Below are 135,062 nucleotides of genomic sequence, written 5' to 3'. Positions count from 1 at the left end.
AAAGCAACGGGCCCAGCCCTAGGGAAGGTCAAAGTAGGCGTTGTAAGAAATAAACCAGGGGGAGAAAATGAAGGAAAAGACCCAGTTTGATCTCAGAATGGTGAGGCAAGGGTTGGCTGTTCTGAGAGGCTCACTCCCCAAACCCCGTGGCTCGGTGTCTGAGGGCCTGGGAGAAGGAGATCACCGGGTCTCAGAAGGAGCTTTAGTAGCGGAGGGTGGGGGATGGGGAGGGCCTGGCTTCCTCAGACTGCGAAAATTGCTGTTTCGTTTTGATAAAATGCAGGTGGGAGATGAATCAGTTGCCTGTTTTCGGACCTCAGGGTTCAGGGACTGTGGTAGGGACTGGAAACTTTTCAAAACCCACGAGTGGCAGATTTCTTAAAGCCATGTGGAAAATCCAGGTGTAGTGTCTTTTATTTATTTGTTTATTTATATTTTTCATTTTATATACTAACCCAAGTTATCCCTCCCTCTCCCTCTACCGCCCTCCATCCTCTCCTCAGAGTGGGTAAGGCTATCCTTGGAGAGTCAACGGCACAGAAAGTTGAGGCAGGACCAGGCCCCTCCCCTCTGCATCAAGGCTGAGCAAAGTATCCCAACACAGGGATAGGCTCCAAAAGCCAGTTCATGCGCTGGGGATAAATCCTGGTCCCACTTCCAGCGCCCCCCACAATAGATCAAGCCACATCACTGTCACCCAAATTCAGAGGGCCTAGTTCAGTCTCAGACAGGTTCCCCAAGTAGGTCCAGAGTCCGTGAGCTCCCACTAGCATGGGTCAGCTCTCCCTGTGGTTCTTCCAATCATGGTCTTGGCCCCTCCCCCTTGCTCATATGACCCCTCCATGGGCAGCTAGGGCAGTTCACAGATCTCAGGGGATTGCCCAGGCTCTCTGGCTCACTATCAAGGGTGCAATCAATAGAGAGGCAGATGGAAGTGAGGCGGGGGGGGGAGGGGGGGGCAGAACCACCTTGTCCCCCCTGGACACTTCGCCCTGCTTCTGTGCTCAGACCCCATTGTGAAGCAGGCTGAGGGTCAGGCAGGCAGGTGTCAGGTTCGAATGTTTCCTCCTGTTCACAGACAGCTTTCTGCTCCCTTCCTGCAGGTCACTGTGTGGCACTGGAAGGTCTAGGTGGAGGTTAGAGGTAACCCACCTCCAGAGATGACCTGGGAAGAAAAGTTCCTGGCTCAGTTGGCAGGCAGAGTGCTTGCCCAGCATGCACAAAGCCCTGGATTTCATCTCTGGCATCACACAAACCAGGCATGGTGGCACAGACCTGAAATCCCAGCACTCGGGAGGTGGAGGTGGAGGAACAACTATTACGATCATATGGTACATAGACCTTGTCTCAAAGCAGAAACAAATAGAAACCCACAAGCGTTCTTAAAAAGTGCAGAGTGGGGGCTGGAGAGATGGCTCAGAGGTTAAGAGCATTGTCTGCTCTTCCAAAGGTTCTGAGTTCAATTCCCAGCAACCACATGGTGGCTCACAACCATCTGTAATGGGGTCTGGTGCCCTCTTCTGGCGTGCAGGGATAAACACAGAATACTGTATGCATAATAAATAAATAAACATAAAAAAAAGATACATCGGGTTATTCCAATTTAAAAAAGAAAAAAGAAAAGAAAAAAAAGTGCAGAGTGTGCTGGAGTCAATAGCACTGGCTGCTCCTGGAGAGGACTCAGGCTCAGTTCCCAGACACAGAAGCAGGCTCAGGTAAGATGCTCATACATACAGAATAAATAAATAAGTAAGTAAATAAATCTTTTTGTTAAATGGAAAGAAATAGACAAAAGGAAATGAAGGAAAGTTGCTGGAGTGATGGCAATTGCCCGGCCCGACCTAGGGAGACATTCCCCAGAAAGACCTTCTTTTCTCCCTGTGCCTCAGGAAGGACATGGCAAGAGTGTTGTAATCTTACCCACGATGGAAAGTTCCAGAAAGGGGAGTCTGAAATTTGAGCATGACTTTTTCCCCTGGCTGCGTTTGCCCTTGCCAGGGGTGCAGCATTTGGGGACCATCGATACAGCCTGCCCCCATCTCTCTCCCTGCCCACCCTAGAGAACTGGGCTTCCCACCTGTGACACCTGCCTGGGGCTTCACCCTAGTCCCATTGGCCTTCAGCTTTTCTCTCCCAGCCTCAGGAATCCCAGGGTGTGGAAGCTCACTGCCCAGAACACCCCAGTCTTAGGGACTACAGTCTCTGGAGAGCTAGCTCCCTAGGTCCTCCCCTCGCTAGCTTCCAACACACCTTCCTCCTAGATGTAAAAGTCTTGTCAACAGAAAAAGATTTCTTGGTGTCCTGACCCCAGGACCTCAGTGTGTGACCTGACTCAGAACAGGGGGAGTGCAGGTGTATTTAGTCAGATGGATTCCGAATGATTGTTGACTTCCAGAAACAACCACACGGAGAAGGAACACACAGGAGGAAGACGAGGTGGGGATGATGGAGCCACAGGCCAGGTGTATAAGTGCTGAAAAAAAAAAATACCTGACAAAATTGACTTTAGGTTGGAAGGGTTTATCTGGTTCATGGTTTGAGAATTAAGTCCGTCATGGTGGGGGACACATGGCAGCGGGAGAGTGAGGCAGCTGGCGCTTTGCATCTGTGGTCAGGAACCAAAGAGAGATGGACGCTGGTACTCAGCATCCGGGACTTCAGGACTTTAGCCCACGGGATGCCTCCCACATTCTCCATTAATCCAGTCTAGAAATGCTCTCTCAGACATACCCGGGGGTTTGTCTCCTCGATGACCACGATTCTGCCACGTGGATAGCCAATATTCACCACCACACCAGAGACAGCCCGCAGAGTACTGCACGCTCGGGAGAAGTCCAGGATTCTCCTTCACTGTCCTTGTCACTCTGACTTTGAAGCCACACTTCTGTCGTGGAAACCACCCCACCACACCCACCTCTGCAGCGCTGTGAGAGTAACCCTAGCAGACAGCTAAATGCTTCTCTGTCCAGATGAATTTGAGGTTGGGACCCACAGGCCACACCTTTCACAGGCTCAGAGGGGCTGGGTTTTAATGCAAGGGAAGGAGGCAGGGTTTCCCAGGAGCCATGGACAAGTCACCCCAGCTCTAGTCAACCAATCTTCTTCATCTCTCATCTCTTCCCAGTCACCTCCTCCTCTTTCTCCTCCTCCCCCTCCTCCTATTCCTCCCTCCTCCTCCTCCTCCTCCTCCTTCTTCCTCTTCTTCTTCTTCTTGAGACAGGGTTTCTATGTGTAACTCTGACTGTCCTGGAACTCACTCTGTAGATGTAGACCAGGCTGACCTCAAACTCAGAGAAATCTGCCTGCCTCTGCCTCCCAAGTGCAGGGATTAAAGGCGTGTGCCACCTCGCCCAGCTGTTCATCTCTTCATTCATCTCTCACTCTGTCCATTCGTTTTCCTGTCCCCACCACACATGCTGGCCACTATTCTAGGTGTTAGGCCCCACAGCAGGGGACTGAATCAGACAAGAAAGAGTCTGCTCAGGTGGAAACAGAAGCCATCAGTCATCAACATAGCTGAAACCATAAAAACCATGTGGTGACAAGAGCCGCCATGCTGGGTAAAGGTACAAGACCATCCGTCTTATTTCCTGCTGAGCTCTGCCCAGTGAGGCCAGCTTGGCTCAAGTTAAGCCTGGAACGACTTTACAAGCTGTTGAGTGTGTGTTGTCCTAGAAGTGGTTTATCGACTGACTGTGGTATCGATGTCTTCCTCCTCTGGAGGGCTCCCTGGCTGCGCTGGCTTGATTTCCTGGATTAAGACCAAGAAATGACCATAGCCGAGGAGGGAGAGGCCTGGGCAGTCTGCTGGAGGATTAGGCCCTGTGTACTGCTCAGAACAGTGTACTCAAGGCCCTGGGGCAGAGATCTTGCAAGCTCTGGGACCCTATGCACTGTGCAGGACAGTACACTCAGGGGCTGAGCCCTGCAGCAGCAGCCATGGAGGGAGCTTGTAAGAGCTGCAGGCTCTGACCACATCCAGACCAACCAAATCTGGGGTTATGGGTGGGGGGGGTGGCCCAGTGTTCCGTTTCTGCGCCCTCCCCCTGGGGAAGGAAGACACCAGCAGTCAGAAGCGCTGGTTGGGGACAAGCAGACATGTTTGAGAATTAGCCTCTGGCTTACTGAGGTTTAGGTCTCTTAAATAAAGGGGTAAAAATAGCCCCAAATCTCAGTAATAACTTCTAAAATTTGTGAGGATGGCGTTCGGTGATACGTGTAATGTACTGCGGCCCTGGAGCCAGAGCCGCAAACAGGAGCTAGTTACAGCTTTCATTTTGTTTTCTAAGTGAATGGCCTTCCCTCTCTACAGTGCTGGACACCCCAGAGCGTAAGGCTTCTGGGTAAATGGTGCTATGTTCATGGAACAGAACTTGTGAGGCCAAACGCTCCTTGGCTCCCAGCCTTCTGGACGCGAGGGTTTGTGGGACAAAGGTTGTCAGGAATCTGGACTTCAGCTTGGTCCAGGAGCAGCAGCCTCTGAGTTAAGTTACACAAGTAATCGGCCACCGGACACCAGGAACATCATTGTTCCTGCCTGCTCTGAACACGGAAGGACATGGGTGGACAAGGGAGGAGGAGGAGTAGGAGGAGGAGAAAGAGGAGAAGGAGGAGGAGGAGGAGGAGGAGGAGGAGGAGGAGGAGGAGGAGGAGAGGGACCCTAAGGGCAAGTGATAAGCAGGTGCCTGTGAAGGAGAAGCAGGAATAGCCTGAACCAATCTGAATGCCTCCTGTTGTCTCGCTGACAGGCATCCCAACGTGTCTGTCCAAATAAAAGATTGCCTTACACTGTAAGGAAGCCTCTCAGCTTGAATCAGCTCTGCCACTGCTGGAAACAACTGCCCCAGCAGGTCAGACAGGCAAGGGAGATTTGCAGACCCAATGAGCTCATTTCCAGAACTTGTGTGCCCTGACCAGCTCCTCTGCCAGTAACTTTCAGGGGGCAATATTGGAGGGAACCTCCCCTGTCCTTAAGACTTCTGGGGGTGGGGGAGGGGAAGGGGAGGGTAGTCTGCATCAGCCATCAGTCAGTCAGTCTGCAATCTCCCCCTACACAGGGCCAGGCACAACCCTCACAGAGGGTGCAGGAGAGCAAGGTTTGCTCACCACCTTCCAAGAAATCCCCCAGGCAGAGGTGGCTGACTCACTGGCCCATGCATCAGAGGCAAGTTTTCCCACAGGGAGAGACACAGGCCACACTGAACCCTGCATTCTAGGACTAGGACCTGGCCAGGAAGGAATGGAGTGGCCTCCTGGGGTCCCCCAGAACACCTTCCTGGTTAGGTTTAGACTGGCTCCCCTGTGTAGTGGGCTCCGGGCCCTTCCTCTACCACTGACCTCCCCACCACGGAGGAAGCTGGCATCCCCGGGCATCCCAAGAAGTGGTGTGCCGAGTGGAGGGGAAGGAAAGCTTCCGTTCTAGCAGAACTTTCCTTTAGCCACACATGTTCCACAGTTTTTCTGCTTGTTCTTCTTCACTCTCGGGATTCCTGAAAGCCGCCCAGAGCTCTCATGAAGCAGGTAGACTTCTTGAATGAGAGTCTGGCCTGGATCGTGAAGAGGTGGGGTGTGACCTGTGACTGTGGAGGGAATCACCCCTGTGCCAGGGCCTAGTCATAGCTAAGACTCACGGGAAGTTAGGTTGTGTGTCAGCCTGTAGGGGCAGCTCCAGAAACACCTGCTGTACCTGTTTGGAAGAGGGTCAGATGTCACCCGGGGACAGCTCTTTCTCCCTGCACCACCAAGGGAGATGTGTGTGCTCTCACCCTGGCAGCCCAGTCCCTCTGGTCAAAGCCCCTTGTTGCTCCACCTTATACAGCTTCGACACCTTCTGCAGGTCCCAGCCTCCCCTCCCTGACTGTGGCTTCCTCTCCCTTCCCACAAACATCCCCCAGCATGTTTCCCTGTCTCCCACAGAAAGCCAGGCAAGTGGGGGCCGCAAATACGATTGCAGCCATGCTGACCCCCTGTGGGATGTCATGAAGGACCAGTGGCCTCAACAGCGACATACCTTCTGCTCAGCCTCGCCATGGAGCAAATCCCTTATTATCCTCAGAAGACTCGTTCCAAGACTGCCTCACCAAGCCCTGCATGGCCCCGGGACTGCCGCACCAAGCCCTGCATGGCCCCGGGACTGCCGCACCAAGCCCTGCATGGCCCGGGACTGCCGCACCAAGCCCTGCATGGCCCCGGGACGGCCGCACCAAGCCCTGCATGGCCCCGGGACGGCCGCACCAAGCCCTGCATGGCCCCGGGACGGCCGCACCAAGCCCTGCATGGCCCCGGGACGGCCGCACCAAGCCCTGCATGGCCCCGGGACGGCCGCACCAAGCCCTGCATGGCCCCGGGACGGCCGCACCAAGCCCTGCATGGCCCCGGGACTGCCTCACCAAGCCCTGCATGGCCCCGGGACTGCCGCACCAAGCCCTGTGTCCCTCACATACACTGCATATTCCCTACGCACTTCCTGCATATGTCAATCTTCTCTGGACTTCTTAGGATGCCTGTGCAGTGTAAATCTCTGTTAATGGTGCAGGGAGCAGTCATAAGAAAGAAGCTGGTCCGGGTGTTAACATAGTACAAATCAACGTGTAAAACGTAAAAGAGAGTTTCTGTGTAGGGCTGGCTGAATCTTTAGGTATGGAGGGCTTCTCACATCAGAGCAGCGCTAATGCTATACAGTTGATTTTTTGTTTTTGTTTTTGCTTTTTTACTTTTGGGGGGCCCTCCACCCAGCTCCCAAATAAATACACAGAGAGATTTATTCTTTCTTCGGATGCCCAACCTTATCAACCTTAGCTAGCTTTTCTAATTTAAATTATTCTATGTCTCTTTAACTATGTTTTTTCTCTGCCTTTTTTATCTTTCTTTAATCTCTATGTCTTTCTTTCCTTCTTACTCTGTGGCTGACAGTGTGGCTGGCTGGATAGACCCTGGTGTCCTCTCCTTCTCCTTCTCATCCTTCCTATTTATTCTCTCTCCCTGGCAGCCCTGCCTGTCCTTTCTCCTGCCTTGCTATTGGCCATTCAGCTCTTTATTAGACCAATCAGGTGTTTTAGGCAGGCAAAGTAACACAACTTCACAGAGTTAAACACATGCAACACAAAACAAGGCAATATATCTTTACACCATTGAACGAAATTCCCCAGCATGAATGAAAGCAACACATCTTAAACTAATATTCCATGACCATGCTGAGTCAGCACAGGTGCCCACTGTGTGGGCTTGAGTGTGCTCTCCCTTAGTCTAGGCGCTGGGGGGGGGGGGGAATCTCTTTTATGTTTGGTTGGCTCTAGGAGATCTTGTAGGGAGTTTTCCGAGAAAGGGTTACCACTAGGTAGTCCAGACTGGCCTTGAACTCACAATCCACGTGCCTCAGCCCTTCTGAGAACAGGGATTCCAGGTGTGCATTTTAGAGGCACAAAGAACATTCACGATGCTGTGTGAGCCACCTGTCTATAGGTGTCTTACAAAAAAGGGGAAACTTGGGAAATTCTGACACACATCCATATAAGGAATGAACCTCAAGGAATTATGTAAAATAAGCCAGACACAAAAGGGAAACTGAGGGACGTGGCCATCCTTCCAGAGTGTTTGACTGGTATGCACAGTACCAGGGTGTAGGCAGAGGCCGCCGGACCTGAAATAATCACACAGAAACTGTGTTAATTACAACACTGCTTGGGCAATTAGCTCATGAGTATTTCTAGCTACCTCTTACATCTTGAATTAACCCATTTCTATTATTCTCTCTATTGCCACAAGGCTCGTGGTTTACCAGGAAGGTTCTCTGGCAACTGTCTCCTTTGGCAGCTACCTGGGGTCTCCTTGACTCCGCCCACGTTTCTCCTCTATCTCTGCTTGGAATTCCCACCTTGCTCTATTCTGTGTTGCAATAGGCCCAGAGCAGATTCTTTGTTAACCAATGATAACAAAACATAGCATACAGAGGGGAAGTCCACATCACCAAGGTTTAATTCCTAGCACGGGAAAACCAAAGGTGGTAGTGCTAACCTGTAATCCCAAGGTCATCCTTGGTTATACAGTAAATTCAAGGCCAGCCTGGGATATGTAAGACCCTGGGTTAATAAAAAGAAATGACAGACAGATAAACATACGATGTCACTCATAGGAGGTATGTAGATTTGTCAAATTCTTGGAAATAGACTAGCAGGGTGATTGCCAGAGCAGAGACGTGAGAGATGGGGACCACTGTGGGTAGAGCTTCTGTACTGGAAGATGAAAAAGAGTTGCTTATTGGACCCACAACAGAGTGGACATACTTCGTGGTGGAGTACTTGCCTGGTGTGTGTGAGATGTGAGACCAGGAACCCCACTCTCACTCTCTTTATTCCTCATCTGTAAAACAGAAATCATTAAAGTCCCCCCACGAGCACACGGTGAGGGTTTGCTGGGTCCAATGCTGCACAAGAACGCTCCGTTTATCTGTCTCACGTTGAGCTCGGAAAGGGGTGCAACCGTGAAGCGCTTTAGGGATTTGTTCGTGTGTAAGGGTCTCCAGGTGGTGCTGGTTTTGAAGGCCTGAAGGGTCAAGGAGAGCAGCTGAGGCTTGGCGCCATGGAGGAGTGTTAGAGTCCCTGAAGGGAGTCCATGAGTGGCTGGTGGTAAAATACAGCCCAATTACAGTGCAGACCACAGCGCTTTGGAAATACCGTGGATGACTGTCAAGGATGCCGCAGCTGTGGAGTGGGGCTGGCCTGGGCCTACGGGCATGCTGTGAGCGCATGGCAAGCTCTTGGGGGAAGACAGAGGCTGATGCTTAGGTTTATAGTGTTGGGCTTTGGTTTGCTCTGGTTTGGAAGTAACTGGGTTCTGGTTCTTTCCTCTTGGAGTCAGAAAGTATGTAACTTATTTTTGATCATGAGGAACCCAAATGTAGAGACTTCGGAATATTAGAGATATTTTTAGATGTTTTAAAGATACTGAACTTTTCAAGTGTTTGAATTTTTTAAAGACTATGGGACTTGAAAAAGCTGGAATGTTTTTTATTGTGATATCAATATTGATATGCTATCTTGGGGATGAACAAGGAAGGGTCATGGCTTAGTAAATATGTGTTCGTGTGTCAGTTGTCAAGGGGTCAAGTGGATTGGTTTGTTTTTGTCAACTTGACATCTAGACATCTAGGAAGAGGGACTTTTGAGAGATGTCTCTGTGAGACTGGCCTGTAGGCAAGGCTAGGGTCACTGCCTTGACTGAGGACTGATGGGGGAGGGCCGAGATCACTGTGAGAAGCGCTAACCCTGGCAGATCGTCCTGCACATAAAGCAAACTGAACAAGTCACAAGAGGAAGACAGGACAGCAAGCAGCCTTTCCCCAGGGCTCTGCCTCAGTCCTTGCATCCAGGTCCTGTCCTGACGTCCCCTGGTGATGAAGCATGGCTTGGAAGTCATGAGCAGAAATAAGCCCTATCCTCCGCAAATTAGTCATGGTGTAGACGGAAGTTTCTGTCCCACCTGTCTCACCAGGTCCCATGGCATTCAGTCCCAAATAAACACACAGAGGCTTATATTACTATAAACTGTTTGGCCTATTATTTAGGCTTATTATTAACTACCTCTTACAACTTAAATTAACCCATAATTCTATCTATGTTTGGCCATGTGGCTTGGTAACCTTTTCTCAGTGAGGCATTCTCATCTTGCTTCCTTAGCTTCTGGATGACGACTGACTCTCTGCCTTTCCTCTTCCCAGAATTCTCTTAGTCTGGTCGCCCCACCTATACTTCCTGCCTGGCTACTGGCCAATCAGCATTTTGTTAAACCAATATGAGTGACAAATCTTTACAGTGTCCAGAGCAATCCACAGCAATGGTGTTTTATCACCACAGTAGAAACCCTAAGACACAAGGGGAGGAGACTGTTCCGAGGGGTCCCAGATCCCCTGGGCCTTATGTTCTCTGCCATTTGCATTGGAAACCTGGGGTTTTTCTCAGGAGACTCTGCAGCCATGTCCCCCAACAATCCCTTCACAGATGCCTGGAAGAAGTCCAGAGCTTCCTCCAGAGGGTGAAGAGCTGATGCACCAAAGAGTGCCAAGGAGAGAAGGTGGGTGTTGGGAGGCCTGGTCAGAGGTTGCAGCCTGCCATGGCTTGACAGCTTTTCCCAAAGCTTGCTGGCCTGGGACTCCCTCCCCACCAGCTAAACTTCCTGCTCTCTGTTGCCCTTGTCTGGAGAGTGTCCCTGGGCCCTGAGGGCTGACCTTATCTGAAAGGTGTCTCTAAACCTGAATTTATCTCTAGGGTGACCCTTAGCACGGTCAGCTGCTAGAAGCCTCCCCTGCTGCACATATGATAACTAAGATTTGTATTAGGAGCTTTGCTGTAGGACCCTGCTGCCGTATACAAAGCCTTATGATAGGACCGTGACACTTAATACAAATTAGGGTTGGTCACTGAAGTCATCTTCTGGAAGGCTGTCTCTGTCAATCATCTGAATCCTGCTCCCTGCTTCTGCTCCCTCCATCCTCGTGGGTCAATGCTGCCAACAACCCTGAGGAAGAAGCAGAGCCACAGGTGGGGGGACAGGATGGAGTCTGAGGGTCCATCTAGGCTTCAGGGTAGTGCGCATAGGGGTTCTAGGGCTGCCTGGGATAGAGGACCAGAAGCATATTGGTCCCAGGTCCACCCACCTCTACCAGTGGGCACGACCACCCCGCCAATGCTGGGAACACTGAAGGCATCAGCCTTCATTTTAGATTCTCCTCCGCGACTTTGCTGAGAGGTGTGGCTGATACACGTGTTTAAAATGCTCACTCTGAGAAGTCTTGACCTCTGAACTCTTGAAGCTGGTACTAGGTTGAATCTGAGCTCCTCCTTGCCTCCTCCCTAACTCAGAACCTCAGGCCACTGATCTGCCTTTCCCCGCTGGAGACTCATTCTATAGAACACTGTGCCTAAGCAGCGAAACAAGGCAAACTTATTTTGGCTGGCACGATTCTTCTGAGATTCATCCAAGAAATGTTTGTCCACATATTTATTGTCCCACTGTGTTAGCAGGTCGTGGCTGGTCCATCAATGAAGGTGGACATGCTGGCTGTTTGTGTCTGGCGCCATTCTGGATAAAGCCTCTCTGAGTGTTTGTATCCGAGTCTTTGAATGGCCATGGGCTCACTTCTCTGGGACGAACCCCTCGGTGTGCAAGAGCTGGGCCGTCTGGTGGGTGTGATGGTTTTGTTCCCTAAATATTGAAGACAGTCCAGCCGAACTTTCTACCCTTGTCCCTGTCTGCCTCAAGGAAGATGTAACCCTTCCTTCCCTTCTTGGGGATGGGATTATTAGCTCAGAGAGCACCCACAGATTTTATATGTATATATGGGATAGCCCAACAATGGTTGTGGCCTGACAGAAAGACTGCAAGTCTTGTGCTGGAGCCCTCAAAGATTCCTGAAGAGCTACTGGTTTGCACTGGAATCCTGAAGAAATTGGGTTTATATCACTGGCCACAGCCCAGAATAGATGACCCTGCCAGTGAGAGAGAAGGCAAGCCGGCACCCAGCAAAGCCTCCTTCCATGTCTTTTTATCTGGGCTGTGCCAGAAGGTGTGGGTTTTCCTGTCTCAAATAATCTAATTGAGACAGCCCCTCACAGGCGCGCCCAGCAGGCGTGCCCAGCAGCTTGGGGTTAGTTGACTCCAGATGTAAATCAAACTAACTGACAAGCCAGATGAGCCATGGGGAGGCCCCAGACGGCTGCAGCAACTGGCTTCACGAGGATCTTCCTTGGAGTTTGTCTGCCTTCATAGGCCTTTGCACTGCTTCCTCCTTTGTCTTGTTCCTTCTGACATTGCCAAGTGATGTCACCCACGAGTGTATTGGGCTGCGGAACCCACAGGGCAGTTGACTGAGGGTCTAAAACTTCCTCTGTTTAAATATCTCTTAGGCAACTTTCCGGTGCACCACTAAGAGGAAGTTTTTCTTGAGGTGGAGTTGCTTTTCCCTTATGCTGTGCGTGAAAAACTGCTTTCATGGGTGGGATGGGAGAGGGGGGTGGGAAATGAGGTCAGGAGTGACCAGGTGCTCTGTGCCCTTGCCAGCCTCAGCCTCACTGGCTTAGATGTGGGCGCTCTAATCAGCATGTGTTAGCACCCTGTGGTTTTGATTTGTATTTCCCTGACAACGTGAGCTTCTGACTCCTGTGGCTGGTCTTATCTAGTGAAGAGGTTACTAAAATCTCTTTGCCTGGGACTAAAGCAGTGACTCAGCTGTTAAAAGCTCCTGTTTCTCTTGCAGAGGACCCAAGCTTGGTCCTCAGCACCGGAATCTAGCATCTCACAATCCGGTTAACTCCAGCCCTCGGGGACCTGACACCTTTTTCTGGTCTCCTTGGATGCCATATTCATGTGTGCACTCACAGCCATACACATAATGTTATATGTTTTAATATGTTATTTAAAAAAACTAGGCAAGGTGGTACCCGCCTGTAATCTCATCACTTGGGAGGCGGAGACAGGAGATCTCTGTGAGCTTGAGATCTCAGCTATGGCTACACAGTGAGCCCCTGCCTCAAGTAAATAAATTTATAAATAATAACCAAATTTAAAAATAAGCTAAAATATTTTTGCTGATTTTAAAGGGATTTTAACTACTTATTACTGATTTTAATTATTATTGCACTGGAGAGTTTTTAATATAATCAAAATATAACTTTTCATTCCACCTCTTCATCTGTTAATGAATCTCTTAGCAGTGACTCAGAAAAAAAAAAAGAGACTTTTAAAAAAATTATTAAATGTATTTATTTCCCATCCTAACTGTAGTTTCTCCTCCCTCCTCTCGTTACCACCCTCCCACACCTTTCCACTGCCTACCATCCCCCATCCACTCCCCCTCAGCTTCTGTTCAGAAAAGGGCAGGTCTCCCATGGGTATCAACAAAACATGGCATATCAAATTGCAGTAAGACTAAGCACCTCCCTGTGTATTAAGACTGGGCAAGGTGACCCAGTATGAGGAGTAGGTTTCCCAAATCCAGTAAACGAGTCAGAGACAGACAGCCCTGCTCCCATGGTTAGGAGTTCCGCATGTAGACCTAGCTACACAACTGTCACACACATGTAGACGAGAGCCTGGGTCAGGCCCATGCGATTTCTCTGGCTGTTGGTTCAGTCTCAGTGAGCGCCTACAAGCCCTGCTTAGTTGATTCTGTGGGTTTTCTTGTGGTGTCCTTGACCCCTCTGGCTCCTGCAACCCTTTCTCCCCCAAACAGAGACTTCTTATTTTAAGAAGTCAGGTTGTTAAGGTTTTAAATTGCATGGCTCATGCTTTGGCATCAGAACTAAGAAATCCTGACTTAACAGGAGGAAGCCAGGTTTTCTGTGTCAGAGGCCATGTAAAGACACAGCAGTAGCCAGAGACAATTCTGGGGCGGACGCTCAGAGCCTTGCCTGTCTGAGATTCACCCTTGCTGCTGCTGCTGCTGCTGCTGCTGCTGCTGCTGCTGCTGCTGCTGCTGCTGCGGGCCGATCCCCTGAAGACAGTTGCCACCTGCTGCTCCTCTGGCATGGCCACCAGCAGTTTGGAAGGTTATTTTATGGCTTTTGTTGTTGTTGTTGTTGTTTTGTTTTTTTAAGACCCAGTTTTTCTGTGTAGCCTCGGCTGGCCTGGAACTCACTTGGTAGACCAGGCTGGACCTCAAACTCACAGAGATCTGCCTGCCTCTGCCTCCTGAGTTTTGGGATTAAAGGTGTGCGCCACCACTGCCCGGCTCATGGTTTTGTTTTCATCCTTAATATTTTGTTTTGTTTTTCTCATGTTTGTTTGCACCATGACTGACATGGTGTTCACTTCGTAGCCCATGCTGGCCTTGAACTCTCTGAAATCCTGCCTTAACCTCCTTGTGCCTAGTGTGCACCTCCAGGCCCAGCCCCAACTTTGGCTTTGCATTCACTGTCTTCCCCTTGTTTTGTTTTTTGGTGTTAGTTTATTTGTGTGAGACAGGGGCTAGCTGTGTAGCCCACAGTTGACCTTGAATTTATGATTCTCCAGTTTCTGACTCCCGAGTGTCAGGGTTCCAAGGCTGTGCCTCGTCTCCTGTTATGTTTAGGTTCTGGCCCATCTTGAGTTTGTTTTGTTTCCATCAGATGCTGTGGAAGAGCATGTGTTTATCTGCCTGTGTGTCCACTGCCGCTCCCTCTGTCCATAGTCTTCTGTGCTGACTTGTACTTGAACCTTTGTGAACACTGGGTTGTACCTTGTCACATTCATCTCTGTCACCATGGTGACAGATTTCCACAAGGTTGGTGGCCTAAGAAATGGGCCTCCTTTCCCTGCCAGTTTCAGAGCCGGAAGTATGAAGGCTGCCCGCGTTCCTGGCAGGAATGCCGCCCTCTTTCACGGGGCCCCTATGGGAGCCTATCAGAGCCCACCTCTGAGCAGCTGAGCAGAGCCCACTGTGGTCTTGCTCCATGACAGGCGTGCGCTTCATGAAGACAGAACCGTGTCTTACTTGTCTGCTTCTCAACCCGGCGTGGCTTGAAGTCATATGACCAGCCTGAGGATAAGCGCCCAGAGAGGAAGGAGGGGAAGGCACTGTCAGTCCTGCTGGGAAGATCTGGCACGTCACGGAAAGCTGCAAGGGGGCGAGTGAGGTGTGGCGCACACTTATTTAACTCCAGCGTGGGGGAGGTGGAGACAGTGGCTCCCTGCAGTTCTCTGGCCAGCCAGCCTAACCTATTTTTTTTTCTAGACAGGGTTTCTCTGTGGTTTTGGAGCCTGTCCTGGAACTAGCTCTTGTAGACCAGGCTGGCCTCGAACTCACAGAGATCCACCTGCCTCTGCCTCCCAAGTGCTGGGATTAAAGGCGTGCGCCACCACCGCCCGGCAGCCTAACCTATTTGACAAACTCCAGGTCAATGAGAGACCGAATCTTAACAGCAACAAAAGGTAGATGCTATTTCTTGGCTGGCCCCTGACCTCTACATGTATGAACATGTACTCCTACATGTGAAGGATCTCTCTCTCTCTCTCTCTCTCTCTCTCTCTCTCTCTCTCTCACACACACACACACACACACACACACACAGAGAATTTTTCAGTGATATGTGGCCTACTAATAAGGAAAGGGGAATTTGGACAGCAGGTGCATACATCAGTTCTGGACAAAGCCGGGGAGGCGGTTACACTCTGTCCAGTGAGCAGCTATGAGCTCTGAACTTTAAACCTGGAGAGCAAATTTCCGACGTGTTTGCTGGAGTCCAGAGCATGAACCCAACACCAAGTCATATGTGCAGGGACCACCTGAGCACACACAGAAGTTATCACAGGTGGCCACGCCCCCTGCAGATGTGCAAATGTGCAAGCACCAGGCTTGGACAGCTGCACCTCAGACCTGGTAGGCATACCTGAAAAGATACACATGCACACACACACCACACATACACACACTTTTGCAACACAGCTGTCTGTAAGACTGTGAGTCAAAGGGCAGTGGCTGGAAGCCTGAACAAACCTGTGAGCTGCCTCAGAGAAGCAAAGTCGAAGGAACCAGGGACACTGACCCTGAGCTGCCACTCATCTCTCCTCCGCCCCCCACCCCCAGGACTTAAGGGGATAGGCAAGCAAGACCCTGCAGCCTCTGCCTTTCACAGCAACCCCAGGGTGTGGTGAGGACACCTAGCAGGCATTAAGTCAATTCTTAGAAGGCATAGTTCCGCACTGGAGACTAGGGAGGCCTCAGGGGAATGAGGCAACCTAGGTACTAGCCTTGGGCGAGGTCTCTACAGCAGCCTCCTGCTCACTGCCTTGCTTGTACCTTGTTATCATCATTGTCAATTACAGTGCTGGGACCACCGTGTGTGTGTGTGTGTGTGTGTGTGTGTGTGTGTGTGTGTGTGTGTGTTCTGTCTGGCCAGGAGTTCCCTTAGGGCAGGATCAGGTCCCCCACAGCAGACTGAATATCTTTCTAGAGATAGAGCGAATGATTTCTCATCTGGCTCTCTATCCACGGGTCACTCCTTCCTCTCTGAAGATCTTTTGGGAACGCCTAAACAGGTCTTTCCACATTGGGCTGCAATGAACCTTCAAGACTCTGGGTCTCAATCTGTGGCAAGCTCTGAGTCCTGCTCAATCCCAGCTGTAGCACCAAGGGTCAAGTCCTCTCGGGTTTCGGGGAGTATCAGAATCACTAGGGAACTGGTGAGAACCTGAGATTTCCTCAATAATTCATACCCGTTCCCTTCCTTCTGCAGCTCACATGGCGGTGAACAATAGGAGTGAACATTATCCCGAGGTAACCCTATCTCCCGGGTCATTTACCAGAAACACTCAAAATGATCTCAAGGTTACCTTGGACTCTGGCCAGCACCCTGGGAGAGCCGACCTAGCTGAAGGCCAGTGACCTGGAAGGCCAGAAATAAGTTAGCCATGGGTTCCACTGGGGAAAGGTGGAAGACAAACAAATAAAAGAAACCAGAGGCCTGGGAGCTGTGGATACAGTGGCCTGTGTAACCCACCCCCTAGCTCGGGGGACGCTGGATGAGTGAAACTCAGGTGTCCCTTCCCCTGTGTCTCTGGTCCTGTCTACACAGGGGCCATTGTTGGCAATTCCTGTTGCCTTTTCTTCTCTGGGCTCCTGCTGCCCTGCCCCACAATCTGGGTTCTCTTGCCTTTTCACCCCTTCTCTGTTTTCTCAAAACACATTCAAGCTTTGAATTCTTAAGGTAAGTCTCCCCCCCCCCCCCCCAGTCACTTCTATACCTCTGTCCTTCCCTCTTGGGAGACGCCCCGGAGAGGACCAGGTGCACAGCTTGCTTCCTCATCTCCCAGTCTCCGCGGCCTCGACTGGTGATATGCAGACCCAAAACACCCCATGAAAGGCAAACTGGGGGCCCCTCACCTTCCCTCAGCCAAGAGTGCCATAGTTCAGCGAGGGGAAGAAGGAAACAGGAGCTCCCCTCTGGATCATAAGGGACACAGACCGATAGTTTCTGGCACAACAGAGGTGTCCAGGTTCGTGGGGAACCAAGGAAAACATCAACCGGGGAAGGAGGAAGTGCTGGAGAGGGAAGGTTTTCTGGAGGCAGTGGACTGGAGCTGGGTTTAGAGAGTATATAGGAGGAGGAAACAGCAGCTGGGGTTTAGGGTAATAGGACTCCTCTCTTCTAGTGCCATTTCTGCTCCTCGGTCGGCAAAGCATCCCAACCGAGCAACTTTGGGAAGGAGAGGGTTTATCTGGGTTACACGTCCAGTTACCGTCCCTCATGGAGGGCGTTAAGTAAGGAACATAGAGAAGGACCCACTTGCTGTTCCAGACAGCCATTGCCTCTCACCAACGGAACTCCCTTTGCAGACGAAGAGACAAGAGGAGCCATGGAGGAGCTGCTGGCTGGCAGTCAGGTGTATGCTCAGCTGCCTTTCCCAGACAGTTTAGGTCACCTACCTGGAGAATGTGCCACCCACAGCAGGCTGGGCCCGTCTATCTCAGCTGACAATCATAACAGTACCTGCCCTCAGACACGCTCACATTCTGAGAGGGAATTCCTTGACTGAAATTCTCTTTCCAGGTAATTCTAGGTTTTGTCAAGTTGACGGCTAAGGCTAACTAACCAGGAAACATTTTTTTTTTTTTTGAGACAATTCCTCAATATAGCCAAGGCTGGCCTTGAACTCATTATGCAGCTGAAGATAACCATGACCTGGTCCTCCCGCCTCCACCTCCCAAGGGCTGGGCTTGCAGGCTTGTGCCACAGTGGTTGGTTTGTTCCCTCATAAGACAAAGCTCTCCTGGGATCTTCAGACGAAGCCATCCTGTGCTCAGGACTCTTAATCCAGTGACTAGTGTCCTGAGAAGAGAGGGTTCAGACAGACTCGGGAAGAAAGGTGACTGAAGGTAAAACATCAGGATCTCGGTGAGTCCCCGGAAGCAAGGGGAGAGGAGCCAGCCTCATTAACACCATGATGTAGGACGTCTAGCATCCAAATTCCTGTTAACACATTTCTGTTGTTTGAAGCAGACCTGTTTGGATCAGTTGATTATGGCAGCCCCAGGAGATGAATGTATTAGGTAAGATGAGATTAAAAAATACCCAGAGTCATGGATGTCATTATAAGCAGCACGGCAGTTACATGGACCTAACCTGTGCCAGCATCTATCCGTCCCATTCTGGAACCTAGGGATGTTAGGCTGCACCCTCCATGGGGGATCATCGGGGAGCAAAATCACAGTGTGAGCATCCAACCAGCAGCCACCCACTCTGGGTGTACCAGTGCTCAGGAGCGCCGACGTCCTCAGTGAACAAATGCTGGATATTAGCGAGAACTCCGTACCCGCTTAGCTACTGTGTATCGGGCACGTGCCTCCAGGCTGGCCATTGTCCCAAGCATGCCGGGAGTGTTCTGTGTGCCGGCTCCTCTTCAACACATTCGTAGCGGGCACAGCGGTGAGTTTGTGGCTTAGCTTGAGTCAAAAATCAAGTGCTCACAGTCCTGCACTAACCACTCTGTCCTGACTTCCTGGGCATGGCTACTGCCAGCGCCATGGGATGCCACCCTACTGTCCATGGTCCTGTCTAAGGATGACAACAGGCTCTGAAATCCCACCATCTCTAGTCCAGGTCCTTGGACCAGCCATGGCTTTGGTCTCTTTCACTAGATGTACATCCTTGGTAGCAAAAATCTTATATTAGAGATGGAACATGAAGCAGGCAGCACAGAGCTTGGGTGATTAATACCAAGTCCTGTCTTGGAAGTGGCAGACTACCCAGGAGAAGCTGGATTTCCATCAGATTCTGAGAACAGGGCTGGGGGTGAAGGGTTCTCCACAGCTCAAGGCCAGCCTAGGCTCCATAGGGAATTCTAGGCTAGCCTCTGCTACAGCAAGGCACTGTTGTAGCAAACATACACAAGAGCAAGAGGAAAGGGGCTCAACTATTTCAGGAACCTCTAATCCACTCCCACAGTGACTAAGCCCTGTGACCAGCATCAACCCCATTCAAGGGCAGCACCCTCCTGACCCCTTCGCAGGCCCCCCTCTCCACATTATCAATCTGGATGGATTTTCCAATGTGCAGACTCAGGGGATGGGGAGACTTCCCTACCCTGTCACATGTCCTAGAAAACATCTCAGGATCTCATCTCAGGTCCAAGCCAATACTAGGCCTGGTGGATGGATAGATGGTGCCAAACCCAGCGTGAAAGCTTATTTTTCTAATGGGTAGCTCATGTTCCTGGTGACCACTGGACTCACCCTTGTGTTGACACATTCCCGCCTGGATGACCCTCTGAGAACCCAACAGGCAGACAGCAGGCATAATAACCTCGTCTGCCAGAGAAGTCATAAGTTCAGAAAAATCCAAGCATCTTCCTTAGGACTTAGAGCTCCAACAATGTGAACCTGGCTGTGACTCGGGATCAAGTTATCCCCACCACTCACAATCAGCCTCTTCCGGCAGTTCAGATGTGTCAATCTAACAAGCTCCAAGAAACAAAGTGTGGGCGTGCCAGGAGGAGAGCCTGGGGATGCGGCGAAGGCAGAGAAGTGGGGGTCATTTAGTTGTGGCTGCTCCTCTCACAGGCTTGCCATGAGGTGAACCTGCAGATGGGAAGCTGGCTGTCTCGGCGTACCCTAGAGTGCTGGTTTGCTTAGCCTGGCTCTTCCCTCACAGATAATGATGCTCACAGGCTTGCTCCTCTGCTCTGGGCTGGGCAACCTGCCAACCAGTCCCTCAGAATAATGTCAGAGGCAGCCAGAGTGTAGGAAGTGTTTTCTAAGAAATGTGGCCAAAGGAGAGAGCCTTGAGGCGGGAAAGAGCTTGGCAGGCTTGTTAGCAGTCTGCTGAGAGCAAGCCAGGCACCAAGAGCAGCCGGAGGGGGAGAATGGGTTACAAGAGTTGATCTTCTGCCAACCCAAAGCTCATCCCACTCTTTGGGAAGCCTCTGAGGGTGACCCCTCCCTCAGTCCTTCATCTCAGTGAGGACTCAATTAGGACCTAGACAAATTCCTGACAGGCAGACAGATAGATAAACAAGATGGTTCTGGACTGTGATGGTGTATGGCTTTAATTCCAGCACTTGGGTGGAAGAGGCAAGGGGATCTCTGATTTTGAGGACAGCCTGGAATACAGAGTGAGTTCCAGGACAGCCAGGGCTACACAGAGAAACCCTATCTATTTTGAAAAACAAAACAGGCAGAAAATATGGCATATTTCTGGCTTCCTCTTCTTCCTGGCCCAGGACAAATGCCTGGCCGGCTTCCCCCCCCCCGCCCCATTCCAGCTGACTGATCCAGGCTGGTCAGTATGTTCAGGGCTAGTCCTAAACAGCTTCACAAGGAGCCGTGGACACGTCAGCTTCTCTTCCTTTGCTTAAGTTGACTGGCCAAAATTAGGGGATGATCCAAGCCACCCCAAACACCCCAGACTTTCAGGGGAAATAGACCTCATCCCCTCTGCTTTGGGGAGTGTTTCTGTACACTTTGCACTCTGTGTGTGTGTGTGTTTCACTGTGTGTGTGCTTTGCTTTGCTGTGTATGCACAAGCAAGCTTCTTCACCTGCAACAGTTTGTTACTCTTTACCTGCTATGTATGAAGTTTTCCCTGCCTTTTAATTCTTTAATTGACAAAGAAAATGAATCCTACCAAAACCCCGTAACAATGCTATCTGTTCTGTCCCCAGCAGCTGTAATGGTGACACAGCCTGTGTGTTGTCTGTCTCTTTTCAGTAAACATTCTAGGGAGACAACAGCCTACTGGTCCCACCCCACTGCTCAACTCTTCAGCTTCTGTGTTGGTCCTCGTAACACAGAGGTGGAGAGAGGAACCATAGATCTTGTGACCTCTGCCCACATTCTGTTGGAAGGCTATACCCAGGATACCCAGAGGCCCTGGCTATGCCATATATATACACACTATATATATATATATATATATATATATATATATATATATAGTTTATATAAGAAATATATATTCTATTCCTCTTAGCGCTGCCATATTCCCTTGGCGCTCCACTTTGACAACAGGTGAAGTCCCAAGGGATCCACTTTGGACGGCTTCCCACCTCAGACATATGTGCTTTGATCCTTGAAGCTTCTGCCACACCAGGGGAACCCACTTGGGGGACAGATAGAAGCTGCTGGGTGCCTTGTGTCATGGGGGCTCCATTCAGGACCCTTTAGAGTTGAGCATTTTTTTCTTGCCTCTACTTATTCATTGCAGGGGAAGAGTGTCAGAGAGCAAACACTGAGGTCTCCTCAAGTGATCACCACGTCCTCCTCTTGCCTCCTTGGAGGCTGGGCTCCCTACTTCAGAGGTCTGACTTCTCACCCAGGGACCAGATTTCCTCCTTGGTGGTCCTTATGGCAGGACTTATATCTATATATTTGTATTATTTTAATTAAATTTTTATACAATATATTTCAATTATGCTTTCTTCTCTCCCAACTCTCCTCAGATCCTCCCCATCCCCCTACTACCTGACTTCATGTTCTCACTTTCTCAAATAAATAAAATTAAATAATGAAAATCAAAACAAAACCCCAACAAGACAAAAAATGACAAAATAAAACAAAATCCCCCCAAAAACCCTAACAAAGCTGAATTTGTTTTGTGTTGGCCAGCTGCTTGGGAGCATGGGGTCTGCCCTGGAGTGTGTTTGCAATACCCCGACACTCCATTGGAGAAAGCTGATTTCCCCTTTGCTAGAAGATATCAGTTGCAAATTGCTTCTGGGTTAGGGGTGGGACCCTGGGTGCTGGTACTCCAAGGGCTGACATTTTGAGAGTGTGACCTCCCTTTGCTTTGGTGTTCTGAACATTGTCATAATTCTTAATGCTTTGAATCAGGACCTCAGCAATTTTACATCGCTCTGGGTCACTCCAATGACAGCTGCTCCTGGTGGGGAAAGCTGGAGAGCAAGGACTTGCTGAGCTCACTGCTCCTCCCTCCCCTGAGAACAACAGAAAAGCCAGCACAATGGAGGCTTTGATCTGGCTCCCTGTGACAAAGGCACTCGGGGGAGGGGGAGGAGAGGGACAAGGAATAGGACCAGTTCTGCCCACCCTCCCCAGCTGGAGTTCCCCACCCATGCTCACCCTGACACCAAAGTGCCCCGCCTCTGTGTGACATCATCCAGTGACAAGGGAGTGCCTGTTCCCATGGACTCCACTCAAGTGCTGGTCCTGTGTCCCCTCCTCTCTGCTGTGTGGTAGACATTCTCAAAGAGAACCAGCGAACCTGCCGGAGTAGCCATCTTCTCTCCGTAGCCACCCTGGGTTCTCACCTCATCTAGAAGCCTTCAAGAGAAGCCAGTTCTGCTTCCTTGTGCTCAGCCGTCCCCCACTCCCCAAGCTGTGGGTAGTGGAGTGCCTTTTCCCTCAGATGTCCTAAGATGGTAGGAGCCAAAATGAGTTCTTCATGTGTGTGTGACATTGTTTAAAGATGAAAGAGCCAAGCAGGGTCCCAGAGGCTCCCTCCACAATTGCCCAAGGTAACAAACACAGAAACTTCTGCCGACTGTGGTACCCGGTTCCTCAGAATTGAGCACCCAGAACAGCACTTAGTAGTGCAAAGTGTCAGATTTCAAGGCAAGCTCAGGGACTGGTGGAACTGGACAGATTAGGGCAGGACTGCTTTCCTGCCTGAAGCTTCAGGGGCCTTTGATGCCGTGTTTACTATCCTAAGAGCCAGAGGACAACTTTCAAATACCAGAAATTATCTCTCCCTTCCGATTAGTTCAAGGTCCACATCACAGGTGACATCATGTCTCAGAAGCAGAAATAGATCTCTATGAAGAGTGTGTAATGTCTTCTGTCTGGCAGATCTGGTTTCCCCCTTAAGCCCCAGTCTCCCTGCCCTTCCTAATTGCTTCTCCAGCCTCAAAGCTCTTTCATGCTGCTGTCTGAGGGCACTGGATCGTCTGTGTGGGGGCAGCTGTACGGCTACGTTCATTAAGTCTGTCTATGCTGACAGTTAATGGGCACCCATAACTGTTAGCCTCTGTGAACAAGATGGGACATCTGGAGTAAAGGTACAGCTAGGCCAGAACGTCTTCAAGTCCTCCGCTGGGCCTAACTGGGGCAGAGCACTTCTTCAGGACAAAGTACACCCGTCTTCTGTGCTGAATGTACAATGTCTCATTTAGTATGTGAGGATCGTTCCTTGACTTTCCCATTTGACACACAAGGAGTGAAGTTCAAAAAAAAATTGATGTGGGATTTCCCTCTGTATGCTGTGATTACCATTAACAGATAAAGAAACTGCTATAGTGGTCCACCTATAGCAGGGCAGAAGTTAGGTAGGCAGGGAAAACTAAGCTGAATGCTGGGAGGAAAAAGGGCAGAGTCAGAGAGAACCCATGGATACATAGGAGATAGCCGCTGGGAACTTTAGCTGGTAAACCACTAGAAATGGGTTAAATTAATATGTAAGGGTTAGCCAATAAGAAGCTAGAGCTAATGGGCCAAGCCGTGATTTAATTAATATAGTTTCTGTGTGATTATTTCGGGGCTAAGCAGCCGGGAACCAACAAGTGGCCCCCTCCTTACTACAAAAAATATTTGTCAATGGCCAGAGTTGGGGTTCAACTCCAGGGTAGGGCCTCAGATCCTGGTCCTCTCTCTATCTGTGGGTCCTGACTGTGATGGATGAACACATGACACCAGGTGCTGCTAGCTGCTCTCTTCAGGTTTCAGACCTAGAATTCACGACAGAAGTATTATGGGATTGGAGTCTCTTCCCTTCAGCTTGAAATGAAGGCATTCTCTCCCTTTCCCACCAAACAGAGCAAAACACGTCACCTCCACATGGAAAAAGATAAAGCCACAGACTTCCAACTTTTTTTAGTGGTTAATGGTGTCTCTGCCAAACCTCAGGGGGACATTCTAAGAGATCAATCTGAAGGATTGATAGCTTGGGGCTATCATGTTTACTTCAGCACTGAGGAACATGAAACTGTAGAGCTTTGAAATCCTTTCAACACGTATACTTAATCCTCAGCATTCTGTATGAAAGAGACTATTTAAAATCATGTTGGCATGTGTGTGCTGCTGGGTTCAGAAGAGTGTATCTAAACCCCTGTCCTGAGATACAAGCAGTCGTGAGCTGCCCAACGCGGGTGCTGGGAATTGAACTCGGGTCCTCTTTCTTACCTACTGAGCCCCTCTCCAGTTCCGACATTTTTTAGACACCCACGAAGCCATCTTCCGATTTGGAGACTGAGAGATTATTAGGCCCTCAGTTCTCTAAGCGGCTGCCTGACTCCACTGGCAACGGGTTGAATTGCACAAGAAAACCCACTGTCCCCAAAGAAGGAAATGCCGAAGTTCCCACTCACTCTAAAACCTCAAAGGTCAATGACCTGTACGCACATCAGTTCCACAGACCATTCAGACAGCTCGCCAACAAAATCACGTTAGCCTACATTGGTCTCCAAGTCCGCACACCCCCAGTCCAGCCTTGAACCTTCCACCTAGCTTCAGTCACTCCGAGTTGCTACGATTACTCATAAGTGGATAGAAGATATAGAACAAAGCAAAGGAGAACCAGACTACAATCCACAGCTCCAGTAACTGAGGGAATTAGATGTAAAGATCCACAACTAAGCACCAGTCTAGTCAGAGAGAGAGGGGGGAGGGAATGTGTGAGCAGGGGAGATGAAGATCATGATGGAGAATTCTACAGAGACAGTTGAACCAATCTCATGAAAACTCACGATCTCTGGACAGCTGAGAGCTCCAGGCATCTGAACTAGGCCCCTCTGTATGTGGGAGTCAGTCGTGAAGCTTGGACTATCTGAGGGGCCCCTGGCAGTAGGACCAGGACCTACCCTGGTACAGGAGCTGGCTTGTTAGAACACATTCCCTCTGAAGGGATGGCATGCGAAGACTTAATGCAAAAGGGAGGGGCTTGGTCCTGCCCCAAATTAGTGTGCCAAGCTGTGTCGACTCCCCATGGGAGCCCTGACCTGTTGGGAGGAGTAGATGGGGGGGGGCTGGGTTCGGGAGGCAAGGGCAGGTGGGAGGGAGAACCTTGGTTGGAATGTAAAATGAATTAAAAGGTAAATGAATATTAAGAAAGTGACGCTGTTCCTGGGTTGTATTCTACAAGGTCTTGTTGGCTTCTACTTGTGTTTTTGGAAGCCCTGAGTTGCCACTGCCCATTGTCCCAGAAGTCAAGGTATCCAAGACCAGCCCAAATACTGGTGCCACCCTTCGTCCCTACTGGAACATACACACACCAGGGTAAACAAAAGGCTTTACTGTGGATTTAGGGGCCGTGGTTAAACGAAGGGCTTGAGTCATCAGCATTGCCAAGAGTCCCTTAGTTGGGCCTCCTGATGGAGATTCCTAATGACTTAGGTATGTCTTTCTCCTGTTCAGGGGACAGTCACCTGAATGGGAGGTACACATGAATGACAGGCAGCCTGAGGACAGAGGAGATATGGAAGTTGACTTTCTTCTATCACTAACCATGGCAGAGTCTGTTATCTGCACACCTGCTGTGGACAGCAGCATCTGACCTGCCCTTTATCACCCAATATTTTGGGTTCCTCTTCTCAGCACTCCAGTTCTGATCGTTCGACTTTTGGGTACCTATTTTCTTCACCCTCAACTGGCCACCAGCTGGTCCCGATACAGTATCAACTGACAGAAAACTGCAGGTTAGACTTGGTAGTTTTGGGACCCAAAGTGAAATAGAGGAACACAAACCGTAACTGGAATCTTTAGGGCCTCTTACTTAGCTCCACATTTTCTCACTAACACCAAGCGGGGCTGGAAAGATGGCTCGGCGGTTAAGTTCTTGCTTCTCTTCCAGAGAACAACTTACAATTGTCTGTAACTCCAGTCCCAGGGGACCAGATGCCTCCTGTGGCCTCAGGGGCCACCAAGCGTGAAGATGGCACACAGTCACACATGTGGTTAATTTTCCTGCTTCAGCCAAACAAGCGCCTGTCTCCATCCCCAGAGTGTCTCCAGGGCGTGGGCACCATGGTGCTCCTTGGTTACCAACAGAAAAGAAGTGCTTCGTTTTCTCCCTTGTGCGCAGGCTTTCATACCCACTGCAGAGTGTTTTCCTGACTGTGAAAGAGGCCCACTTTCTCTGGTGGTCAGCCAGCCCCCCCTCCCCCATGCTGCATCTCTGTTTGGTTCTGTGCATCCTGAACTGTGGGCCTCTCCAGTCTGTTTCTCCAGCCTTTAAGAGTTAAGAACAAGGTCACCGACTCCTGAGAGGTAAAAATTTATTGATTTCTATGACATCAGCATGTTATGACACGGTCACACCTGCTCATACAGCTGACTCCTCGGACCAAAAGAGGATTTGGTTTTTCCTTTTAAAAATACATTTTTCACCAGCAAGAAACATTTTTCTAAAACAAACATTTTCATATTAAGTGGGAATTAAAAACAATGGCTTTCCCCCACCTTGTGGGGTGTAGGGCTGGTCAGCAACAGATCTCAGAGAGCCCCAAATCTGCTGTTCTCCACATAAAGTACTTCATAGGGGAAATAAAACTGCAGCCTCCCCCAACCAGCAGCCTAAATCCAGCCAGGAAAAGAAGAGGTAGACTGAACGCTAACTACTTAACTTATTTGGTAGGATTGTGCGAGATATTTTAATACATTAAAAGTTCTCAACAGGGTCAAACATATTTTACAAACAAGTAATTAAACCATCAATGCTTTGTCCTGCATTTACTCAGCTCCGAGAGGCGAAGCGTGCTGGCCATGTGCTGGCCACCGTGCGCCCTGAAAGGCTATCTGCCGTCAGACTCCCCACGGCCATATCCGTGCTTTTCCCACAATTCACAACCTGCAAGGAGCAATGAGTAAATCAATTCTGAGAATTGTATCCAATGCTAATAATAATGAAGTCAAATCAAAACACAGAAAGACGACAGTATTGAGGTGAAGGTAGCTCTGACTTTCTGACTTGCCTCCAAGAGGTGATCAATTGTTTACTGGTTTTGGTTTTTTGAGACAAGGTTTCTCTGTGTAGCCCTGGCTGTCCTGGAACTAATTCATGCTGTAGACCAGGCTGGCCTCAAACTCAGAGATCTGCCTGCTCTGCTTTCTGAGTGCCGGCATTAAAGGTGTGCACCATCGACTGGCTTCTTATTTAATTTTAGGGTTTTAATATAATTAAAAATGAATTATCTAAACTAATTAATGCTGAAGCTAAAAGGAGGCTCTGTACAAGGGTAAGAGTCTAGTAATAAGTCAAACACTAGATTGATTAACAGTCTATGTGGAGATGGTTAGGTATCAGGACATCACGCTATCAATCAAATCATGGTTGATATTCAGTCACAGGTTGGCTCTGAGGGTTCAGCAATGACAATTATAATGTAAAAACCAATTATATTTTATTATTTGCTAACTGCATTAAATATCTCTTATAAGCAAAATTTATTACATATGTATGTGCACTTACATACCTAATTTTCTCCAAGAGAGAGGACTGCTAAACATTTACCATCACGCAACAAATGAGAAGACTTGAGGAAGGGCAAATCTTTTAAGTCCTGGAAGGAAGCAGATGGTTTTCTCACCAGCCACTGAATGCTGAGCTCCAGGCACGAGCGCCAGCGGTTCACACTGTGAAGCTCCAGCACAGCACAGATACCCGTCCCCACTATTAAGAATTAAAAGCATTGTTTTGGAAAAAAAAGAATCAACTTTATTTTCTCTACATTAAAAAAAAATAGAACCAGCTATTAATTTTTGCTGAGAAAATGCTTCTTTTGGTATTCACAATATCTAAGTTTCTGAAAAGGTAATCTGGTAAAATCATCCCTAATGCATTCAGAAACCAGATCCACACGTGACCAGCCCTTTACAGAAGTAAATTGCAGTTTCCTCAGCCTTTACAGACATTCTTAAAACACACTGTGACATGCGGATCACAAAGAAAGTTCAACAAGCTGAAGTAAACATTACAGCATTATGAAAACAAAAATGCATCTGTAGAAAATAAATACAACTTTGTAATAATTGCAAAGGAAGTGAAAGCACTTAATAAAAACAATGGCAGTTGAATGTATAACTGTCTCATTACCCAATCAAAAGATGTTCCTGTAAAATGCAGGCTCCTTACATGTAAAGAATTTGTGCACCACAGTCGTGTTCAACAGTTTTACACAATAAAAATAAAATCATTCAAAGCATCTGCATACTTTGCAACTATAATATACATACATTTTTTTTGCTCTTTAAGACTGTTTTAAAAAAATATTAAATGTAAAAATTCCTCAGATGGCATTTCTGCAGATAGCCCAAGACTGCACCTTACGTGACTATGCCATTCTTCCCCAACAGTTGGGAACCTGCAGCTTCTTCTCAGAGCCCACTTGGTAACTACTGGGGGCTGATACAAAATGACTGCCACACAGCACCAACCACTGACTGCTTCAGAGTATGCCAGGCTCCTCTGTGATCCAGAAATTTCCAACTTAGGTGGTTTTGGTCCCAAACAGTGTCTACCCATCACGACACGAACTAGCACACCTGTAACTCAGAGCTCCTTTGACTCTCCTGCCTGCAGCTGGAAGGCTCACAGCACTCATAGGGCAAAAATCCCATAGAAGACACCATTATCTTCCACCCTTTGTGGGACAGAGCTGAATACACTTTCTGTAATAGTAACTCTGGAGGAAAATTCTCTGTTCACTGTTGTGCAGTGACTTCAAAGAAAAGGATAAAAACCACAAAACATTAGTTAACTCCTCCTGTTCAGTAATGCAAACAAACATGAATGGGACACAGAAGACTCCTGTGGTCAAAGACTACTTTCTGTGACTACAACCGGGACCAAGTTGATAAGAGTCTTCGGTGTTTACTGATTGTCAAAACACATCACTAAGACAAATTAATAAGAAGGGAGCCACACACATGGCCATGAATGAAGCGGCATTTCCAACACTGATCCAGACGACCACATCAGAGGCCGCAATGGGTGGGCCAATTTCAGCTGCACCAACTCTGTCTTGTTCAGAGATGCCCGTCCAGCCCACAGGTTATGCTGGCTTTGGTGCCTTCTCTTCCTGCTGGTTGTCTGAAATTCCTACAAAAAATTATTGTTTGGCTTCCTATGACTTAATACTGAATTAACTACCCTGTAATTGACTACTTATTCAGCAATCCCAAGTTCTTTGCGATAGGAATTTAAGAGCTGTAACACCAAACACTAATAAATGACAGATCTGAACCCACAGCTATCGCTTCACACTTTACTAAATTCTCGTCTAACTAGTTCATCCATTCAAGCTTCATCCCTTTCTGGCTTTTCTTTGCTTCCACTGCTTATGGGCTGCTCAGTCACACATGTATTTCTGAAACTGGGCGAGGTGAGCTGTTGCTCGGTCTTGTCTGTGGTCCAAGGACTCTAGCAGCGAGTTGCCCAGCCTCTCTGCAGCTGAGGACAAAGAGCAGCAACCCTAAAGGATGCCTTTACAAACTGGTGTGGCTTTACTCACTTTTCCTCCTATCTTGAGACATTAATTTCCTTTCTTCACACACAGTACAAATGGGAAATTTATTCTGTTCTCTACAGTGGCATATTGCAGTTTCCCCAGACTGTTAGGAAGAATACCTGTTCTTCACATTTCCTAATTAGCTCAGGCAGGTGGACTCCAGTTCCGGATAAGGAACTACTATCAATACTCTCAAACAGGCTTTGCACACAGAAGACACGTTGAATGAACTGAAGATGTGTAGGACAGATCAAATACATATCTATTTGTAGCTCAGGTATATTATCAAAAGTTACACAAATCTATCATTATTTGTCACTCTAGAGACTGTGAAAATCAAACTGCATCTGAAAGTGATGCCTCTTAGGGGAGCGGGTTCCCCATGTACGGTATATTCAAAGATCATGTCCTAGGAGCTGGCCACTGCAGTCTGTGGCTTAAATAGGCTGCTAGCTAGTGAACAACTTCTCCCCCAGATGGCCGGCTGATGCCTCCATTAGATTCACCCAGCCTTTCCTGGGCCTCAGATAGAAGCACTGAGCAGCTTCTCTCTGGCTGCCCGTCATTTCCAGGTGAAGCAGCTTTCTCCACCTATTCACTGTCACTGTAAACCAGAGCAAACAGAGGTCTCCTGCAGAGTAACAGCAGTGGTGTGGTGTGGTGAGGTACGCCAGCTAACATGTCATTCCCTTCCACATGTGCTCTGGGTTTGCTGAAGATGAAGCTTTTATTTGGTGTAGTTCAGCCTTTCCCGTACAAGTGGGGAAATTTGCATCTTTTCCTCTTTTTTTTTTTTTTTTGCTTTATTTGAAAAACAGAAAACATTAGTCTTTACTTTTGTTTTACAGCCTATTTCTCAGAATTGTTATTTGTGCTGTTAGCCACAATAGGGGAATCTACAGTGTTCATGCCACGCGAAACTCCAGCTGCCTTATTCAGGTTTAAACATTTTATTATCCTAAACCAAACCCTCTGTCTCAATACTGATGCAGTGTCTGTACTTTTTGCAAAGTCTGGTTCTCCTGTGAGGTAAATCACAAGAACACAATGACAGAAACTTGCCTGACTCTGCCCTCTTCAAAAACAACTGGAAGAGACTGGGAGGTGTCCTGAGTTGCCGTCTCCTGGTCCTGCTACCCTGAGAAGAGCAGCCGCTTGACATAATGACAGAACACACTGATGTCTGCACAGATTCTGGAGGCACCTGGAGGCCCTGTCAATACTGCAAGCCAATGTCTGCTTCTATGTTTTATTTCCTAATATGCTAGTCTACTTCCCTTAAACTGGTCATTTAAATGTTTGCATTAATTTGCTTTAACTGCCCTCAAATACATTTGGTGCTACTATGTTAAAGTTGGGGGAGGGGAGTGGGGTCAGGGAGGTGCATCATGGGCAAGCACGCAGACAGGACAGCCTCCTGAGAGCCTGCTCATGACGAGGCTTCCTTTTGTTTCCGGCTGTTACTACCCTTTGTTATATTTGCATCTGATAAAAGTGCATTTTGTAAACTACAATTATCACTCGATGATGTGCCTTCTATACCAAAGAGAAAGTGGTGCTCCCCTTCCCTGACAGAGGGAGAACACTAGCACATGTTAGCATGGTGCTGGGTGAGCTAGCCTTCCCAGGATACAGTGGTTCCGTGGACAGTGGACACTGCTCCTCAGCCAGGATTGAGGACTGCAGCTTGTTAGAGAAGGTGACTAGTCCTCAGCATGACGGGTGGACACATTAACACTGTGAAGCTCCGCCCTAATAGAGGAGCACAGCTTCTGAACTGGGGCATGACCAAGGGCATCTGGTGGCAACAGTTTCTTTCCAAGTCTTCTAGGATGATTTTATGATTTCCTCTTCTCCCAGTGTGATGCTTGCATAAACATACGATAGAGTGTATCTCCTTAAAACATGAAAAGTTCTTAAAATACATTAGCACTTCATTGTATTACTGATCCTCATTGTAGTAGAGTTTTAAAATATCCCAAAGGGGGATAAACATTAATCCATCCATTTGAATTTCCTTTGCTTTTTATATATTTTGATTTGTATATTTAGATTTGCACATGTAAAATAAAGCACATGTATGAAGTCTGAACTCCTCCTATGTGGCAAGTCCAAATCATTTCCTAAAATAGGCAATGGTAAAAATACTGAATGATGTGGTACCACAGATAGCCTGACAAAAATGCGAAGCACTGAATGAGGAATATCCACGTGTTGCTGAGGGTCATCTCCCTGGAAACAGCTTCCTTCTGGCCCTGGGGAGGAGGAAAGGCTCCTAGAAGACAAGACAGAAGGTCACGTGATTCCTGGCAGTACAGATCTCCTGAATGAAAGCTGAGCATTCACCCACACTTAGGCTCACTTTGCAGAGAGTTTTCCTCTGGGACACAATTTTAACAACCTAGGCTTCGCCCAGCACTCTTCCACCCACTGGGTGGATGACACAGCAGCATCCTCTGGCCTTGGCTCCCTGCCGTCCACTCTCCAGTGTCTGTCTGCTTTCCTTCTGTAGGCTTGCCTACTGTCCACCTCCCCTGGAGTCCAGTCTGTGAGAACCAGCACTCAGGTTGCTCTGCTCCTTACTGAATAGCCACATTTCTTCAGTGGTCAGACACAGGATCTATAAAATTGATATCTAATAATTTCTGAAATAGCACTCTCTTTTTGCCACAAAAGTGGTTATATAACACTTATATTCTCAAAATACAGTAATGTTTACAAAATATGTCTTTGTAATAATATTAGAAAGAAAATACAAAGAAAACGTATCTAATTTGTTTTTTCTGGAAAGGAAAGCTGGATGGCTTTGGTACAGTCACCGAGATCCTCTGCCACTCTTGCTCCCCAGTCTTCGTCCTTGCTGCTAATCCTCAGGGTAAGCCAGCTCATAAAGGGATTTGCTGCTTACAAGCAATTCACAAAGGCATTTTCCAGTCTCAAGGGCTGGGATGCAAGTGGCTTTTTAAAAGAGGCTCACCATTGTTCCTACAACTTAGGCAATATCAGGGGGCAAGACACTTAGGGTGGGAAGGTAAGGCCTCTTGGCTGGTCACCTGAATTGCCTGCTCAGCCTTGAACTAACCCTGCCCTGCACTGCACACCATCTCTTGTTTTTGGGCACTAAAGAATCAGCCTATAACACAGCAGCTTGGGAAAGCATGTTGGCTACTATGCTAACCAACACTAATTTTCTTCTTTCCAACTTCCTTTCTTCTTCCTTCTTTCCTGTCTTTTCCTTATACTTTTTGTTGTGTGTTTTGGTGCTGGGGACTCATTCTAGAGCCACACACGTACTGGGCAAGTACCTATCACTGAGTCACACTTCCAGTCCGAGTTTTAGTTTTTATTCAGAGACAGGGTCTCAGGAAGTTACCAAAGAAGGCTTTGAACTCAGGATACTCCTGCCTCAATCTCCCAGGCCTGTGCTACCAGGACCAGATTCACTGTAGTTCTTACAGAATTTACAGAGTATTGAGAATATAGAAGAGATAAGAATAGATTCTTTTCCCTCCCAAGGGCAAATAACTGACTTTGTGCCCTTGAAAACAATAAACTACACCCTTTCTTGTAAGAAAGCCCTAATGCTTCTGCTTCCTGTGAGAGAAGGACCATCTGCTGAGCCACTTTCTGCTCTGACTGACTGTGAACTAAAACCACACAACAGAATAAAAGTCTCCTTCAAAGGGAAGGAAAAGCATGCAAAAACAGATTCCAGTGACCTCAAGTACAAGGTCAGCACATGTCCTGCAGCTGTCTGTGCTCCTCAGTGTTTGAGTCATATGGCTGTGTGGCATGCTCATCACTCTGTACATGGGCCGATGTAGGAAGAAACTACATACATCAACACAAAGCTTTCTTTCCATAGATTCTAAGCTGAAATTCTTACATACAGAATGACTTTATGTCTAATCTAAACAACTGAAAGGGGGCTGGAGAGACAGCTCAGAGGAAAAGAGCATCTGTTGCTCCTCAGAGGACCTAAGTTCTGTTCCCAGCACCCACATCACGTGGCTCACCTATCTGTAGCTCTAGCTCCAGCTCCAGGGGTTCTGAAGCCTCTGGCCTCCTCCGGCACCTGACCTTATGTGCACACACACACACCTACACATAATTAGAATAATAAAATTAAATATTTTAAAGATAAAAAGAAGTAACTGGGAAATGCTTATCCCCTCTAAAGCACATGTCTAGCAGAAATGCGCACCTGTTCTGTAGAAATGGGACAAGAGGTCCTCCTTCTCAATAAACCGCTGATACAGCCACCTGGCGAGGTCATCCGTCTCCAAGGGCACATCTTTAATTGGAAAAATCCTATTAAGATTTAGAAAAATAAAAAGAACTACTTTAATTCAGAACTGAAAACTACTCAAGAACCCTAAACTTACCTTTATTAATGAATCACAAACACACACAGACACGAATGCACTTACACACACACAAAGATTTAAACACTAACCAAAGAAAGTACCTTAGCAATGCTGCTTTATGAGAAAGTGAGAACCAGAAAAAAAATCTGCCCAAATTGATTGATTTTCACTAAGCATACCAGAATACTGGCTTTCTGAACAGGGAAATTTTTTAAAAATTTATTTGTTTGTTTGTTTGCTTGCTTTATGTGTATGAGTGTTCACAGGTCTGTGTACCATGTGAATGCCTGGTGCCTAGAGAGGTCAAAAGAGGGCACTGGATCCCCTGGAACTGGAATTATGACAGGTGTAAGTACCATGTGAGTGCTGGATATCAAACCTGGGTCCTCTGTAAGAACAAGTGTTCTTAACTGATGAACAACTCTCCCGCCTCCTCATTTTTTAATACTGAGGATCAAACCCAAAGCCTTGAATATGCTCTACTGCTCTGCCATATCCTCATCCCTGAACAAAGGGATTTTTGTTTCTTTGTATGTTTGTTCAGACTTTAGAGATAGGGTTTCTCTGTGTAGCCCTGGCCGTTCCAGAACTAGTTTTGTAGACCAGGCTGGCCTTGAACTCACAGAGATTCACCTGCCTCTGCCTCCCGAGTGCTGGAATTAAAAGCCTGATTGACTGACCAAAGAGATTTTTAAATAAAAAAACAGCAGCCCAGAAGACTCTTAGTTATCTAAGCAGGGAGGCTCTTGCCTATAATCCCAGCACTCCAGAAACTGAGGCAGCCTGGGTAAGACAACAGAACAGTGCAGGGTAAAACTCTTTATAACCATAACCAGCAGACTACCACTTAGCGTGGACATGGTCAGCAGAGCTTCCCAACTAGCCACATTAGTTCTTGGGATCCATCCATGAGTCCTCTTAGTATTTAGCAATCTTGTGCTTTCATTTTAGCATTTATCTTAACAAAAATATTCAGAATAATGACAATCATAACTGAGTAATATTATATAATTCTGGAGTCCACATTACAATCAATGTGATACCATTTTACTACTGCAAAAGTAAAAGTCAGGAGAACAGAGCATACATCAGATAAAAGTATACTTAAAGTCCAAGATTTAGCTGTGAGCTTCCCTTTTTATAATGGCAGAGTGGTTCACAGAGGTCAGTTCTGAACAAACGTAGTCAGCAGATGCCTGCCTTCACACTGTTCCTTCAGGCATGGTAAGGGGTGATGGGGGACCCTGGTCTAGTGATACAAATTTAAGTTCGATTTGTTAAACTGTGGGTATGGATTTCTGCTCTTGCTTAAGGGACTATGTTCATATAGTTCATTTCAAAATGTAAAGTTAAAGATTTAGATAGCTACCTATTATAGTCAAACTTGTAGTCATGTTAGTTAAGGTTTCTAGAGATAAAGAAATATATTTCCCCTCGATAAATAATCTTCAACACTTCAAAGACCTTTAAAATTTTTTAAAAACTCAGACTTTTCATGACAATAAGACATATCTCCTGGCAGCACCAATCTACTTCAAGATGATGACAGGCATGAAGAGGCTCCTTATGGACTTTGTTAGCCATTTGAGCAAAAAACTGCTCTTGCCTGGACTGCTTGATGGTATGCTGTATAAACTGGACATGCAGGACCCACAGACTTGCCTAAAGAAGATGTGACAATCCTTTAGGGTTCGTGCATCACAAAAGACAAAAACAAAACCGCCAGACATTTCGCAGGACACAAAAGAAAGCAACTGATGAACTTTGCCATTATAAAGCAAAAGATCTTCACAATCCTTGCTTCATGGAAAAGTCTTCCAGATACTATGAGTCTGTAGGCTGAAGATGGATGCCCCAATGTTATAAAAAAAACTTCTAATGACTGTCCAGGCAGCAGGATGTCTCTGTCAATTCTAGAATTTTAAAAGTTGCTTACAATGAACTTCCTGTTTACTTAGGTAATGTTATATCCTTCTGGAATCTCTAAAGGATTAAAGACAGATAGTTATAATTATAGTTTTCCTTAGTTATGATAAAGGATAAATTAGATATAAAACTTTCCAAATACAAATAGACTAAATAGTGTAAATGTAATTCTCGCTTGATATGTTTTGTTATGTGTAATTTTACTATGTTAAAGTTAAAATCATCTTTTTTACTTAGAAAAGGGGAGATGATGTGGGGTGTCCTTCTGTATATGTGTTGCTTTTATTGGTTAATAAAGAAGTTGCTTTGGCCTATGGCAGGGCAGAATAAAGCCAAGTGGGGAATCTGAATAGAAATATATATAGAGAGAGTAGGTGGAGTCAAAGAGATGCCATGTAGTTGCTGAAGGAAACAGATGCTGGACCCTCACCAGTAAGCCACAGCCTCATGCTGACACACAGAATAATAGAAATCTGTTAATTTAAGATGTAAGAGTTAGTTACTAAGAAGCCTGAGCTGATAGGCCAGACGGTGTTGTAATTAATATAGTTTGTGTGATTATTTGGGTCAGTGGCCAGGAAATGAAACAGCCTCTGCCTACAAATGAAAGTCATCATATGGCCAAAGAGCGTCTTGGCAACCTGCTCTGTCACTTATCTTTCACAGAAGTACAAGAGCTTGGATTTCTGGGCCAGCTGGTAAGGATGAGACCAATATGTGAATAAGAGCAGCACTGATACAGGAAACCTGAGCTGTGTGGTTAACCACATTGCAAAATTGCTCTATTTGAATGAGAGTTTTGTGAGCCAACTCCACCATTATTTGAAGATAATTCTGTTTGAACCTGGCTTTACTTAAGAGATATATTTGGCCTGATTTTTAGGTACAGGTGTTATTAGTATTCATTGTCGACCTGACACAACAGTCACCTGGGAAGAGGGAGCCTCAACTGAGGAACTACCTAGATCAGCCTAGCCTGTAGGCATGTCTGTGAAGGACTGTCTCAACTGATGATGGATGCTGTGGGGAGAAGGGTACACATGGTGGGCAGGTCAGGCAGCGAGACCTGGAATGTCTAAGAAAGCCAGGAGAGCGAGCCAGCTAGCAAACAGCTGCCTGGGCTAAGAGTTTATCCCTTGGTTGGAGGCAATGCTGCACGGGACAGGTTCCTGCCATGGGTCCCGCCCTGACTTCCCTCAAGAATGGAATATGACCTCTTCAAATGCTTTATCACAGCAACAGAAGGGAAATTAGTAATTTTAATATCATGGAAATCTAACAACCAGAGTAAAGAAGCAGACTGTTCTTGAGAGCTGGCATCTGGTCTGCCCTCCTGCTGTGTTCTAGCCATGAGAATATCCAGGCAGCACTGGAAATATTGGTACACCAATATTTTAACTTTCCAATTCCATTTCCTACAACTTCCCTTCGAGTTCTGTTAAGGGTTATTTAATGTGGGCTCTGTGTGCTCTATTTCACAGTCACTCTTACTCAGCATGCCCACTCCCACTCTTCCATCTCTCCCTATCTAAACTCTACCCACTGTCCTTAAGACCCAGCCAAATTAATTACAAAGTGTCTTCTGTTCTAAGATGGCCACACGTCCAGTGATTATCACAAAATAAGTATTCCTTGGAAAAGAGATTTAAAAAAATGTTGACTCACACCAGCTAACACTGCGGTATGTACTATATAAGATCAATTTAATTTTTGTTAATTTAAACCAGGTCTAATTAACTTAAGGATGATTTAGCAGGAGCCATAAGGTCAAAGAAGATCTTAAGTGGTTTTGTATCTGTATGTGAAGAAAGCAAACATTAAATATAAGACTGGATTAAACAGAAGATTTGGGTTTAACAAATGAATTCTTGAAAGAGTAGTGTGTCTCTTGGGTTTTCTCTGTCACTTTAAATGGGGAGCAGCACGGAGGGCAGTGTAGGTCTGAGACTTTATCCCACCATCTGCCCAGAGCTGCCTGGACATTCTCTTGACTTCAATACAGCCACAGCCAGAAGGCAGACCAAATACCCACTCTCAAGAGCAGTCTACTTCTTTACTCTGGTTGTTAGGTTACCATGGGATTAAAATATTAAAATGAGCAATCCTCTAATACGGCAAAGGATCAAATGCACTGAGTCCCAGTTCTCCCGAGACAAATAGGAGGAGTGCTTGGGAGCTCTCAGACCTACGGGATATAAGCTCCAATAGCTACCCAAATGGGAAACAAGAGCCTCATTTTTTTTAAAAAATATTTATTTATTATGTATACAATATTCTGTCTGTATGTATGTCTGCAGGCCAGAAGAGGGCACCAGACCTCATTCCAGATGGTTGTGAGCCACCATGTGGTTGCTGGGAATTGAACTCAGGACCTTTGGAAGAGCAGGCAATGCTCTTAACCACTGAGCCAACTCTCCAGCCCCAAGGGCCTCATTTTAAAGCAATAAAAATTCTTATTATCAGTAACCTAGAATATTTCTAAGTAAAATGTATTTCCCCCTAACCCATGAAATCCTCTTTTAGAGCATTTAGAAATTATACTTTAAAAACACAATGCTTGGCTTAGCAGATGGCACTCTCTACATCCGAGTTAGTACATAAGAATTTTTAAGCCATGAAGACTGTAAAACATGAGCCAACAAATCATACAATTTGCTCCTTGTTCAGTTATGTAAAATACATGGAAGAAACTAACCTTGGAGAGAGGTCTGGAGATAAACAGCTCCTCCTCACTTTATGAAGCTAATTATTTAGCAGAGGGATGAGGAAAACAAGCCAGCCAAATGATCAAGCATTTCACTTTGAAGAGCGGTGGCTGAGTTTGAATGAGGGAATTGGCATTTGCTCATGGAAAAGGACACGGAAAGGCTACAGCCTGAGTACTGTCTACAAGAATAAGATTCAGAACTTTAAAAAATGTTTTGTCAGTGGTGGTGATGCACGCCTTTAATCCCAGCACTCGGGAGGCAGAGGCAGGAGGATCTCTGTGAGTTCGAGGCCAGCCTGGTCTACAGAGCGAGTTCCAGGACAGCCAGGGCTGTTACATAGAGAAACCCTTTCTCGAAAAAAGAAATGTTTTGCCTAAGTAACATAAGCTTAGTTTTCAAAAGTTAAAGCAATTATTTAGGCAGACAACAACAAATTCCCATTCCTTCCCTCCCCAGACCCTTGCTTTCGGATATAATCTATCCAACCGTTTCTTTCACAGGCACTTGGATATTATTTATAAGTCTGTGAAAACTGTCATTTCCAGATTACTCTGCTTCCCTTGAGAATAAGGACCTGGCCATCTAATTCCCGTTCCTCTTCTCCTTTATACAGTCTATGATCACGCTTACTGGTTTACAGTCTATTGTATGTGTCTTTCTCCAACTGTGTTGTAGCATAGAAAACAGTGTGCAGTGCTAAGTTGAACTGACAATAATACGTCAGTGAAAAACTTGATGAGTGCTATATATAGACAGCTATCTTTTCTGATATACAGTTTAGTTTTTCCTCAATTGCTGAGGGTAAGTTAAAATAAAAATTTAGACCAAAGTCCTGGGTAGCACACGGTGGCTCACAATCATCCATAACTCCAGCTCTAGAGCACCCTGACTTCCATACACTCCAGGCACACACATGGTACACATACACACATGCAGTCAAAACACTCAGATGCATAAAACACATCTTCATGTTTTGAAGACAGTATCTCATAACTGTTGTTTGCTTGTTTTTTTATAGAGAAGTTCTCACTCATTAGCACAGGCTGGCCTAGAACTGACTATGTAGCTCAGACTAGTCTTGAATTCCTGGTCCTTCTGCCTCTATCTCCCAAGTGCTGAAATTATAGGCCCTGTGTTCATGCTGGCTCAGATTAAACAATAATCTTCAATGAGAGCTATGCTCAACCAATAATCAACTAAATATATGCCTTAAGGCTTTTTATATTTCAGGCATGATCTCTTCAATAATACTAAATTAAGCTCATAAGGTCCTCCTCTCCTTGAAGATTTATACACAGTCAAGGGTTGAAGGGGAGGCTGATGTGGAAGTCCCCTCTGTATGCTGTGATTACCATTAATGAATAAAGAACTGCTTTGGACCTACAGCAAGGCAGAACTTAGGCAGGTGGATAAAACTAAACTGAATGCTGGGAGAAAGAAGAAAGGAAAGAGAGAGAAGCCATGTAGCCCCAACGGAGACAGACACCGGAACTTTAGCTGGTAGGTCACAACCTCGTGGTGATGCACAGATTAATGGAGATGGGTTAAATTAAAATGTAAGAGTTAGCCAATAAGAAGCTAGAGCTACCTTTCGGCCGCGGTAGCCATCTTTCAGTAACTCGCCATAATGACAAACACAAAGGGAAAGAGGAGGGGCACTCGCTATATGTTCTCTAGGCCCTTTAGGAAACATGGTGTTCCTTTGGCCACGTACATGCGAATCTACAAGAAGGGCAATATTGTAGACATCAAGGGAATGGGCACTGTTCAAAAAGGAATGCCCCATAAATGTTACCATGGCAAAACCGGAAGAGTCTACAATGTCACCCAGCATGTGGTGGGCATCATTGTAAACAAGCAAGTTAAGGGCAAGATTCTTGCCAAGAGAATTAATGTGAGGATTGAACACATCAAGCACTCGAAGAGCAGAGACAGCTTCCTGAAGCCGGTGAAGGAGAACGACCAGAAGAAAGGGAAGCCAAAGAGAAGGGCACCTGGGTTCAGCAGAAGCACCAGCCTGCTCTACCCAGAGAAGCACACTTCGTGAGGACTAACGGGAAGGAGCCTGAACTGCTGGAGCCCATTCCCTATGAATTCATGGCCTGATGTACAAAAAGAAATAAAAGACCTGGACTGTAAAAAAGAAGGAGGAGGAGGAGAAGGAGGAGGAGGAGGAAGAGGAAGAGGAAGAAGAAGAAGCAGCAGCAGCAGCAGCTAGAGCTAATGGGCCAAGCAGTGATTTAAATAATATAGTTTCTGTGTGATTATTTCCGGGCTGAGCAGCCGGGAACCATCAACGGGAGGCAGAGACATTCTCCTCAGGACTGTAGCAACTGGTAAGGTGGCCATGCTCCTACAAGCGAACCTTCACCCTATGTCCTCTAACTCATTAGAGTGCTCAAACACACAAAGAACGAAATAGAAATAGAGACATGAAAGCAGAAGAAGCAAAAGTTGGAAAGTGAGAGAACAAGAGAGGGTATCAGAAGGGAATATGACAAAAAGATACACATGTGCATGCAAATGTCACAATGAAACCCATTAGTATACATAGTTAATATGTGCTAACAACAAAAATACTGAATACTACCAGGTATGCTGATGCACACCTTTAATTTAATTTTGGAACTAAGGAGCCAAAGGCAGGTGGGTCTCTGTGAGGTAGAAGCTAGCCTGGTCGACCAAGCAAGTTCTAGTATAGCCAGGGACCCTGCTTCAAAGAACAAAGAAAAAAATTGAGTAGCAATAACACTTTCTTATTTGTTAGACTTTAGAAAGATTTAAAAGTGGAACCACCTGGCATGGTGGTGCATGCCTTTAATCCAGTTGGTTATTTGAGGTTATGGCCAGCCAGCTCTACAAAGCAAGTTCCAGTCCAGTCAGGGCCACAGTGTGAGACTCTCAACCCTCCCCCATATGGAAAATACCTGATGTGTTTGGCTCCCATAAACTCAGAGGGAGTGGCAGCATTAGGAGGTGTGGCTTTGCTGGAGTGTGTCATTGGGGGTGGGCTGGGAGGCTTCCTATGCTCAGGATACCACCCACTGTCTCAGTCAACTTCCTATTGCCTGCAAGGTGTAGCTAGCATCATGTCTGCCTGCTTGCCATCAACTCCCCACCATGATGATGAAGGATTGGACGTCTGAAACTGTAAGCGAGCCACCCCAGTTATATGTTTTCATTGTAAGAGTTGGTTTCACAGCATAGAAATCCTAACTAAGACAGCTGGACACCCCAGAGAGAGAGAAGTAGAGGACACAGCTCACCTCACTGCTGACACCCAGCCACCAACATGTGCTATATGGTTCTTTACTATGTGTGGTTAATTTCTGAGTCTCCTCAAGTTTGGTCTCACATCAGGACTACACAACTCGTTCTCGTGTCTCCATACTGGAACCAGGACTACACAACTGGTTCTCATGTCTCCATACTGGAACCAGGGCTTGCTCACACATCAATGCCATGGTGTGAGGATTTCAGGCTCCTATACTCAGATTTGGACTTGGGTTGGAACTACCTCACAGGCTTTTCTGGGTCTCCAGCCCATAAGACTCTGGACCTTTTTAGCATCCATAATAAACTGAGCCAATTTCTTTATATATTTTTATGTATTCTATTGGTTCTATTAGTTCTGTTTCTCTAGAGAACTCTTATACACTACAGTAACATAATATTTCATTCATGTATTTTTTTTCTTTGAGACAGGGTTTCTCTGTGCCCTTGGAGCCTATCCTGGAACTCACTCTGTAGACCAGACTGGCCTAGAGCTCAAGAGATCTGTCTGCCTTCTGCCTCTCAAGTGCTGGGATTAAAGTAAAGGCACGCACCACACCCAACTAAAACAGCTGACATTTACCATGTCAATTCTACTCTAACATTTACTGAGTGTTGTTATAAAAATTTAAATTACAGAGGAAAACACCAGAACATGAAAATACACACTATATAACTTGAGGATGTCAATATTCTTGATTCAAAAAGGTCTATTTAGTATTTACTAAATGATATGCATCTAAAAATGAACTAATTTTTATAATAATCAGATAAAATAACTTTTGCTGCAATTATCAAGTAATCATTAAACCAAAATTCCTAATTTTTTGTGGGTGGTTTCTTTTTTTCAATTAGTTGTTTTAAACTGAAGGATATGTGCATATTGTAAAGAGAACCTTAGTAATTTAATGAGAAGTAAGAGCTCTGCTAAGTGATATCTGTGTGGAACTTCTTGGGCTGCCTGTCAATCAAACTATAAACACTGTTTTATTACATTGTTTTTCAGTTTTAGAATGTTAATATGAAAAAATATGCATCATAATTTATAAATTGTATATAAATTTTCACTTATATGGTTTTTAGAATTTAATTTTAATATTTATAATTCTCAAATATAAGTACAATTAGAGAATTATTCCAAATCTACTGTTATGCATATTGGCTGCAGGGCAGCTACAATTTTAAATTTAGGAAAGACATGAAGGAAGTAAAGAAATTCATCATGCAGATTTCTGGGAGACTCTGTAAGAGGAAGCTGCTTGTATAAAGGCCTGAGGTTTGAACATGTCTGGCGTGTACAGTAACATCAAGAAGCTCAAACAACCCAGAAGAGGGAGAAGCATCCGGTGATGAGTCAGGTAGAAGAAGCACAGCAAATACTGTGCGACTTCGTATGGTCTCAGCTACACGTTGATATGATCTAGATTTCAAAAGAGAACGCTCTGGGTATTGGATGGAAATGCATGCCAGAGGGACATCTTAAACACTGCTATGCTGTTATACACCATGACCAAGGAACTCTTAAAAAGAAAGCATTAAATTGGGGGCTTGATTATAGTTTGAGTGTTATTCCACTTATCATAGAGGAGAGCAGACAGACAGTGGGCCTAGAGAACCTCCAGGGACACACCTCCTCCACCAAAGCCACACCTCCTAGGCCTTCCAAGCAGTTCACCACCTGGGAACCAAGCGTGCAAATATATGAACCTATTGTTCATCCAAACCACCACAGGGACAAAGGTGAAAACCAGTTATCTAGAAGACGGCTAGGTGACGGTGACTAGAATAGTTATCAAGAAGACACTGTCAGCGTGAAAAGAAAAAGCCACATCCAAGACTCATCTCTGCATTTAGAACCAAAAGATTCTGACTGAATGGATATGAGATGTGGAAGAGGAGCCAAGGATGACTCCAAGGTTTCTTTCGTTTCCTCTCATGTGTATATGTGTAAGCATGTATGTGGACACATATGTGTAAGTGTGCATGTGTGTTCATGAGGAGGCCTGAGGGTGATGTCACAGGTCTTCCTCAATCACTCTCCAGCTTGTTCACTGAGGCAGGGTCTTTCACCAGAACCAAGAGAGCAATGATAGCACAAACCAGGCTAGCCAGCCTGCACTAGGGATCCCAGCTCCTTCTCCTTGTATTATATGTGAGCTGCCACGATTGGCTTTTCCCATGTGCTGGGAATCTCTACCCTAGCCCTAATGCTTGAATGGCAAGTACTTTAACTACTGAGCCATTTTCCCAGCATCTCTGAGATTTCTTATCTGAAAACTGGAAGGGTGGGTGCTGCCCCTGATAACCGGAGGGGAAGATGTAGATGTGGATGTACATGTACACACAAGGTCCTAAACTTACAGAGACAACTAACCCATACACTGCTAAGAATAAGTTTGCTTAGGATGTGAACTATTGAGGATCATTAGGAACGCAGGCTGATAAAGTATGCTGAGTAATGTAAGCAATTCCTTACTTTGCCCCTGGCATGAAAATGTTTAAGTTTTCCACTGCAGACAAAACTGTACCATGACTTCTCTTTGCTGACATGCATTCATTCAAATTAGATTTTTGGGCCATTTGGATTATACTTCCAATTGAGAGATCTAAAAATAATTTGCCTTGCAATCAAATTTCAAGTAGAGGACAGTTCACCAAACAGATTTCAAAGTAACCTTTCACTATTCCTCTGTTTAAAGGAACTCACTCTACATTAGCGGCTCTCAGTAATCAGTCACCTACATCTTCTGATGAATTAAAAAAGAAGATATTTTAGTATGTAAAGTTTTGTAAGAATATGAAGGTTTGAGATATGAGGATGAAAGTTTAAGTGAGTCATGAAGGTTTGAGTATGCGTGATGTTTTTACGAGATCTAAGATGTGTAGGTGTAATATAGGGATACATGAAGGCTTGGAAAGAAAGAAAGAAAGAAACAGGGTATGTGGAATGCAAGTTATTGGGATAGGTGAGGCAAGTCATAAAGGTCTGGGGATGAGAAGGCTAAGTAATGATCAAAGAAAGTGACTGGAGGCACATAAAAGAAAGAAACATTTCAGATGTCTTTCTATTCTGCTGTTACATTGAGACTCCAAAGACTACTAATCTGGCTCCGAAAAAAAATACCACCACTATTATAATAGCCACAAACAATAATAATGCTATGTAACTTTTGTCTCTTTAAAGAAGGTTCTTTTTTTTTTTTTTGGATTTTTCGAGACAGGGTTTCTCTGTAACTTTTGGTTCCTGTCCTGGAACTAGCTCTTGTAGACCAGGCTGGCCTCGAACTCACAGAGATCCGCCTGCCTCTGCCTCCCGAGTGCTGGGATTAAAGGCGTACGCCACCACCGCCCAGCTTTAAGAAGGTTCTTAAAGGCTTCAGAAGATCAGGTTGGAATTCTTTTTTTAAAAATATTTATTTATTTATTATGTTTACAATATTCTGTCTACATGTATGCCTGAAGGCCAGAAGAGGGTACCAGACCTCATTATAGATGGTTGTGAGCCATCATGTGGTTGCTGGGAATAGACTCAGGACCTTTGGAAGAGAAGGCAGTGCTCTTAACCTCTGAGCCGTCTCTCCAGCCCTCTGCTTGAATTCTTTAACACATTTAAGTGCCACCAAGCTGCGGTTGTTTCCCCAGCAGCCTATTTCCTTAATGGGACACCTCTTTCTCCTCCTCTCTGAATACTGGAACTCCCCGTTCTCAGCTACCAGGACCATGAACCCACCATAAAATTGTTAAAAACTACTTAACTTCACTTCTGTCCCTGTTCCAACAGGTTTCAAATCAATTACAGACACTTCCAGCAGACCCAGCAGTAGCTCTAGCTGTTTCCTCGGAATCTACATCCTGGTCCTAGCCTCAGATGCTCCTGGATTTGGCCATCATTGCAGCTTTTTGGGTCCCTAACTAGAAGGCCCTAACGTCAGCAGGAAGTAATGAGAAGATTGCATTACCCCTTATCATTCATTTATTATCAATAAAAAGGGTTAGAAGGCTTGCTGCTCTTGCAGGGGATCCGGGGTTCATTCTCAGCACCCATACTGGGCAGCTCACAGCCACTGACAGATACACCTCTGACCTTGTGCAGCACCTGCACTCATGTGCGCACACACACACAAATTTATAGATGCAATATACCTGAGCTATCAAGAACATTCAGGAATACAGTGAAGATTAGTGATTTTGGAAAAATTTCATTTCTATTAATATATGTCTATTTAGCCCCGAGTCCATTTATCCTTGATGCTAACTCTTTACAGCACTGTCACTCAAAAGTGTCAGGCAACTCAATAAACACAGTGTCATGGGACACGGGTTTTACAAATATTTATCATCAGTGAAAATAACTACTTTAAATGAATTTTAAGATTCGACACAAGAATGATTTTTATTTCTTATAATTTTTATTCCTTATAATAAATGTAAATGTCACTATTTCCATATCTGGTTAATATAAAACACCCAAGTGCCCTGCGGCAGCTCTGTAGACACTGAGTCACAGCACTGACCTGTAATGAACATGAGTGACTGTCGGCTTCCGGTACCCAAGGATCCAGGTCTGAATATCTATTGGCTCAGCATTGGGATAAGCTATGGTTGCATCTATTATCCACTGGAGGCCTCTTGATTTGCACTCTGAAGAAAAGAAAAAGTGATTTGAGTTGGGCAAGCTTTCCTGTCCCTGCAGAACAGAATTCACTGAGCAGCTGGAGCTTCCTGATGCACGTGGTTTGAGGTAAGAGGCGGACTTTGCTCCTGCTGTTCCACAGTGCACTTAGCATACAATTAAGGCACTCTTACTATAAAGCAGATTACTTCAAAACAAATAATAGAGCACTATTATTTATTAAACATGCCTCATTCAAATCTTAGGTAAATTATGCACTGGCCAGGTTTCATTATATATTATCACTCCTACACATATCAGTCCACGGAAGGTCAGATAAGACATACATCATAAAAATGAAAAGTAGACTTCAAAGCCAAATCAATAAATGTACACAAAAGTCATGATTTATAACAGTAATACTTAGGGGACATTAACAAATACAGGAAATGGAAATAAAATTAAACGTGTTTCTACACACATTATTATTGGCTACTGTTCTTGTTTTAGCAGACATTACATAAAAACAAAGCACTTCAGCAGGAACAATGAGTAGCCACAGTTGGGGAGGAGACGGGAAAGTACTGTTTAGACCTTCACACACTATTTTGTTCTCATCCATGAATATAAGAGTGAGCGAGAATGGAAGGACTCCCTCCCAGAGCACCCTGGCTTTCAGTGTTTTAAAGTATAGTTATCTGTTCTATGGGTGAAGGCTCTAGACCACCTTCCAGCCTAAATCTAAATTGTATCAGGAGTCAATAATAGATTAATTTTCCTTCTTAGGAATTAAAACCAGCTTTAAATATCTTAAAAGATTTTAGAGCAACATTCTGAATGGGGATCATTTGTAAGGAGGAACAATTTCTCTCTGAGCATGGGGACAAACGTCTGTAAATAATCCCAGCACTTGGGAGACTGTGGCAGGACAGGTCCAAGGTCAGCTGGGGTTATATAACTTTGCCTCGAAAATCAAACCAAATCAAACCAATCCAAAGCATAAAATAATCAAAACAAATGAACAAATGGGCAGAGAGAAGGGCAGAGGGGACAGACGGCAAACATGGTGAAACAGAGCACAGTTGGCAGCTCATCCAGTCATTACAGATTCGCTGAACTCTATGTTTAGGAATTTTCATGATGAAAGGAAGTGTAAACAGCCCAGGAGAATTCAGCTCAGGGTGAGTTATCGTACAACTCATCAATAAACAAGCAGAAGATCCTGATACTTTTAAAGGCCATTGGGCAGAAAAGAATTCTGACATGTACCTGGTGCAAACACTAAACACAAAGGTAGGGTTTACGTTCATAAAGGATAAAATACTAATGAATGTGACCACCACAGAAAACAGTGGAAAATGTCAAATATCAAAACATAAAAACCAGTAAAATACTTTTCAGGTATTCTGATGACTTAAAATTTAAATATATTAACTATGGATAAATAATAAACTCCTTTCTTATAAATAGAAATCGTGGCTATCTGAAAGAAAAGTCTCTTTTCTCATTCCTAGGCAACTGTTAACACATTGTCCTTTCTTTGAGAGCTGAACTACCCTGGGCACTGCCTGGGTGGACTGTGCAAACAGCAGTCTTTTTAATGGGACCAGCTCTGGCCTGCAAGACACTGCCACAATATCTCTCCGGCAGGGAAGCTACTCTGAACTTTCTTTTCTATTAAGAGACTCTTTAAATTTGCCTTTTTAATAGATAATGAAAGATTAAGAAAGCTGACTGCCAAGCAGCTGCTTGGAAAAAGCCAATGAAAGGGAAAATGCAGTGCAATGTCCTGGGCATTATTTCTACATCTGCTCTGTACAGAATCTGAGACATTTCTGAGAGCCACTCATTTCAACATTTATTTAAATAATACCAAAAGAATTTTAAAATGCTATTAAAGAAACTGGCCTTGTGAGTCTCTTTGAGCTGCTTATCAAACACTTTTGAAGAAGATGCTCTTGCTATTGCAAGCATAGCTCTGGGAGACTTCAGAGCTTGCGGGCCCAGGGAGCTGCATCACTGAGCGTTGCTTACTCTTTCTTGGCTATTAAAACAGTATGTGTTCATGACCTTAGAACTCTGGAAAACAAGCCACACTGTACAGCTCATTGGACAATCTCTGCTAACATGCTGGTGCCTTTCCTGCTGTCTGATGCTCACATTATTTTCACAAGACTTGTATGCATCCCTCCCACACACACACCCTGTACAGCATAAGTACTTTGCCAGGCACCCAAACTCTCCGTATGCAGCAGCTGCATGGCTGTGTTACACAGACATGTGGGAATTTGCTTACCCATTCTCCCTCTGGCTGGTTTATTATATATAAGCCTGTGACAAATTTGCTTTACTTATATTTGGATTATGATTATTGCTTTTTGACAGAAAGCCTCATTTTGTAACCTAGGCTGACCTAAAATTTACTGTAGCCTAGGTTGTCCTTGAACTCAATGCAATCCTCCTCCTCCTCAGATTTACCAGTGCTGGAGTTACTGACTTAGGTTGTTTCCTTTTGATAATTATGTAGTAGGGTGACTGAGTTGTTTATTAATACCCTAAGGGTCTCAAATACTGACAAGTTACACTAACTTTGTTGCCTATTAAAGCAAACAAAACCTTCTAGATTTAGTAAGTAAAAAGTAACTTGCATCATTAGGGGTAGAAGTCGCCCTGAGTAACAGCACAGACAGGCAGACATCTCTGACTATGCGGTGTCACCCTGAGTAGTAACAGCACAGGCAGACATCTCTGACTATGCGGTGTCACCCTGAGTAACAGCAGTTACTGTTACTGAGTGACTATGTAGTTGTAGTTATTTTAGTGCATTATTGTGAACACCGACTAAAGAGACAAATAAAGAGATAATGACCTCATCCTCTCCCGACTTAATTCTAACTGTCAAAAGTTATTTAAACTAAGAATCGGGTCAGGCGTAGTGCCGCAGGGCTTTAGTCCTAGCACTCAAAAGGTAGAGACAGGTGGATCTCTGTATTTGAGACCAGCCTAGTGTACTACATAGTTTCAGGACAGCTCAAGACTACATAAAGAGGCCCTGTCTCAAAATCCACAACCCAACCCAAACAAGCAAACAAAAACCTAAGACAAAAAACAAAAAGCATTGGAACTCTAGAAAGCACTTCATTAAAACATGACAAGAGATTTTAAGGCTCCTACCTAGGCCTTTAGCATCTCCTCCTGCTGGACTTCCATTTTCCTGCCGTGCTACAAGTGCATTCAGGATAATGCTTGTTGCCCCAAACCTTGGCAAAGTGACATGTGTAAGAAATGGCAAGTTATTCTTCTTGGCAAATGCCTGGCTTGTTTCTCTCCTCTTCCGGAGGAAGCCCCCTTCAGGAAACAAAACAATCCATTTTCGATCCCTGCTCCTGTAATTATGTTCTAGGTGCTTCTTGAGAACCAGCAGCTGTTGGTCACGATAGGATCTTCCCTAGAAGACACACACAGTAAGGACAGGCACAGTTGCAGTTAAAATACTGAGATTAAGAAGGAACAACTACTTCAAAACTGAAATTCAACCACAGGACAGAACAGTGGTTTCCCCCAATTATTTCTCTTTTTGACTACTCGGACTTACACAAAGGAACTTCTTCCTGGAGAAAGAGCAGTTCAGCAGGTGGGGGGCCACACAGTAAGTGTCTACAATTTGCCAAGTACAGTCCCAACACCAGAAACGGGAGTACACAGGAGACACTTGGGAAAGTGCTGAGTGTGGAGTACAAACCCCACTGGGGATATGTTTTAGGAAGGAAAGAAGAAGGAGATCAGGAGGAGCGAGGCGAGCTGATGTAAGCAAATAACTAACAAATAACATGACGGAATGAGCCACACAAAGAAAGAAGGCAGGATGCTCCAAGTGACAAGAGCCAAAAAAGATACAGGTCCAAGGTGGGAACATGCTTGATATGCTGGGGCCTGGTGTTGGGCACACATCTTTAATCCCCGCATCGGTAGGCAAAAAAACAGGTGGCTCCCTGTGAGATCAAGTCTACCTAATGAGTCTCAGACCAGGACAGTGTAGTGAGACCACAAAGAAAGGGCCTCAGGCACGGGGGTAGGTTTTACTGCTTTTTGGTTTGTTTTATGAGTGTGTGTGTGTGTGTGTGTGTGAGAGAGAGAGAGAGAGAGAGAGAGAGAGAGAGAGAGAGAGAGCGCGAGACAGAGAGCGAGCTTATGTACACCATTTGTCTACAAATGCTCAGGGAGGCCAGAGAGTGTTGGATCTCCAGCAACTGGAGTCATAGGTGGTTGTGAGCAGTCTGACATGAGTTCTGAGATGGATCCTGGTCCTCTGCAAGAGCAATGAGGTCTCCTACCTGCTCAGCTTCCTTTCCAGCCACCACAGCGATAAGCCTGCTTTAAATGCAGAATCGCTGGAGAGTCTGAGGAAGGGATGCAGTGTCTTTCTTATGTTACAGGTGAGCCCAACTCTGCAGCAGTCAAGTTCTGCTGGCTTTGTGATAAAAGAAAGGCCACTGGAGGTGAGCTAGGGAGCTGACCACGTTAGGCTAGATAGAGTGTATTCTTGGAAAAAAATAGATAGAAGTGGGAAATCCCTGGAAGCAGACAGCAGGACGATAGGATGAACTGGATCTTAGTTGTTGAGAGAAGAGACAGGATGGCCTGGAGGCTCAAAATGGACAGTCAGATAAATCTACTGGAAGGTCCCAACTTCCAATCAGTATCAGAAGTCTCTTCCCTCTTGGTGTGGTTCAGTCGGCATAGTTACAAAGTCCCTACAATAATGAGTGAGCTTTCTGCCTTCAGATTAAATATATCACAAACTAAAAAACAAAGATTCTTAAAACTAGCTTATTGAATTAAGATTATGACTAAGATAGCTTTTAAATTTTCTAGTACTGTATATAAATATAAAACTTATATAGATATAATACATATATATGCACACACACACACACACACATATATAGATATATACTTTTACTATTCTTAGAAGATTTTGTTAAAAGTAGCCTAGTAGCAAAGTCCCAAGCAGAATTTAAAAAAAAAAAATTAACTTTTTTCTTTCTTTTGAGGAGGGTTCCACTGCTAGGTAGAACAACCTTGAAGTCCCTCCCTCTTCCCCTCTGTATCTAAGTGCTGGGATTACAGGCGTGCACAACACATTTCACTAAACTAACACCTTTTCTACCACTCATTCCCATGTTACAGAATTTTACTGCTAATATCTGAGGGGAAAACAATGCTTTTTTAGAAATTAATTTTCAGTTACTCTGAAATAGACCTTATGGATTCAAAACTTTGACTGCCATTAAGTGGGAAAGATTTTGGAGGACATACTGTTCATTTTTACTCCCCAGGGCAAACTGGGAACTAGACTTGGAGCTTGAGGCTCGCCACTGACACCAGGGCTCCACTGCTCTACCCGTATCATTTCAGACGTCCCAGGGAAGGGACTGGCTGGCTGGACTCTGGACCCTCACAGGCTGCTGAGATTTCTGCTGCTTGCTTCTGTGCTTTCTACTTTACTTCTGGCTTATGTCTGAATTTGTGGTTCCTCAGGACAGGATTTATTTTACTTATGGTATTAAGTACCACATGCACAGGATCATATAACAGAGTAGAGTACAGGAACGTGGAGGAACCACGGTCTTGCTATCCACAGACATGTTTACATGATGCTTCCCTGCTTTGGAAGGAATCTGTGTGTGATGCTAGCGTGGACGAGAAGACTGCTGCACGGCAAGGCCTGCTGACTGGGAAGAGGCTGTGACTGTCGCCCTGCATGACCATTCCTGGAGCTTACACACACCCCTTCCCATGTCACCTCCATTCATCTGACACATATGACAAAAACTATGTTCTCCTCCAAACATTTTCTGAATTTACAAAAATCTGATGTACCCACTTGTCTTACTATGAATTCCCTCAACATTTCATATTATTATTATTATATTTATTTACTGTTTAAAAATCTCCAGTCAGGTGGTGGTGGCCCACGCCTTTAATGCCAGCACTCAGGAGGCAGCACGTGAATAACTGAGTTCCAGGCCAGCCTGGTCTACAGAGTGAGTTCCAGGCCAGCCTGGTCTACAGAGTGAGTTCCAGGCCAGCCTGGTCTACAGAGTGAGTTCCAGGCCAGCCTGGTCTACAGAGTGAGTTCCAGGCCAGCCTGGTCTACAGAGTGAGTTCCAGGCCAGCCTGGTCTACAGACTGAGTTCCAGGTCAGCCTGGTCTACAGAGTGAGTTCCAGGCCAGCCTGGTCTACAGAGTGAGTTCCAGGCCAGCCTGGTCTACAGAGTGAGTTCCAGGCCAGCCTGGTCTACAGAGTGAGTTCCAGGCCAGCCTGGTCTACAGACTGAGTTCCAGGCCAGCCTGGTCTACAGACTGAGTTCCAGACCAGCCTGGTCTACAGACTGAGTTCCAGGTCAGCCTGGTCTACAGAGTGAGTTCCAGGCCAGCCTGGTCTACAGAGTGAGTTCCAGGCCAGGCTGGTCTACAGAGTGAGTTCCAGGCCAGCCTGGTCTACAGACTGAGTTCCAGGCCAGCCTGGTCTACAGAGTGAGTTCCAGGCCAGCCTGGTCTACAGAGTGAGTTCCAGGCCAGCCTGGTCTACAGAGTGAGTTCCAGGCCAGGCTGGTCTACAGAGTGAGTTCCAGGCCAGCCTGGTCTACAGAGTGAGTTCCAGGCCAGCCTGGTCTACAGACTGAGTTCCAGGTCAGCCTGGTCTACAGACTGAGTTCCAGGTCAGCCTGGTCTACAGAGTGAGTTCCAGGACAGTCAGGGATACACAGAGAAACTCTTTGTCTTAAAAAGCCAAAAAAGAAAAAACAAAATCTCCCCTGATAACTGAGTTATCTCCAGTACCACACAACAGGACATTGCAAACGACAGTAAGAGTAGAAGTTAGATAATGTCAGCACATTCATGATAAAATGACCATGAGGGTAGCAGCAGGCACTGCTTTGGATGCTGCACATGGTTAACTTCACTTAATCCCACAACTGCTGAGGGAGACTGTCCTTGTTTCCATGTGAGAAGCAGGGATGCGGCAGGTGCTGTCATACACATCCAAAGGGAGGTCTTCTTTCACAGCTGATACTCAGGTCCACCGTCTCAACACAGAGAGCAATGTGCGCCACCCACCTGCCTTATAAAGAAGTCCCCATGAATCAGAGAAACAACTCCAAAGTTTGTGTACTTGAAAATATGATCCATCAGCCACATCATCTGGGCGACAACCTGAAATATTGAAATATAAGACATGGTTAATTCAGTGCTGGAAATGAGAAACTTGCTACTATGTAGCCAAGTCTCCATAGTTTCAATATAATCATCTATTTTAATTAGTAACTACATATTTTTTATTCTTTTGACAATTTTTTATGCATTTATAAAATTTCTACTCCTCAAACTCCTCCCTACTCCCTCTCAAGTTCATGGCCTCCTCTTTTATTATTATTATTACATATATACACAGCCTACTGGGAAGAGGCAATACAAAGGTCCAAAGGAAACATTATAGGTGCTGCCTTAATTTTCAGTGAGACGACCACCACCTTTCCTAGACTGGACAGCTCACAAACATAAGAAGCCCCACATGTGTAAGAGAATAGGGGCTGAGGAGATGGCTCAGTTGGGTCTCAGCACTTAAATCAAAGCCACGTGTGGAGAGTACTCATGACCCCAGTGCTAGGGAAGGGCATATAAGGTCGAAGGGGTTGGTCAGTGAGAGACCCTGTCTCAAAGAGTAAAGTGGAGGTAAATGAAGAAGACAGTTCACTTCAACGTCTTCTCTATCTCTCTCTGTGTGTGCACGCGCACCTAAACACATGTGTGGAGGTCAGAGGACAATTTTTAGGTGTCAGTTCTTTCCTTTATCATGTGGGTCCTGGGGATAGGGCTCAGGTCATCACCTATGGTGGTTTGAAAGAAAATGGTCCCTGTAGGGAGTGGCACTATTAGGAGGTGTGACTTTGTTGGAGTGGGTATGGCCTTGTTGGAGGACATGTCACTATTGGAGGTGGGCTTTGAGGTCTCTTATATGCTCAAGTTACACCCAGTGTGAGACCACTTCCTAATCTCAGCTCCTTCTCCAGCACCATGTTTGCCTGCATGCTGCCTTGCCTCTGCCATGACAATAATGGATGAACCTTACTGAACTGTATGGGAGCCCCAGTTAATGTCTTCCTTTATAAGAATTGTCGTGGTCATGGTGTCTCTTCAAAGCAATAGAAATCCTGACAAAGCACCAGGTTTGGCAGCAAATGTCTTTATCCACTGAACTATCTCATCAGCCCCAAAGAGGTATTTTTTTTTAATTAATTAATTTATTTATTAAAGATTTCTGCCTCCTCCCCGCCACCGCCTCCCATTTCCCTCCCCCTCCCCCGATCAAGTCCCCCTCCCTCATCAGCTGGAAGAGCAATCAGGGTTCCCTGACGTGTGGGAAGTCCAAGGACCACCCACCTCCATCCAGGTCTAGTAAGGTGAGCATCCAAACTGCCTAGACTCCCCCAAAGCCAGTACGTGCAGTAGGATCAAAAACTCATTGTCATTGTTCTTGAGTTCTCAGTAGTGCTCATTGTCCGCTATGTTCAGCGAGTCCGGTTTTATCCCATGCTTTTTCAGACCCAGGCCAGCTGGTCTTAGTGGGTTCCCGATAGAACATCCCCATAGTCTCAGTGTGTGGGTGCACCCCTCGCAGTCCTGAGTTCCTTACTGATCTACAATTCTATCTTTGAGAGACTATGGAATAAGTAATCAATCAAATAAATATTTCTCTTAACCTCTGAGCCATCTCTCCAGCCCTCAAATAAATATTTCTACTTGTCAATATAAACTAATATTGATTCATGCTTATAAAGCAAGAGGAAATAAATTAAAAACTGTAAGAGTTGAAAATGATCTCCCATGAAACTAGTTTTAAAATGTGTCTAGATTTCAAGTTATCTGACAATATCAGAGAATTATAAAATTACTAGGGGAGGCTGGAGAGATGGCTCAGTGGTTAGCAGTACTGCTGTCTGGCAGGGGACCCTTCTTGGATTCTCAGTGCCCTCCTCAGGAACTAGCTTCCGGGGATCAGAAACCCTCTTCTGGCATCCACCAGCACCCACACACATGTGACATACATCCACACAAACACATAAATGTACAAATAAAATAAATGTAAAAAGTTACTCAGGACAGGCAATTAAACTTAAATTAATTCAAATCTTACAAAAGCAAACAAAACAAGCTTCCTTTGGTTCACATGACTACCTAACATTAAGTTAATATTCAGTTATCGTCCTCAACTAATGGGAACTGGAACACGGGCACATTTTATACTGATCATTTAAGTCATTCTTTGAGAATTAAGGCCACTTATGCACATTGCATGCTTTCAAAATAACTGTAATATGTAATTACCATTATCAGCGAGACTAAAAAATGTTGGCTAACTGGATATTTGTCTTTCCACCGCCCCAAACACACAGTTTTACGTTATGAATTTAAAAAACAAACAATGTATTTATTGTAAGAACAAATGCATCCACACAGCAGCAGGTTCTCTTTAACAATCTGAGACTCTTGATTATAAGGATTAAATTTATTTCACATTCCGGCAAGACTACCCCTGCTTTTCAGATAAGAAAAAAAATTATGCAATAACTAAATATATTTTTTTATTTCACCTCATATTCTGACTTTATCTGGTGATTCAAAACTCTTTAAACCTTATGCTAATTCTCACCTTACCTCAGGCATTGCCAAAACCATTTCACTAGAGGCGGCCTAAGTAAATTTTACCTAACGCTGAAAGCCAAGAGTTTGTGCTCACTCCTCTGCAGACTGGCCTGTGATCTCCAGTTACATGGCGAGCTCACTCTCAAATACAAGCTTTCCAATTGCAGTTACATACTGTTATAACCTCATCTCCCACCTGGTAATGGGTTGCTGGCTCCTGGAAAGAAGATTGAGTCTTTACTTCTTGTTTGTTTTTGAGACAGGGTCTGTCTACACAGACCTGGCTGCCCTGGAATTCGCTCCATAGACCAATCTGGCCTCAAACTCACAGAGATCTGCCTGCCTTTGCCTCGAGAGCTGAACTAAAGGTGTGGCCACCATTGTCAATGAGCATTTACTTCTTACAGTCATTCATCAGGACCATTAAGCAAGCAGTGGACATCTATTATTTGGTTTACTTAGTTTAGGGTCAAATAAACTATACAGATGAAAAGATTTGCAGGGCAAGGTCTGGAGGAAAGAGCATAAAGCCCTCTCAGAACTTCCCCGTGCCCAGCTCTCAACGCTGAGTCCTTTTGCATCTCTATAAAGAGACTTCCTTGCCTACCAGATGTTATATATATAGTCTATATATTATATATATATATGGTTTTCTAGAAACATAATTTCTTTAACTTCTCAGGTAATAATTCTTTGAATGACCAAGGCCAAACATATTTTAAATGTACTCAATTTGTTGATTATTTTTAATCATCAATATAAGTAATGTGAAATCAACAGTTCAAACACTGGTTTATTAATCAATACTAGACACTATCCTAATTAGTTATCTTTTAAAGTCTTTACATTTCCTTCCTAGAGTGACTGAAAACTATATTTTTCATATTAAATCTACATCTATGTTTTAAACAACGAGATACTTGAATCAATGCTTCTAAGTCCATCCCTGAAGGCTATCTGCCTGAGGCAGGCACCAAAACTGCTTACCGGTCCTTTGTCTTGTAGGCACATCATCAATGTACACACATCTCCAGTTGCCTGGTGGTTCACCAACATCACCGCTTCATCATTAGAAATTGCTTTAATATCTTCCCCCCATTCCATCACTGTAAGAATAAACATTTCAAATTGTCATTTTAGAGATTGTCATGTAACCAGAGACCTTTTATTTAAAAAAAAAAATGGTACACATTAATGACGTCTTTTAAAAGTTTGGAACTAGGTTTATTTTCTATGAAAGTCACAATGTTGACAACATTTTAGAGTCCCAAAATATGAGTCCCATTAAAATATAAAGTGGTAGTATTTTTTATTTATCCTACATTATTCAAATAGCTAAAATTATAGGAATAAAAGGTATTTATAACAATTTAGGAAAACAGACAAGAGGTGATGATAAACCCACGCTGGTGGCACACATCTTTAATCCCAGCACTTGAGAGGCAGAGACAGGAAGATCTCTGTGAGTTTGAGACCACCCTGCTTCTGTCCAGAACAGCCAAAGCTTCACAGAGAAATCCTATCTCAAAAAACCAGAAAGGGGGAAAAAAGAAAAGAAACGAAATAGAAAAAAGAAAATTATCGTAAGATAAATATTCATGGCAGAAATTCAGAGTATTTCTACTTACACCCCTCCCCCCCCCAAACAACATCATCACTGTGATGTTACTAAAATGATACGCTGTATCCATTTTAGCTATTTTGTAAGGTCTCTCACTCAGAACCTGCCTGTCTAGGGCAGGTGACAGAAACTAAAACATGCCATTCTTGTGGCTGGTCACGGAAACACTAATCTTCCCCACCTTTCTCTGGCCTTCCTTGTCTGGTAGACAATAAGGCACTTCAGAAGTTTTGGCACACATCTAGAGAAGGAATGTGCACAGACAAACCTCTCTAGGTTTTACTACCCATCTTGTTAACATCTGGTAGGCAAGGAAGTCTCTTTAGAGATGCAAAAGGACTCAGCGTTGAGAGCTGGGCACGGGGAAGTTCTGAGAAGGCTTTATGCTCTTTCCTCCAGACCTTGCCCTGCAAATCTTTTCATCTGTATCCTTTGTAATACCCTCTATAATAAACTAGTAAATGTGTTTTCCTGAGTTCTGTGAGCCACGTAAGCAAATTAACTGACCCCGAGAAGACAGTTGTGGGTCCCTGATTTAGAGCAACCAGTCAGAAACACAGGCTACAAACAACTGTGACAGGGACCTGTGGGGACAGGCTATCTTGGGGATTAACTGATCTGATTCTATCTCCAAGTAAAGAAAGAGCAGTGGAACTTGAATTAGGGGACTCCCAGCTGGCTTCCAATGCAGAACTGCTTTCTTGCTTAGAGTATCAAAGGAAAAATCCCACCCATCAGGCATTAAAAGTGATTAATGTTAAAAAGGATGCAGTAGGGAAAATAAAGCCAGAGATGCTTTTACAGCTCTGGAAATGGCCCCAGGCTTTTTGTATGTTAGGGAGGCATTGTCACAGAGTTACATCCCCAGCTCCTTGAGAAATACAACTGCGTGTTACGTATCACACTGAATTCCAGACTTAGTAACACCAGTTATCATTACACGACTCCCAGATTGTACCAGAAACTGTCTCAATATTTCAAAAACTGCAATTTTCATTTTTTTTCTTTTTGTTTTTCGAGTCAGGGTTTCTCTGTGGTTTTGGAGCCTGTCCTGGAACTAGCTCTTGTAGACCAGGCTGGTCTCGAACTCACAGAGATCCGCCTGCCTCTGCCTCCCGAGTGCTGGGATTAAAGGCGTGCGCCACCACCGCCCGGCTGCAATTTTCATTTTTTAAGGAAGAAAACAAATTAGTTTAAAACATCTGGGTGGAAAGGCACTGCATCAAAAACTCCTTGTACATTCTCAGGAGAGTAGGTCACAGAAGAAAGGCAGCTGAGTGCCAGTTTTCAAGCATCAGGACTGTACAGAGAAGTGTCTCGGCTTCTCACCCCTGGCTCAGGACCTCAGCCTGAGTGGGGCAGTCTCTGGGCACAAAAATGAGGAGGCCTGAGGCATTCCCTCCCTTTTTCTCACCGTTACCCAGCACTCTAGAGATTCTTATGCAGAGGACTTCACATGACCTCACTTGAGAAAGGGTGCTACTGAGTTTTTCCTCCCATTGAAACCAGTCGAGCAAGGCAGCTTTCCTTTTATATTAGCAATCTCAAGTCTTAAATCCACACTGAAGAGATTTCCAACAGGGTAAAAATACACCAAATTACGGCACTCACTGAATTAAGACGTTACAGTTATTCCACCAGATGCTATCACACACATAAAAACAGCTTAGTGTCTATGATTAAATGTTTTTCTTTAAAATTTTTTAATTAATGAACTACAGAAGCTCCATTAGATGATGCCATTGTTCCTTAGCAGAGGCGGAACCCCAGAGTCCAGCCTCTTGCAAACTGCAGTAGCAATAGTCCCCAGCTCGGCCCGGGTGACACGCTCGTTTCGCTGATACACTGCTGGGGGGAAACAGGCGTGGGGACATGTTATCGCGTGGATATGTACACTTACGTGCACGTTCACACATTTATTGGTACATGTTATTTGTGTGGATATGTATACTTATGTGCACGTTCACACATTTATTGGGTGTCTTCCTTGATCATTTCCTACTTTAATTATTGAGGTAGGGTCTCTCCTGAATCTGGAGCTCTTGAATTCCAGCTAGTCTAAGAAGCTATCTTGTTCCCCAGACTTTTTCTTTGCTTGCTGAGTTCTGGGATTACAGGTAGCAATCACATCTGTCTGGCTTTTTACATGGATTCCTCTCTTCACCCAGCCACATCACTCCTCTCTCTACCTCCCTAGTTCTGGGAATTAAAGACGTGTGAACCCAAGTGTTGGAAATTACCTTTGAGCTCATTTTCTCTTTTAGACAGATTCAATCTCGGGTAGTCAAGAGTGACCTTGAACTCACAGAGATCCTGCCCCTGTCTCCTGAGAGCTGGGATTAAAGGCGTGCGCCACCACTGCCTGGCCTCTATGGCTGACTCATGGCTTAGCTCTGACTCTGATCCCCTGGCACTCTTTATGTGTTAGATTACAGACAAAATATCACTGTAATTTCAATGAATTTAAAATACAAAGTAGAAAATCTACTTTCAAAACAGCATTTAAGGCAGTGGTTCTCAACCTGTGGGCTGCAACCCCTTTGGAGGATGAAGGACCTTTTCACAAGGGTGACATATCAGATATCCTGCATATCAGATATTTACATTACGAATTGTAACAGTAGCAAAATTGTAGTTACGAAGTAACAACAAAAATACTTCTATGGTTGGGGGTCACCACAACATGAGGAACTGTATTAAAAGGTTACAGCACTAAGAAGAATGAGAAGCACTGATTTAAGGGGTTGGAGAGATGGTTACAAATGCTTGCTGCTCTTGTTGAGGACCCAAGTTTGGTTCCCCAAGTCCATGTTTGGGGTGGAGGGAGGGGACGACTCACAAAAACCTGTAATTCTAACTTCAGTGGGATTTAATACCTCCGTCTGCCACCGGCACCTGCACAGACACACAGACACATAATTAAAATTAAAATAAATCTTAATCCTGTCCTGACTTCCCTTCATGATAGACTACAACTGTAAACTGAAATAAACTCCTCCCCGGGTTGCTTTTAGTCATGGTCTTTATCACAGCAGTAGAAAGCAGACTAAAAGATTATGTCATCTGAAAACAAAAGACCCAGGATCGACAGAATAATCCTCAATCACAAAAGAACTGCTGGAGTTATCACCACTCAAGATTCAAATGATACTCCAGCGCCACACTACTGAAATAAAAATAGGCATACTGATCGATGGGCTAGGACTGAGAACAAACCCCTACTCCTGCAGACACCCAGTTTCTGACAAAGAGGCCAACCATACACACTGCTAAGAAAGCAGCACCTTGGAAAACCAGAGTTGCTTAAAGTGGACAGCCAGCCACCTGTGGGAGGGTGAGGCCAGACCCTATCTCTTACCCTGCACAAAACAACGTTTAGCAGGATTGTTTAGGTAAGATCATCTGAACCATTCAATTGGTTTTTTTTTATTAAATTAAGTTCTTTTGCATAAAAATAGACTTAATAGAAACAAACTGTTCTGCTCTATTTTAGATTTTGTTGTAATTTTTTAAAGGGTTGGCCTATTTAACGTAACCTGTCATATTTGTCAAATCTTTAAGTATTTTGTTTCTGTTTTTAACTGGTAAGTCCTTAGTGTCAGTTGTGAGTTTCCCTTTGTTCCTTATATTTCTTTTTCATTAGCTTTATTTGAAGTTAGTTTTGTGAATTGTGTTTACTTTTGCTAAAAGTAACTCTTTTATGGACTTTTCTGCTTTTCATGTCACTGATGCGGTTCACTTCTGCACTTCCACTCCACACATTCCGACAGTCCATCCCTCTCTGATTGACTTATCCACACATTCTGACAGTCCATCCCTGATTGATTTATCCACACATTCCGACAGTCCATCCCTCTCTGATTGACTTATCCACACATTCTGACAGTCCATCCCTGATTGATTTATCCACACATTCCGACAGTCCATCCCTCTCTGATTGATTTATCCACACATTCCGACAGTCCATCCCTCTCTGATTGATTTATCCACACATTCCGACAGTCCATCCCTCTCTGATTGATTTATCCACACATTCCGACAGTCCATCCCTCTCTGATTGATTTATCCACACATTCTGACAGTCCATCCCTCTCTGATTGATTTATCCACACATTCTGACAGTCCATCCCTCTCTGATTGATTTATCCACACATTCCGACAGTCCATCCCTCTCTGATTGATTTATCCACACATTCTGACGTCCATCCCTCTCTGATTGATTTATCCACACATTCTGACGTCCATCCCTCTCTGATTGATTTATCCACACATTCTGACAGTCCATCCCTCTCTGATTGATTTATCCACACATTCTGACGTCCATCCCTCTCTGATTGATTTATCCACACATTCCGACAGTCCATCCCTGATTGATTTATCCACACATTCTGACAGTCCATCCCTCTCTGATTGATTTATCCACACATTCTGACAGTCCATCCCTGATTGATTTATCCACACATTCCGACAGTCCATCCCTCTCTGATTGATTTATCCACACATTCTGACAGTCCATCCCTCTCTGATTGATTTATCCACACATTCTGACAGCCCATCCCTCTCTGATTGATTTATCCACACATTCCGACAGTCCATCCCTCTCTGATTGATTTATCCACACATTCCGACAGTCCATCCCTCTCTGATTGATTTATCCACACATTCTGACAGTCCATCCCTCTCTGATTGATTTATCCACACATTCTGACGTCCATCCCTCTCTGATTGATTTATCCACACATTCCGACAGTCCATCCCTGATTGATTTATCCACACATTCTGACAGTCCATCCCTCTCTGATTGATTTATCCACACATTCTGACAGTCCATCCCTGATTGATTTATCCACACATTCCGACAGTCCATCCCTCTCTGATTGATTTATCCACACATTCTGACAGTCCATCCCTCTCTGATTGATTTATCCACACATTCTGACAGCCCATCCCTCTCTGATTGATTTATCCACACATTCCGACAGTCCATCCCTCTCTGATTGATTTATCCACACATTCCGACAGTCCATCCCTGATTGATTTATCCACACATTCTGACAGTCCATCCCTCTCTGATTGATTTATCCACACATTCTGACAGTCCATCCCTCTCTGATTGATTTATCCACACATTCCGACAGTCCATCCCTCTCTGATTGATTTATCCAAACATTCTGACAGTCCATCCCTCTCTGATTGATTTATCCACACATTCTGACAGTCCATCCCTCTCTGATTGATTTATCCACACATTCTGACAGTCCATCCCTGATTGATTTATCCACACATTCCGACAGTCCATCCCTCTCTGATTGATTTATCCACACATTCTGACAGTCCATCCCTCTCTGATTGATTTATCCACACATTCTGACAGCCCATCCCTCTGATTGATTTATCCACACATTCTGACAGTCCATCCCTCTGATTGATTTATCCACACATTCCGACAGTCCATCCCTCTCTGATTGATTTATCCACACATTCTGACAGTCCATCCCTCTCTGATTGATTTATCCACACATTCTGACAGCCCATCCCTCTCTGATTGATTTATCCACACATTTTGTCAGCCCATCACTCTCTGATTGATTTATCCACACATTCTGACAGTCCATCCCTCTCTGATTGACTTATCCACACATTCTGACAGCCCATCACTCTCTGATTGATTTATTCCCACATTCTGACAGCCCATCACTCTCTGATTGATTTACATCTAAAACCTTTCAACTGGACCAAAAACAGTTTCTTTTTTTTTAAAATTTTGTCTTGTAGGTTTTCCTTTGTGTGTTTTAGTCAGTTTAACACAGTACCACTTGTAACAAGAAATGAATTCTCACCAGTGTACATCCTATAGCCTTCTCTAACCACACTGCGACAAAGACCAGCCCCAGAACCTCCCCAAGTAAACATCTACCCCATATCCCGGGTTTGCCTTTAATTTTCTATGTACTCAAAGATGACCTTGAAATTTTTATCCTCCTACTCCCACCTCTCCAGTGCTAGGATTACAAGCATGTGCCACATATATATATATACACACACACACACACACACACACACACACACACAAAATGTTTACTGAGCCTAGGCTTCCTGAATGGTAATTACTGTACCAAATTGCCATAAAATAGGTACACCATGTAGTATTTCTCTGCTTTGTCTCCAGATGATGATATGCACTGAGGCTCTGACCTCAAAAAACAAAACAAAACAAAAAAACTTAAAGCTAGAAAAAAAAATTACAAACATTTGCATCCAAACCCTGTTGTGGAGTATTAGTTAAAGATATGTTACATTCTTTTATGCTATGGAATATTTGTTTAATGGTACAAAGATGTGTTGCATTCTTTTATGCTGCATTTGTTTAACTCTGTGAAGCTGTGTTACTTTGCCTACCTAAAACACCTGATTGGTCTAAAAAGAGCTGAACGGCCAATAGCAAGGCAGGAGAGGGATAGGTGGGGCTGCCAGGAAAGAATAAATAAAAGGAGAAAAAGAAAAGCAGGACGGTGGCGCATGCCTTTAATCCCAGCACTCAGGAGGCAGAGGCAGGTGGATCTCTGTGAGCTCAAGGCCAGCCTGATTTACAGAGCAAGTTCCAGGACAGGCTCCAAAGCTGCAGAGAAACCCTGTCTCAATAAAAAAAAAAAAAAAAAAAAAAAAAAAGAGGAGAAAAAGAAGAGATGGGAGCCAAAAACAGCAAGGGAGAGGACATCAGGGGCAGCCACCGAGCTACACAGCAAGCCACAGGGTAAAAGGGAAAGAAAGGTATATAGAATAGAGAAGGAGGAAAAAGATAATTTAAGATGGCTAGAACTAAGCCAAGCTAAACGGACATTCATAGGAAAGAATGGGACTCCATGTATTTATTGGGGAGCTGAGTGGTGGGCCTCCAAAAGAGTCAAAGAGTAAAATAAAAACCAAGAATAAAATCCCTCACTTTACAGGAAATTTCAGCCAAACACAAAACATAAAACTCTGCTTTTTCTTGCCTGATCAAACAGTTGCAGAGAAAACCCCATAGAAGGTAACTAACAAATCCAAACCACCCCCTGCTCACGATCCTCCAAAGCGCATACGTACGGGTACAGCACCGCAATGAGGAGCTAACTGAGGGAAGCAGACAAGCAGACACCAAGTGTACAGCACAGGTCCCATCGCTGTCACTGAACTACTGCTCAGGAGGATCGGGATCATCCTCTGCTACAAACTGAGTAAGTGGGTAGCCTGGGGTACAGGTAACCTCTCAAGAATTATAATTCCTATCTCCATTTGACAGAAGGATCTGCTTAGACAAGAGGCAGAAATCAGTGAGTTGGGCCCCGTGGGGTGTGACCCTGTGGGGTTTAGAGAGTCCCAGGCTAGCCTCTGAAACTCTCAGCCATGTCCTTTCTATCTAATGCCCTGGTGTTGAATCGGGGGAAAGCAAGGGGACGAGAGGCCGAAGTGGCACTGTGGGAGAACCGACTGTGTGGCAGAATCAGCGAGCGTGCTCACGGCTGGGAGAGGGATCGGGGCTTGAGTCCAGACAGCCAGATTTGTGCCTGCAGCAGTGGTCACAGGGGCTCTCAACTAGATCCTCCTTCAGGTCGACTCTGGCAGCCAGGACTTTTCTAGTTTTGAGGTCTGGGTATGGCTCCATATTAAGTATTTTTCTAGTTCCCAGTGATATCCACAATGGTATTCCTGGTCGTGAGGACCCAGGGCACAGGACTGGAAATGCCCGCGTGCTATCTCGACTGTAGTGCAGTGCAGGGGCTCTGCCTCCAATTCTTTACAGTACTCTAGAAACGGACTCTACGATGGGGCTAGAGAGCAGGCTCTTGCAGAGGACCTAAGTCTAATTCCCAGGTCCCATGCCAGGGAGTCACAACCATCTGTGTCTCCAGTTTCGGGGATCTGGAACCCTCTTCTGGCTTCCACAGGCACTTGTACATACGTGTGCATGTCCAGGTAAGCAAGCATGAATATGCACAAAGCTTTAAAAGAGTACAGTTCTGTTTTGTTCTGTAGGATCAGGTTTCAGTTAATCATGTGTCATATATGACAGAAGCTGTAGATAGCTTAGGTCAGTGGTTCTCAACCTGTGGGTCGCAACCACTTTGGGCAACTTCTGTCTCCAAAAATATTTACATTATGACTCACGGCAGTAGCAAAATTACATTTATGAAGTAGCAACAAAAATAATTTTATGGTTGGGGGTCACCAGAGCATGGAGGAAGTGCTTTAAAGTGTCGCAGCATTAGGAAGGTTGAGAAGCACAGGCTTAGGTGACATAGGTGTGAGTAAGTACACTCTCTGTACATAGAAGGACAAAACTACCACAAAAACAAACAAACAAACAAACAAACAAACAAACTTAAGGGCTGGAGACATGACTCAGCAGTTAAGAACACTGACTGCTCTTTCAGATGACTGGGGATCAATTCCCAGCACACTTATGGCAGCCCACAGCTGTCTCTAACTACAGTTCCTGGGGATCCAACACCCTTACACACAGGCAAAATATCAAAGCACATAAGAATATTTTTAAAGCTCAATAAATAACACATGAATGTCAAAGAATTTTTAAGGATCTCAGAAACCTTTTCCATCAATAAGCGACCCATAATTATCATTAGAAATTTAAGTCTTTTTATAAAAATTAAAGAAAAGAGATTAGGGGCTGGAGAGATGGCTCAGAGGTTAAGAGCATTGCCTGTTCTTCCAAAGGTCCTAAGTTCAATTCCCAGCAACCACATGGTGGCTCAGAACTATCTGTAATGGGGCCTGGTGCCCTCTTCTGGCCTGCAGGCATACACAGAATAATGTATACATAATAAATAAATAAATAAATATTTAAAAAAAAGAGATTAATGACAAAGGAAGGCTCCTGAGCAGACAGGAAGGAACTGGCTCTGACGGAAGAGCTGTTCTGCCCTATAGCAGCACAAAGTGAAGAAGAGCAAAGCTACCCAAGAAGAGGGCTTAGAAGCAGGCGTGAACATTCTCAATGTAAGCCAACAGCGAGAAGACACACTAGGGGAGAAGAGATGAAGGTGGTGGGATAAGGGAGAAGGGATGTCTGAATCAGAGAAGTTAGAGCAAGTGTGAGCAGTCACACCAGCTAAACACCCAAGAGAGCCTAAGAAATAAGATTCAGAGCTGGGGTTAATGCAGTTTCTGGTTTGAGGCTTTGGCCACATTCCTAAAATTTGAATATAGGAAAGCAAAGGAACATAGTAAGAACATGACCAAATATAAAGCAAAGCGTGGTGCAGGACTTTAAACCCAGCACGGGAAGGGGGGGGGGCTGAGGAGACGGAGCTCCGTGAATTCAAGACCACCCTAAGCGGCTCATCAAGCTCCAGGCCAGGACTACATGGAAAACTGTGTTCTAATACATATTAGCAAAATTTTCCACCCATAGTCTCTCAATGTCTAAAACAGCCCGAAAAGACACGCAAGTCACATGTTAATCTTATTTACACCTAAGGGTCAGAAAAAATACTCCTACAATTAATACCATAAATAAGCATCACAAATTTGACCAAAACTCAGATCTATTGACCCCCTCAAACCAAGGCAAAGATTGCTCGTGTAATTAGACTACTAGCGTTTTACTAAAGCTGAAGTGTGCTGTGTACTTATGGGATAATGGCTTCATCCAAAGACCAGCTCCAACCCTTTGAACTCTACCACCCCTGAGTATTCATTTCACTTCCCCACTGCTCAGTATATAACCGAGTTGATGCAGCCTGTTCTCAGCTCTGTACTCAACAGTGAGTAAGAAGCCAGGGTAAACACTTGCTAATGGCTGGGCACACTAAGCACTCATCACAGTGAGTTTCTTCTCTCGCTGGAACCAGTCATTTGCCCTTAAGTTACCCACCTAACTGAACGATGAAAGAAATGTCTTAGCACAGACTAACAGTTCCCAACAGTGCCAGAGAAACCAATGCAAAGAACAAACTATGAACTGAAGACTCCATGGTCAAGAAAAAAATAAGTCCTTTCAAGACTAATTCTAAGAGGATGAAGAATGTATGCGCATGACAGAGCCGAGTGAGGGTGAGGAGGTCACATAACTCTAGCACACCACAGGCACACCACTGAACAAATCCAGAGTTGATGGGACGTGCACAAGGACCTCAAAGACATGTGGCCCTGGAAACTGTTGTGAGTATATGAACAGGTTCTGCAGGAAGTTACCCTTCTTGCTCCTCTCTAGGTTAATCCCTGGAGTCTGCAGATGTTACCTTATATGCTTTAACATGTGACTAAATCAAGGGTCTTAGAGACGGGTTTATCCTGAACCAGCCCACAGTGCACAGCCCCCAAGAGGCTAGAAAACAAAGAGGGCCCAAAAAGGAACGCACAGATTTCCCTGAGAAGGGGAAATAGAAGAGATCTTCTAGGTAAACTGAGGGTGGGAAAGTTGGGGGATAGGAACTTGAGGGAGTGGGTTGAGCAGGTTGGGTGTGGGAGGCGGATTGGGGGCGGGACAGAGGGTGAGAGTTAACAAAACAGACTCAAAAAAAGAGTCATTTGGGGGTTAGGGAGAAGCCCTGTGCCAGGGAAACTCCCAGGAATCTGTAAGAACTACCCCATCTAAGACTCCTAGTCGTAGTAGAGAGAGTGCCTGAACTGGCCTTCTACTGTAATCAGGTTGGTGACTGCCTAATTGTCATCAGAGAGCCTTTATCTAGAAAGAAGATACAGAAATCCAGTCAAGCACTGGACCAAGCTCCAGGAGTCCTCCTGAAGAGAGGAGGAATTATATGGGGGTGGGGGTGTCAAGCTCCAGGAGTCCTCCTGAAGAGAGGAAGAAGTATATGGGGGTGGGGGTGTCAGGGTTATGATTGAGGAACCCACAGAGACAGCAGGCCTGAGCTCATGGGAACACCTGGACTCTGGACCAACAGTTAGGGAGCATGCGTGGGACTGATCTAGGCCCTCTGCATGTGTGTTGACAGTTGTGTGTAGCTTGGTCTGTGAGGCTCCTAGCAGGGCGATCGGGACCTGTCCCTCGTGCTTAGCTAGCTTTTGGGAACCTGTTGACCATGCTGATTACTCTGCCCAGGCTTTCTGCAAGGAGAGAAGTTCTGTACTACCTCAACTTGATGTGCTCAGCTCAAGCCCACGGAAGGTGGGCCCCTTTCTGAATGGAGACGGAGAAGGCATGGATGGGGAGGGGAGAGGAAGAGAAGAGGAGGGAGGGGAAACTGTGGTCAATATGTAAACTAAATTTTAAAATGTTAATTTTTTTTTTTTTTTAAAAAGGGTTTATCCTGATTATCCAGGTAGACCTTAAATCCAGTTACACTTGTTCTTTTAAAAAATAAGGAAGCAGGGTGTGGTGGCACACACCTTTAAATCCCAGCACTTGGGAGCCAGAGGCAGGTAGATCTCTAACGAGTTCCAGGCCAGCCAGGTCTATGTCGAGACTCTGCCTCAAAAAACAAAACAAAACAACAAAAAAAAATCCTTTAAAAAAGGAAAAAGGAAGTAAGGAAGGAAGGAAGGAAGGAAGGAAAAAAAGTAGGAGAGGAGGAAGGGCCTTAGTAAATAAAGTGCTTGTCTCATGGGCATGAACCTGAATTTGATCCCTGAAAGCCACACAAAATACCAGGTAGTCTGATGCATGCCTGTAAACCCCATGCTGGGGAGGTGGAAAAAAGGATTCCTGGGCCTTGCTGGCCAGCCTGTCTATCCTAAATGATGAGTTCTTGGCCAATAACAGACCCAGAAGCAGGGTGGGGAGCAGTGTCTAAGGAACCACACACATAAACACATACATGTCTCACAACACATGGAACTTACACACATATGCATTTTTAAAAAAAGAAAGAAATACAAGAGGAGATGGCAAGGTAAGAGGAAGAGTGTGGGCACAGAGCTAGAGCCCAGGAACGCAGCTGGAAGCTAAAAGAGACAAGATCTGGGGCAGCAGGGGAGGAGCATCTGCAGTGTTTGGCCTTGCTGAACCTTTATCTGAGCTTCTGGTCTCCACAACAATGAGAGATAAACGTCTGCTGTTTCGCGATTCTGCTGCAATATATCAGAGCAGTCTCAGGAAGCTGACAGGTCAGTGGAACAAGGCATGAGCTGTTCTGCTGCCATGCCTTTCCTCTGCATCATGAACTCTGACCCTCTGAACCACAACCCATAGCTGATTTCTCTCTTACGGTGCCTTGGTCACAGCAGTCAAAGAGGAACTAAGACTAATAAAGCCGAGCTGGAAGCCTGAGGACACTGCACAGGTACTTACCTCAAATATTTCTGCCGAAACTCAAAATATAAACATAACTAGACCCAACCAGACTCTGTAATTTATTTCCACTAATGAGAAGAATGCAATTCTTTCTTGGGCAAGAACACCGTATTTAATTAATTATACTTTAAAGTGTTTTTCAATTATTAGATTGATTACAGATGTTCAGCTGTAATATTTCTTTGCCAAAGGGACTTACAAAACAGTGAGCTGAATTTAGAGCGAGGGCCAGAGTCTTCCAACCTTGGCTCTCTGGTAGAAGAAAGAACCACAGATCTTTGCCCTGAAACAACTGACAAGTTTTTTTCAATATTTATTTATTTATTTATTTATTATGTATACAATGTTCTGTCTGTGTGTATGTCTGCAGGCCAGAAGAGAGCACCAGACGTCATTACAGATGGTTGTGAGCCACCAGATGTGGTTGCTGGGAATTGAACTCAGGACCTTTGGAAGAGCAGGCAATGCTCTTAACCACTGAACCAATTTCCCCAGCCCCCACAACTGACAAGTTTTAAAGAGACAGGAACACCATCAGTGGCAGGTGAGCAGTAAGTCAGAGCATGGAGATAGTACAGAGGAGTTACTCCCACATAGCAAGCATGAACATTCTTTCTAATGCCAAAAATAATGTAGGTCTGGTGAGATGGCTATTGGTAAACACCTTCCCGCAGAAGCATTAGGACCTGAGATAGATTCCCAGCACCCATTAAAAACAAAGCCTATATATATATTGTGCTATATAGCCTATATATAGCACAGGACACACTAGGTAGTGGGGTCTGAGGGGAGGGTGCTGGGAGAGAAGCTTTATCACCTTGCAGTGTGGAGCAGGACCACATGACAAAGCTCCAGGCAGCTCTGTCTCCACCACCAAGGCCCAACACTTACCTGCTCTCCATGCACCGAGCACTGAAAGGTACTATCTCAGTGAGCCTTCCTTCTTCAAGGACAGCGTCCTAGTATAAGTAAATGACCCTTGTTCTATCAGGTATGATTCAAATCCCACCTCTTCCTTCACAGCCACTCCATCCCTTCCTGCTCCTCGCTCATCTCCAATACTCTCCCATCCACGTTCCAGTTCTACCACCTCAATGACACTGCTCATCTTACAGACACTGCTGACTGCGACCCTGTACTCTCACTCCTTCTACTGCTGCTCTAGGCGCGCACATCCTGAGACATGGTCTTCCCTTAGTACTTAAATCTCCCTAGGTCAGTGGTTTTCAACCTGTGGGGGTCACAACCCCTTTTACAGGGTCACATATCTGATATCCTGCTTATCAAATATTTACATTACCATACATAACAGTAGCAAAATTATAGTTACAAAGTAGCTAGGAAAAAAGTTTAAGATTGGGGGTCACCATAACATGAGGACCTGTGCTAAGTGTCACAGCATTAGGAGGGTTGAGAACCACTGCCCTAGATGCTCTGACCTGGCTCCGTTGACAAGCCCCCATCTCCTCTGGAGGTCCAAGTGCACTCCCACATCTGAGCGCTGCTCCAGTGCAGGTGTGTATCTATGCTCTGACCAAGTTTTTTAAAACATCTTCCTCCCAACTTCTCCTTCTCTGGGCTTCCCATCCACACAGCTGCTCCCACTAGAAACCTCACAGGCATCCCTATTACCCATCACTACCCCTCATCCTGCATGTCCAAACCCTTGTGTGCTGACAACTCCCTTCCTAGAAAACTCTCCAGTTAGTTCACTAGTTTCCAACTCCACCTCCACCTCCATCAGCTACCACTGTCATCTGGATGCAGCAAGGATCTACTGCATACTCCACTGCTCTCGTTTCTCCAATCCCCACAGAGCAGAGTACAGTATCACAGGGGAATTCACCACTCCCTGAAAATATCCAAACTTCCTCAGCTTCCCTCTGCTGCCCTCACACACGGCTCCTCCACAGTGCAACCAGTCTGGCCTCCCTTGAAGGCCAACACAAACCTTTCCACCTGTCCACACCCTTCCTCCTGGCTGCCATGGGCTAGCATCTACTTACTCTTTCTTATTCCACACAGATTCTATTGTAGCATAAATTCTAATTGGTCTTAATAGATAAAACCTGAAGGATCAGAGAAGCGGGGCCAGCCGCTAGAGACACCTTTTACTTCTAGCTATGCTCAGACCAGAGGGGCAATCCTGTCCTCAGACCGCGCTGAGCTTCCGTCTCCTCCCACATTTTATTCCTCTCTGTCCAATCATACCGCTCCTGTCTCCACCTCCCTAGTGCTAGGATTAAAGGTGTGGGATCCCAAGTGCTGGGAACCCCTGTGTGTGAGCTGTTTCCAATCTGCATAGCCCAGTGACCTTGAACTAACAGGGATCCTTCTGCCTCTGTCTCCCTAGTCCTGGGTAAAGGTGTGTACCACCACTGCCTGGCCTCTAATGGCTTAGCTCTGCACTCTGATTTTCAATCTTTGTTAAAACACAAACAAAATATCACTACATTCTATCTCACCAATATAATCTGTGACAATAGTCCAGCCAAGAGTCTCAACGTCACTGTCTCAAGGACGTCATTCCTTCTGACACACGCACTCTGACACTGAGACCCGCACAGATCCTCTACTTCTCTTTAGAGCACTTTTCACAGCTGTGACTAACTAGTTATTTCTGTTGATAGCTCCCACACTGATGTGTGAGTAAACTCAAGGTAAGTAGAGAAGGTGAATTCAAATCTTAGCTGTATTCAAGTCATATTGCCTTCCAGAATTTCTCCTATAAGAATTTTAATGCAGAGGGAAGATATTATTTTGGAATGGATCTTTTTACCACATAAACCAAGTAAAAATTAAAAACTTATGTGGAAAAAGTCCCTGAATTAATTATAAAGGTAAATTGAGACTCCATCAACTAACAGGTATAGACACAGCAGAAATTATAGTGCCTTTTACTACTGATGAAATAAAAAAGTTATGGGAAGACAATGAACCATGGCAAAGAGCTTGTGCTAATTTTTTTGGGAGAAATTAATAGCAACTATCCCAAAAGCGATAGATTTAACATAAAGAGAACTTCTTGGATTCTTCCTCGAATTGTATGTGATGCTCCAATAACTGGATCCCGTACATTTTATACTGATGCAAATAAATCAAGGAAGGCAGGTTACAAATCAGACGAATTGAGTAAGGTGGAACAAGTCCTTATAATTCTGTCCAGAAGGCAGAATTATATGCCATTCTTATGGTGCTAAGGGATTTTAAAGAACCTCTTAATATAGTTACTGATTCACAATATGCAGAAAGAGTTATCTTGCATATTGAAACTGCTGAATTTATACCAGATGGTACAGAATTGACTTCATTGTTTATCCAGGTAAAAGACATAATCAGGTTGTCCTATGTACATAACACACATCTGATCCCATACGGGTTTGCCAGATCCTCAAGCACAAGGTAATGCAGAAATTGATCAATTATTGATTGGAAGTATGTTGCAGGCCTCAGAATTTCATAAAAAACATCACGTCAATAGCAAAGGGTTAAAGAAAGAGTTTTCTATTACATAACAAGCTAAGGAGATTATAAAGAGATCTCCTATTGTTCTTTCTATAACCAAACACCGCTACCTGCTAGGACTAACCCAAAGGGTACTCAAAGGTATGAAATCTGGCAGATGGAAGTGTTCCACTTTGCAGAATTTTGAAAATTAAAATATGTACATCACACCGTTGACACTTATTCAGGCTTTTCAGTGGCAACTGCTTTAAGCTCAGAAAAAGCTGATTCAGTAATCACACATTTATTAGAAGTTATGGCCATTATGGGTATACCTGCACAAATAAAGATAAGATAATGATCCAGCTTATGTCTCTAGAAAAATGAAACGTTTTTGCTTATTATAATATTAAGCATATTACGGGTATACCACATAATCCTACAGGTCAAGCAGTTATAGAAAGATCAAATCGAACTATAAAGGATATGTTAAACAAACAGAAAGGGGTGGAAAATACCCCCAGAAATAGATTACATAATGCTTTAGTAACCCTGAATTTTCTTAATGCTAATGAGAAAGGGACAACAGCAGCAGAAAGACATTGGATAATGGAAAAAATCTGCTGAACTAAATCAACCAGTTTATTTCAAGGATGTGCTGACCTCACAATGGAAGCCAAGAGATGTGCTGCGTTGGGGAGGAGGTTTTGCTCTTGTTTCCACAGGAGAAGAAAATTGTGGATACCATCAAAATTAATAAAGGTTCGGTTTGAAGAGGAGAAACCTCTTGGAAAGGAGAAATGACAGCTCATCCACAATGATGATAATCATACAGGTGGTAAGAAAAACATATAGGATGGGGGCAGGGTTCTGTTCTTTTTTTAAAAAATATTTATTTATTTATTATGTATACAATATTCTGTCTGTATGCCTGAAGGCCGGAAGAGGGCACCAGACCTCTTTACAGATGATTGTGAGCCACCATGTGGTTGCTAGGAATTGAACTCAGGACCTTTGGAAGAGCAGGCAATGCTCTTAACCACTGAGCCATCTCTCCAGCCCCCACAGGAAAACACTCATCTTCAAAAAATTCAAGGGACCCTGGATGTTTGAATACTGACAGATGGAAAAAAATTACTACCCAACAAGGATCAGCAAGAAAATCGAATAGGTTCAGTAAGTAAAAATATTCAAAATATATGTGTATATATGTGTGTGTGTGTTGGGGAGGAGAGATGGCTCAGCCATTAAAGGCTAGGCTCACAACCAAAAATATAAAAAAAAAATTAACTCAAAATGGATCACAAAACTAAATATAAAAGCTAAATTCTTTACACACACAAAAAAAATAGTGTAAGTTTTCATGACCCTGGATTGGGTCACAATACTAAAAACACAATAAAGCAATGTAAAAAATAAAGTATCCAAATTATTATTATTATTATTATTGAGACAGGATCTCATTGTGTAGTTCTGGCCTGGAACTTGCTATGTAGATCAGGCTGGCTCACAGATCTGTCTGTTTCTGCCTCCCACATGCTAGGATTAAAGGCATGTGGTCACTACACCTGGCTCAAGAATTCTTCTAACTTGTATTAGTCAGTTTTCCGTTAATATAACAAAATGCCAGATGCAGGCTAACTTTATAAAGAAAATGTTCAACATTTTGGAGGCTGAAGATCCAAAGGGCACTGTGCAGGCTGCCTTTCCACCCTTCCTGTGTAGCCTCAGGGCAGACTTTGCAGTGCTCACCTCAGCAGACAGGAATGAGTGAGAGACACTGGGTGGAGCCAGCCTTAGGTATCAAATTAATCCTTTCAAGAGAATGGTCAGTCTCACAATAAATATCAACTTCTTCCCAGGGTGTGCCCAGACTTACCCATGGGGCCCCTGGCTCCCACTCTGCACCACACCACCTCAGCAAAACCCTCATTATCACATGACTTTACCTTCAAAAGATAGGCAATCTAATTTAAAAAATGGACAGGAGATAGGAAGGGAGATTTCTCCAGAGAAGAGACACAGTGGCCACCAGTGCATGGAAATATCTTTAGCCAGTAAGAAATGCAACTCTAAACCACAGGGAGACTCCACTTCATATCCACCTGAAGCGTAAGAATTAAAACCAAAACAAACAACAAAACTCCAGAAAATAAGTATAACCAAGGAGAAAAGAAATTTATGCTCTGCATTGCTGATGAAAATACACAACAGTGGAGCTAATGAAAAACAGTCTGTCAGTCCCTTAAAAGATAAACACAGAATTATCAAATCATCCAGAAATTTGACTCCTAGGTCCAAGAGAATTGAAATCATATGTCAATACAAAACCTGCACATGAATGTTCACCAGCGCATTATTCGGAGTAACCAAACCACGGAAGCAAGTCACACATTCACCACCTGATAAATACATAAAAAGAAAGTAGCCCCTGTATAACGAAACATTATTCAGCTGTACAAAGGCATGAGGACTGACACATGATACAGGTGGGAATGGGAACACTGTGTTAAGTATAAGAAGCTGATGACGAAGATCACATATCACCGATTCCATCATGAAGTGTTCCATACAGAAAAGCCCACAGAGATACAGCGTAGATCAGTGAGAGCTGATGGCTTGGAGTTTCTCTGTGTGAGTGATGAAATGTTCGGTTTATACAGTGTTATCAATAAGGAACCGTGCGATCACACTGATGCCTCCACCACTGTTCTATTGCTGTGGAGAGACACCATGACCACAGCAACTTACAAAACAAAGCATTTAATTGGGGGCTTGCTCACAGTTTCAGAGGGTTCAGGTTTGAGGCTATCTGGGCTACACAGCAAGTAACAAGCCAAACAAAGGATATATAAAGCAAGACTCTCCCTCAAAAACAAAACTAAACTAAACAAAAACCCCTAAGGAGGCCCATCATGATGGCACACACCTTGAATCTCGAACTTAAATTGGGAGACAGAGGTAGGAGGGTCTCTTGAGTTTGAGGTGAGGCTGGTCTAAAGAGCAAGCTCCAGGCTACCCAAAGATATAGTAGAGCCTACTTCAAAAACCAAAACCAAACCAAACCAAAACAAAACAAAAAACCACAACAGAACAAAAAGAACAAACAGAAAGAGAGAAAGAAAGTGAAAAAAAAAATAACCCCAAACACTAACAATGTAATTTTAAAAGCTGTATGGAAAGCCACTACTTTAGAAACTAATTTTAAAAATAGAATTTTTTAAAAAGGAGTTTGGAGGTGTTCTGCATAGATAATGCTGTTTCTAGAAACTACTCATTATTAAACAAAAATCCCAGAACCAGGCATGACACACCTCCCAGTATGTCAGAGAGGCTCCAGAGGCTCCCCCAAAGAATACATGCTGTTGCTATGGCTTTTTGGGTGTCCACCATAACTAGAAATGGTAAGACCACACTATAGAACAGAGAGATCAAGTTGTATTAAACTGAAAGCTTTCCTGATGCCGAGTTTTCATATCAGCAAGTGCTACGCAGGCTATGGGGGGAGGGGCACGAACACAGCAGCATCAGCAGTCCTACCCACGGCTGGAGCCTGTTGTGCACACAGATGTGACAGTGACGAGACTGTCAGGATGATCAACAACCACTGTCAGCTTAGATTTGAGGCCTGTTCCAGAGGAAGAAAGTCAGGCCTGATATTGTAAACCTGATCAAATCCAATGGCATGGGAGACCATAAGCCTTAGAGAGGAAATTATTATGATTTTGCTAAAAGTTGCCAAACTGCCTCCTAAATTGATGGAGGAAGATCATTGGTTAAAAAATAGAGAAACTGCTTGGCCCTCATAGGTTAGAACATAGGTGGGTGGAGTAAACAGAACAGAATGCTGGGAGGAAGAGGAAGTGAGGTAAGACGCCTCAGACAGACTCGATAGCTATCGTCTCTGGAGCAGACGCGATGAAGCTCCGACCCAGGATGGACGTAGGCTAGAATCTTCCCGGTAAGAGCACCTAGGGGTGCTACACACATTATTAGAAATGGGCTAATCCAGGTGCAAGAGTTAGCGGAGAAGAGGCTAGATACAACGGGCCAAGCAGTGTTTAAAAGAATATAATTTGTGTGTTGTTATTTCGGGTAAAGCTAGCCAGTGGGGGGAGCTGGGTGGCAAAACTCAGCCTGCAGCTCCCACAACACTAAATAGTTATGTTTATACACACGGGTCCATGCTGCTCTGACCTTGGTCAGACTCAGAACTCACCAGAGTGCTCAGCCCTAATGGGACACCTACACCAGCCTCACACTCAGGGACATCACAGCAGAGCCGGAGATGAGGAAGACTGCCGTGGATGCTGCTCTGTGTGAGGTATGGCCGCTGCACTCAGGAACTCAAGCCTGTCAGCATTCGGCGCTGTGTAGCAGAGCAGTTCTGAAGCCTTACTCTTAGCTAGGCTGACAGCTAATGACTTCAATGGAATAGCCACAGGTAAGCTGCCAATGCTTCAGTTAATAAAGCCACACCTGTGCCCAGGCAAACAACCCTCATTAACATAAGTAAGTAACCTAATGGGATTAAAATACATTATATATGCTTTAAGTTGAACAAAGAATAAATTATTTATTTAAAATAAAAACTGTGAAGAATTTTTTTGTTGTTGTTATTGCTTGCTTGTTTGTTTTGGGTGTTTGGAGACAAGGTTTCTCTATTTAACAGCTCTGGTTGTCCTGGAACTCACACTGTAGATCAGGCTGCTCCAAACTTACAGAGATCTCCCTGCCTCTGCCTCCTGAGTGCTGGGATCAAAGGTGTATGCCACCGTGTCCTATGAGAAAGCACTAAGTTTTAACGCTCTGGATGTCAGTCAACTCGACTTATGAAAGAAATAAGGGCATGGAGGGATGGCTCAGGACAGCTCAGTACTTAGGAGCACTGGCGCCAGCTCTAGACCACCCAGATCCGATTCACAGTACCCAAATGATGGCTCACAACCATCTATAACCCCAGTTTCTGGGAATCTGACACACACACACATGCAGGCATGAATGCATACAAAAGAAAAGAGGCCAGGCGGTGGTGGCACACGCTTTTAATCTCAGCACTTGGGAGGCAGAGGCAGGCGGATCTCTGATGGAGGAAGATCATTGGTTAAATAAAGAAACTGCCTTGGCCCTGATAGGACAGAAAATTAGGTAGGTGGAGTAAACAGAACAGAATGCTGGGAGGAACAGGAAGTGAGGCAGATGCACACTCCTCTCCAGGGTAGATGCGATGAAGCTCCGACCCAAGATGGACGTAGGCTAGAATCTTCCCAGTAAGTGCACCTCGGTGCTACACACATTAATAGAAATGGGCCGGGCAGTGTTTAAATGAATACAGTTTGTGTGTTGTTATTTCGGGGTATAAGCTAGCCAGGCGGCTGGGAGCAGGGCGGCAGGAATGCAGCCCGCAGCTCCTTCTACAGATCTCTGTGAGTTCGAGGCCAGCCTGGTCTACAAGAGCTAGTTCCAGGACAGGAACCAAAAGCTACGGAGAAACCCTGTCTCGAAAAATAAATAAATAAATAAATAAATAAATAAATAAATAAAACAAAACAAAAAACAAAACAACAACAACAAAAGAAAAGAAAAAGAAGTAATATGTTATACTAACGAATGCACAAATAGCAGGACAGAGTCAACAGATTGGTGATACAACACCTGGCTTGAAAAACTGATCACAGCTCCTGCTACAGTAACAAGCTGAAGGAGGTTCAGTGGTTAAGGAAACTGGCTCCTCTTCAGAGGACCTGGGTTCAATTCCCAGCACCCACATGACAGCTCACACCTATCTATAATTCTAGTTCAGGGCTTCTGACATCCTCACAGACAAAACACCAATGAATACAAAGTAAAAATAATATATATATGAAAGAAAAAATCGACAGAGGCAATGCACTTCCTGAGGAAGGGGGCTGACTCTGTTGTGAAGGTTATGTCAATCCAGAGGCAGCTGCAAGGGACTGAGTGTAAAGTCCAGAACTGGCCATATAAGGCTTCCCAGACTCAATCGACTTAGAAAGAAATAAGCCTTACAGCAGTACAGACAAGCGCATCCAAGTGCTGTACTCGCAACATGAAGAACTCTATCTGGCCTCATCCAAACCTTCTACAATAGCAGCTCCAGAAAATCTAAGCAATTATGTTATACGGAATAAAAAAGTACCCATCAAAGCACTGAGATATACTATAGAAATACGCAACAAAATAGAACTATCAAAGAATATTCATTAGGATAATTATAATGGAGAAAGTAAAACTTGTAACTAAATATTCTTACATAAATTTCAAGAATCTATGAAAGAGACTACAACTATAAGATGACAACAGCAGCAGCAAACGGGAACTCAAGGGAGAGCGTCCAGGTTACAGGAAGAAGGGAACACGGGCTGGCAGAATTCAGTGAAGACATGGGAAACATTTTAAATCACAGAAATGAAGAAGAAATATAAAGTAGAACAAAGAAAAGAGTTAGCTGAAAACAGACTTTAGAGACAGAAATAAACAAATAAACACTCTCAGATCCACAAAGAGTCCAAAGCCAGCCTGGGCTATCCGAGATTCTGTCTCAAATAATAACAAGAAAGAATTAGAGGAAAAGGACTTGGGAGATGGCACAATGGGGCACTAACTACCAACACAGACCGCCTTAGTTTGATCCCCAGGACTCATGCAGTAAAAGGAGAGAACCTAGTCCTTCAAACTGCTTCCTGATCTCCACACATACACTATGGTATACACACATATGCACACACAAATATAGTAAAAATATTAAAGATAATTAAGTAGAAAATGATTAATAAAAGGCATACAAAGAGAGCTTGCAGAAAACCAAAACTATAAAATGCAATAAACATTTAAAGATATAAATTTGAAATAAAATATTTGAATCCAGCTATGCTTAGGGGCACATGCCTCTAATCCAAGAACTTGGGAGGCAGAAGCAGGTGGATCTCTGTGAGCTTGAATCCTGCCTGGTCTACACAGTAGTTTCAAGCCAGCCATAGCTACATAGTGAGATCCTGTCTCAGTGGGGAAAAAAAAAATCTATAATTACACATGTATCAGGAAAAACAGAGTTCACACCATAGCTACATATCCTAGTAAAGTTACTACAACTGAGATATATGGAGAATCTATTGGGCATGTAAAACAAAAAGAAAAAATCACTAATAATGAGAGAAAAGTCAAGTTAGGGTTCAACATCTCTGAGGTGCCATTTAGTGGCAGAAGATACAATGTTTGTACAAGATCTCACACTGAAGACTAAGCCAGGGGTTTTATAGCCTGGCCAAAGCTGTCCTCTAAGGGTAAAGCAACATAAAGGAAGTCCTGAAATGTAAGAAAATATCTTTATCTTGTTCTCATGATCCCTTACTGAGAAACAACAGGTTGGCCATAACCTACTGGAAATGCCTGGAGCCAGACACAGAGTTCAGTTTACTGGCTTTTGTTTGTTTTAATATTTACATGTATACAATGAGATTTAAGAGGAAAGGGGCCTACATCTAGACAGGAAAGTCATTCGTTTTTCATATATTTCTTATACACATAGCCTGAAGATAAGAAGGTAGTGTGGTTTTTGTTTTGTTTTGTTTCCTGTAGATAGGGTTTCTCTGTCTGTAGCCCGGTTGTCCTGGAACTCACTTTGTAGATCAGGCTGACCTCAAACTCACAGAGATCCACCTGCCTCTGCCTCCCGAGTGCTGGGATTAAAGGTGTGCACCACCACAGTCCAGGAAGAAGGCAGTTCTTAGTAGCCAAACTTTTTGTATAAGCCTGGCCCTATGAGGGCAGGTAAGAAACGTTTCTCTATGGCACCATGTGTAAAGTTTTGGATCTTGGAACGTTTCATATTTTGGATTTTTAGGTTTGGAAAGCTCAATCTGTACTAGAGGATAAGGGGAAAAACCCAAATATCTGGATGATCATTACATAAACTAAGCAAAAAGTTAAGACAAAAACAGAGGGGCTGAGAGAGGGCTCGGAGGTTAAGAACAGGTTGCTCTTCCAGACGTCCTGAGTTTAATTCCTAGCAACCATGTGGTGGCTCACAACCATCTATAATGAGATCTGGTGCAGGCATTTGCAGGCAGACACTGTACACATAATAAACAAATCTTTTTAAAAAGGCAAAATCAGACAAAGAAAAGACTGATAAACAACAAACTACAGGCTGTAACACTATATAAAAGCCAACAACAGAGGTGGGCGGAGGTGGTGCACGCTTTTAATCCCAGCACTCGGGAGGCAGAGGCAGGCGGATCTCTGAGTTTGAGGCCAACCTGGTCTACAAGAGCTAGTTCTGGGACAGGCTCCAAAAGCTACAGAGAAACTCTGTCTCTAAAAAAAAAAACCAAAAGAAAAAGAAAAGAAAAAAAAAAGCCAGTAACAAACTGGGTTACGCGAATGTAACAGCAGAGAACCAGTGAATAGCCTTAATGCTCATGAATCAAAGTGGTAAATACAAGCACACATAAGAGCACAAATGTGTATACTATCGTGCATAAAAATGGCTAAAACTGAGGGATGGAGACAGGCAAGGGGAAGAAAGGAGGATTAAAAAGAATTTTACCCTCTTCATTAGGGTTATTAAAAGAGAACTAAGAATATGATATAAAGAAATAAAAAAAATACAAAGCTTCTTAAATATCTGAACAACAACAAAAATCTAAAAACAGGCAATGAGGTTAAAGACCTACATTACATACATCCTACGTTAATACATACATCCTACATTACATACACCCTACATTACATACATCCTACGTTACATACATCCTGTTACATGCATCCTATGTTACATACAACCTATGTTGCATGCATCCTAAGTTACATCCTATGTTACATACACCCTACATTACATACATCCTACATTACAGACACCCTACATTACATACATCCTACATTACAGACATCCTAATTACATACATATACCCTACATTACATACACCCTACATTACATACATCCTAATTACATACATACATCCATTACATACATCCTACATTACATACATCCTAATTACATACATACATCCTACGTTACATACATCCTACGTTACATACATCCCATGTTAATACATCCTACATTACATACATCCTACGTTAATACATACATCCTACGTTACATACATACATCCTACATTACATACATCCTACATTACATACATCCTAATTACATACATACACTCTATGTTACATACATCCTACGTTACATAATCCTATGTTACATACATCCTACATTACATACATCCTACGTTAATACATCCTACGTTACATACATACATCCTATGTTACATACATCCTACGTTACATGCATATGAAAACATAAAACATAGAGGAAGAGGGATTTTATAAATTTCCTTACATTGTAAAGTAGCAGTATTTTGGCTTTTCACAGAAACCCAGTTGTGACTTTGCTCTCAGATGTCAGACTCATTTCAGAGCTCACACCTCTGAAACCAAGGGCACAGAGGATAGCAAACTCAGAAACACTCTAGGAACATGATCTAAAGATCAATATTGGCTCTTTGAATACAAAAATAAACTGTGGCAAACATCAATTCAATTAATGCTTAAGGGAAGTAACTGTAAAATCTTTATTTCTACTTCAACACCAATAACAAAAGGGGGATAATAATAGCACCGAACTAATACAACTGCTGTAAGCATGAGATGACTAAACAGGGAAGTGATGCAACCAACGGCATGCACATTAAGCGGAAGTGTGAAGAACTACTCGGCCTGTTTCAATGAGTGTTGACTACTATCACTGCCACAAAAATAACAATTTCAAACTGACAAATTATTCAAATATTTTAAATTTATTGTAAGTGCTGATGACAGAATTAGAGGAAAACCCCTACAGAGCAAGGTTTCCCTAATGGGGCAGTGGTAAGTCCCCAAACCAGGAAACTGAAACCTCATCTCCTTCCCTAAGGACTGTAAGCACTCCCTCTCACCGCCTGCTACTGCGGCCCTTTGGCAGGCAGAGAGCATCTCCACTCAAGAGCACCATTCTGTCTCCGTCCTCTCTGGTACACTACCTCCCTACCAGTGCTGCTGAGAGTTCCTTAAAGACACCAACCATGCCTTATGCATCGAAACACTTCCAGGGCACCTGTTTCTACACACAGGCACAAGCTCAATAAAAACACTAAATGAGGGCTGAGCATGGTGGTGTACACCTTTAATCCCAAACACTTGGGAAGCAGAGGCAGGCTGATCTACAAGGTGAGTTCCAGGCTAGACAAAGCTATACAGCAAGGCACTGTTAACAAACATATTAAATGAAAAATAATAACTCCATATGACATGGTTTGGGGTTTATATTTCATATTATTGTCACCTTGATATGAGAAAGGCAATCAATGAAGAAATTTAAAAAAACAAAAAAGGAAAGAGATTACTCAAGAAAGAGAAAGCTGGACTGGGGATGTAACTCTAGGGTGGAGGCTTCAAACCCCATGTATGTGGCCCTAGCTTCCATCTCCTGGAAAAAACAAAATCCAGCCCCATGGAGTGGCATAAACCTATAATCCCGGCAATTGGGAAGTAGAGATAGTACTATCAGAAGTTTATGACCAGCCTCACCAACCCAGAATTAGGCTGGGCGGGAATAGGAGACCCTATCTCAGATATACATGCAAGCACACTGACCAAGCACCCTACAATCATCAGACAATGAGTCAGGATCTAGGATTCTAGAGAAGGCCCTGTGTGTAGGACACAGGCAAGTATACCCACTCGTGAGGTAAGATGGAACATTACTACTGACTCAAGAGTTCTAAGCTGCATTCCCATCAGAATAATGCTTTTCAGATGCTACCTGCACTCACAGTAAAAAAATAAAATTAAATTAACAACAAAATATCCACACATTCTTCGGCACAGCTCAGCACACATACACTACCAAATAGTCAAGTGACCCACAAAGGTGAACACACAGAGCCAGCGAAGCCTGGGCTCAGGAGCATCAGCCTGAACTGCACCAGCACTCCCTGAAGCCAACACAGGTAATTACACAACTAAGTAAAACAGCCTTTGCTAAGCAGAGCCAGTTCCCAGCGAGCCCCCACGCTCCTGCCAGTCAAACTCTGGCCCAAAGATTCTCAGTCCTTTGTAGAAATTGTGCAGCTTCCACTTTATCCTTAATGTCTTTAAACTGTTGATGTCCTGAGATTTTAGTTAAATGTGTTTGGATAACGATGACTTTTTACCAAATAAGTGAGTGAAAGACAAAAAACTACTTTAAAGAGCCTATTTTGTTGTATATATATATACTCTCTCTGAAATTTGCCAGTTTTCATTTAAATTGGAACAGAGAAGATGGGCTGACTTGCAAGTCCAAGTAATGCATTACACAAAGTAGACCACCGGTTAAGACAGTATCGTTTCCAGACGGCCTTTCAAGTATCAAGGGAAACCAGTGTAACACTGGTCCCAGTAAGAAATGTCTACACATCATTTGCCACTGAAGAGCTAGGGGTAGCAATTTTCACCACTCCCAAATACCAAGTGAGCCTTCAAGAAATGTGTTCATCTGACAAGACAAAGTCAGAAACAGGTAGTCAGACCAGAAAATCCCTTCCTATCTTTCTGTCTATAGGTAGTTCTTCATCTCTGAGAAGACAAACAAAATACACAATTCTGGGAAGACAGGCATGGTGGCTCACACTTCTAAAAGCTTACAGTGGGAGTTGAAGCTGGAGGATCACCATGAGTTCAAGGCCAGCCTGGACTACCTTGTGAGTTCCAGGGTCACAGTTCAGCATGAGACCCTGTCATACTCCGGTACAAGAACCCTGGGAGTGTCTGCAGGACTCACTTGGTTCCCTCTACACAGAGCTGTTGCACACCTTTCAGTGTATCCCAAAGGAACCGCTTATTTACATATACGCAAGTATCCTTCCACTGAGCTATAGCCCCGGCCCAGAAATTCGTTAGATCAAGAAAAAGATGTTCTCCTGATAAAAAATAAAATGCAATTCTCCTAGGAAAAGGAAAAAAGCCACAAGGACAATTTGCTGGCGCTGTCCAGTGGATTCTCTGTGACAGAGTGTGCTGTATCCGTTCTTGTCAGTTCAGCGCCCCCGAGCCACCAACACGGAGCGGGAATGTAGCTGTAACCAAACTGGACTTCAACTCTATGTTGTTTTAATTCATGCACATACAGCTAGCTGCTACCATCTCGGGAAGGGTAGCTACATCACCACAGGCCTCAGCTGAGCAGGCACCTTCCCTTACACCAAAGGCCACAACTGGAAAATCTGTCAATCTAAACCAGTGTTGACTTCCCTAGCTGGCATTAAAACTTCCTTCTAAGTGGATTTTCAACAAAATTTTGGCAATTTTAATCCTGAAACATAAGCCTGAGCCTAACAGGACAGTCAGCGTAGGAAATGCGCAGGACCACCTCCATGCCACGGAGTCCGCGTAAAGACGCTGACCTGCACGGGAGGCGATGAGCGGATCTCCACAAAAAAACAAAGAAAGGTTCATGGGCTTATGGGGCAAGAATCACATTGTTTGAAGGATTCATTTTTTATGACATTTGCCTCTTCATGGATCTCAATAAATTTTCCTTTACACAAACAAGGAACCTTATTTGTTTGTTGGAGGTACCAGAAATTTGTGCACATCAGGCAAATATTCCAACACCAAGTCACTGAGCAGATCTTCTGAGAGTCCCTTTGACATTGTTCAATTTTCCAATGGTGAGAAAGGAAAGCAAAATGTCTACTGCCCTCTTGGTAGAAAGGTAAGAAACAAGCTACAAAATGCAAAGAAACGAGTTCATTAACACCTCTGTAGGCTAGCCTCGTTAAACCTCAACAAAATCATTCCTACTTTGCCTGACTTCCTAACCGCTGTTATGATCAGCCTGTGGCCAGACTCCATAACCAAGTATTCTGCTCATGAAAACCTCAATGTAAATACACAAACTAAAATCTGATGAAAACTGATCAAATTGCGGACACTTGATAGCCTGAAGAGGAGCAAATGTTTCAAAGAGACTAAGATACAGGGGTCACACCATAACCATTATGATGGAGATTTAAAAAAAAACCCAAAAACTTAGAAATCTGTAGTCAGTAAAGACGACACCCCAAGAAACTTTGTTTAAGAACACACGGGAGGCAGGCACAGAAATCCCAGCACTTGGGAAGCTGAGGCAGGAGATCTGATCTGAGTTACAGGGGGTGACACAGGTGACTAACTCCAGGCAGCAGCCCTGTGTTTCTCATAATCTCAAGGTCAGTGATTGATTTCTTTCATCAGGCTGACACACATAAATATGTATTACATACAAGTACAAATATTTCAATTATTTCATTGCTTTTAAGTAGAAAAATAGAAGCTGTTTCTGAAAGCCTATTATCTCATTTCAAACAAGCAAACCTCAATCTACTGTGCAAAGAATAAATCCACCAGCTATTACAGAGCATACCCGGGAAAGCCAACTACACTGAGCAAAGCCATTCTTAAGGCAGCAGTGCAGCTAAGACGGGATTCAGCTTTGCAGGCAGGCGCTCCATGCATCTCTCTACCACTGCTGCTGCTACCGGGCTCTAGAAAGGAGGAGGTGCTCATCTCCGTATCCAGAAAGCAGTGGGGTCTCAACAGCTCTTCACAGAGAAGCAACACGTATACTATCCCAGGGGCTCACGGGAAAATAGTTATCAAGGAGGGAAGGGGAGAGCCTTCACGGGACAACAGATAGCATTTCCTCACACAGCAGAAGTCGGCCAGACCAGAGTGCTGTTGGTCTCTTTCTGGTGTGGATGGATAAAATCTGCAGGTGCAGGCTGTGTCGTCAAGAGGGAGAGAGGATTGAAAATGGAGAACTGTTTTGCTTCCTGACCCTTCCAGTACCCTCCACTCTTGTCAGCGGGATCCACAGCAGAGTGCTGAGGAGCCTGGCCAAGCTTCCGCAGGTCACAGGCGCTAGACACCTCACCTCTCCACGCATTATTCCAATCTTAAGGAAGAAATAATCAATGAAAGAAACAATCAAGGGGGGGGGGAGGATATGGTATTTGGACAGAAATGGAAGCTCTGAAAATATGTGAAGTTTACAGGTAAACACCACCTCTCACCCAGTGCTCGGAAGGCCCCCTTCAGCACTGTGGTTAACACTCCTTCTCTCCAAACTGCAGTGTCAAAGCAAAAATAGAAATCCATTTAAAGACACTCTGGGCAAATTAAGTCTCATAACAATTCTTAAATTTTTAATAATGTCAGATTTATGAGATAAAATAAATAAATTCTAGAAAACAAAAGAAACATACTTAACAGAAATGGGGGGCTGAGTTTAAAACATTAACACAGTGCAGGATCACAATGCATGAGAACTGTCTGAGCAGAAGTCTGACTCTGGATTTTCTAGATGTCAATGCGTATGGACCAAGTCTCTCATGTGTTCACTTTGCGAGCCCCCAAAGTCCTCCACGATGCATTCCTGTTCCTCTACGATAGCTTTTGCAGACCTTTTTTAATAAGTTAATGTCAATCACACCAGAAAACACTATTTAAGGAATCTATCGACAATATTTAATTATAAAATTGTACTTCTGAAAACATTAGGCTTCCTGGCTGCGGTTCTGATGAGAAATGCAGCAAGGTTTTCTTTCCCCCACAGCCAAAGCATTCTCAACCCAAAGCATAATATATACTAATCATGGCTCCTGACTTATGCGTAACATTGCAAATTGGCTCATATGCTGTAGCGTGCTCTCGCCCTTACCTGTGTATCCAGCGTACCATCCCCAGGACGCCACCATTCCTAAAAGCCATTTGTACATGAGTCCCTCGATATACCAGAAGCGCTTACTGTCCAGCACCCGAAGGGGCTGCAGTATGATTACATAGCAGATGTAGGATGGAATAGCAACCAGGTTGTTGGCGACCATGAAGGCAAATCTCATCAGGGCTTTCGCGACGACCCAGCCCATCCACGGAGCTTCTTCCACGGTCACAGCCATGCTCACATTGGCGTCGCTCCCGTCTTTCTGGGGATGAAAGGAAAAAAATTATTTCGAAAGGAAAATGGATGCAACACCTCTAAAGCGGCCAGCAGCACAGAAATCTCCTCTAGAAAAACCGCGAGGGTCTGAGCTCTCCCGGTGCAGCACTTGGCGGCGGCGCGTCGATCTCGAGGTCAAATTCCAGAGGGGGGACAGGGAGAGGGGGACAGAGGGGAGGAGGGAGGAGCAGCACAAGGTCAAGAGCGGTTCCGCGGGGCACGGGCCGCGGCGGAATATATTATATTTAGACAGCGCTGAAGCCGTCCCGCTAGCCGGTGACCCGGACCTGCCGGACGCCGCACACGGTCCCGCCACCGCCGGCCGTGCCTGGACCGGGGCTCCCCCAGGGCTCGCCCGCCGCAACGGCGGGCCGTTCGCTTTTTCCTCGTCTCTAAGAGGGAAGGAAAGGAGAGGGGCCCAGGCAGGAGGATGGAGGTGAGAGGCAGCCGGCGGGAGGGGGAGGGGAGCGGGACCCAGGCGGTGAAGCCGCCGAGGGGCGAGGGCTGCCGAGCCCGCCCGCCGCCCGCTCACCCAGCGGAGGTGAGGCTCGGGCAGCGGTTTGCCCAGGTGAGGAAGGGGGCGGCCTCGGGGTCGCCGCAGCGGGCTCTCCTCGGTCCGGTCCCCTCAGCCGCGTCTGCTCCGCCGGCTCCCTTCAACGGGCTCCCTTCCAGGGGACTCCCCTCGGCCGGGTCTCCCAGCCCGCTCTCCCCGGCGGGCTCCCCTCACCGGCTCCCCTCAGCCCAGTCTCTCCCAGCGAGCTCACCTCAACGGGCGCAGGCGGCGAGCGGCGACAGGATTGAGGGCCGGCGGCGGCGGCGGCGGCAGGAATCCCCGGCCCGGGGGTCGCGGTCATGGACGCGGCGGCGGCCCAGGCGGCCCGAGGCGCGAGCGGGCGCGCGGGCGCCCTAGTCCCCTCGCGGCTGCCTGCGGACAGAGGCGCGGTGGGGACTCAGAGGCCGGACCTGTCACCGGGGCGGGTCCCGGGGAGGCGGGCGATGCCCCGCGCGCGCCCCCGCCTCCTCCCCGGGGCCTACCGCGCCCTCGGCCCTCGGGACGCCGCCGCCTTCTCCTCCTCCTCCTCCTTCGCAGGCCACGCGACCAGCGGCACCGTTCCCCGCCCCCCAGCCGCCAGGGCCCGGCCCGCCGCGCCCCACGTTACCTCGGGCAGACCGAGGCCCGGCCCGGGCTGCGGGAGCCGGAAGAATGCATGGCCGGCGGAAGGAGACGGCGGCGGCCCAGGCGGCGCGGCCTCCCCGCTCCGGGCCCGGGGCGGGCGGCGTGGAGACTCGGTCCCCAGGGCCCGGCGGCTGCGTGCGCCCGGGCTGGCGGGGCGGGGTGGCGGGAGGAGGAAGCGGCGGCGCCCCCGAGCGCCCTCTAACGAAGACGAAGGCGCCGCCCGCCGGCCCGCTCACTCGCTCCACCGACCCCCTAGTCCGCCGTGCGGGGCTCCCAGGGCCGCCCGGCCTAGGCCCGGAACTCGCCGAGCCCCGGAGTCGGACAGAACGCCGCTCGCACGGAAGGTCAGGGAAGGGCCGGCCCTCCCGCCGAGCAGCGCACCGGCACCCCTGGACCCCCCTTTCAGCCCAAAGGGCCGCGCTGCATTGTTGAGTCTCCTTCGCTGCCCGGGCTGGCACGCGCTCTCCTTTTCATTCCTCTAGAAACCCGCTTGTGCTCAGGGCTTTTCGTCTGAACCTCCCTCCCCAAGGTATTACGGTCTAGCGTTTTAAATCAATTCTTTTAAGTGCCAGAATTCTTGTTTCTGGAAAGCACCTAGAACCTGAATGACAGGATTTTCAGTTCCGCTACACAGACACACACACACACACAGTGGGGACAGGACCCAGTGAGAACCTAAAACCTGAATGACAAGATTTTCAGTCCTGCTACACACACACACACACACACACACACACACACACACAGTGGGGACAGGACCCTGTGAGAACTGAGTGGTCTGCACACAGAAACTGAACTGGGTTAATCTAGGAAGAAAAAAATAATTAGCCGTGGGCCTGATACTGAATCCCATGGCCAAAGGAGCTCCTACCCAGGCCTGGTCAGTACTCGGAGTTCAGCTGAGTTGGGTTCAAAGGCTGAACACCATCAGAAAAACAGATAACATGCCCAAAGTTCTGTTTTCAAACAAAACAAACCACCAAAACCAAGAGTCCTTACGGACCTGGCGTCTCTTCTTGGGTGTGGTAGCTCATGTCTGTAATCTCAGCCCTTGAAGGGGCTGAGGCAGAAGGTTTGCCACGAGCTGGAGGCCAGCCTGGGATACAGAATGAGTTCCTACACAAGTTCTGGGACACTCTAGGTTACAGAGTGAGGCCCTGTCTAGAAATTAATAAAGCCTTGTGAGTAGGGCAGCAGTTTGTTTCTTAAAACCAGGCAGGCCTTCTTTCTGTGTCCCGGCTGATCTGGAACTCGTAACATAGCTCAGGCCGGCCTACAGCACAAAGCAATCTGCTTGCCTTGGTCTCCCCAGTGTTTGGATTATAGGTTTGAACTACAGTGCCCAGCTAGGATGGCAGTTTTCATGTCTTTAAGGAACTGCCATACTTAAAGGAGTATCACTTGTATTTTGTCTGCTTTGAAAATGTACCTGTAATCCCAGCTCTAGAGAGGCTATACAGCAGAACCAGGAGTCCTGGGCTAGCCAGGGCTACATAGTCCTAAAAAACAAACAAACAAACAAACAAAAAACAAAAAAAGTTCATGCTTCATCAGCCCCTTCTCCCTCTTTGATCCCAGAAATGAAAGTAAGAAAAGTTGCCTTATGCCGAAAGGAAATATTTTTATTCCCGTTCAGTACAGGGCCTGTGTGGAATATTTATCCTTTCCATGTGTGTTTAACATTCATAGCTATTATTATCACTTATCTACTTCCCAAATATATTTTACAGTAAGGGTGTGGTAGGGATGTAGCTCACTTGCATTTTCAAGGCCCAGGGTATGATTTCAACACAACAGCCAGGCGGTGGTGCTGCTGCTGCTGCACACCTTAATCCCAGCACTTGGGAGGCAAAGGCAGGTGGATGTCTGTGAGTTCAAGGCCAGCCTGGTCCACAGAATGAGTTCCAGGATGGCCAGGACTGTCAAACAGAAACCCTGTATCAAAAAAGGAGGAAGAAGAAGATGAAGAAGCACAACAATAAAGAACTGCCTAGCAGTAGGAAAGTTAGATATGCTCATTCAATTCCTGTTCTCCCTTTGTCAATTCCTAAGCAGAGAAGTGTAGTAGCGTGTGCTGAAGATGACTGTGATGGTGACATCATATTCTTAGGGAAGATGGGTGAGGAGCGATCCCATGTGTTCCACCCGTCTCAGCCTTCCCACGTCCTGTGGTACCCGCTGACAGCTGCCTGAACACGGGACACACCAGCCCTTGAGATAATGAACTAGCACTCGCTGGCCAAGCAGTGGGACTCGGGCTTTGCTTTTACAAAGCATCCCGTGGGACGTTTCACCACAGTAAGAGCACAGATACATAGAGGAACACTGTAACACTGGGTCCTGGGGCCTGCATTTTTCAAAGTATTGTAGGAATGTTGGGCATGATGGAAGACAGCTTTAATCCTAGTACTAGAGGCAGAGGCTGGTGGAATTCTGAGTTAGAGGCCAGCCTGGACTATTTTGTGAGTCCCAGACAGCCAAGGCTATAGACAGAGGGAGAGACCCTGCCTCAAACACCAAACACAAACGAAAAACTACGACAGGAGATTCTGAGGTTGATAGTTTTCTTGAAACTTTTCTTGATGGTTTGTAGACTTTAAGAAAACTGAATCTTAGGAGTAGCCTGAGATGCTCACAACCTTTTCTAGACCCTGCAGGTCTAGAAATTAAATTTCAGGACATTATTGGATCACATCTGTTCTGTCTGTGTTAGTCCATAATGACAGCCGCACAAAATGCCAGACTGCTGCCTAAGTAACAGGGGCTAGTTTCCAGCTTCTGGAGGCTAAAGCCCAAGATCACCACGTGAAAAGCTGTGGTTTCTCCGCCCTGCCTCTTACTCAGTGCTCAGGGGCATCTCTCTGGGCGTGCATCTGCTTCTTCTCTCTAGCTCTCTGTCCAGATCTCTTCTGTTCCTGTTGGGCAGGTAGCTCTCTGTCCAGATCTCTCCTGTTCCTGTTGGGCAGGGTCTCCTTAGGTAACCAGCAGGCCAGGCTCCAGATCATCATTTGGCCCAGACTATGCGATACCCAGGTATCTTCCTGCTGAGATTCTAGGCATGCACCACTACACCCAGCCAAACTTCTTGTAAGATAACCAGTCTGTTTGGATTGGGGCCCACTCTAATGGCTGCTTTTCAAAACAGTTGTCTCTTTAAAGGCCCTAGGTCAATTTGCATTCTGAGGAAGAAGGAGCTGAGTTTCAATGTACGCATTTTTGGGGGGTACTGTTGAGCCGTTTTACTAGCTTCTCATGCAAAGGCCCCAGAAGTCCCGATCTTCTTGCTCATCCCAGACATTTCTGCTAATTAGCTTCAAGCCCAGGATGATATGGAGTTGCTGGGTTTGAACCCAGGACCTCAAGCCTGCTCAGCAGGCACTTTGCAGCTCTAGCTATACCCCTAGCCTGTCCTTAAACTTTTCTTGAAATTCGGCAAACCATGCAGCAGACCGTGCTGCAGGTACAAACATACTAAGGATGCGTGGAAGGGACGTATTTAGCCTTCTGACCACGAGTCACATTCAGTCAAGACAGTTAAACCCTATAAAGCATGAAAAACCCTTTCAAATGGCGTTTATACCTACTTCTTGTGTTTCAGAGTTCATTTTAGCTCTACATGTTGGATTCATCTTTCATCTTGCATATAATACCTTCTTCTTGCCAGAAAGCTCTTACCTTTTTACACTCTGGGTAGCTCGCTGAGGTTATCCTTTGGTTTATTTACACAGTCTGCCACATGCAAATGAATGTAAATTCCTAGAATGATCCCAGCAGGAAGGCACGGGATGGGCTGTAGAAGCTTCTTCCTTGACAACTAGCTTCCAGTTCCCTGGTCTTCTACCTTAGAACTGTCTTTATCAAAACACAAACCTCAATTCCAGAACTGCAGAGCCTTCCTGTGCAACCCCAATAAGGAAAAGAGGAAACAGACCTGGCCTTATGGCAACAGGTGTCAATCTCATCTCAAAACCTCATATTAACCACAGAGCATTGTGGGAAAACGCAGTAACTTCATTTCTGGGAGTCTCCACACATTTGAAAACAATCTAACCTAATACCTCAGGAGGCTAAATTCCACCCACGTAATACACATACGCACAACAAATTAGGTTATAACTAGAGAGGGGGCCCCTTGGGCAGAAGACTCCCTCTGGGCCCTCTCTTTTTCCTGGTGGCAATTATAAAAACATTTTACCTACCTGTGCTGGTTTCTACAGTGAGGCTTCAGTGAGCTATTTCCTCTCTAGGGGAAAGCTCACCAGCAGTTTTGTGCCTGTGCAGGGCCTTGGCACAGGCCCTGGATTGCTAGGAGACGGCGGCAACCTAGAAGTCGGCCACCCCAGAGAATCTGGCATTCCAAACGCTGTCAACGTCATCCTCTGACTGGACGGAAAGATGTCCCTAGTCGCTTTCCATAAAACCTCTAGACAAGGAGGTGAGACCATCAAGCCTTGACTGCAGAATTTCAGCACCCAATCTTAACAGGATTGTTCCTAAACAATATTATGACATAAACAAGGCTGTCTTCTCTGGGCTCCTTTCCTGTCTGTCTGGTTTCCCTTTTCTTCTCAGGCCTAAACTATGTCTAGGGTCCTAGAGACACCAGGAAAGGCAATGGTTCCCCCAGGACAGCATCCTGAACTGGGGTCTTCTGCCCAGTGTAGCACTGCCCCAGCCACACCCTCTGTGTCCTGCCCACTGAGGTAAATCAGCACACAGCTTCTGCTGGAAAGTGTTCCCTATTCCTACAGCATCAACATTTCCTAAAGGCCCTCCTGCCATCCCAAAGCCACAGCCCATTTCTCCTGGTGGCTTCCTAGGGGCTCCAATGGGTAAGATACTCTAGAAAAATATTCAGCAAGACCTTTCTCCTCCAGAACCCACAAAATCACATAATATACCTGTGGATAAGACAAATGCATATTTAAAACTGTGTTTTCCTGAGGTAAGACACAAAAGAACAATGTGTGACTGAGCACACTCGGCAGACGTCCCTGGTCACGTTCTCAGTGCTGTGTGTGCATTTTTCCTTTCAATACATTTAGTTTAATATCATGCACACGATGAGGGTGGGGCCTGAAGGTCATAGTGCACCTGTGGAGGTCAGAGGACAACTTTGTGGAGCTGGTTCTTTCCTTCTGCCTTGAGAGGCTCCAGAGATTAAACTCAGGCTGACCCAGTGAGCATCTTTATGCGCTGACCCCTTTCACTGGCCCTCATCCTTCCAGTATGGATTTCCTTGGCTTATTGTTGTTGGGGTAATTTCTCACTGCGTAGCCCGGTCTGGCCTGGAATCCCCAGTCTTCAGACCTCTGGAGTACGCTCGGGATTACAGGCGTATGTCAGCACACCTGCATCCATTCCTCCAGCTCTCACAACAGCTCTGTGAGGTATATTGCTACCCACGGTCACAAATGGGTAGGTTAAAGAATTTGCCCTAGTCACTTAGCAAGTGAAGAAGTCTGAACTGAGTTTTCAGTTTCTGGGCTGCAGTGTTTTTCTGAGAACTACTGGCATGAACTCCCCCCACCCTTCACGTGTGTGTGTGTGTGTGTGTGTGTGTGTGTGTGTGTGTGACGGGGGGGGGGCAGAGAGTGACAGCCAGGTGTCTATCTTCATCACTCTCCATCTCATTTTTTGTCACAGGTCTGTCACTGAGCCTGGAGTTGATCTTTTTGACTAGACTGGCTGGCCAATGAGCACTGGGATACACCTGTCTCCACTCTAACTGGGGGTTACAAATGTGTCCCCCACACTCGGCTGTTTATGTGGGTGCTTACTCTTGCACAGCACACACTTTACCCCATGCCACCTCTCCAACCCCAGACTTGTCTCTTTCGTTCCTTTCTCCTGCTGGCCTCTGGCGCTCACCCTCGTGCTACTAGCCACAGTGGAAGATGAGGGAGGGGAATAAGCTCACAGTCTTCCTCCTCTACCTGTGGGTCCAATGAACCCCTCGTGGTCCAGCCAAGAAGGCCCAGCATCATCTTCACCTCCTACCTAACTCGAGTTCACTGCCCCTTCCCGTGGGTCTAGGCCTCCGTCACTCTGCTGACTACATTTGGAAAAGCCTGGGTACTTTACAAGTCAGCTTCTCTGTGAGGGTTCCATAGAGCTGCCTTTTTCATTGCGTTCTTTTGCTGTTGTTTTCCAGTTACTTAGGTACTTTCTATGGCGGTGGTTCTCTGCCTGGGGGTCATGGCCACCACAGGGGTCCCATATCAGATATTTACATTACAATTATTAACAGTAGCAGAATCACAGTTATGAAGTAGCAATGAAAATAATTTTGTGGTTGGGGGTCATCACAACATGAGAAACCATATTAAAGGGTAGCGGCATTAGGAAGGTTGAGAACCACTGTTGTAAGGGAATAAGAAATAGATTTTTTAAAGAATTCAGTGTTTATTTAGTTTATTTGAACTATTTTTTCACTTTTTTTTCCTTTCTTGAGACAGGGCTTCTCTGTATAACAGTCCTAGCTGTCCTGGAACTAGCTCTTATAGACCAGGCTGGCTTCGAACTCACAGAGATTCACCTGCCTCTGCCTCCCAAGTGCTGGGATTAAAGGCGTGTGCCACACAACCACCTGGCTTTTTTTTTCTTTCACCTTCTAACATTAGCAGTTGGGTATTCAGTCTGTGGCCAGGAACAGTCATGATACTCACACATCTTTGAAAGTTTATTTCAGTCCCTGCAAATCTGCCATTCCCATTCCCAGTGAGCACCATAACATCTGGAGGTTGGAGGACACTGCCAGTGTCAGGTCAGCTCTCCTTACTCCACAGCTGCCCCCTTTGTCCATGGGTACATTCCTGTAGCTCTGCTTTAATAGCTGCCTTTGGAATGTCATCCTCTTTCTTCCTGACTGGACTTTAAAGACCAGAGAAAGCCCTCCTCCTTGTCAGGACCCAGGTCCTTCCCCTGATTAACCACTGTATTCGAAGTGCCATTTTTTTCCTTTGGTTCTTTGCTTCTTCACATGTATCTTCTATATGTTTCTTGTAGCTTACGGCTACGACAAGCCTGTCACCTAGAACCCTACACATACTTGAGACATTCCAAGTGCACAATGTCTGTGTTAGCGTGTCTTGCTGTGATAAACATCTTGGCTGTAGTGGTTTGAGTAGGACTGGCCCCCATAGATGCATGTGTTTGAATCTTGGCCCATAGGGAATGGCCCTCTTATGAGGTGTGGCCTTGGAGGAAGTGTATCACTGTGGAGGCAGGATTTGCAGTCTCTCATGCTCAAGCCAGGCCTAGGGTGGCCTGCAGATCAAGATACAGACTTGCAGCTCCTTCCCCAGCACCACGTCTGCCTGTATGCCGGCATGCTTCTTGCTATTATGATAATGGACCAAACCTCTGAAACTGTAAGCCAGTCACAATTAAATATTTTCTTTTATGATAGTTGCCGTGGTCCTGGTGTCTTTTCATAGCAATAGGCACCCTAAGACAGTGGCCAAAAACAACTTGGGGAAGAAAGGGATTTCAGTGCAGGAACCCAAGGCAGGAACCTAGAGGCAGGAACTGAAAGAGAGACCATGGAGGAATGATTCCTACTAGCTGTCTCAGCCTACTGTTACAGCACCCAGGACCTCATGCCTAGGGTGGCACCACACACAATAGGCTGCCCTCCCATGAGTCATTAATCAGGAAATGCCCCCCACAGACTTGCCTATCATCTGGGTGGAGGCATTTCTCAATGGGGGATCCTCTTCCCAGATAACTCAAGCTTATTCCAGTTGACAAAAAGTCCGCCAGGACACAGCTTCACGGCTCTCCACTCAGACTGCAAACAGATTCCAGTTTCCCCAGCTACGGAAGAACTTAGAACTCACTGTTGCCCAGGCTGCCTCTAATGTGCTGCAGTCTTCCTGCGTCTGCTTCCCCAGTACTGGGGATTACAAGTATGCTCTACCACATTGGGCTCATCTCCCTCAATCCCAGTCTCTCCAGGTAATTCACTTTTAAAAATGCTTTCCGCTTTTTATGTATGTATTTATCTGTATGTACATGTGTATGTGTAGGTCAGAGGACACCTAGAGAAGTCAGTTCCCCTCCTCCACACGGGTCTGAGGATGGAGCTCCATCATTAGACCTTGCCCTCTTTGGGTCTTGCCAGAAAATTTATTTTTTAATTAAAAACTTTTTTTTAAATATTTATTTTTATTTATTTATTATGTATACAATATTCTGTCTGTGGTGCAGGCCAGAAGAGGGCACCAGACCTCATTACAGATGGTTGTGAGCCACCATGTGGTTGCTGGGAATTGAACTCAGGACCTTTGGAAGAGCAGGCAATGCTCTTAACCTCTGAGCATCTCTCCAGCCCTTTAACTAAAAACTTTGAGTCAGCCAGGCGATGGTGGTGCACGCCTTTAATCCCAGCACTTGGGAGGCAGAGGCAGGCGGATCTCTGTGAGTTCGAGACCAGCCTGGTCTACAGAGCTAGTTCCAGGACAGGCTCCAAAGCCACAGAGAAACCCTGTCTCGAAAAACCAAAAAAAAAAAAAAAAAAAAAAAAAAAAAAAAACCTTTGAGTCAGTATACAAAATGCTGGGTTTTATTAAAGTATTTTAAAACATATGTGCCACTCTAGTTCTTTTCTGGTGTGCCCCTGCCTCGGTTCTCCCTCTCTCCTTTGTCCCTTTGTCTCCTTTGTCCCCTCTCCTGGTGTGCGTCCCCCTCCATATGATCTTCTGTCTTGGCTTGTGGTCACATTATTTTGCCCTCTCTTTCTCCCGTCTCTCTATCTGCCGCTCTTCCGTCCGTCCATTACTCCATCCTCCAGCGTACAGCTAAATCTTACCCTGCTCTCTCTGGCCCCTGGGAAAGCTGGCTTTTGTCAAATTCCTGGACCCTCTTGAGTTTGCTCAGAGTCACCTAAATTCCAACGTGGCAGTGTCCCTGAACTCTGGCCACAGAAGTTCCCAAAGCAGACTTCTTTCTATAAATAGTCCCGTGACTGGATTTGAACTAATTTATGGCTCCTTACATCTACCTCCCCCACAAGACCTGAGAACGTCAAGCTCAGGTCTCCTCTCGGTGCAGAAAGTTCTAGCCTAGATGAGCCCTTTGTTTGCAACTATCCTGTGTCTCCAAGTTTATCACAGAAATAAATAAATAAATATCCTGGATCACTTTTATTCTAAGTGTCAAGATTTGGTGATATTTAATGATAGAAATGAACTCTCTCTCTTTTTCTTTTGGTTTTTTGAGACAGTTTCTAGAAATGAATTCTAAAAGAAACACACAGGGTAGTTTCAATTTAGTGGGAGTACAGGGCCTTCCTACATGACCCAGGCTTACCTGGAACTCTTTTTTGGTGTTGTTGTTGTTTTGGGGTTTGGTTTTTTTTTTTTTTTTTTTTTTTTTTTGAGACCAGGCTGGCCTTAAACTCACAGAGTTCCACCTACCTCCGTCCCTGAGTGCATTAGAGGTTTTGTGAGCATGCCCAGCTGGTTTCTTGATCCTTCTGTCTCAGTCTCTCTACTACTAAGATGACAAGTCTCTGTTATTATACTGGTTTATATAGTTCCATTTATGAATGGGGAAATCAGATGTGAAGAAGTTAGGGACTAGATCATCACAGAATGTCTCAAAATCAGACTGTATGGTCTTACAGTGCCAGCACATTCTACTGTACTCTGTCCTTTACAGTGTTAGCCTTGAGAGCCTCAGGCTCAGGAAATGGTAACCTGTCTTGATCAGGGTTACTATTGTGGTGATGAAGCACCGTTACTAAAAGCAACTAGGGGAGCAAAGGATTTATTTTGCTTACAGTTCCATATCAAAAGCTCAAAGTTCATTATCAAAAGCAGTGAGGTAGGAATTCATTCAGGAGAGGAACCTGGAGGCAGAAACTGATGCAGAGGTCATGGTGGTGGGGGTGGGGGGGTAGGGCTGCTGCTTATTGGCTTGTCCATCATGGCTTGTTCAGCCTGCTTTCTTTCTTGACTTTCTTTTTGTTTGTTTGTTTTTAAATTTATATCTGAGCCACAGTTTTCCCTTCCTCTTCTCCTAGTCCATTCCCCCCAATCCCCACACTGTCGTCCCCCACCCCCACCAACTCCATCTCTGTTTCTGTTCAGGAAAGAAAAGGTCTCCCATGGGTGTCAACAAAGCATGGTATATTAAGTTACAGTAAGACTTAGCACCTTCCCATGTATTAAGGCTGGGCAAGGTGACCCAGTCTGAGTAGTAGGATCCCCAAAACCAGTACAAGAGTCAAAGATAGCCCTTTCTCCCACTGTTAGGAGTCCCACACGAGGACCAAGCTACATAACTGTCACATATATACAGAGTGCCTAAGGTCAGTACCATGCAGGCTTCCTGGTTGTCAATTCAGACTCTGTGAGCCCCTATGAGCTCAGGTTTGTTGACTGAGATTTCTGTCCTGTCCAGTTCCCGCAGTCATTAAGTCCCAAAGAAATCACACAGAGGTCTGCATCAATTATAAACTGATTGGCCCATTAGCTCAGTCATTTTATTAACTCTTATAACTTATATAGCCCATTATTAGCCCATTATTATTATCTGTGTTAGCCATGTGGCTCAGTACCTTATTCAGTGAGGCAGTCACATCTTGCTTCTTCTGTGGTCAGGTCAAAACTGTAGAGGAATGGGATTCCTCATTCCCAGAATTCTCCTTGTTCTCATTGACCCACCTCTATTTCCTGTCTGGTTGTCCCATCTATACTTCCTGCCTGGCTACTGGCCAATCAGTGTTTATTCTCCCACATCACAGGTTACTTGATTCTGTGGGGTTTTTTTTGTGGTGGTCTTGACCCGTCTGTCAGCCTGCTTTCTTGTAGAACCCAGGACAACCAGCCCAGGCATGCACAATCCATAATGGGCTGGGCCCTCCCAGGCCCTCCCCCATTAACTGCTAATTAAGAAAATGCCTTACAGTAGGATCTTATAGAGGCCTTTTCTCAGTTTAGGTTCCCTCCTCTCAGATGACTCCAGCTCGTGTCAAGTTGACATAACTATCCAGCACATGGCCACTTGATTCCTGGGGTGTTTGTGCAGTACCTTAGCCAGGTTACAGATATCCAGCCTCTCTCTCTACTCCTCCCCTCTCCTCTGGAGCCATTACTTGTCTCTATCTGGGTTACATTTCTCTCCTCGCCAAGCCTTCTGTAGTGCAATGTGACTTCTTCTGAGGGTCTCAGCCGGCAGAACTTCTTCTGGTTCTGCCTGAACTCTGCTTAAGGTGAGTTTATCATGTTAGGGACTGAGCCTGCTGAGATGCTGTCATCATAAATATCAGGTCATGTTGAATTTCTCCAGAGCTTTGCAGACAGCAAATCTCATTTGTACACATGTGATTTTGTTGGACACTAAAAGCACCTCCTCAGATCGGCCAGTGTGTACTGGTGAGAAGAAGAAAGGTAAGGAGAGAGAACACTTTATAAGTGATCTGCTCTTGACATGTCTTCTGGAAATAGTTTAGGAAACATACTTTCAAGTACTTTATTTTTCTTTTTTTCAACTAAAGTAGAGATCTAAATTATTTAAATCAGTTGCTGGCAGCCCAACAACCTTGAGAAGCCACTAGTTGAAATTGGGGGCCTGGGTTAGCTCCTACTTTAAGTGCTAAGAATTAAAACTCAGGGTTAACAAGAGATGTTAAAAGTATGGAGTTCAATTATGGTTTTTTTTAATTATGTATTTGTTTGTTTGTTTGTTGAAAAATACCTCATTATGTAGACCAGGCTGGCCTCAAACTCACAAAGATTCACTTGCCTGTTTCCCGGATGCTAGAATACACCACCACACCAGGCACTTATTTTCTAAGTTGTGTGTGTGTGTGTGTGTGTGTGTGTGTTTCATGTGCATGTACCCTCAGAGGCCAGAGGATTCCCCGAAGCTGGAATTACATGTGGTTGTGAGTTACCTAGTGTGTTTGCTGAGACCCAAATGGCATGTGTACCATTAGAATCGCCTGTGGTTCTTTTAAAACTCAGACTTTGTGTTTATGTGGGTATCTGGGAATACCTTTTAAGCCCTGATTCTGCAACCCCATTCCAGAGGTTCTGATTCTGAGGGCCTAGGACAGGCTGGGGAGCTTCGGTTTTTAGAAGTGTCTCCTGTGATCAGAGGTGGGTGATGTCCATTGCTATTTTTGTCTTCCCTTGTGGAGTCACCTGGGGAGCTTGGCCATGTAGAACTCCTGGCCGCATTGCAGATCTCCTGGGCCAGGACTGCACTGTAATAATCCTAAGTGATCCTAGTGTGGATAAGGCTGGCAGTTCACAAGGTGGAACCAAGCGAGAGGCGTATGACTAACCTCTTCCATGAAAGGAAGCCTCTTTCATGGAGTGTGTAACAAGCACTCCATAAATATTGTTAGATGAGTGTGTTTCCATAGGAGAGGGAGTGTAGAGGTCCCACAATGTGGACAGATTGTGTTGACAGGATCTCCTGGACACAAACTGACAAGCGCTGGAAGAGGAGGTCTCTACACATCAACCAGTCCCTGCTCAGTAGGTGTTTGCTATGTGTCTCGATTCACTCTCCCACTCAATGGGGAAGGAACACCAACACAGAGGGCTAATGAAATGCCTCTGTGCCTGTGGCTATCCGGCGTTTGCAGCTGGATTAAAGGTGTGTTCCACCAGCTCTGGCCTACAGCTGGATTTCAAGGAAGAAGCCAACTGCCACAGTCAAAGGAGCCTTTATGGAGGAGAAGAGGTGATCTTGACTTGTCTGAGAGACAGCGTGACAAAGGTCCGTGTGGGACAAAGGTTTAATGTGGCCAGGGCTGAACAATTATGTAGGATGTGGCTGAGCTGTAGATGGTTTTGAAAGTCAGGTTTCTGCACATGGCAGAAAAGTCCAATGTACAGGGATAGAGGCTTGATGAGGTGCTGGGAGCCGATTTGAATAGCTGCCATTACAAGATGGCATTTGGCCCCAGCCTCGCTTGATAGATAACTCCATATTAGGGTTGCAGTTCTTCCACCGGAAAACAGGGTGAGTTGTTGTGATCTAGCTGCCCACACTTCCCCTGACCAGCAGGGGAACATCCTGGTCTGTAATTGACAGGGATGTTCCCCTGCTTTCTTTCCTGTTGGTGGGTCTCCAGAAAAATAGTTAAAGTATCAAAGTATCAAAAGTTGCTAGGCAGACTCCCTATATAAGCAGCTATAGTTCAGAGCCCCTTGCCCCTTGCTTTCTGCTCTCCCTACAACCAAGAGGCTCCAATAAAGCGTGATTTGAGAAGAATCCTCATCTGGTGGCTGTTCCTTCCTGCTGGTCAGGGAGCTCGCCGCAATGAGGGACTAGCAAATGCTGATTATTTTCACAAAACATCCATTCTTCTTTTTTTTCTCGTAAGAGGAAAACAAAACAAAAACCTTGGGCTATTAAATCCTGTCTCAAAAATAAATAATCAATACAAATACCCCTTGTGCTCATAGCTGTCAGAAACACAGCCTCCAGGCTGGAGAGGACCCAGGCAAAGAGCACTGGCTGCTCTTCTGGGGGATTCAGGCTCAATTCCCAGCACCCACAGCAGCTCACAACTGTCTGTAACTCCAGTTCCGGGGATCCAACATCTTCACACAGACATATTTGCAAGGAAAATACCAATGCACATCAGAAATAAAAAGAAATCGTCAACAAAATTTAACACAATACTCAGACTACATTTCCCAGCCTCTTTGGAAGGGAGGTGAGATCATGTGACAGGGTCCCTGCTAGTAAGCGCTAAGCAGACCATCTGCGGCTTCTCTAAAGCAGCTTTACAGCCTGGAGACATGCTTACCCTGCACCTCTCCTTCCTGTTAATGAAGCAGGAACTGTAAGGCCAGCAAGAAGGCAAGACAAAAGACAAGCTGTTCGTGACCTCACAGGCTTAGCAGACTGTCCTGGATCCACCTATGGTTTGGTGTCGTTATAATAAAGAAAGAGGATGTGAGAAAGCTACTGTAATTTTCATTTGGGGGCTGTGCTAGGTCATTGCTAAGTGTAGTTAGGGAGATAAGTTAATGATAGGGGGGAATGCCGGGTAACCGATACACGTCTCTGGTGGCTGGCTGTTGCAAGGGTCACTAGGGCAGGGAGGGCAAGAATCTAGAAGAACACGTAGCTTCAGTTCTGGGGGCCAAGCTGCTTCGGTGTCAGGAATTGTCGTTGTTTAACCAACACAGGCACAGGGGAGCTTTACAGGATGGCATGGCCATGGTTGACAGGGTGAGGACCTCAAGGTGGAAGTCACAACTAAGGAAGAAAATTATACATGTCTTGTCCCTAATGACCAGGTACCTAACTCCAGGCACTGTTTTCTGGTCTTAAAGCGAGAGAGACCACAAAGGATATATAATTTACTTAAGCCATTATTGCTATGTTTTGGGCTTTTCTGCCATGCATAGGCAAACATAGTTCAAACTAATAAAACATGTGTAGATATTGCTGTAGTTTATAGTGCATGTTCCCCAAAAGCCCCTGTATGGGGGAAGTGATGCAGCCTGCTAGGAGCTCCTTGAATCCCAGAGCTGTGCTCTTTCCTTTTCGTATCTTATCCCGAAAGTGTCCCGTCCTGGTCAGGCAACGCGCAGTTTTTCCCACCATCAGCTTCCGTCAGGATTTCACCACAATAACAAAACTGTGGGTCGAAATCTTCAGAACTACAAAACACAACCAATTTCTCTCTGCACGCTGATTTGCCTGGGCTCGGTATCAAAAGCTAACAAGCACTTGGGTCTGTCTCCTACAAGCCCTACAGTCCCAGTGCGCTTTTAATCTCACCAAACCTTGTGTCCACTGACAGAACAAGGGGGAGCGAGCACTGTTGTTTAGATGCGGTGTCCACACAGAGCTGGGTACAGTACACGCTCAGCGATCTGCCTTCATGGTGCAAAGGGGCAAATCAGAAGACCAACCGAGAACACGGTGCCAGCTGTGTCCAGGGAGAGGTTTAGAGACTGGCATGGCAGTAGTGACTGTTATGGTTTGTAAGGGGATAGACCAGAAGCAGGGAAATCTTCATCTGAAGGACAGCCAGTGTAAATGCTTATTTAGCCCTTGGACTCTGGGCACATTAGGACTTAAGTCCACAGTGACAAACAAGAGCATGTGTGCTTCTTACACTGAATAGGCAGGAGGTGGAGGGGTTGCCAAGTGCTGTCACACAAAGAAGTCCTGTGGAGTTCGTGGCCTGTGGTGCCACAAGTTAGAGCTTTGGAGAAGAGGAAACCTCAGAAAATGTCTGCACCATATTGGTGATAGTTGTAGGAGGCCCAGGTAACTGTGGACAGCGTCACCCTGGACTGTTAGTCCTGAATGCTGTGGGGAAGCAGGCTGAGCACCCCGCAGAGCAAGTGGGCGAGCAGCACTCGTCACTCGGGTTCCTGCCTTGAGTTCCTGCCCTGACCTCCCTGGATAATGGACTATCAGCTAGATGAAATAAACCCTTTCCTCCCCAAGCTGCTTATGGCCATGGCATTTTATAACAGCCATAGAAATCCTAACCAAGACACTTGGCTTAGATGCTAAACTATTGATGAGTAATTATGTAATGGCAAATTGAGGAAACGCCCTTAAGAGAAAGGGCAGTGCGTTCTGAGAAGCTCTATCAGGGATCTAACATACTGGGGTGGAAGGAAGCCAGCTCACAGAGGATGAAGCTGAGTTAAGTTAGGGAAAGAGACAGAATGTACATTTCTTCCGCTAGGATGAACCAGAGTTGTGAGAACAAGAACAGCCTGGAGGGGTACACAAAAGACCCGCCCCAAAGGCCAAGTGATCAGTGGGAGGCTGTATTTGAAGCATAATAGGGAACTTCAGGCAGGCTTTGAGCATATCCTCGGTAGTCAGCACACTGCTGTGGAACCAGTGCTAGCCTCAAGCAAAGGACCCTGTGGGTTCAACCTTCAGAGCGACGAGATTCCGACTGCATCTGTTGCCGCATCTGCAGGTCTGTCCCTTACTCTGAAGTCCTTCTCTCTGTTCCTATTATCCCCTCCCCCACAATTGTGTTGGAAACAAATAGAATGAAGGCAATAGTGCAATTAATAAGACATTAGGTTAAGCTGTCTTGCTGGGCCGTGGTGGCGCATGCCTTTACTCCCAGCACTCAGGAGGCAGAGGTAGGAGGATCTCTGTGAGTTCGAGGCCAGCCTGATCTACAAGAGCAAGTTCCAGAATAGCTAGGACTATTACACAGAGAAAGCCTGTCTCGAATCCCCCCCCCCCAAAAAAAAGACATAAGACTCATAGACTGTTGAGGTTTTCTAGGAGTATCCAGTCATGAGGATCAGAGAACACAGTAACTCGTGCTGGGATGGAGACAGTGGGGCTGAGATGAACTTGATAGAAATTTAGGAGGTGGAATTGGACAGGACATGATAAAAAAAACAAACAACAAAACACCCTAAAAACTACATCCATGTCTAGAAGCTCCAAGGAAGCAGATTTAGGGTGTGTAGTACCCACACACCAACAACCGACTCAGAGTCACCTTGGAGCTGGTTGCTACCATAACTGCTTTGATCATGAGGTCCAGCTGTTACCAGCCTCTGACCACAGCCTCCTTCTCTCCCACCTCACTCCCTCGCATCTGCTGCTTTGAACCCTTGCTTCCTTTCCTTCTACCCTTCATTTCCCCTGGGCTGCTCTCACCCCTCCTGCCACTGGTGCCCTCTTCTTGCGACAGCAGAATTATCAGTCAACAGGAAGCTTGGGTCACCCTGAGGAAGTCTCACAATGTGACAGAGAGGTATTACACAGTACACATGGCCCCCAGGCTCAGCCGGCTCTCTGACTCACTTGGGAATCCGGTCCTAGCTCTGTCCAGCTTTGCATTCCATGCATCGCTGACAAATTTAATGTCTTCTTGACATCCCCAATTTAGGAGGATTTTCTTAGACATTTTACAGTGTTGCAGAAGTTCCTATGGCTAAAAGGATTAAAATGGCAGGAATGCTGAAGAAGAGAAATCAAAAGGGTTGTGGCTGGGTATGAAGATATAGCCATGATAATCAGTTAAGAGGAAGGACAAGACTCTAGGAGAAGCCGGGTGGTGGTGGCGCACGCCTTTAATCCCAGCACTCGGGAGGCAGAGGCAGGCGGATCTCTGTGAGTTCGAGGCCAGCCTGGTCTACAAGAGCTAGTTCCAGGACAGGCTCCAAAGCTACAGAGAAACCCTGTCTCGAAAAAACCAAAAAAAAAAAAAAAAAAAAAAAGACTCTAGGAGAAATAACAAACCAGGATGGGTAGGCTCAAGACAACTGCCATGACCCACTCTTCTCCCAAAGAGCACCTACAAGGTATGGTTGACCTTTCCCCTAGTAAACTTCTCAACTTTATGGGCAATTACACATTTATACATCGCATCTAATGCATCTAATTGTCCCAGGCTGAATTGTGTGTAAGGATATTTTCTAAGAAAGTCTGTGCCTGCTCCACGAAGGAGACCACCATAGACTGTCTGAAGGTAGACAGCAGGAAGAGACATGGTAGAGCGAGCCTTGTAAGGTAGACGCTAGAGGCAGACCAAGCCATTGGCCGACTTGACCTGCCCTCCTCCCTGGTGGATGACTTAGCTTTGGCTGACATGACCTGCCCTCTTCTCTGGTGGATGACTTAGCTTTGGCTGACTTGACCACTTGGAATGCTTCTTCAGTACCTGCTCACTCTGCTTGTGTCCAGGTGTGAAATCTGTCTGGAGCACAAAACCATTACCTCGTGAATGCTTCACTGGAAGGCTGAGGAAAGCAACTTCCTATCTGCGGCAAAGGGTGTGTGGTAGGTGGAAACTGCTTCCAGTTCTGAGTCCGGTTCTCCCTGGGTTAGTGCAATGCAGTATGATGCTTTCGATGCTGGGCAGTCAGCACACCCCTGGCCAACCACAGATCATTGTATCACTGAAACTTCAATGTTCTACAGGCAAAGTGTAATTTGTGTATTTTTACTCAGATGATAGTTTCAATGTATGGCTTGATCAGCATCTGTTCTTTAAACCCAGTCTTCCTCATTCCAAGTAAACTCTCTTTGCATCCATCTTTATAAGCTTCTCATCAACCAGAGAGGTTATAGTTCATGTTTCTCAAAATACATTAAAAAATTTGTTTCTATATAAAACCCATTCGATATCTGGGTATGGTAGCACATGAGACTAATTCTAGCACTCTGATGGTGGGGTGAGGCAGGAGACTTACGCGAAGGTGAAGGCTAGCTTGGGCTACATAGTGAATTCCAGTCTAGCAAATAATACAAGCAAGACGCTGTCTCGAAGAAAAAGAAGGAGGAGTGGAGAGAAAAAAAATAGATACACTATCAAATTTCTAAGTAGTAAAGAATAGCTATTGATTAACTGAGAGAAATATATATATATATATATATGTCATCATACAGCTCTACCAGTAAATATATATTGTGATATAATTAAGTATATTATATAAAAACCAAATATACATAGAAGTGTATACAACATATATTTCAGGATTATTGAGATGTGATTCACATAGCACATGACTCCCTCATTTAAAGTACATAAAACATGCTTTTCTTAGTACATTCACAGAGTTATGCAAATATCACCACAATCAGTTTTAAAAGTATTTTTATCACCCCAACAAGACCTGAGTCCATTAGTAAGCACTTACTATCTTTCTTTGAATTCCCTGGCTGTAGGAAAGTTGCTATTTTTTGTCTCTAAAGAATGATCTATTCTAGACATGTCAAATAAATCAAACCCTGGAGCTTACAGCCTTTTGTGTCCGGCTACTTTCACTTTGGATTGTTAAATAGTGCATTGTCTGCCATGCCATTGCGCCAGTCAGTCCATCAGCTGCTGCGTGTTTGAATTATCTCTACCTTGCCGCTGTTACAAAAACATTCCCCTGGACATCAGTGAACCTGTTTGTCGCGGGCCATGGGTGTTAGCTTTTGTCACGGTGATGCAAAGGTGACGCACACCTTCCTCATGGGTGTGAGATCTTAGAGTCCTGTTGTGATTTGTATTCCTCTCACAGTTAAGGGTCAGTATCTTTTCGTGCACCCATTAACATTTTTCATACTTTCTTTGGAGAAATGTCCATTCAGAATTTTTTCTGTCTTTAGACTTTAGGTTCTTTTCATGGTTGAATTATAATATTTTATATAGTCTAACCCCTTTATCACCCACATATTACAAATAGTTTCCCATTTTTCATTTTTTGTTAGTAGACCACAAAACTATTTTTATATCCAACTTATCTATTTATTTTTCTGTTGTTACTTATGCTTTTGTTTCCACATCTAAGACAGCCTACTTTAGAGCCTGATGGTGGCAGGCGGATCTCTGTGAGTTCAAGGCCAGCTTGGCTTACCGAGTAAGTTCCAGGATAGACTCCAAAGTTTCAAAGAGAAACCCTGTCTCAGAATAAAAAAAGAAAGGAAGGAAGGAAGAAAGGAAGGAAGGAAGGAAAATAGGAAGGAAGGAGAGAGAGAGAGAGAGAAAGAAGAAAGAGAAGAAAGCCTACTCCTCTAAAAAAAAAAAAAGCAACAATTTGTTGTTTGGTCCCAAAGGAACTCAGGACAAATACTAGCTGAGGTGCCTGTGACCATATCAGCGTGACACTGGGTGTTGCAGCACCTGCTAGAGAGCCTGGCTCTTTTCCGTGCCCTGTCCCACTCCAAAGTTCTCCAGCCCCTGAGCTTCACCCCCTTTCCCCAGCTTCTCTTTCTGTATAACCCACCCATGTTGACATTTATTTTTATGTGCATGAGAGTTTGTCTTGCACGTATGTCTGTACACCGTGTACATGCCTGGTGCCTGCAGAAACTAAAAGAGGCATCCCTGCAACTGGCCTGATAGAAGGTTGGGAGCTGGGACAGAGCTGGGCTGATTTCTTCCAGTTTCCAAGGTCAATATCTTTGGCTGCCTCCTGAGTGAAGCGCACCAATACTGACTGTTAGAACTGTAGAATTGTTAGAATTGTAATCTGCGTCTACACCGATGGCTGAGTGCAAACTTGAAGTCAAAAGTAAAAATATTTTCTCATTGGTATCTGGTTGAGAGGTAATATAAGAAATTAGCAATGATTTTCCTTGAAAGGAAACCACCTGCCTGTGCTTTCTGTTTTGCTGGGGATCAAACCTGTGCCCAATCATATCACTCCTGTCTCCACCCCCTAGTGCTGGGATCCCCTTTGTGTGAGTTCTGTTTCTCTTTTAGACAGATTCAGTCTTGTGTAGTCCAAGTTGACTTTGAACTAACAGAGATCCCTTTGCCTCTGTCTCCCAAATCCTGGGATTAAAGGTGTGTGCCACCACTCTCTGGCCTCTAGTGGCTTAGCTCCCTCTGATCTTCAGACAAGCTTTATTTATTAAAATACAGTCTCACTCCAGAGCTGCTGCTGCAGGCTGCCTGCCTGGCCTGGCTGTCTCTGCAGAAGCCTCAGAAGAGCGGCTTTCCAGCAGGACTGGCTGAGCTGTACCTCAGGGCGATGCCCTAACTGCAGTTGAGTAATCTCCTTGTTTTTATCAGGGACAGTTCTTTTCTTCATTTAACACATTGGCAGTCCACTTCTGAGAACTGACCTTCTGGTGCCCTGGGTAGGACTGTCTTGGGTGAGACGTCACCCAGCTTGGTCCTGCAGGCTGAAGAGGCTCAAGGGGTCTGTGATGGGGAAAATCATAGTTGAGGGGCTGGAGAGATGGCTCTGCAGCTGGGGCCACTGGTTGCTCTTGCAGAGGATCCAGGGCTCTATCCAGCATCCACATGGAGGCTCACAGCCATCTATAACCCCAGTGCCAGGGATCCATTGCCCTGTTCTGGCTTCTACAGGCACCAGGCATGTACATGGCACACAGACATACATGCAAGATAAACACTCATACACATAAAATGAAAATAAATGTAAAAACAGACAAAATCACAGTAGAGCCCAGGAGGGAAAGATAGTGGCCTTATCTTCATCCCAGAGACAGGGCCCTGTCACCAGGATGAGGCCTGGCAGGGGACTCCACCCCTTTATCACAGGCACATTGGACCAGCTGCCCCACTACCCCCTTCCGTAACATTGTAGTTCAAGATGGAGTTTATGAGCTAAGCAGCATGGCAGTTTATGATAACCACAGCCAATCATATCAACATACAGTTTCCTAGAGAGGTTCAGTGCCGTCATGCCCTGAGTGTGGCCCTAGATTCACACTGCCCTTGAATTCCCATCCTCGCTCTGTTCCTTATACACTGGGAACTGACTGTTTTATAAGTCTTTCTGTCCCAATTTCTCCTCATCTGTACGGAGTACGTAATTTTATAAATTACTGTGAAAATTGAATAAATAATGTCATTGACTACAAGATACATTTTAATTAGTCATGGTAGACTCTCAAAGCAGTCATTTGATTAAGAAAACATATGAGCCACTAAAATAAAATGGAAGCGTAGTTTGAAGTCCATTCCACTGTGTGCGTGTGCGCGCACACACGCGTGCATGTGTGTATGTGTGTAGTGTGTATGTGCGTGCGTGTGTGTGTGTTGTTATTTGTTTTTGTTTTTAGAGACAGTGACTCTCTGTGTAGCCCTGGCTGTCCTGTAACTCTGGCCTCGAACTCATAGAGACCTGCCTGCCTCTGCCTCCTGGGATTAATGGCACGTGCCACCTGGCCAAGGATATATTTTTAATGAAAGTTCTCAGACTTTTTTCCAGGTTTTTGCTGTGCTGGATGTTGAACCCAGGTTCTTGTGCATGCTAGACAGGCACTCCACCACTGAATTGCTTGCCCCAGGTTCTTCCCAGAGAATTTCTCATTCAACAGTGAGTGCTTTCAGGTTTTTTATATATAGTTTCACGTTTTGATAAAAATTGCAAAAGGAGTACAAATTAGGGCTATTAATCATTACTTTATCAGTCTCTTTTTCTCTCTCAACGTATTTTTTCTATATAATAGAATATAGAGAACTTTTGAGAATATATTGTACATCATATTCTATGCCTTAAACCCTTCAGTGTTTCCTAAGAATCAGGATAATCTCTCTACTACTGTTGAGTCACTCAGGAGCCACGGTGTTAAATGGCCGATGGTGTGCACAGTGCACAGTACACGCTGCATTCAAAATGAAGGCTGCCATAAAGCCCCACGGTGCCACGGAGCCAAGGGCCTCACATTCGTCATGGGTTTGATTCTGAAGTCATTTGGGGCATTGCAGAGTCAAGAGCCTCTCACTGTTGCAGTGTTTTGTGTGGTCCCCACTATAGTTACGTGATCCCATTATATGTTTAAGAAGCTTTGGTCTAATGTAGAATGTCCAAACACATCTCTAAATTCATCTTTTTCATGAATATTTGTCATGACAAATAGCATATGGTAGCCATATACTATTTCATGCATAGTAATGGATTAGGTGGTATAAATTTCTACTATGTGCTTCCTGAATGAAACCATGTGGGTTTATGATGTGTTCTTAGGAAAAGTAGGATTGGATGGAAGACACTTCCAACTTTTGACATAGTCATTGAGAAAAAACTCACTCAAACCAAACATATCAAGGGGCCTGGAGTTTGCACTTAGACCCTTTGACTTGATCCTCAGAATCTCAAAATGGGTCTGAAGTTAGACCCTATTGTTTTTTTTAACATTTTAAACTTTTAACAACTATATGATAGGAAAGAGAGATTATTACTATTTCAAAGCAGGTGGTATATTTAAATTTAGTTTATATAGATTTATATATATACTCATATATACATTATCTTTACTTAATTAAACTTATATTCTTTCTTTGGTTTGCTTTTGTGATGCTATGGATTGAACTTGGAGACTCACTCATGCTAGACAAATGTTCTACCTTTCAACTACATCTCCAGTCCTAAACTTAAAAGTTTTACTGGTTTGGGGGTTTCAGTTGTTTTTTGACGGACTTACTGTGTAGCCTAGGGTGACCTGGAATTCACTTTGTAGCCTAGACTAGTCTCCTGCCTCTGCCTCCCAAGTTCAGGCCTTAAAGGCATATGCCATTGTTGTTATGAGACCACTTGTTTGTTCCCAGCTGCTCAGCCCTGAAGTAACCACACAGGCACTGTATTAAATAAATCACTGCTTACTCATTAGCTCTAGCTTCTTACTGGCTAACTCTTACATCTTAATTTAACCCATTTCTATTAATTTGTGTATCACCACATGGCTGTGGCTTACTGGCAAGGTTCTGACACATCTGTTCCAGGCAGTGGCTATAAGACATTTCACTTGACTCTGCCTTCTCTCTCCCAGAATTCAGTTTAGTTTTTCCTGCCTTCCTCTGTTATGCCCAAATCCACAAAGTCCCCGCAAAAGCTAACAAGGAGACCAAGTCCCATATGTAAAAACAAAGAGCCTTTATTTTAAGCAAGTTTGCCAACTTGGTCTCTCCGCATGTCCAACGTATTGGAATAAACAGAGCCCTGAGCTCAGTTAGAATTGGGTTTTTATAGTAGTAAAGGTATGGGTGAGAGTTTTTTTGAGGTTTAGGACCCCTGATTGGCTGACATTTGTCTAGGGTGTCCTGGTGAGTGTGTGTTAGCAGGTGATCCTACCTACAGTGGTTGGAATGTTAGGAATTTCCTTTGAATGGTCTGTTCTTGGATGGTGGTTGGATCATCTCAGCTTATGGTTCTTCCTGCAGCCAGGCATTGCTTCAGGGTAAACTACGGAGACTCAGACCTTTTATTAAATTTATTGATGGCTGAGTTCTACTCTGGCAGGTGATAATGGTTGGAAGTAATGAACTTCCTTTGGGTGACCTGCCCATACTCAGCTTATCACGGCTGGCTCCCATACCTCTATTCAGGGAATCCCATATCATGCCATTATCTTTGTCACTGTTCTATTGTTCTGAAGAGACACCATGATCTAGACAGCTCTTATAAAGGAAACATTTATTTGGGGACTCGCTTACCTTTCAAAGGATTAGTCCATTATCATCATGGAGAAGAGCATGGCAGCAGCAGGAAGACATGGTGCCGGGGCAGTAGCTGAGAGCTTTACATCCTGATCCACTATATATGTGTGGGGTGGGGTGGGGTAGAGACAGAGAAACAGACACTGGGCCTGGTATAGACTTGAAACTTGAAAGCCTACCCCTAATGCCACATTTCTTCCAGCAAGGCCACACCTCCCCCAACAATACCACACCTCTAATCCTCCCCTGACAGCTCTTCAACTGGGGAACTGGGAACTAAGTATGTAAATATACAAGCCTGAGGGGGCCAGTCTCATTGGAACCACCACAGCCACCATTCCAGTTCCTAAAGCTAGTTACTATTAAGATTAGGTTAAAAAAATATTTATTTGTGTGTGTGCACGCGCATGTGAGTTTACATGTGTTCTAGTGCTCAGATAGACTTGAAGATCCCATTGGATCCCCTGGAACTGGAGTTATTGGTGGTCATGAGCACCTAACATGGCTTCCGTGACTTCACAAGAACAGAAAGCGCTCTTAGCCACTGCACCACCTCTCTAGTTCTTCACGAGCATTGTAAGGTCCAGCAAATAGGGGTGAAGTAGAGGCTCCCTGTGCCTAGAAATAATAGACTCTCCCAGTGTGCACGTCTCACGCTGGAGTGGCACGTTTGTTACCATGGTGATCCTACACCAGCACATCATTATCACCCAAATCCTTAGCTGACATTAGACTCATGTGTGATGGCGCGTGGCCCTCTTGATTGTGTCATTCAGTAGCTTTACTGCAATCTCTTTGCACTGTCCCTAGCCATGCTTCCTTCCCATCCAGTCCTGGAGTCTACAGACTTATTTTCTGTCTTTATAGTTTTGCCTTTTCCAAAATGTTGCAGAAAGACCCACAAAGTGTGTAACCTGGACATATTTTCTTTCTAAAACATAGTAATATACCTTAAAATTCTACTCCCTCTCTACAATAGCACATTTCTTTTCAGTGATGAATGATATTTCCTTGTCTAAATATACCACAATTTATTTATTCACCCATTGAAGAACACCTTGGTTGATTCCAAGTTTTGGCAATTATGAATAAGGCTGCTATTAATATCTATGGGGAAGTTTCTTGTGGAGGCATCAACTTTGAATTACTTTAGTTAATACCAAGGAGTTTATTTTCTGGATTTTATGGTAAGGTTATGTTTTGTTTCATAAGAAATGGCCATGCTCATAAGAACAGACAGAAGACCAATGGAACTGAATAGAAGACCTGGATATCAATCTACACATCTTCAAACACCTAATTTTTGACAAAGAAGCAAAAAAAAAAATCAAATGGAAAAAAGCATATTTAACAAGTGGTGATGGCATAACTGGATATCAATATGTAGAAGAATGAAAATAGACCCATATCTATCATCATGCATAAAACTCAAGTCCACATGGATCAAAAACCTCAACATAAAGCCAGCCACACTGAACCTTATAGAAGAGAAAGTGGGAAATACACTTGAACACATTGGCGCAGGAGAACACTTCCTAAATATAACCCCAGCAGCACAGACACTGAAACAATTAATAAATGGAACCTCCTGAAACTGTAAAGCTTCTGTAAAGCAAAAGACACCATCAAAAGACAAAATAACAGCCTACAAAATAACCCCACATCAGACAGAGGTTTGATCTCCAAAATATACAAAGAACTCAAGGGGCTGGAGAGATGGCTCAGCGGTTAAGAGCATTGCCTGCTCTTCCAAAGGTCCTGAGTTCAATTCCCAGCAACCACATGGTGGCTCACAACCATCTGTAATGAGGTCTGGTGCCCTCTTCTGGCCTGCAGACAAACACACAGAATATTGTATACTAAATAAATAAATATCAACAACAAAAAAATTAAAAAAAAAAAAAAGAACTCAAGAAATTGGTCACCAAAAGAACACATAATTCAATTTAAAAAATATGGAGTACAGACCTAAACAAAGAACTCTCAACAGAGGAAGCTAAAATGGCTGAAAGATGCTTAAGGAAATGTTCAACATCCTTAGTCATCAGAGAAATGCAAATCAAAACAACTCTGAGATTCCATCTTACACCTGTAAGAATGACCAAGATCAAAAACACTGATGACAACTTATGCTGGAGAGGATGTGGAGAAAAGAGAAGACTTCTGCATTGCTGGTGGGAATGCAAGCTGGTACAACACCTTTAGATGTCAGTGTGGTGATTTCTCAGAAAATTAGGAAACAACCTTCCTCAAGACCCAGTAATACCAATTTTGGGTCTATAAAAAGGATGCTCAATTGTGCCACAAGGACATGTACTCAACTATGTTCATAGCAGCTTTGTTTGTCATAGCCAGAACCTGGAAACAACCTAAATGCCCCTCGACTGAAGAATGGATAAGAAAAATGTGGTACATTTACACAATGTAGTACTACACAGAAGAAAAAATAACAACAGCTTAAATTTTGCAGGAAAATGGATGGAGCTAGAAAACATTATTTTGAGTGAGGTAACCCAGACACAGAAAGGCAATTATCACATGAACTCACTCATAGGTGGTTTTTAAACATAAAGCAAAGAAAGCCAGCCTACAAACCACAATCCCAGAGAACTTAGACAACAATGAGGACACTAACAGAGACTTACATAGATCTAATCTACATGGGAAGTAGAAAAAGACATGACCTCCTTCGTAAATTGGAAGCATAGGGACCTTGGGAGAGGGTTGAAGTGGGGAGGGGAGAAGCAGGGAGGGGAGCAGAAAAATGTAGAGCTCAATAAAAATCAATAATAAAAAGAAAAAAGAAAGAAATGGCCATGCCATATTCTGATAGGGATATTTCTTTGCACTCCCTCCACTGAGAAGCTCTTGTGATTCCCCATCCCCATGCATTTGGTGTTTTCAGTGTTTGGGTTGATGGCTCTGAAAGGAGAGTGACAGAGTGTGAGTTTCTGGCTATCTGATAAAATTGTGTATGCGTACTTTCTGTATGTGCATCCTGGTCTTCTGCTCTTTTTTCTCCTTATTACTTAATTATTTATTTGATAATTACTATTTAATAACCCTTTTTACAAGATGATACTGTGTATAAATAACTAACCAAATTAAGGTATTATCTTTTGTATTTACTATCAATAGCTTCAAAGAAAACTTGGAGAGAGGCGTTAACTGTCACCCACTAAAGGTAAGAGTTACATCGTTGTGATGCCCAGTAAATCCAGAGTGCATGTGCTTGGGTGTGGTGCTTCCCACGGTAGGGTAGCTGCGGAGTGCCTGCAGCAGAGCTGACTGTCCTAGCTCTCCTCGTGAGTAGGGACTGCGCCCTTCACATTCACAGACGTCTTCTGCCCTGTTGCTCCCCAGGCTGTTACTTTCCTATTGGAAGAGTCTTTTATGCTTTGAACAGCTATCTAGAGAACACATTAGTCATTTTACAGATATTTTCAGATGTTTTCTGCAAATGTCTTCTCATTTTATAACGTCTATATGAAAGCAGACATTTTTAATTTTAGTAAAGCTCATCTTGTCAATCATTTATTTCATAAATTATGGCTTTGACATTGTGCCTAACACTTCTTTACCGAAGCCAAGGTCACCTATATTTTTCCCTCTGCATTTTACAGTGTGTGGTGTGGTGTATGGTGCTTGAGATCAAACCTAGGACTTCACACATAGGCAGGCACTCTTCTACTTACTCTCTGCCCAGAACCCCTACATTGCCATCTTGAAAGCTACAACCAGCAGACCTGAAATCTGGAAGCTCTTTCATTTCTTTCTACTTTTGAGTCTGTAGTTCTGATCCTCTTAAACTCTTCCTGGCTGTAAATCAGGTCCATCAACGTTCTCACTCTTCTATGCATCAGCACAAACTAGGACCAAGCATTCTTTTCAAAGGGATTCACTATGCGAAGCAGTTTTCTCTCCTGGCAAATTTGAAGCAAAATATAACTTCTGAAAACTTAACTAAACTGCTCATAGTGGTGCATACTTATAATCCCAGTACTCAGGAGGCTGAGGCAGAGGGACCACAAATTCAAGGTCAGCCTGACCTAAACATTGAGTTCCTGTCTTTAAAGCAAGAACAAAAAGCAGAATGGGGCGGGGGAGCATCAAACTCTGCGCTATAAAACATAATTATTGCATATTTGGATATAAATAATATACTTAGATATTTCTGCTAGCTAGTATAGTCTTATTTTAGGAACTGGAGTGTGAGAAATAGTACAAAATTTAAATCATGTTATTACTGCTTCAAAACTAAGGGGAAACTACAGAGAAACGGAAGGAACAGAAGCAGAAGAAAGAGCGCCTGGGCAACAGACCGGTCGCGGGTGAGCAGAGACCACGTGCCCTGAAAGGTGCTCTTGAGAGAACTAAAAGGAGGTGGGGCCGCCACTGACACTGCTGGTGGCTCCAGCGCACGGATGGACTCTTGGGGAAAAACAGCCGCAGATGTGAATCAAGCGTCATGACCGTAAATCAAGGGCATGGCTGTTACATGAACAGAGCCTCCAAGTCACTGACTGTGCTGATCGTTGTAATAGGCTTGCGGCAAGAATGCCTGAACTAGAGTGATGCCAAAGACCATGACCCAGAGAGCAACCAAAGTAGACATGCCGAGGATCAGAGGGAAAGAGTCCAGTGGAATTCTTCCAAATAGATTTCTTAATTTCAAAAGTGCACATTTCCCAAAATGGAGAACATTAGCAAGATGATACCGTGTGACATCCAGGACCAGCATAATGGTAAGGGCCCCAGAGTAACAGTTACTGTGATACCAAAGCCCGATGCACTGTGATGAGCACGACACTAGGCAGTAACTCTCAGCATTAGATCTCCACCGCCACGTGAGTTTGGAACTGGCCCCTCCCATTTGTAGATGAGGTCACTGAGGGCTTGTAATTTACCTGGGTTACTAGGTCTTGCACATCCAGGGCTACAGCTTCAACTCAGGGCTGTCTGACTCCAGATCTGGAGCAAATTCACAGCATCAGTAATAACCACCACTTCATAGATATCACTGGTGTGTCAGGGACTTGATACACATTGTCTTTAGGACTTACTGCAACCTAGAAATTATGGATATTTATGGGATAGATATTGCTGTATTAATTATTAACAGCATGTTGATGGAGAATCACATTCAGAGATAGAGAAAGCTAATATTGAATTCCCTCAAAAGCAACCATCATTAGCATCTCGCTTTTGCCTTCTGCAAGAATGGGCAGTGGAGAATGGACACACATGGAAATCGAAGCCGACAAGTCTGACTCTGGCCAGTTTGTGCTCAAATTCCAACACTTTTGGGAGGACATCAGCTAAAGAGATCTAAGTAGCGGGGGAACAACTATCCGAGGAGACCCTGGGTGCTGAGAAACTGGACCCTCTGTGCACTCTGGGATGAGAGCTAGTTCAATGGAGTATTTGAGTAGATGTCCCCTCTCCTGAGGGAACAGTGCTAACTTAGCAAACGAGGAAGTATCTTGCATGGATCTGTGGTCCCAATGTAGGATGGGAGCAGAAATGGATGGAATGGGATTTTCTGGAATCAGCTGTTGCCATCATCACAAGGAAACAGGAGTGTGGTTCCCTGGGAAAGTACAACATGTTGAACTACTATTCATTGTGTGTGTATGTGGGATTGAACCTAGGGCGTTGTGCATGCTGAGCAAGCCCTTTACTGCTGAACTGGGCCGCTACCTCTTGGGCATTTATTCTTGATCCTTTGTAGCAGGCCAGGTTCCTAGGACAGGACAGGAGAGGCATATGTCTTGAGTGCATTGGGCAACTGCCACATTGTCCTCCAGGAGCTTCTCTCTAAATCCATTCTTTCTCTAAGAGAATGTTTGCCACGTTGACCAGCAGAGGCAGTTCTCTGTAATGAAGCTCTGGTTTCTTGTGCTGGGTTAGAACCTCATTGTGTCTGACCCTCTCTGTGGGGACAGAGAAGCTAGCAAGGTGTGTGACATAGGACTGGGATGTAATGATGGCGAGAGGTGGGAACATAGCTAAGAAGCTGAGTCTAGATCGATGATGGAGCCTAGTGAGCCTAACCCTGAACAGATAATAAAGGGTATACAAATTAAACCAGAGAAATAAATAATTAAACATCTATAATCAACAATGAGATTGAAGCAATAATAAACAGTCTCCCAATTTAAAAAAAAAGTCCAGCATTATAATGATTGACAGCAAAATTCTACTAGAACTTCAGAGAACAACCAACACCAATACTCTTCAAATTATCCCATAAAATAGAAAAGGGGGAGGCCTCCAAATCCTTTTTGTGACTCCAATATTACTGTGACATTAAAACAAGGAAAAGATACAGCAGAAAGGAAAATGCAGACCGATTTCCCTAGTGAGCACAGATAAAAAGTGTCTCAGCAAAACACTTGCAAACCTAATTCAAAATCACATGAAAAGATCACCTATTGTGACCAAATTGACTTCATTCCAGAGATACATGATATATATATATATATATATATATATATATATATATATATATTCAATAAATGTATTTGAACACGTGAATGAACTCAGAGATAGAAATAACACGATCATCTCAATAGATTCAGAAAAGGCCCTTGAACAAAATCCACATGCTCTTAATGACAAAGGTCATGGAAAGGTTGGGATAGAGGGAACCTCAACATGATATACAACAAACCCATAGCCAACGTCATGCAGAATGGAGAAACTCTTACAGCATCTACACCAAGTAGGAGCAAGATGAGGGTGTTCACTCTCCACTTCTCTTCAGTATTGCTTGAAGTCGTAGCTAGAGACGACAGAAGGAGGAGACAAGGGATAAATACAAAAAGAAGTCAAAGCACACCTATTTGCAGATGACGTGGTTCTATGCTGAGAGTCTAAGGACTTCAGAAAAAACCTGTTAGAGCTGATACACATTTCAGCAAAGTGGCAGGATATAAAATTAAAACACAAACATTAGGAATCTTCTTATATACCAATGACAGACAGACTGGAAAAGAAATAAGGGAAACAATTCAGTTCACTGCATACACACACACACACACACACACACACACACACACACAGACACACATACTACATGGATATAAATCTAAAGACCACTACAATGAAAACATTAAGATACTGCAAAAAGAAACTGAAGGATACACCAGAGGATAGAAAACTCCCATGTTCATGGATTAGAATAATCTTGTGAAAATGGCCACCCTACCAAAAGCAACCTACAGACTCAAGACAATCCTCGTCAAAACTTGAATGTAATTCTTCAGAGACTTGAAAAAATAATAATATAAAAATAGATATAGAAAGACAAAGTCCAAGCAGTCCTGAAGAGGAAGAGTACTGTGGGAGATACCACTTCACCTAACCAGGTTCCAGACTATACTACAGAGCCACAGTAATAAAAACAGCATGGCACTGGTAATAAAAACACATGGATGAATGGAACAAAAAAACAGATATAAGTCCATGAAACTACAGTTAACTAACTTTTTTTAAAACAAAGACACCAAAATACACATTGAAGAAAAGACATCTTCAACAAATGTTGCTGGGAAACCAGGATTTTAACATGCAGAAAAATGAGACTAAATCTTTATTTCTCACCCTGCACAAAACTCAAGTCCAAATGGGTCAGAGACCTCAGCCTAAGACCTGATACCCTGAAACTGCTAGGCACAGGCAGGTTTTCTAAAGGACTCCAGTGCACAGGAAATAACACAAACAATTGACAGATGGGGTCTCATGCTGTTAATCAAGTAAAGAGGCAGCCTTCAAAATCGGAGACAATCTTTACCAGCTATACATCTCTGGTGGTTTGAATGTAATTGGCCCCATAGGAGTGGCACTATTAGGAGGAGTGACTTTGTTGGAGTGGGTATGGTATGGAGGAAGTGTGCCACTGCTGGGGTGGGCTTTGAGGTTTCCTATGCTCAAGCGATACCCGGTGATACAGTTCACTTCCTGTTGCCTAGGGATCAAGATGTAGAACTCTCAGCTCTAGTTCCAGCACCATGTCTGCCTGCATACCGCCATGTTCCACCGTGATGATAATGGACTAAACCTCTGAAACTATAAGCCACCCAATTAAATGTTCTCCTTTATAAGATTTCCTCAGTTCGTGGTGTCTCTTTACAGCAACAGAAACCCTAACTAACACAACATCCAACAGAGGATTAGTGTCTAGAATATAATAAAGGGCTCAAAAAACTTAAACATTAAGAAAACAATCCGCTCAATTTAAAATTGAGCTCAAAGCAAGGGAATCTCAGTGAGTTCAAGACCACCCTGGTGTACACAATGAGTTCTGGGACAGCCAAAGCTAAATAGACCCTATCTCAAAAAACAAAAGCTCAGTAATAAATAAATAAATAATAAAATAGGTAATGGAGCTGAAGAGAAACGTTTCAAAGGAAGAAATACAAATGGCTAGTAAACCTTTTTAATAAAAAGTATTTAACATCCTGAGCTACCAGATAACTACAGATTAAAACTACATTGAGAGCCCTTCTCACCTCTCTCAGGGTACTCACCAAGATACAAATGCCAACAAATGCTATTGTGGGTATCTGTGTAACCACTTGGAAATCCGTCTGTAGAATTCTCAAAAACCTAGAAGGGGAACTAGCGTGTCTTCCACGCTCCTGGGGTCTTTACATCCTTCTGCAGACACTGGCGCACCATGCTCACTGCTGCTTTATTTACAACAGGTAGGAATCAACCTTGACGTGCCCATCAACTGAGGGATGGGTAAGGAAAACACGACACCTATACACAATGTAATTTTATTTATCTGTAAAGAAAAATGAAAGCAGATTTGTAGGAAAGTAGATGAAACTAGAAAAACAAATTACAGTGAGTGGGGTAACCCAGGCTCAGAAAGACAAATACTGTTTGCTCTCTCACAAATGTGGGTACTAGCTTCAAATCCTTTGTTTTGTGCTTTTAACTTGGAGCAACTGTGAAAACCAGGGAACTAGAAAGGATACACTGAGGGAGTAAAGGGAGGGAGACAGTAGAACACAGGTTTAAAAACAGCAGAGAGGGAGAATACTGGGGGTGGAAAGGTTTAGCAGGGAGGGGTGCAGGATGGATGAAGCAAGGGTGTAAGGGGTAGGTGTCTTAGTAACCGTTCTGTTGCTGTGAAGGGTGTAAGGGGTAGGTGTCTTAGTAACCGTTCTGTTGCTGTGAAGGGTGTAAGGGGTAGGTGTCTTAGTAACCGTTCTGTTGCTGTGAAGGGTGTAAGGGGTAGGTGTCTTAGTAACCGTTCTGTTGCTGTGAAGGGTGTAAGGGGTAGGTGTCTTAGTAACCGTTCTGTTGCTGTGAAGGGTGTAAGGGGCAGGTGTCTTAGTAACCGTTCTGTTGCTGTGAAGGGTGTAAGGGGTAGGTGTCTTAGTAACTGTTCTGTTGCTGTGAAGAGACACCATAACCATAGAAACTCTTTTTTTTTAAAGATTTATTTATTTATTATGTATACAACATTCTGCCTTGATGTATGCCCACACGCCAGAGGAGGGCGCCAGATCTCAGTACAGGTGGTTGTGAGCCACCATGTGGTTGCTGGGAATTGAACTCAGGAACTCTGGAAGAGCAGCCAGTGCTCTTAACCTCTGAGTCATCTCTCCAGCCCCCAACCATAGAAACTCTTATAAAAAAAAAGTATTTAGTTGTGGCTTGCTAAGGTTTCTGAGGTTTAATCTATTATCATCAGGGAGAGAAGTCGTTCCCATGAATGAGAAGGTCATAGGCCCTAGCCCGGAGCCCACTGTTACCATTCTACTAAACAGTCATGGTATCATATTGCCTATGACGTGTGTGCATTGTAGACCCGTGCTGCATTCATTCTTGTCAGAGAAGCTCTTTCTTGCAGTTAATAAACAAGTTCTGAGAATACGTATATGTTGAGGGCTCAACCATAGATGGAATATCTATATATCAGCTCCCATCCCCCAAATGTGAGATCAGGAGGAGGGGAGAAATGTCTCAGCGCTGTCTTCTGGACATGATGTGGCTCTGGCCCTCGTGAACTCACAGCACTTGGCTTCTGGTACAAGACAAGCACAGGATCCAGACAGTGAATAGTCTACCATGGGTGGGTGAGGGGTTCATGTGGTCTTACCCAGGCAGAGGCTTTGAGCATTTACTGGGGTAGGGAGAATCATTTTTCTCTGTGGGTATGGCCACTGGAAGCTTGCCCGTGCTCCAGTGGATGGCCCCACATCCATGGATACATGAAAAGTGCTAATTGGGCTTCAGTGAGGTGTACAAAAATATAAATAAATCTGAAAGGATATGAAGTTGAAAGGGGGGATGTATGGAGGCTTGTTCAGAGGGAATTGAAGGAAGGAAATGGAAGGGATGGGGAGATAAGATAAAATATACTCTATCTATGTAAGAAATTCTCAAAGAAAAAATAAAACCATTATCTTAAAAGGTGACAAGTACAAAAAGGTATTGCTCAGGCCATCTCAGCTTCACAGTGGCCCATAGGCGCTGCTGGGGACACCAAGCATCACAGTTCAACCTCCCCCTCTGCCTAGCCCATCTTTCCTCAGTCCCATACAGGTATTGATCTTAAGAATACTCTTGAAAAAAAAACTTCCTTCCCCACCCATCTTCTCAGATCAAGGGATCCTAATCTCCAACACTCCTACCAGACAGAGAGCCTAGACAGGGCCAGCTGTAGCATTCTCTGTCACCTGCCTTTGCTTTCTCCATCACTCCAGAACACACAATGGTGCTGTTGTGGAATAATCTTTTTGTACACTGTGAAGATGTATCACTCTGATTGGTTTAATAAGTGGAGCGGCCAATGGGTGGGCAGAATCTCCAGGCACAGAGGATGCTGGGAAGAAGAAGGAAAGCGAGGCCAAGAGATAACGAGCAAGCAGGATGGGCACTATGGAGATGAGGTAATAAAGCCATGAGGCAAAAAGTACATTAATAAAAATGGGTTAATTTAAGTTATAAGAGCTAGTCAGAAACAAGTCTAAGCTAGGGTAGAGCTTTCCTGATTAGTAGTGTCATGATTTGGGAGCTGGCTGGTAGGACAGAGAATAACTTGCCTCACAGTGCTGGAGAGAGGGACCCATGACAAACTTCTAATTAGTGGAAAACAGATGATGACTTGGACAAATCTGGGCAGTTGTACAGATCAGCCTGTTCCTTACTCTGGGTTATTTCCTATTGACAAAACAATGCTTTTGGGCTGTGCTTTGTTCTGGCAGACTCTGTTTTGTGAGCAGCATTTGATTCCATTTTGTATGAAGATGTGGAGGCAGGGAGATTCTACATCTTATGTGCATGGAGACACCACCACCTGTCCTGTGCCACTCAAGAGCACAGACTAATAAATAGCTGATGCATAAAAGTAAAACAGAGCCAACTATAAATTTATCAAAATAGACTTAACACACGAACACGTGGGTATATTAAATCAGATGAGAATACAGGCCCAAGAACTTATCAAACAAACCAGAGCCCTGGAGGGTATACTACGCTCCTATCAATCACACCAGAGCACTGGAGGGTACAGTACCCTCCTCTGGGCTCCATGAGAAGGGAGACACCTAATGCTATGGTAGTTCTACTGAACTGTCATCTGACCACCTGGTGTGTGTGTATGTATGTGTATGAAGGAATGAACAGAGAATTCCTGATTGTCCCCTAGGCTTCAAGTCAGCTTAGTACCCATTGCTTGATAGAGCCCATTCAAATTACCATCTATTTGTCCAGACCTGGTCCTGTACCTTGCCACTACATTGAGCCTTTGCAGCTCAATTGGATGGGATAATAGATTAGTGCGAGCTTACTCACACAAATAATAATAATGAGTAATACAGTGAATACTTGTGAGCTATTATTTATAGGCAATTTACATTAGTATAGATTCTTGTATATTGAGAACTTAAATTATATTGAATATGTTCCTGTTTTCATTTATAATATTTGTATATTTAGACAAAGCTATTTTGTCATATTGTATGCATGCATGCTTCTACCTCTGCTTAAATCATTTTATATATTGATACAATTTTAGGATATTGATGTGGGAGTGTCATATATCAATCTGTTGATTTCATTGGTTAAGTAATAAACAAACTGCTTGGGCTCATAGCTTAGAACATAGGTGGGTGGAGTAAACAGAACAGAATGCTGGGAGGAAGAGGAAGTGAGCTCAGACTCCACAGCTCTTCTCTCGGGAGCAGACGCCTCAGAGAGAGAGATGCCATGCCCCGCTCCCAGGCAGACACACGCCATGAAGCTCCGACCCAGGATGGACTAGGCTAGAACTTTCCCGGTAAGACCGGTGCTCACAGATTATTAGAGATGGGTTGATCGGGATGTGAGAATTAGCCTGTAAGGGCTAGAGCTAAAGGGCCAAGCAGTGCTTAAAAGAATACAGTTTCCGTGTAATTATTTCGGAGCATAAGCTAGCCAGGCTGCCGGGGTGCTGGGGATGCAGCCCCGCCGCTCATATTACTACAGGATATATTTATCATATTGCAATATACATTTCTACCTCTGATCAAGATACTTATACATTGTTTATATTTTGAGATCATTGTCCTCATTTGTTGCACAGTTGTTTAAAGATTGTTTAATATTTTAATATAAAGTCTTAGTCTTTAAGTTATATAGGTATTAAGATTCATAGGCCAATAGTCATCTATGTTTATCATACTTATAGTTAGACTAATCAGGTTCTTTAGATACATAGAAATTGTATTCTTCATAGGTAGGTAATCTTCAACCACTTCAAAGAGCTGTAGAATATGGCATTTAAAGAACTTAGGGTTCTTTTGAAGTGAGACACGATTGCTCCTGGCAGCACTGATCTATTCCCGAGAGAATGTTGAGCACCAAAGACACTCCACTTGGAGCTTGTTTTCTTCTTGGCAAAACTTGCCTTTGAGCAAGGAACTGCCCATTCATTGACCACTGACAAAATGCACAATGTCTGGACAGGACATGCAAGAAAAAAGACTGTCAAATCTTGCCAAGACAGGGTAAGATGGTTTTGAAAAATTTCCTGCCTCTGAAAATGGTCTGTCAGTTACTCTAGGCCTTAGCCAACATTGTTTGCTCCAGTGTTGCAAATGAGACTTTGAGTGACTGCCCAGATAGCCAGTTGTCTCTATCATTTGTTGCACATTTTTGGAAGTTTCTGGATTGCACTTCCTGCTTACTCAAGTAATATTATTTCCCTTCTCAGGTCTTTGATGGGGTTGACGACTAGATAGTTGTAGTTACTTTCCTCTCATGACTTGGCCAAGTTATTTATATACAATATTTAAACTCATTAGGATAGGAAAATTATTGAATCATCACATGTTTCTTGCTTGATATTGTTTATGCTGGTTGTAATTCTAATTTTTATACCTGATATTTGTTCTTATTGTATATAACTTTGTATTGGCTTAGAACCATTTTATTTAAACAAAAGGGGGAGGTGCTGTAGGAATTCCTACCACCACTAGCCTTTAAGTTACCCACCCACTTGGGCATGGCCTCTTATACTATTTATGCCAATGTAAAGTGCATGTCCGCCATCTGTCTCCCGCATGGCTACATGGTTTCTCTCTCATTCCACCTCCTTTCTCCCAGCATTCAGTTTAGTTTTCCCCACCTAGCTCTGTTCTGCCCTGCTATAGGGCCAAAGCAGTCCTTTATTAACCAATGGTATTCACAGCATACAGAGGGGAATCCCACATCACAACTCAGCTTTGAGACCCTAGAGCAGCTGGCTTCTTACTCTCTTTCCTCAACACTGCAATAATTCAGCCTCTGTATCAGCTTTCTGCTCTGCTCTGCCAGGAAGGCCTCCTTGAATTTGAACTCTACTGTAGCTTCTTTAAGCCTTTCGTGGCCACTCTCCAGCCTGCAGATAAACATACAGAGAGAGAGGATCGTGGCTGTGAGGACCTGACTTTGCAAACTCAATTTTAAAGAAGGGGCTTCATCTTAAGCCATATAGTGATCAGGGACCTGATCTCAGCTCCAGAAATGTGCTGCCATAGCAGAATTTGAATGGATACCCTGAAAATAGTCCATTAAAGAACTAGGGAGAAGGGCCATAAAATTGAACGAGGTCCAGATATCCTTGAAGGAGGCAGTCTGTCCTTGAAGATACTTTGTCAGTTATTAATGGCTCTTTGCTAGTGTTTCACGCCCAAAAACTGATCAATGGTTTCAGAGGCTACCTTACCCTATGCCCTCCTTACCCAATCCCAAGACAACAGGACATGAACTCCCCTGATTACGGCATTTTCTCTTTAAAATTTCACCATGCTAGGGTACTAGAAAGGGGTGCTCCAAACTTGGGTTTGTAAAATAAAGACCCTCATGTAATTTGCATAGGAAACAAGCTCTGTGAATTCATTTGGGAATTAATAACTTGGGCATAACATGGTGTATAAGGTGTTCTCTGAGAGTTAGTAATTAAAAATGAAATAAAAGAACCTGTATTTGCCAAAGGCTAGCTATCACTTGGTAGATTACAGTCAATGAGACCAACAGAGGTTTTTTTTTAATTATTCTGATAAATAATAGAAAGATACAAACATGTCGCAATTTCTCTTCCAAGGATGTGCTTCCTTTTACATCCACTATAGACGTGAAACATCGTCTCGTCTCTATTACACAAAAGACCCACAAGATACACAAAGAACCCTAAATGCATACAGTCTAGGGAGTTACCTTTCACACTGTTTCTTGGAGAGACACACTTTTGTTTGTTTGTTTGTTCATCGGAGACAGGGTTTCTGAACTCACTCTGTAGACCAGTCTGGCCTTGAACTCACAGAGATCTGCCTGCCTCTGCCTCCCAAGTCCTGGGATTAAAGGCACATACCAACATGCCTGGGTGATATACTTTGGGATGTGGAATGTTCTTATGTATTGTTTTTATTGGTTAATGAATAAAACTGCTTTGGCCTATAGCCAGGCTTGAAGGGAGAGAGAGAGAGAGAGAGAAGAAGGTGGAGTCAGGTAGATGCCATGTAGCTGCTGAAGGAGACAGATACTGGACCCTTACCAGTAAGCCACAGCCTTGTGGTGATACACAGATTAATAGAAATGGGTTAATTTAATATGTAAGAATTATTAGTTAATAAGAAGGTTGAGCTAATGGCCAAGCACTGTTGTAATTAATATAGTTTCTGTGTGATTATTCGGGTCTGAGAAGCTGGGAAATGAAGGAGCCATCTCTGTCTACAGCTTTGTATTTTTAAAACCAGGTCGTGTGGCTCAGGCTGGACTCATCTTTCTGCTTCTGGAGGGCAGTGATCCATTGTCCGGAGAGATGTGGTCCAATGCACCCAGGCAACAATTTCTCGTGCCTCTACAGGCATCTCAGAAGGTTTGTCTAATGAAGTCTTCCCTTGTTTAGCTCAATGACAGCTTCAGCTGTGTCTGTAGCCTAATTGAGGCTATTTTTTCTGCTCTATCTCTGTCAACATTCCCAGCAAGAACCTGTGCTACTGTACTTCCAGCCTGTCCCAGTGGGCTGGAGTTTTACCCTCTTCCCAGTCTTCAGTTCAGCTTGGTCAGCTTTGCCATGGCTGTGTGCAGTGTCTTCCCTAACCACTTCCCGCTCAGGGAGGCTGCCAGAGAATATTTGTTCCAACTGCATTAGGATTACACAGATCCAGGATGTTACCGTTTTTAGTTGGATTGGCTGTGGATCTTTACTTTTGCATCCTCAAGATCTGGTGTTCGACTCACAAATGTCTCAGTGAATGAGCGAATGAAGAGGCAGGATGACATCTGTTGCCCCTCGCCCGCCCCAGGATTATGAAACCACAGGCTTGCTGCTCTGGCCAGCATGCAGAGCCTGTCCTCATTCTTTCCACATGGGAAGCATCAAATAGAGTCTGACTTCCCTCAGACGAGAGACAATCACAGCTTCGTCTCTCCTGTACTTGTAAACACCTGCATGCTTCAGAGGGCAGAGACAGGCTCAGGCTGAGCCGGTCTATTGTCTGTGAACCCCATGTTTATATTACCTGCCTCACAGTGCTTCCATTACCCAGGGGGCCTTTCTTCTGCCTTCAGCCTATTCCCAGGAAAGTCTGATACCTGTGCCCCAGGTCTAGCCACTTTACACGCAGCTCTCAGTCCTGTTTCCTAGCAAGGTCTCTGGATTGACAGTCTGTGCCATGTCACAGTCCTAGATAATCACCTCTGCATCAGTGATACTCCCACTTTGCATAGGCGGGAGACCTTCGTTTTCATCTGTAAAGAGGCTTTGCACATCTCTGCTCTGATTTATTGATACCATATCAAGTTGGCCTCCTGTCCTGTTCAAAGGACCTGCTGTATGGCTTCCTTTAACATACTCGTGGTTGGCTATTTCAGCTCTTCAGCTGGACCTACATAATAAGGTCAGCACCTCACAGTGTGCCACATTAGATCCATACCCTTCACTTGCTCCCTAGTTACTGGTTGCCATAGTTTGTCCATCAAAGTGTGAGTGTTTAAAGCTTGGTACCCATGCGACAGTATAAGAATAGAGGAACCTTCCAGAGGTGGAGCCACCTGAGAAGTCCTGACATGATTGGGGTTATGCTTCCTGAAAGAGCCAGTATTCTCAAGGGGTCCCTTTAGGTAGTGTTCTTCCTGAAGGAGCCAGTACTCTTAAGGGGTCCCTTTAGGTAGTGTTCTTCCTGAAGGAGCCAGTACTCTTAAGGGGTCCCTTTAGGTAGTGTTCTTCCTGAAGGAGCCAGTACTCTCAAGGGGTCCCTTTAGGTAGTGTTCTTCCTGAAGGAGCCAGCATTCTCAAGGGGTCCCTTTAGGTAGTTTTCTTGCCAGTAAGAGTTCTTATGAAAGTCCGGACTTGACCCTGGAACACTCTCTGGCTTCCTACCTTATCCCCACCCACTAGCTGCTCTGATGCATTCCTGCTCAGGCCCTCACAGAGCCGAACCGATGCAGCACCATGCCCTTGCACCTTCAGTACTCCAAGATGAACACACATCTTTGTCTTTATAGAATTACCCAGCGTCAGGCACTGGAGCTGTAGACCACTTGTCTAGTATGCATGAGGCCCTGGGTTCAATCTCCAACAGTATAAAGAAAAGGAAGAAAGGAAGGGAAGAATGGAGGAAGGGAGGGAGGGAAGAAAAAAGGAGGACTGAGAGGGAGAACAAGGGAGAGAGCCGGAGAGAAAACAGCACTATGGAAATGCAGTGTGCTCAGTAGAGTGAGGAAATGTCCTTGTGAAAGAAGGGAAGAAGAATTCTAAACCAGGGTAGAGGTGGGGCCTGGAGGTTTCCTTTGGGAGAAGATGCGTGGAGCAGCTCTAGGTCTCAGAGGGTTGGGAGGTGTGTCCTGATGAGGTGAGAGATGCAAGTGTGGACTCAGCGCTGACCAGCCAGTGAGGACCCCCCCATGTGCCTGGCAAGGGCTGATGAGAGAGCAGCGAACAAAACCCAAAGCCTTGACCTCCCTGAGCTTCTTTCCTTCTAGTGGAAGGAGACAAATAACACACAGTAGAGACCATTGGAGGACAATAAATGCTATGTAGAGAAAAAGAAGTCATGGAAAGGGATCCAGGTACTCCTTCTGCAGAGAAGCCATTTTAAATGCAGGAACTTTGAAAATGGCACCAGAGGTGACTCTGTTAGCACAGGATGTGTAATCTCCCAGACCCAAATAATCACACAGAAACTATGCTAATTACAACGCTGTTTGTCCAGTGACTCAGGTGTATTTCTAGCTAGCTCTTGCATCTTAAATTAACCCATTTCTATTAATCTGTGCATTGCCACAATCCTGTGGCTTACCAGTAAAGGTTCTGGGTGTCTTTTGCCTTCAGCAGAAGGCATGGCATCTCCATGACTTTGCCTACTCTCTCTCTCTAACTTTGTTCTGATTTTCTGCCTAGCTTTATTCTGCTTAGCCATTGATGGAAATAGCTTTATTAATTATCCAATAAAAGCAACACATGTACTCGGGAGGCAGAGGCAGGCAGATCTCTGTGAGTTTGAGGCCAGCCTGATCTACAAGAGCTAGTTCCAGGACAGGAACCAAAAGCTATGGAGAAATCCTGTCTTGAAAAAAAAAAAAAAGCAACACATATACAGAAGGACATCCCACGTCAAGATGAACCTAGCTTGGGTCAACAATACACATCTGGGTTATGACACCATTTCACAATTCCATTTTTAGTTTATTTTTGTGGTGCTGTGTATGTGTGCATGCGCATGCATAACATGGCACCGTTGTGGAGGTGAGAGGTCAACTTTAGGGAGTTGGTTCTTTCTTTCTACCATGTAAGTCCTGGGAATTGAGCTAGCTTGTCAGGTTTGGTGGCAAGTGCTTTCACCCACTAAATCATCTTGCCAGTCATTACTGCCATTTGGGGCCTCAGGTGAGCCTGGCACATATTCCAAACCCTGTAGGATAAACACAGTCATTGACAGAGCCAAGTATCTCATGTTACATACAGACCCAGAAAAGCCGGGGCACATTCCAGTTGGTCACAGTCCAGCTTTATCCAGCTTAGTGTGTAAATCCCCTCTTCCTTCTTTGAGGGGTGGGGAACCCCTGCTGTTTTGATGCTGCTCAAGATACACTTTCCCTCCATCAGTCTCTGCTTCATGGATTCTGTGCAGCCTTGGGCTCATCTGCCTTTCTTCAGAGTCTTGGAATCCTCCCTTTCAGGTGGCTCCTATACACTTTTCCCAAAACTAGTACCAATCGTTATCATCTTCATCACTGCTTCATTTCGGAAGTCTGGTATTCTCTTAGACCATTTCATTCTTAACGACCCTGTGACGAGGTGGGAAACTGAGCCAGCTGTGCCCTGCTGTCCCCTTTCCTAGCTTTCTAGGGCTGTCATGTCTGTATTACGTAACAACAGAATTTCATTTTCTACAGGGTTGGAGGCCAGGAATCAGAGTTTAGAATGTAGACAGAATCCTATTGAGGGCTGTGAAGTAAAGATCCTTCCCTGTAACTTCACCTGGTTGACCTTTCCTCTGTATGTGGTTATCCTTAACCTCCCCTCTATAGAAAGATGCCCATCATTTAGATTAGGACTCACTTGTGCGGCTTCATTTTAATGTTATGTAACTTGTTTGCCTCATCGAAGGCCATGTCTCCAAATGAGGTCCTATTCTGAGGTAATCAGGACTTCCAGGGTGAACCTGGGGAGGTGGGGCACAATGAAGCCCTAAGAAACCTCCAGTTGCCTTGAGCTTTAGATTTCACAACTTGTGCTGCCTGAGTCACCCAGGCCAGACAGTAGATAACCTACCCCACGTACCAATGGCTTCAATGCATAACCCTACTCACTGTTTGAGAATCTGTCTAGAAACAAGGATCTTTTAAGGAAGGTCTGCCTAACTCATTTGGAAAGATAAATATTTTGATATTTCAGAACAGACTCCACAAGTCTATATTGGATTAGAATAGAATCTGCCATGTCTTGGATTCTGGTTAACCCTGAAGAGACATCTGAGCAAAAGCTAAGAGAGCTGTTAAAGCAGAAACCAAGGAACAGAAAAATGAACAAGAGAGAATGGACATTAGGAAGAATGCAGACCCAAGGAGACAGAGGAGAGTTAAAAGAAGGAAGAAAATGGGGTCACAGAGATGCAAATTGCCTCGGGTCACCTCAGAAATTACACCTGCTCTTGGAGACTCGGCAACACTTGCAAGCGTGTGAGCTAAAGTGTTATACGCTGGGGAAGTGTTGCTTTCTGAGGTAGAAAAGCCCAGGTACAATGCCCTTCGGAGGCCACTGTCGTAGGCTTTCTGCCAACTACTCCCTAATCTTTTTTTCAGTTAATTTTTAAGACACAACTAAAGTATTTCAAGTCTTTGGTGAGTTGTCATTCTCAATGTTCGTTACTCTGAGACGCTTGTTGTTTTTGTTTGTAATTAGCAAGTATGAGAATCTTCGAAGACTCGCTAACCTATGCAATAACCCATCTGGCTGGAACACTTAGTGCCTGAGGTCCTGGAGTAACTCTTAGAGTGGAAAACAAGTGATGAACATCTCTGGTTCTCAGATCTTGTATCTTGTCTAAATTTCCTGAGAATAATTTATCTGTGTTCCTGTAACTTCTACCTCAGGTCCATGTGACCGAGAAACTGACTCAGAAAAAGCAAATGTCCCCTGTATTCTTTTGAGCTAAACTGTCTGCAAAGTTGTCAGTTGTCCCTGACATTTATTGCACCTTGTAATCCTAACTTTATGCCTGACATCTGTTCTTATTGTATATAGTTTTGTATTGGGTTTGGAACTCTCTTATTTAGACAAGAGGGGGAAGTGCTGTGGGAACTCCTTCAGCCAATAGCCTTTGAGATGCTGGCCCACTTAGGGCATGGTCTTGGATACTATATATGCAGGGGTAGGGGTGTGGGCAAGCCCCTTGGCTGCTGGATTCAGTTCCTTTTTCCTGCTCCTGCAGAGGACTGCTGATCTGTGAGTCTACCCCTAAATAAAGAGACCTTTATTTTACTCTATTCTGACCTAGTGTGGGATGACTTTATTGTAATCGCCTACATATACCCTATATGCTAGCCAGCTTCTCCACACTGTGACAAAAGACGTAAGAACAAACCAGCTTAGCGGAGGGAAGGTTCATTCTGGCTCGTATTTCCTCAAGTTACAGTTCATGGTTGTGTAGCCCCATTGGTTCTGGACCTGTGCTACGTGAAAGGACAGGATTGGACCCCCAAAACCTGACTTCCTTAAACTAGGTCCCACCTCCTAAGAGCCCACCACACTATGAACCCATCAGTAGATTATTCCATGTATGAGGTCAGAGTTCCCAAGAAACATTCACTTTCCCAAAACCTCACCACTGAACATTGCTTCACTGGGGAGCAAGCTTTGAACATATGAGTCTTTGGAAGTCAGTCTGAATCCAGACTAACATTTTCACTTTTATATACCTCTAAGACCTATTAATGGCCACTTACTAAGTGAAATTCATAAGTCAAAATTAAGGTGGACTAAATTTTGAGGATTCTGGTTTTGCATTCTACCAGGAAGTCTGACACACACCACCCAGCAGCCCAATTGGTCTCTGCATTATCAGGGCGGATGTTTCCTCATCAGCACATCAGGAGGGGGTCAAGGTCTCCAATTGCTGCCATTCCTGCTCTTAGTTATGAGTCATTGCTAATTTAGCTCCATTGTAGCAAGGCCATTGAGATCTGTGACTAATGGTGTGTGTTTAACTGTTTCTTTGTACCTATAGACAATTATACATTGCAGTGGGATCATAGTCACGTATGCCTGACGGCTAAGGCACATACACATCTGATCTTTCCAAATATACTTTATTGGTCCCTTGATAGGAATTTTCTCAATTTGTCACTTGTTCATTAGAAGGGAGGGGTAGGTGATATGGGATTTCCCTCTGTATGCTGTGAATTAAGGAACTGCTTTGGGCCTATAGCAGAGCTATAGGGGAACAGAGCTGGGCATGGTGAACTAAATTGAATGTTGGGAAGAAGGAGGCGGAGTCAGAAGCCATGTAGAGAGCCAGACAGAACTTTAGCTGGTAAGCCACAGCCATGTGGCGATACACAGATTACTAGAGATGGGTTAAATTAATATGTAAGAGTTAGCCAATAAGAAGCTAGAGCTAATAGGCCAAGCAGTTATTTAATTAGTACAGTTTCTGTGTGATTATTT

General features: G+C 44.8%; 1 protein-coding gene across 5 annotated transcripts; it reads right to left on the bottom strand.

Annotated features, from left to right (window-relative positions):
* Window positions 1-26,173: 26,173 nt before the first annotated feature.
* On the bottom strand, window positions 26,174-89,653 carry Lpgat1 (lysophosphatidylglycerol acyltransferase 1). Of its 5 annotated transcripts, XM_041635234.1 has the most exons (9): window positions 89,519-89,653; window positions 89,123-89,283; window positions 88,080-88,344; window positions 57,006-57,124; window positions 53,433-53,528; window positions 49,482-49,755; window positions 46,210-46,336; window positions 33,626-33,732; window positions 26,174-31,696 (listed from the first exon to the last, which is right to left on the bottom strand). In XM_041635234.1, the coding sequence occupies exons 2-9, from the start codon at window positions 89,210-89,212 to the stop codon at window positions 31,545-31,547; spliced, it is 1,230 nt and encodes a 409-aa protein (XP_041491168.1). In that variant the 5' UTR covers window positions 89,213-89,283; window positions 89,519-89,653; the 3' UTR covers window positions 26,174-31,544. The 5 variants fall into 5 exon arrangements, with proteins under 5 accessions (XP_041491168.1, XP_041491170.1, XP_041491169.1 ...); XM_041635236.1 differs by lacking the exon at window positions 89,123-89,283 and having other exon boundaries at window positions 89,519-89,643; XM_041635235.1 differs by having other exon boundaries at window positions 88,080-88,340; window positions 89,123-89,585.
* Between the last annotated feature and the right edge of the window lie 45,409 nt (window positions 89,654-135,062).

This window comes from Microtus oregoni, unplaced genomic scaffold, assembly GCF_018167655.1.
Source record: "Microtus oregoni isolate MIOR12 unplaced genomic scaffold, Mior012 000047F_ref0000412, whole genome shotgun sequence".
Lineage (NCBI taxonomy): Eukaryota > Metazoa > Chordata > Mammalia > Rodentia > Cricetidae > Microtus > Microtus oregoni.
The sequence above is the reverse complement of the archived record's forward strand: the minus strand, read 5'-3'. Positions and strand labels throughout refer to the sequence as shown.

Excerpts from the sequence above, each read along its gene's own strand:
- Lpgat1 (XM_041635234.1), bottom strand. The coding sequence starts at position 89,212 with ATGACCGCGACCCCCGGGCCGGGGATTCCTGCCGCCGCCGCCGCCGCC. Across the intron at positions 57,125-88,079 it reads ATGGTACGCTGGATACACAG|TGATGGAATGGGGGGAAGAT; the intron begins GTAAGGGCGAGA and ends TTATTCTTACAG. Across the intron at positions 46,337-49,481 it reads AGGAGATGCTAAAGGCCTAG|AGTGCAAATCAAGAGGCCTC; the intron begins GTAGGAGCCTTA and ends TCTTTTCTTCAG.